Source organism: Myotis nattereri (assembly GCF_964212035.1).
Source record: "Myotis nattereri genome assembly, chromosome: 11".
Classification (NCBI taxonomy): Eukaryota; Metazoa; Chordata; class Mammalia; order Chiroptera; family Vespertilionidae; genus Myotis; species Myotis nattereri.
This window is the reverse complement of record NC_138086.1, coordinates 57984841-58129019: the sequence shown is the minus strand read 5'-3', so window position 1 is coordinate 58129019 and position 144179 is coordinate 57984841. Positions and strand designations below refer to the sequence as shown.

Below are 144179 nucleotides of genomic sequence, written 5' to 3'. Positions count from 1 at the left end.
CCCAACTCCCCAATCGGCCCTGCTCTGAGCCCGACCAGGGGCTGCACCTAGGGATTGGGCCTGCCCTCTGCTACCCAGGAGCAGGCTTAAGCCAGCAGGTCGTTATCTCCCGAGGGGTCCCAGACTGCGAGAGGGCACAGGCCAGGCTGAGGGAACCCTCCCCCCCCTCCCCAGTGCACAAATTTTTGTGCACCGGGCCTCTAGTAGTCATATATTTACTTTTAAATTACATACACATACTATCATATTATATACATTTAAAGCAAAATCAGGAAATTTTATAGACTAAGATAATGAAGAATAAAATATTTTATTGGTCAGTAGAATTTTTAAAATATATTTTTATTAATTTCAGAGAGGAAAAAGGAGAGGAAGAGAGATAGAAACATCAGTGATGAGAGAGAATCACTGATTGGCTGCCTCCTGCATGCCCACACTGGGGATCAAGCCTGCAACCCCAGCGTGTGCCCTTGACTGGAATTGAACCCAGGACCCTTCAGTCTGCAGGCTGACTCTCTATTCACTGAGCCAAACTGGCTAGGGCAGTCAATAGTATTTTTTAAAACATGATTCTCACTGAAGGCATAACAATTAAATTATTAACATAATAATATGCTTCAACTTTTCAAATTCTTGTGACAGGATTTGAAAGTCTGCTTCTAAATTCAGTTTCTTTTCTGCATAGTTTTCATAATAAAAGACTTCTCAGAAACATATGTAGATCCCAAAGGAGAGAAGTGCATCATTTGGCAGCGCTTACTAAATCATGATGCTCACTTTTCAATCCCACTCAAAAATTATACGAAGATTTTGGCAAAATTCAGCCAGTAAATTCCCATCTTCTCTAATTTCCATCAGTTGTTGCAAACTAATCACAAATGTGTTCACAGACATGGAAACTCTCAAGTTGATTTTAAAACAGATTTTCAAATTTGGTTTTTAATTTTTTTAAGTATGCCAAGATAAGCATTTTCTTATGTAACACATCATTTTATGCAATAACAGTGAAAACATGTCCCAGTATCTGTTTTAAAAATACTCCTTCATCGCTTCTCGGCCTTTTGGCTAAGATCAAGTGTAGTATCTGTTCTTATCAGTTTAAAAATACGCCTTCAAAAAAAAAAAAGAAAAATTGTTCATTAACTGCGAAAACTGCTTCTTTTTTTGTTGGCACAGAATAAGTGACTGTGTGTGTGTGTGTGTGTGTGTGTGTGTGTGTGTTCATTTTCTACAGGTAGCATTCTAATTAGAGTTACCTATCACAGAAAGGTCAGAAAACTTGGAACCTTGTATTTGTGAAAGAAAAATGCACTGTTTATCTTTAGTTTGACAACTCCTCCAAGTGTTTTGTCTCAGAATAACTACTGAACTTCTGTAAGGCGTGAGATGGCCACGGTCAGTCCCCATCTTAGCACTAAACATTGTGAAGATCCTACTATTTAGGATAGGACACTCTAAGTCTGCTTAAGAGGCACACATGTAAACTGCAGTGCTCTGAAAAAAATGAAAGAAGATAACTCCTCCTTGTGTTAGAAGGTCCCCTTTATTAGAAAAATAGCATGCCCTGTGAATTAGGTGACCACTTAATATACAGGCTATGAATAGTCCAGCGTAATGTCTTTATAATTTTTAGACTAAGAAAATCTATAAACAAAAATTCTAAAATTTTCTTAATACTTGACAACAAATTTCTTGAGCACCCACTGGGTGTGCTTCAAAGTAATGGGCCTGAGCAGTGGTTCTGGAAACACTACCTGCCATGTGAATTACTCCAGGATCTTGTTAAAATAGCAGATCCTTGTGCCTCATCTAAACCCACTGAGTCAGAAAGTCTGGGAAGATGCCAAGATATGAGCATTAGTAACAAGCAGGTTGTTTGGGTTATTTATCTGGATAAGCTGCCATCCCAAAACAACATGACTTAAGAAAAAATGATTGATTTTTTTCTTACAATTCTGTGGGTTGGCTGGACTTGTGCTCCACATGTTGTCAGCAGATTTGACTTACATTGCTGCATTCAGCTGGGAGCCCTATGAGGCTGAATTATCCACCAAGGTCTGCATCCCAGTCTTCCTCCATGGGCATCTCATTCTTTCGTGGTCCCTCCCCATTCAGTAAGCTAGCCTTAGCTACTCGACATGGCAGCTGGTTTCCAAGACCAGCGGAGCAGAAATTGTTGGGTCTCTAATGAGCTACTCCCCAAACTGGCTCAGACTCTTCTGCTGTATTCTGTTGGTCAATGCAAATCACATGGACTGCCCATCTCCAAGAGGAATGGAAACAGACTCTACCCTTGGATGGAAGGAACAGCATGCATGTACAGTGATAGAACTGCTGGCAGCCACCATTGGAGCCAAGGTGGAGACACAAATGATCTCACGGTTAAAATTACACAATAGCTTTTATAAAGTGATAAATCCAGTAGAGGCTGTTGGATTTAACCTAAGAACAGTTTTCAGCATTCATGATAAATTGTTACATAGTTTTTGCATCAAACTAGCTATTAAGAAGAAGAGTAACAACCCTAGATAGAAATATATGTATGCGCGCGTGCGCGCACACACACACACACACACACACACACACACACGATAGAATATTCTAGAAGCAGAATTTCCTATGATGCTAAATTATATTGTAAATTTTTTACCATCCTTTCCTAAGACATAGGTTTTATCCTTGCAAAAAATAAATTGTAAATAGAGTATTTTGGTAAAAACAAACAAAAAAACAAACCACCTGTTTGTTAATGAAATACAAACTATTTCAAGGCCATGCTTTTACCTTAACCAAATCAGCCATATGTATTGCTGCAGTTGGCAGTGCCTGCCTGCCCTCTGTACAAAACCCTTCCATTTATGGCCAAATAGCAACTGAAATTCTACCATTAAAGGATCAACCTCTTTGGTTGTTTTTTCAGAGAGAGACCCTGGGGCACTGGACGAGAGTAGAAAAAACCAGAAAGGATCCTCCAAATCAACAAGGGTTAACTCAGCAGATTCCAAATACAGGAGATACTTAGAATTTTCATCCAAAGTTTGCTTTAGAGATATTGAGACCCACGCTTATGAATCTGAATCATGTAGTTATGGAGAGGAGGATTAAAGACTGAGCCTGGCTGACTGTCTAGCACAGTGATGGCGAACCTATGACACGCGTGTCAGAGGTGACACGCGAACTCATTTTTTTGGTTGATTTTTCTTTGTTAAATGGCATTTAAATATATAAAATAAATATCAAAAATATAAATCTTTATGGTTGTAAATATCAAAAAATTTCTATATGTGACACGGCACCAGAGTTAAGGTTTTCAAAATGCTGACACGCCGAGCTCAGAAGGTTCACCATCACTGGTCTAGCATCTGCTCTCTCAAGTGTGTTCTGTTGCCTTCTACTTGTCATGAAATAATTTTATAGGAGGAAATGAAATGCTTCAGATCAGATCTCAAAAACTGAACACCCACAGGTCAGATACAATGGCAGGCATGTTTAGTTTGGTTTGAACATTTTTTTAAAACTAGAACTAGGTACAACTTTAAATTTAAAAATAAAAACACAGCACTTCAAATTCTTTTTTTAAAAAATCATGAACTTGCAATCCTGGACTTGCATTCTCATATGTCAACACAGGAATGGATTGATTGTAGACCACCCCCTACAGACAGGGCACATGCTCTCTTTTCCAGTTTGCCATAGTCCCCACTGCTCTTGTTACTCACTCCAAAATGCTTACCTCATTTACATTATCTACTTGGCCTTTGGAGGTAATTTTTTACCTCAGAGGGGTTTATTAAAACTCAGGGATTTGAAAGTGACTGGGAGATACCATTTAAAAATTTATAAATAGAAAACATCTACTCTATGTAAGGTCAGATGTCTTTGCTCTTCATCCTCACTCATGTTTGATACAGAGTGCGTGCACTACAAATTGAAACTTTTTATTTGTTCTTGTCACCAAAAAAAATAGTTAATATCATTTATTAAAAATAATAGAATTTTATAATAACTGAAATTATGCAAAGAGCAAAAGATAGGAATGCAAAATACGTGGGGGTCATTATCAACATTATGAAATCTAAAACAAAAACTCAGGAATTTTCCCACTTTGATGGTGGTTAATTTAAATACTTCTGGGTGCCCAAATATTTTATTAAACATCATTCTGGGTGTGACTGTGAGAATGTCTGATTTTAGCATTTGAATCAGTAGACTGAGTAAAGCAGATTGCCCTCCAGCCTTAGCCAATCCACTGAAGGCCTCAATAGACCAGAAGGAGGAGTAAGAGAGAATTTGCTCTTTCTGCCCTACTGTCTACAAACTGGGACTTTGGGGGTCTTTTCCTGCCTTCAGACTCAGACTTGGGCTGGTTCAGCTGGTTGTCAGGCCCTTGGACTTGGACTGAAACTACACCTTCAGCTCTCCTGGTTCTCCAGCTTGCTGACTGCAGACCCTGTGCCTTCTCAGCCTCCATGGACTGTGTGAGCCAATTCTTTATAATCTCTCCTTCTCATATATATAGTGTCTGTCTCCTATTGGTTCTTACTAACACGACTTCTTAATATTTAATATCACCCCTATGGGCATTAATATAATCTCTGTGCTTCCCAAAACTATCTTACTAACATGCAATTAACATTTTTATCTAAGGGATAGTAATAGTAGAAAGAGCACTCAAACTGGGTTCACCAGAAGACCTGGATTTTAACTCTAGCTCTACCCATTACTGTCTGCAAGACTGTAGGCAAATCTATTTATTAGTGACAGGGCACAACTGGAGATTCAGTATTTAACAGCCAACAAATTTTTATCTTTTAAGAGTTTATATTTTTATTATTATAAATAAAAACTTTTCCCCAGTCTAATTTGTGTGTGACTCTTCAAAAAACAGTTTTCCCCACACCTCTAACGAACTCAATGCAGTTATTGATCTCTTCTGATTTCCTGTTACACTGGGAAGACATGTGATATTTTAAAGATACAGCATTGGGGAGCAAAGCATTGGCATTAGCATAAAATAACATTAATCTCTAGTATGAGATTTGAAAACCATAGTCTGGCTGGAGGTCCCAGTGAATCTTCGCTGGAATACCAGTCTTCAGTATTGTCAACTTTGTACTGACTGTAGAGTCATTTGGCTACATGAGGCTTTTACACATCTGTCAACTAAATCAGAGCTCCAAATGAAAAACCTGGCACCTAGAGACATTATGGGGATTTGTGAGTCCCCCTGGAGAATTTTGGGTCCATAAACCAATGAAAGATTACTCTGACACATAAATAGAGTATTTTCATCTGTGACAGATATAATCTTGCTCTGGTACTCTTTATGTCACGTTGTAGAAAACTATACTTGCTGTCCTCAAACCAGCTTTAGAAAATGTTAAAAGATGAGCAACAAAATTAAATATGGAACAAATCTACAGGATAAATCAATGAACCACACTTGGGAAGACCTAAATCCAATCTCTGTCAGTACCACTAACTTCGATCTTTGAGTTAGTCCTAATGTAAGTCTTTTACATTGCAAATCACTTCAACAGTTAAGATTTCATTCATCCTTCCAGAAACCTATAACCTGGTAGATTTTACTAGTAAGAAAACCAAGACTTACTGAGTCACACAGGTGACAAAGATGCCTCTATCCAAATCCAGGTATCCTTCCACTATGCCATCTCTTTAATCTATAAAATGAGAAGATAGCAACTCTTATTAAGTTTTGGATTGTTTGTTCACTTATAAACTATGTTATTTATAACTTGGATGTTATTTAAAACATGAGTATATAAAAAAGAGGAATTCATGTGTCTCCAGAAGACAAGATAAAGATTGCAAAGGAAATATTTAACATATTTTGGAAAGCACATTAGCATCAAACACTGCAGGAGCATTCCTGAACATGGCAGTACAGGCAAACCATGCACCCCAGTCTTTGAGAACATTTTTTAGGTCTTTCTAAAAATTTTCAAGGAATTTTTTACATGACAGTAGCATATATAAGTTCCTGAAATGCTATTCATATTTTCTTATGAGTTTTTGAAAAGTTATATTGAAATATTACATTAGCTTCTGAGGAAGTACTGCATATAATTCTAAGGTTTAATGAAATCAGACTGGTGTCTCCCCTTTTTAGTTGAATTGATGAGATATCTGCCCATCTTCTACCTTGTTCAAACATCAAGTTCCCTGGATTAGTAACCAATGCGAGAAGCTTATCACCTTGAATGAGAACAAATTGGTACCAGCTATAGCCTCTCTCATACCCCACACTGCGCAGTTGGTGTATTTAACACTCCTGTGTACAACTCTTCATAGCATATTTGTAAGAGTTGTGGTTTTGACCATCACAGAAGAGAAATATCAGAGCTGGCAACCACAACATCTATGACCCAAGAGAAGATTAGAGCTGGGTGGAGAGTTCATTTCTTGGGGTGTAGAGAACCCTGATTTCACCATGCAGAGGGACGTTAAACTGAACGGTGACATCTCTTTAGTAACTCTCTGAAAGTGTGCCCAGGGCTCCTGGACAATAGGTGAAGTCTCTGTACAAGTTTGAATATTCTGAAGGAGCAAATAACTAGCATTTTAAAGTAGAAATTTTACATTTGTAGAGTAAGAAATTTTTCTATAGATTTCATATTCTTTCTTAGAAATGCTTCCACAAAGAGATAATATATGAAAAACCCATTTTGTAAAAGTTTAAGTTTTTAAGTTAAACAACAATTGAAAATAAAATATTCCCTTAGAGAATATTGGGATCTTGATTTTAGCTATTTTGCCAGTTTAACAATTATTGACACAGCTTAGCAATGACATATGACTAATAGTAAAGTGGTGCTTGTGGCTTTGCCCTTGGGTATGGTTAACAAATAGTCTACAAATGTCTTTGTTGCACTTGAAGCTTGCCTGTTTATCCTCTCAACAGGGTATTTCATTGAGCAAAAGTTTTTGCCGAAGCCCAATTTATTACTTTTTTTCTTATATGGATTGTGCTTTTGGTGTAATGTCTAAGAACCCTTCATCTAGTCCTAGGTCCTGAAGGTTTTCTCCTATTGTCTTCTAAATGTTTACACATATATAATGCCCAATACACTAATACTTTGATCCTAATTCATATCCCATGTAATCAGGGTCTCAGCAGAACAAATGACTCATTTGTAAAGATCACTGGAAAAGGCTTATAAAGTGACCATTTATAGTGGTACGGGAAAAGAGGAATCAATGGATGAGGCAGGGTAGTAACAGTGGAGTACTATGCCCTCCTTTAGACCTGATGGGGAAAGAGGGAGAGCAGGTACTAGGGCCCAGAAGGAGCAGCTGTAGTTGTGGAAATCCTTGAGGCAAGAGCTGTGGCCTGGATGGAAACTCAGCAGGAAGGGAGATAGAATATATACCTTAACTTTAGCTTCTTCCCTCCCACCTGCTGGCACCAGATGCCATAGAGCATGTAGTCCACAAAGGGCATGATATCAAGACCAGTTGGATTTTAGGAACAGTATCAGAATTCCTACATTTAGATTCTTAAGGTACAAGCATAAATAAAAAGGAAGCAAGAGGGAGAGACATCAGAAATCTCCATGTCAATTTGTTAGACTTTTCTGATCATATCAATGCTGCATGTATTCACTGCTTTTAAAATAAAATATATATAACACAAGAAATGCTTACTCTGAAAGCAAAGCAAGAACTTCAAGCTTTGCTGTTTTTCTTCTCTCCAAAGGGCAAGCAATCCTGAGCAGCCTTGAGTAATGGCATTGCTTTTCCCCAGCCTATGGGCACTTTCTGGACTGCTAAGCATAATTAAACTGGGTAGGGATGGGGAGGGGGAGCAGAGATTGCTAGGAAGCAGAGAGAGCCAGTGGATGGCAGATGGTTGTCATCTAGGCATTTTGTTCATGTGGAACTGGACATCCTTGCAAAGGGCAGGGCTTCAGAGAGATTGGGAGAGAGAGAAGTGGTCACAAAACAAGCAGCAAAAAGTCCTGACAACTAGGACCAATAGAGGAGGGCATAACTGTGACCTAGGACCAGTGAAGAGTCTCAAGGTCAATTGGGAATACAGAATCTCAGATCTCAGAACAGCCTACAAGACTCTATCCTGATGAGAAGGGTCTACAGAACCCAGGGCTGGACTTGTGACTCCCCATCTGAAGAAGGATCGAAGTCTGTTTACATTATACCTGTTTAAATTTAGATTTGTGTCTGAAAAATGAATGGAAGGGCATGGAAGGTCCAATGTGATGGCTGAGAAAAGCAAGGATGGGGTTAAAAAGGTTTGCTCTGGATGGGAATTCTTTTTATTCATTCATTAAACAGACACTTATCAGGTTCCTACTAAGTGCCAGCTCTCTTGGTGCTTACATTCTCGTAGGGGATGCCATCAAAGGAAAAAAAAGATAATAGAGATAATTTCTAGAGAGTGACTAATGTTATGAAAAAAATAAAAGAGTAATTTGATCATAACTGGGGATGAGAGATGGCACTGCCACACTAGTTGCAGAAGACCTTTCTGAGAAGGTGACTTTAGAGTTGAGATTTCTTGATGGGCTGAAGTGAGTTCTGCACTGGAAAATCTGGGAGAACTGCAAACGGCTAGTGCAAAGTAGCTTGCCCATTTAAGGAGCAGAAGTAAGGTGGTGAGGCGAGAGCAGAGTGAGCCAGGACGAAATTATACAAGATCAAATGAGAAAAGTGAGAGGCTGGGGCCAGACCCCACCATGGGAAGAGCCAGAAGTGCTCCTTGTTCCATCTCCAACCTCAGCTGAGACACTCAGCCTCAGTGCTGATCAAGCACAACGCACTGATGACCATGTCCTGTGGCTACAACTACTGCAACCAAGTTGATGAATTTGTAGTCAAGGGCCGCCCTGAACCAGCACTGTCATGCCTTATTACCTTCACGTTAATCAGTATACAAGTACAGTGCCGACCATTAAGTAGGAGCCAACAGGGATTTGATAGATGACCACTCAACAAAATGGCAACAAATACACACCTATCAACAATTGAATCTAAAAATCAAAATAAATGAATAAGAAATCTAATGAACAGAATAAACTGGTGAATAAAACAGAATCAGAGGCATGGAAATGGAACAGACTGACGATTGTCAGAGGAAAGGGGGTGGGGGGTGGGAAAAGATTAAACAAAGATATTATATGCATACTAGAAGCCCAGTGCACAAATATTTGTGCACTGGCCGGGGGGTGGGGGGGTGTGGGGGGGAGTCCCTCAGCCCAACCTGTGCCCTCTCACAGTCTGGGATGCCTCGGGAGATAACCACCTGCTGGCTTAGTCCCGCTCCCCTGGTGGCAGATGGCACACCCGATCCCCTGGTGCCTGCCCCAGCGGGATCTGCCTGCAGTATGCAAATGTAACGGCCATCTTTGTTGGGTTAATTTGCATACTCTTCTGATTGGCTGATGAGCATAGCAAAGGTACAGTCAATTAGCATCTTTGTCTTTTATTAGTGTAGGTATGCATTACCTATGGACACAGACAATAGAATGGCCAAGGCCTGGGGTGGGGCGGGAACACGGTGGAGGGAGGCAATGGGGGGTTGGGGGAGGGGAGAGAGGGACATCTGTAATAATCGCAACAATAAAGATTTTTTTTCAAGAAAAAGAAACTGGGGAGGAAAAAAGGAAATTTTACCACTTGTGACAACATGGATAGACCTTGAGGGCATATGCTAAGTGAAATAAATTAGAGAAAAACAAAAAAATAATGGACTACAGACCTAAAACTATAAACTCCATTACTATAACCAATAGAAAGAGACAAAACTATAAAACTCCTAGAAGATAACATAGGAGAAAACTTAGATGACTTCGGGTATGGTGATGACTTTTTATATATACTACCAAAAGAACAATCCATGAAAGAAATAATCGATAAACAAATGTCATTAAAATTAAAAACTTCTCTGCAGAAGACAATGCTGAGAGAACACAAGCACAGACAAGAAGAAATATTTGCAAAAGACACAACTGATAAAGGAACTGTTATCCAAAAAATAGACAGAACTCTTCAAACTCCACAATAAGAAAACAAACAATCCAATTAAAAAATGGGCCAAGGACCTTAACAGACATCTTACCAAAGAAGATATACACATGGCAAAGAAGCATATGAAAAATGCTCCATGTCATCAGGAAAATGCAAATTAAAACATCAATGAGATACCACTACATACCTATTAAAATGGCCGAAATTCAAAAAACTGACAACACCAAATGCTAATGAGATGTAAAGCAACAAGAACTCTCATTGTTGGTAGGAATACGAAATGTACAGCTACTTTGGAAGACAGTTTGGTGGTTGCTTACAAACTAACCATACTGTTACCATACAATCCAGCCATCATGCTCCTTGGATTTACCCAAAGGAGTTAAAAACTTATGTCCAATAACAACCTGCACATGAATGCTTATAGCAGCTTTATTCATAATCGCCAAAACTTAGAAGCAATCAAGATGTCCTTCAGTAGGTGAATGGATAATTACACTGTGGTACATCCAGACAATGGAACATTATTCAACATTAAAAAGAAATGAGCTATCAAACCATGAAAAGACATGGAGAAACCGTAAATGCATATCACTACGTGAAAGAAGCCAGCCTGAAAGGGCTACATATTGTATAATCCCAACAACAGGGCATTATTGAAAAGCCAAAACTATGGAGACAGAAGTTCAGTGGTTTCCAGGGGGAGGGGGTAGGGAAGGGGAAGGAAGGATGAATGGTCATAACATAGAGGATTTTTACACAACGAAAATATTCTGTAGGATATCAGAGTGATTGCTGTATGTGCATATATTTGTCAAAACTCATAGATTATACAACTGGAAGAGTGAATTGTAATGTAAACTATGGACTTTGGGTGATTATGATGTGTTAATGCAGGTTCATCAATTGTAACAAAGGTGCCACACTAGTGGGAGATGCTGATAATGGGGAAAATATGCATGTGTGGGGGCACGGGGTATATGAGAAATCTCTGTACCTTTGTCTCAATTTTTCTGTGAACCTAAAAAAACTGCTCTAAAAAAAAAAGTCCTAATTTAAACAAAACAAAACAAAACAAACACACCCTAGAAAAGATGGTCATGTCATATAGACACATGTCTGTTGGTGTGATGGTCACAAATAAGGATTTTTTTTTCCCTGCGGATTCCTTTAGTTGTTGGCTACTTGTGGAATTCTCTGTACCCCAAGTAGCCCCTCTGCTGTTATCAAAGGATGTGTTTAACAGTTATCTCTTTGCTGCTGTCTCAGGACTTCAAAATAATTTTGTCGGACATTAAAATACCATGACTATTTATGAATTGGCTTCCATTAAAGCATTTGGCATTATTCTTAAATAAATTATCTGCAAATTTCCCCTGTTATTTAAGAAAAGAATAGAGTTCCCACCTCTACAAAGAGCACCTATATATATTTAGAATTTTGAATATTTTTGCCAATTTGTTTAAATTATAGGCATTGGAAATAGACTCATGAGAGAAAATTATGTGATCAGCAACAAGCCTAGTAATTTTAAAAAATTCAAAATTGTCTAGCACTGAATATTTGCAACATGTGCATGGGGAGGAGGAGAGAGAGACCTATACAATCTAATATGATCAAAACACACTTCAAGATTAAAATCTTCATTTAAATGATCTATGTTGCCTGACCTTCCTTCAGAAAGTTCAAGGCTTTTTGTGGAAAAGCCCTTCTTAGAAGGCCCTAAATTGAATAGCCACTGTTCAATAGCAATTTTCTACATTCCACTCCGAGTCATGTTCGTCTGCCTTTTCAGATGTATCCTGATCATCTTTTCCTACCCCATGAAAATGTAGTGAAAGCCACCTTTCCCAGGAAGCTTCCTTCTTTGGAGGGGTTGGCCGCCCAGGGCCATCACTTCTCAAGGAGGGAGGTGAAAAGGGATCTGAGAAGGACGCAAATTCCTTGCCCAAGGCCTACATGTGGATGGGGAAATTTTCTCTTTTCTTAGCAACTCAGAGATCCTGACTGGCATCACCTCCCAGGACTCCAAATGCTTCCTTTCTTGTCATAATCCTCTTAAGTTCTTTTTTCCCCATTCCCCTGTGATTCTGTCAGTGTTTCTCACTCATTCTCCGCTGGGCTTGGTGCCCCTCCTCCACTCTGCAAGCCTCACCCGGGCACAAGGAAAGAGGCCTAGAAGGCTTTCAAGTTTATGGCCCATTATAGGTGAATGCTGGGAGGTGTTCGCCATGACTGCGGAACTAATCAGTTATCTTAACACTAAGGACAGTAGGGCTAGTGTTCGTAGATAGCTAAATGTCACTGCTTATTTTAATTGCAAGGAAAAAAGAAAATCAGTTTTATGAATCACTGGTCAATACTTTGAACCTCCCAATCCCCACCCCCCGCACCCCCGCCAAAAAAAATCCACAAAATCAACCACCAGAGCACACCAATTAAGAAAGAAAGGGGAGAAAAAAACTCGAAAGAAAATTCTTTGCTCAGTGAACAAAACTAAAGGCGAGGTAATCACTGCTACTGCAGAAATTTTAAATGAAACAAAGAGATGTGCCTTATGTTCAGATGAGGCTCATGAAACTGACTCTCAGATTCCATATTCAGAGTTCATCACAAAACCATGGAATGTGGATTAAGCTACTGGGAAAGGTAAAATACAAAGCAACAAGGACAGAGAAATTTTAATCATGAACAAAGATTACTATAATCCCCAGGTGGGCTACTTTTGAAAGAAGAGGCTCTCCTACAGGACAAACATTCCCAAAACAATAGGAGTGGTGTATAAAATTAACCCAAGTATGATAGGCTAATGTTTGGTGAATAGGATAGGTAGTTTGTAAAAGTCTTAGCCCAAATCATTGAGTACTTCACTCCCAACCACGAGTTTTGCTCAGCACACAGCATGACAAAATAGCTATCCAACAGAATAGAAAAGCAGGTTTAAGTTGCTGTGAATCCATGAAAGAAAAAGTTTATTGAAATAGATTATCTTGGTGATGTAGTTCTGCAAATTAACAAAATAATATATTTAGTGGAAACTGCAAAATTCATTTTCCTTCTTTTTCTGGGCACAGCTAGACCAAACTTCCCAGCGTCCCTTGGGGTTTGGTGCAGCCATAGAATGTGAGAAGTGAGAAATGCTACTACTTGGCCTCAGCCTTAGGACACTGGGCATGTTTCATGTCTTCTTTTCTCGTTCCAGTGGGAGGAAACTGGATAGGGGGCAACTTTGACTGATGGCAATAATGCTCTCTGGGTGCTTGTGCAAACTGAAGGAAAACACTGGTGGATCTTTGAATGATCTCAGGGAGCCAAGCTGCCCTTGTTGTAAGAGAAAAAAAACCCTCTATGTTCATCGTATGTAGCAACTGTTTATTATGTCACTTTATCTTTACTGTAAATACCTTTCCCTTGAAGATATAGCTTTTTCTCAGGGTGATGAATGTCATGTATTTGTGAGGACATAGATAATTGATAGGGGATATAGGTCATAACTGTTAAATGGGGCAAAGTTCACACATCCATAACGGCATCCAATCATGATTAATGTGAACCAATTAAGTTAACCATCCATGAATGCTAATAAATTTTAATAATATTAATAAATGAATTTCAGTCATCATGAGCAATTAAATACACAGTTTATTAAAGGAAACTAAGAAACAAAAGGAATAAAATACCATCAGTGTTTCACATATTGAAGAGATTTGGACCTTATCTGGAAATTGTTAACATTTGATAAGTGTTGTCAGAGTTAAATATTCATTCTTAGGATTTTTACAAATTTGTTTATCCAGAAAGTAGCTTTGAAAGATGTAAAATGTATTTCATATTTCATGTCTGACAGTTATGCACTTATTGAGGTCATTTTCAACCTTATTCATTTATTAAGAGGTCTGCAACAAATAACAACCCTGATTTTTGTGACAATGCAAGTCTTGTCTACTAGAAAGTTTATATTTAGTTGTGAAATCTGCTTCTGGTTACTGGGGAGAGGGTAGTAAATACTGTGAATTGGTTAAGCAATAAGGGATCTGTGTAAAAAAGTAATAGAAATTTAAAAGAGAAAGATTCTACTATATAAGTCTCCTTCATAAATAATGACTAATATTTATTGAGTGCTAATTATGTGCAAGACACTATTCTAAATATTTTAGATATATTAATTCATTTTATCCTCACAACAGCTTTGTGAGTGGCAGAGTAAAAATCCAGCTGAGAAAGTCCTGCCCTTTTTTTTTACAAAATATGTTTGTACTAATTTCAGAGAGAGGGAGAGGGAGAGAAGGATAAAGACATCAATAATGTTTCTCTTGCATGGCCCCTACTGGGGATCAAACCCAAAACCTGAGCATGTGCCCTGAGTGGGAATCAAACCATGACCTCCTGGTTCATGGATCAACACTCAACCACTGAGCAAACCGGCCAGGCAGCCCTGCCCTCTTAACCACAATCCTGCTCTGTCTCATAGGGACCAGCAATGCTAAAAGAACAATAATTAGTAACTGGTTATATAATGTGGAACATTTTCATGTGTATTATTAAACTGAATCCTCACAGCCTTATGAGGTAGAAAATATTATGTCTGTTTCACAGATTCAAAACATTTGAAGAATTTCATCACTTACCCAATGTTACATAACAAGAGACTGCAGACTAAGGGCATAGAATTTGAATCTGAATTTTCTAATCCTAGTGCGTTGTCTTTCATTTCAACAAGTAATCAGAATTTTATTTGTCAAAAATATAAGCCAGGTCTAAAACAACTAGTTGTTTTTGCTGTTATTTCCTGTTGCATTTCCCACACATAGCACATAGTAGGGATTGAATAAAAATTTATTGGCTGAACGCAGCTCTAACCTCAGGCTGGAGTTAGTGGAATAGGGCCACTGCCTTTGCTTACACCCTAATGTACTATATAGTGATGATATTTGTGGCCTCAATTCTACAGTGACCATGCTCTCCACAAACATCCCTCAACATCCTCAGGGGGATGAGACTAGATTATTTTTGGTTCTTTGGTGAACTTGCTGACACTAATTGTACTTACAGTCCCCATAAGATCTTCATCCTCGCTTAAGAAAATCCACGTTCCTGATCACTTTGGTGATGCTAGGGATTCCTAATTTAAACCCTGTATCTGAGCACCTTCTTATCAGCTACACTAATGGATTAGTTGGTAGATCCTTAACTAGTAATTAACCTCAGATGTTTTAGACTCTTAAAATGTAACAGTGATTGAATATAATACAAAACCAATACTAATAAGCATTAATACTAAATGAACAATCTTGATAGATTCTTCAATTTATTATTTTTTCTTATACTCTGTAAAAATGAACTTAATTCAACATGAAAAATAATTCTTTTTCCAATCAGGCTATTTACCATTCCTTCTACAGCATCACGTATAGCAATCAAAGATTTGTGGAGTCTTCTAAAAAATAAGTAATTAATTGCATGCATTAACTGAAGTATTGTAAACTTTATGAAAATCAGCTGTACTAATACTTCCTCTTGCTTATATGATTTGAGATGCTTTTAGTCCTTTAAGTTTTATGGAATCATGCTTCTTCACCGATGGGGCAGGTAAAGGGTCAAAAATGGAGGATACAAAAATGCATGTGAGGCCCTAGCCGGTTTGGCTCAGTAGACAGAGCATTGAGCTGTGGACTGAAGGGTCCTGGTTCTAATCCAGCCAAGGGCACATGCCCAGGTTGTGGGCTCAAGCTCCAGTAGGGGGCATACAGGAGGCAGCCGATCAATGATTCTCTCTCATCATTGATGTTTCTCTCTCTCTCCCTCTCCCTTCCTCTCTGAAATCAATAAAAATATTTTTTTAAAAAATTCATGTGAGGAGGAAAATAACATAATATTGTGCCAAACTGGTAGTGAGAATGATTTTTAAATGATGTTTGTCAAAAGATAAATTAATAAATTACTTTAAATTTTAAAATAAACATCTTCAGAATAAATCATGCTCAGTTTTTAAATGCTCTAATTTGTCTTTTCAAGATATTTCAAGTTCAATGAGAAGAGCATGACACAGTGTACATAAGTCAAAGTCAACAGCCACTTACCTGACCACATAAGCTGGCTTCCTGCTGCTTTGAGAACATAAAAGGGTTAAAGTGGATTGTGATGAAATTGTACATTCCATGTGAAATGACAATATTGTGGTTAATGTGAAACCACAACATTCATTGACTTCTACGGGTCACTTTATAAGTTCAAACTTTTGGTCTCTCAACAAAAGATGGATGGTGTAGTGAAAACAGATCCACACTCCCTCTGCGTCCCTGGATGAGGCAGAAAGTTCCGATAGTCTCCTCCAAAGGTCTTCTGAATTATTTGGCTGGGATTGCAAAATCATAGCCAGAGACCTGGCAGTAATTCAGAATAGCTTTAAGAAGGATTATCCATTGGGACCAGGCTGAACTTTTTTGAAATATTGCTTCTTGATCCTGAGATATGCCCAGTCACCTTAATCTAGTATCTATGTCTTAGAATTTGATTGTTGTAGTTGTTGCCACTTCATTATAAATGAGGAAGGTATTCAGTCATCCTGAATGAGGATATTGATATGTAAATAGAAGATGTTTTGCTTTGGCAATACCACTATTCCTGGGATTGAAATGTATATGATTTCCAAGTGCTATAGGAGCCACACAAACACACACACAAAAAATCATAATTTTAAAAGAACCAAAGACACTATGTATTTTGAATATTAATTTCTTCCTATTTTATGTCCAATATTTAGTACTCCAAAAGAAACACAGTAATTACAGTCTGCCTTACAAAAACGATTCCATGTGTTCCTCCAAACCATTATTTTACAATGAATGATTGTTTTTAAAAATATATCATCATAGTTCATCCAGCATATCTTATTCACAATTCCATTGTTTTATTAAGTTGTTTTCTAAAGAACATGATAAACCCTATCTAATGTTGCAAATTAATTTAAAGTCTGATCTTCTAACAAACTACCCAGAAGTGATAGTTAAAAGTGGCATGGAACCCTAGCAGGTATAGCTCTACTGGTTGGATTGTTATCCTGCACAGCAAAAGGTGTTGGGTTTCATTCCTGGTCAGGACACATACTCAGATTTCTGGTGGAATCCCCAGTCAGGGTATGTGCAGGAGGCAGCCTATCAATCTCTCTCTCTCTCTCTCTCCTCTCTTCTCCCCTCCTCTTTATCTCTCTCTCTCTCTCTCTCTCTCTCTCTCTCTCTCTCTCTCTCTCTCTCCCCTCTCTTCTCCCCTCCTCTTTATCTCTCTCTCTCTCTCTCTCTCTCTCTCTCTCTCTCTCTCTCTCTCAAAAAATCAATAAAGTACATTCTTTTAAAGTGGTATGAATAAGAATTATTAGACCCCAATAAAAATTTAAATTAGAGTTCATTTCAAGAATTTCAGACCTCAAGTTCATCATGTTTGGTGTTCATTTAATTCATTTGAGTATTCATTTAGTGTTTTCTATGGAAGGAAAATAAAGAGGCCTAAGATTACTCTCAAAGAAGTTTCAAACCAATGGGGTACACAGATAAAGTTCTAAGAGGTGATTAACTTTAGCCTCCTAGTAATCCTGCAAACACCATCTTTGTCTCATACTTGTATGTCATTTAGACCTCAAGTTGATTTCTGATCTACTTTCAAGGGAAGCAAATATTTCAAATTTCCATCAAATATTCTTTCTTAATTCTGTTTTAAAAATTCTTAAAGCCACCATGAGATATCACCTCATGCCTGTTAAAATTTCCATCATAAAAAAGCCAAGAGATAATAAATGCTGGCATGGATGTGGAGAAAAGGGAACCCTTTTGCATTGTTGGTGGGATTGTAAATTGGTACAGCCACTATGGAAAACAGTGTGGAGGTTACTCAAAATTAAAAACAGAACTACAATATGGTCCAGCACCTCAATTCCTGGGAATATATCCATACCTTTCCATCTATGGATATCCAGCACCAAGCCATGTGCCTAACACATAGACAGCACTTGGTAGTTATTGAATTAATAAATACATAAATAAACCAATCAGAGCAATCAATGGGGAAACGCTTTACTGACCTGGAAGCAACCAAGGGTAGCCCCGCTGTTATTTAGGATTTAAAAATGCCATCCAATTTGTGGCATAAAGTTATTACTGACTATATACTCAAGTTTTGAAACTTTGTTTCATTACCTATTCATCAGTACCTATGACAGTGCTAAAATAAAGTTAAAATGAACTGAGGCATATAATGTATTATACTTAGAACAGAATGAAATACCTCTTAAAGACATAAACTACATAGCCTGTAACTAATTATATACTGTCTTCAAACCTCAGTTTGCTCATCTGCCAAATGGGGGTAATAAATTAGCCGTACTTCATCAAAGGTTTAATCAGATTTTATATATATGCCAATTTAAACTTGACAAAAGAAAGTCCTACATGATTATAATTACTACTAAATTTACTCCCTCAGAACATTAGAAACTAGTTACCAGTTATTGCATAATATATAATAAAGACACATTAAGAAATTAGTTCAGTTGTAGAGCATATAATGGCCCATAAATCATTTGTTTATATAAATGAATGTAGCTAGAGATAACAAGATAATTATTTAATGGAACAAGTTAAAAAAAAATAGGCTAATTACCCAGTGGTAGAAGGCAACACATATTAACAGAGCTAAATACTGCCCCCCCTCTTTTTTCTAGGAAAAATGAAAAGGGGAAATAAAGAGTAACAGTAGTAAATTTAATAAATGCTTGTGAAATTGTAAACATTTTGTTAAGTAATACATTTCATTTCATTTCATTCTCACAACTACCCTATGAGATGGAGACTCTTATCTGATTTTAGAGAAGAGACCAGTGCTTAGAGAAGTTAAGCTACTAGCCCAAGATCACATATCATATTATTCAAACCCAGGAATATTGCCTCTACTGTACTTTGCCACTAAGAAATCAAAGAGGCGGAATAAAAGCCAAAATATGTAAGTTATTTCCTCCATTGTTATAACCTGTTTGGTTTTTTTTGGTTTACTTTTAAGAAAATTTTTGTGGTTTTATTGTATCATAAGGCATTAAAACATCTGAACAAATTTGTATCTGGACGGTGAGGCAGCTGCTTTCTCCTTCACTTCTTAGGGTTACTAGAGCAACTTGTTAGTAGATTTAAAAAAAAAAAAAAAAAAAAAAGACAAGCCTTTGCATTACTTAAGTCTTGGAAAGGCATGCGCTGGTACAACACAAACTTCTGTCAGATGTAACTAGTCTAGCGTCCAAACATCATGCACAGAACCTAGGTAGCAGCAGCGCCCTGCGCCCACCCCCACCTCGGTCCTGCTCACTTGTGTATGCTGTTTGGAGCATCTGGAGGAGTGTGTATCTGGAGGAGGAGGGAGGAGGAAACAGCATGAGTGCCTGGCTGGGAGGAGGTCAGCCGAAGTTGTGCAGGGCAAGCCTGAACATGTCATTGGTGCAAACCCAAGCATCGTTGATGTTCTTCCATAGGAACAGCTGGTGGTGCCCCATGATGGGGTCTTCTTCATCGGCCTTGAGCTGGCCCACAACCGTGCTGAGGAAGCAGCTGTCTGGCGCGGGCTGGTGGGCCTGTGCCCTGGCGCTGGGCTGGATTTCTGGAACGGAAGGCCAGACCACTTCTCCACATGGCATCTTCCCTTGGAACTGCTGTCCTTCCCACCGACGCCATGATGCGTCCATGTAAACTGCGCCTCGCTGGGTTCTGTCGTTATCAAATAACTGGTAGTCATGTTGCATGAAGCTGGATCCAGTCTGCTCCCAAATTGGCTTGTCTCCCATTCTAGGGCGTCACCCAGCCGCGCTGAAACCCGAGGGGCTGGCCCGATGGCGGCAGCGGTGGCGGCAACCCGTTTTGTTTTGTTTTGTTTTTTCATGGTTTGATTGGAATTGAGTCCGTAGAACTGAGTTTTTGAGAACTTTAGCGTTAGCATTCCCAAAAGTAACAACAAGAATATTTAGATTTGAGAAGCCTTTTTTAAAAAAATCACACATGTATCTGTTAACTGTTTTGGATGTGAAATAACAATTTGAGAGTATTTCCTCAAACCACATGTTGTTTTCTTTTAAGGTATCTATTAAAATTAATTTTAATGTTTATTTATGTAATACACACAAATGATATAAAAATTGAACACTATTAAAGGGCTCCCCATACCATTCCCATGTCTCTCCACCCCCCACACCAAATCCTGCAGCTCAAAGTAACCACTTTTCAGTAATTAAGTACATATTTTCAAATTATAAATACATATTTTTAATGTTACCTATTGATTTCCTATTATGGATGATATGAATAATGATTGAGCTATCTTATACCATCTCATCTCTTTCAAAAAAATACACATATATCTTCCTCATTTACCAATACAGTATATCAAAATTTTTACTTAGAGCAATAATTAGTAAATATTTTTTACTATTAAGACAAGTTATATCTTTTTAAAAAATTATTATTTTATTGAGTTCAGAGAGGAAGAGGGAGAGTCAGAAACATCACTGATGAGAGAGAATCATTGATCGGCTGCCTCCTGCATGCCCGCAATGGGGATCGAGCCCGCAACCCAGGCATATGCCCTGACCAGGAATCAAAATGTGATCTCCAGGTTCATAGGTCAACACGCAATCACTGAGCCATGCTGGCTGCACTGAGCCATGCTGGCTGCGCAACAGTTATATTCTGATTATGTTTCCCCTCTAACTAACCTTTTTGTTTTCCCTAAAGTTGTTAATTTCATTGATTTAACACTGCTTTATATACTTCTGGCTATTTTTTTCTCCAAATGTTATAACAGATTTGTCGAAACTCATCAATTTTTATGGGCATCAAATCGTCTATTACTTTTGAGTGTTTTGTTTTTTTCTCTTGAAGACCTCCCTCCAAAGTTTCTTTCAGTCATTATTTCTTGAAATAGGTTCTCAATTCCTTGCTCTCTCTCTTCTCCTTCAGGTACCCCTTATGATTTGGATATTGCTACGCTTGATGTTGTCCCAGAGGTCCCTTAGGCTCTCCTCATTTTAAAAATTATTTTTTCATTTTGCTTCTCTGATTGGGTGTTTTCTGCTACCTTCTCTTCTAAATCTCTGATTCAGTCCTCTGCTTCATCTAGCCTAATGATGATTACTTCTGGTGCATTCTTCATTTCAGATATTCTTCATTTCTGACTAGTTCTTTGTATGGTCTCTGTCCTTTTTTTATGGTTGTTTTCTCTTGGTTGAAGTTCTCACTAATTTCCTTGATCATCCTTATAACAATTGTTTTGAACTCTGTATCTGGTAGCTTGTTTACCTCCATTTCATTTAGTTCTTTTTCTCCTCCCTCCCAGAGCTTCTTGTTTCAATCTGGATTGATTGCTCTCTCTAAACCAAATACCTTCACTTCTCTCTTTGGTTGCATTGTTTCCTGGACTCCATGAATACTTGTTTCTTAGTTTACTTTCTGGTTCTACTTTGCTCTCTTATATTCTTTCATTATGATTTTGATAAGTTTCTGGCAAGAGGACAGAAAAATATGCATGTTCAATCTGCTATATTTAACTAGAAGTTTCCAAATCATATTTTCTTCAGAGACTACTTACATTGATGTAGCTTTTGACAATAGAGTTGTCTTTATTAAACACACACACACACACACACACACACACACAAAACACCATTGTGGCCGAAACCGGTTTGGCTCAGTGGATAGAGCGTCGGCCTGTGGACTGAAAGGTCCCAGGTTCGATTCCGGTCAAGGGCATGTACCTGGGTTGCAGGCACATCCCCAGTGGGAGATGTGCAGGAGGCAGCTGATCGATGTTTCTCTCTCATCGATGTTTCTAACTCTCTATCTCTCTCCCTTCCTCTCTGTGAAAAATCAATAAAATATATTAAAAAAAAAAAAACACCATTGTGAGTATACTGCAATTTAAAATAATCACCACCAGCAGTTAATATGTAACTGAATAGCTTATGTATATAATCTGATCATTATGTCTACCCGATATTCAGTTATATAACTTCCCAGTGGCCTGCAGTTAGGTGAAATGAAGACAAAGTATTCCAAGCTACTTTTCAGAATCTGTGTCAGCATTTTAAATATGGTTGAGTAAAACCAAGCTCTAGTCAACTTCACTCCAATACAATTTTTTCCCTTCAACACATAAAACTTTTGTTGCAATCAATGGCTGTTTCTTTTGCTCAAGAAATATGGCAGAATCAACCTCATCATTACTAAAAAAGAACTTAATGACGTATGCACTCACAAAATAGTTATAATTTTACATTATATGTTTGACCAAAATATCAAATGGGGAGTTAGACATTAAATATGACTAGATACAGAGGTCAAAAATTGAACATATCAAGATAAAGCATTCCACATTCCTCTGGAATTAGATGTGTTACAGAATTTAGAAGTTTTCATATTTTAGAAAAGTTAATTTACTGTATATCATGTAATAACAGAAACTGATTCAGCATTCTATACTCCATACTATTTCTACATTAAAATGTATGAACATTAACACAAAATGGAAGCATAAAGACTGTAAACAGCCTCACATTTATTCAAGTCAGGTTTTAGTGCCAATCTTACACTTTCCATTTTCAAACTGGATTGCAGGTAAGAGATTGTGAACTATAATTACAGAAAAGATCAAATTATGATTACCTGTAGATTGTCTGCCTAGAAAACCTCAGAGAATTAACCAGGAAGTTATAGTAGGAAAGTTACTTTTTAAAAAAAGATAAAGCAAAATATAAGAATCACCAATACACGAGGAGGCTTTTAGTTTCTGCAGGTAAAAGTTTGAGAGAAGATTCCCTATAACTATTAGTGAAAAAATGTGAACTTATGCCTTTTCCTCTTAATAATAAAATTGAGTCTACTGTACATGAGGGATGGGTATAAAGAAAGAATGATAAATTAGCTATTATTTAAATAAATCTACTAAGTGCTTCTAGGTACATGGCATTACATTAGGAAATAATAATGCCCTTTAAAAGAGTTTAAAAATCTCTGACAGCAATGTTGGCATTTAGTATAGGATATTGAAGTCATTAAATAAGAAAAGATATTCTATACTACAGGGCTCTGAATCCTGTTTACTTTGGTCCATTCAGGATTCATGTAACCTACCCTACCTGCTCCGCCCCTTACTGAAGACATGCAGGGAAGACCTGGAGAGGAACTGCTAAACTGAAATCTGAGCACACTCAAAATAGCGCACCCTTGAGTCAATGGTTCTTTAACCACAGCTGCAGGTTAGAATCACTTCTCCAAAGTCTTTTGGGGAACTTTCAAAATCCGAATGCCCAGGCCACATCCCAGACCAACGAAAATAATCTCTGACTGTTGGGCCCAGATAACAGGATTTCTGAGACCTTCTCAAGAGAATGTGAAAAGGATAGCCAGGGTTAAAAACGAATGAGACTCAAGGGAGAAGCCAAAGGATGTAATGACCGTGTGTCAAGATGATGCATTTAACTTCATGGCAGCTGAGCAAGGACTACCAGACAGCACCCTTAGTACAATGCTTCCTGGGTATTTGGGTAGAACATAATGGAGTAAGGCATTTTTCTGATTTTTTTTTCTGCTGTTGAACATTTAACAGTTTAAAATGGGAACAAAGTTGAAAGAAAAAGAATGGGCAAACCTAAGAATTATACGAAGCTCAAGTTCTGATGCAGACACAGCCAGATTTAGATGTAATGACTCCCATCTTGCTAAAATCTACAGTACAGCACTCACAGTTGACTAATCTTCCAAATGACGAAAGGACTTCTAACCCCCCAGTAATTAAAAAGAAAAATCTTCAATTTTTTTCTGACTTAGCTTTAATACCAGCTACTCTGCTCAACTTCTGTGTATTAATGTATTAGTATGTGCAGAAAGCTTATATTCTTGATTATTTATGCCATTAAGTTTCCGATGGTAAGTTTAGTTGGGCATGGAATTCTTTGGCAAAATACTCTTAGATATAGAAAAGAAACTTGAATTTCCAAATAGAAACTATCATCAGAATTAATCTGCCGCTCCCATAATTTGTGTTTGGAATATCTTCCTTGAAACTTGGTTTGCTGTTTGTTGGCTCTAAAGGTTGTTCCGACGGGACTGCTCACACCCACCTGTGGAGTGACCTCAGCATTAGCACTTTTCCATCAGGATCACTGGGATGATTAAAGATTCATTCAAACACACGCACACTCAAAAGGCAGTGAAAAGAAAGCCCAAGTGAACTTTAATCTTGTCTCTGCCAACTCCATCCAACTGAAAGCTGCAGAGTTTAGCCAGAACCAGCCCAGGCACCAACCAATAGGTAAACCATTTGCTTCTCTACTAGTATATTCTAGTTCCCGCGACAGATCCAAGCCTTTAATACCAAGTTAATAGAATATGCTACTTCTAAACATAGAAGACTATTTGCTACATGTCATTTTTTTTTTTGGAAAGTCAAAAGCATAGTCCTTATTTGGAAAGAAACCTAACCAGAACCTTCCAACTGGATCCTCCTTTCCTCTTCCATTCACTCACTACTTCTGTCTGTGCAAATGCTCACATGAGCATGGTAGAACATAAATTATGGCTAACAGTTTGACACCATTGTTTGATTAACAAATGCAATTCATAGCAAAATAATTAAAAAGGGACACACAGTAAAATAAACATTCCAATGACCTTTTAAATCGAAAAGTTCTGCTCTACAAATAAAGGGAAGAACAATGCAATTACACGAGAGTGCTCTTACAGACTTGCTGAATATGTGATGAGGCCTTGACCAGCCAGCCAGTTGTCTCATCTCTTCCATCCCAGAAAAGGCTGAAAAGAATAGGACAGCTGTAGTGTCCCGACTTTGAGACTCATTGGTGAATGGAATGACAGATGTAGAGCCAGAGCCCCAAAGTGGGCAGGACCTCATCCCTGACAAACAAAAGAGGATGACAGACTTGGAGCCCCATTTACTTCAATTAAAAAAAAAAAATGAAGCCAGCTGTCTTTATATATAAGATACTGGTACAAGGCAGTATTTACTGATTAGGTCTCAGAACATCATTTTACCTGATAATCCAAGCAAAACACCTACAATTCGTTTTTCCTTAACTCATTAGTATTACCTTTTACTTCCACCTATATTTTACTAGAAATGTATTGTATGCTACTGCTCCATTTTTAGCCTTATCAAATGTGTCTAATAATAAGGGCTGCTCTGTGTGTGTCGTAGGTTTACCCATCAAAAATCTGAAAAGTAAAAATTGTAATCCTCAAAATGTTCCACCTCTGTTACATGTATCTTCTTGTAATCCACCAAAGACCCCTCGTTGTGTGTTCACGCAACTCCCAATGGATCCAAAGTAATGATTTGTACAACTCATTAAACACATATTCAATTCTCAACCATATGTTGTGTTGGTGACACCCTGCACTTTTGCTCTCCTACTCAGGGACTACAAATATCTTGAAATAGGCATCTACTGCTTATGTTTGTCTGGAGCAGGTACTTGATAAATAGGATAATTCGCAAATCTTATCTCACTGGATCCTCAGAGCTATCTTATGTAGTTGACAGGGCAAGTAATATCCCTATTTTATTAATGGACAAACTGAGGCTCCAGCAGCTTAAGTGATATGTTATCTAACCTCATACAGAGAATCAGTCAAATTGAAAACAGAAATCAGTTTTCCTGATTTGTAGTTCAGTCATTATATTTACAGCTTCTCCAAATGTATGGAAAGGCATATCAATTATAGAAGTATTTTTATTCTCAATTTCTTTCAGAGATCAGTAGAAACAAATGTCCCAGGGACAAAGACAATAACTGTAAGTAGTTGTCAAAAACTTGGTATTATATCTAAGCCATACATTTCTGAAGGTTAAGTTCTGATGATTATTCATATCGCAGTTCTTTAATAGAATGGACTCAACCATCAACACATTTGCTTTGCCTTGAGAAATAGCTTTAGAAGATGAAGACTTTATTGAAATAGTGTAGAAAAACATGCTTAAAAATGTGAACTACATAAGAGTAAAATAAAACATAAAATTACATTTAAATAGTCAAAGTAACAGTGATTCTGACCCAAGGAGGTAAATGTATGCATCAAATTTAATGTCCCCACTCATTATTACATAAAGCTTTGTGAATATCACACCTAAAACCCTACCCACATTTATTTGAAAGATGGCTTTAAGCCCCAGGAATTTCATGCAGTTAGAAGTTGACTTTCTATAGAAGAGAGAATAAGGCTAATGAGTAAATGTTAAGTATAAGGCACTGCTAACACTACAGAGGTAAATATGTAATTATATATATTTCTAAAAGTGGGATAAATCACACATTAAGTTATGTCATAATTCAAGGACTTATAAGAAGCAATAAGATATACTTGACAGTCTTTGGATAATTACTTTTAATTAACATGCCTTTATTATTAAAAATATGAGACTATTTTATTCAATACAGGAAAAATACAAATCTTTAAAGCTGGAGGAGGGCAACCACTGGAAAAAGGAGAGGTTTAGTTCTTCTGCCTACCCATAAAAGCTAAGTCTAGACATTCATAATGTACCCATTCATTGGCCATTTTAGCCAAATTACGTAAATTGTCTACATACACTTCTCAAAGTACATAACTGCCAATGCTATTTTCACTTTGGTCAAGTCTACACTGGCTACCAAAATGAAGTGGATAATTAAGACCACTATTCTGATAATTTAGATCAAACATTAATTAAGGTAAAAGCAGATTAATGGGGGGAGGGGAACTTGAATTGGAATATAAATGTTTCTTTTGTGTTCCATAAGCATGTCAAAAAGATTTTCGGGTCCTGGCTGGTTTGGCTCACTGGATAGAGCGTCGGCCTGGGGACTGAAGGGTCCCAGGTTCGATTCCGGACAAGGGCATGTACCTTGGTTGCGGGCCCATCCCCAGTAGGGGATGTGCAGGAGGCAGCTGATTGATGCTTCTCTCTCATTGATGTTTTTGACTCTCTATCCCTCTCCCTTCCTCTCTGTAAAAAATCAATAAAATATATTTTTTTAAAAAGATTTTCGGTTTCTTGTATTGTTTTTGAAATCTGATTTCAAAACACTTAATATATGTTATTTCTATAGCAATTCCTTAATCAGAACCTCAGGATCTTCAAATTCCCAAGTTGCCTAGGTAATAGAATAGCATTTCAGAATTGTTTATACTAGCATTGACTTAGATCTCATTTTCTAAGTTCACAGACAATACTCATAAGATTTATGGACATGCCCTGACCGGTCTGGCTCAGCGGACAGAGCGTTGGCCTGCGGACTGAAGGGTCCCAGGTTCGATTCCAGTCAAGGGTATGTACCTTGGTTGCCGGCACATTCCCAGTAGGGGTGTGCAGGAGGCAGCTGATCGATGTTTCTCTCTCATCGATGTTTCTAACTCTCTATCCCTGTCCCTTCCTCTCTGTAAAAAATCAATAAAATATATTTTTTTAAAGTTTTACGGACATTCTGAATTAAAAAAGAGTCACTGAATTTTTTTTAAATGATGAGAATATATTCTTTTTATTGGCATTATAGTTGGGTAGAGGAATGCCCTTCAACCAGGAGAAGTGAGCTGAAGCAATTTAGAAGTGCAATGATGTTCATAAATTACTAAATGAGTGGGGAGAGAAGTATATGTATGTGCATGACTAAACAAACAAGCAAACAATTATATCCTATATCTACCCATCTATTTAGATATACTATGTCAATATCTATCTATCTATTTATCTATCTACAGTTAGAGAACCTAAGCACAAAATGGTAACAATGTTAACATAAATGAAAGGAATGTAGGTGTTCACTGAAATTAAATGTGTTGTTGTAGTATTATTTCAACTTTTCTAAAAGTTGACAATTTTCAAAATAAATAGTTGGGGGAAATACACATTTTCAGCTTTACATAGAATAACTAATAAATATTCAGTACCCAGCAAACACCCATGAATTTGATACCCCTGAGACTGAAAATTCTGTGGTACCTCATTTCTTACAACCATACTGTGAAATCTATACTAAAGATTCTTTCCAGTAGGCCTTAAGTGAGCACTTTAAAATATTCCCAAGGTTTCCCATGCAGGGTATAGTTAAAGAGCATTCCACTTGAGATCCTTGCCTGAAAGGCCCTATAGAATTGCAAAGTATCATTATTAAGCAAATGTTCCTGGGCCCTTGGGTGGTTCACTTAAAACACATTTCACTGTATTGAATATTCAGTGCCAGAAGCACACTGTTCAGTGTTAAGATTTGCAATTTAAACCCAATTGGGAAAAGTAAAAGGTTCTTGTAATTTGCCTATACGGTATTGCATTGATGCAGTAGCTTTTATTGATAATTAAGTTCCAAAAATATGAGTTAGATTGTGTGAACAATGGAGGAAAGCTAACCTTTCTATTATAGCCTTCGCTCTTGACTTCTTGTATTTAAGATTACAGATGCTCCATTAAATCGATTTTGTGTTTAATCTCCTCTTGAAAAACAGTGAATGCAAGTCCCCAACTTTCTTCCCTTTGAGAGAACCCAAGTATTTGACAATGGAAACTATAAGGTTCAAACCAGATGATTAACACCGCCCACTGGGAATAAGAAAAGTTTAGTGGGTCTCTTTTTGGGTAGTTTTCCTCAACTAACTCTCAACTTTCCTCAACTAACTGGATTGAAATGTGAAAATATATTTCACACTAGAATTTAAAAAAAAAAAAATTTTTTTTTTTTTTTGAGGAACCAGATTTGAGAGGACAGGGGAGATGTTTAAAGTGTTAAAATTAAGTTCCCTTTAAATACATAGATATGCTTTTTAAGAGAGAGAGAGAGAGAGAGAGAGAGAGAGAGAGAGAAAGACTTTTTCAACAGTAATGTGACTTTTAAAAATAGTTTCATTCAAATATCTTCCCTGAAACCTAGGTGTTTGTTTGTTTTGCACTGCTTTAAAATGATTTACAACCCTCAGTAAAATACAAAACATGCAAAAATATTCAGAGAATTGAATTGAACAAAAAAGTACCTAAAACCCTATAAGACAGGAAACTGTCATTGTATCATTGATTCCCTTTTGAATTTGGGCGGGAGCAGTGAGACCCACCTGCCCAGGTCGGCTGTGAGTGAGAGGCGAGGGCTTTCTCTGGTCCACGTCTATCCAGCCTCGCTTTCTCAAGCACCACCGGCCCGGGAATTACGCGCCAGCCTGGGGTCAGTCTCAAACTGTGAGCTTCCGCCCAGAAAATCCAGTCGGTACTCAATAGAGAGGTGACCTTCCAAAGAGGTAACACCACCTTGGCAGTGAGTGCGCCTGAGGTCCCGGGGCGACCCTCTCCCCACAGTCCGGGAGCGGAGAGAAGGGCGGGGGAGCCACGACTCCTTAGTGCGGTACCCGCCCCGGCAGCCTCGGCACCGCGTGGGCACGAGTTAGAGACGCAAAGGACCGGCTCCCACGCCGGACCGACCTGAGCAGAAACTCGGGGCCAGGCCCAGCCATCTGCACGTTAACGAGCCTTTGGGTGGTTCTGACGGGTTATGGCCGACAGAGAAACGAGCGTATACATTTCCCCAGGATGCCTTAGCCGTGCAGGCCGGCAACAACTGGAGGGCAGCCCAGCAGGGCGGGGATTCAACTACGGCCCGGCGGGGTGGTCCCCGGCCGCCTGACCTGCCCGCGACCCCCTCCGGTCCACACGCCCCGGCGCTCGCGGCCGCCGCCCCCTCCGCCCCGCGCCGCGCAGGCCGCCCAGCGGGAGTTGGGTCAGCGGCCGGGGCGCGCGGGCCCCTCCGGCGGCCGCAGCCTCTCCCTCCCGCCCGGCCGGCCCCCGTCCGCCCCGAGGGCGGCACCTTCCCGCCCGCCGGCTGTGTGAGCCCTCGGGGGGTGGGGAGGAGGAGGGACGGGGAGGGGAGAGGCGGAGCGGGGCGGGCGGCTGAGCGCCGGGGTGGGGACCCGCCGCACACCGACTGCCGTCCCGCCCGCAGGCGGGCAGGGGCTGGTGTGGCCAGCCCGCGAGTCCGCGCGGAGCCCCCGCCCCGGGGCGGAGTGGCGCCTCCCCGTTGGCGGGGGCCCACGCGGCTTCCCGGCCCTGGAGCCGCGGGGCGTGCGGGGTCCGAGCCGGGCGGGAGCGGAGCGGGCGGCGCTCGGCAGGGGGAGCGCGGCTAAGCGGAGGGGAGGGCCGGGGGTGGGGCGGGGCGGGGCTGGGCCGGGCCGCGGCGGAGCCCGGCGCTCGCGCCCCCGCCTCCCGCGCCCCCGCCTCCCGCCTCCCGCTGCCTCCGCCCCCCGCGGGCGGGCGGCGCCCGGGGCAGAAGGTGCGAGGCGGCGCGGGCCTGCGCTCGGGGCCAGCCTTGGGGGGCGCGGGGACCTGGGACGGCGGCCGTCGCGGGTGGGGCGAGGGGAGGTAGGGAGGGGAGGGAGGGGCGAGCGGGAAGGAAGGGGCGGGCGAATAGTGTGGCTGCTGGGCGCGGGGCGTGCGCGCGGGGCTGGGCGAAGCCGCGCTCCGGCTCCGGGAGGCGCCCCGCGCGCCCCGCCGCCTGGGCTTGGGACGCCTTCCCGAGGCGACCCAGACACCGTCGCTCAGTCTCTTCCCGGCCCTGCGGCGGGTGGGAAGTTGGCCACGACGCACTCACCTCTTGTCCTTGAGCCCCCGGGGCAGGAGAGCGGCCACGCCGAGGTCTGGGGAGGCTTCTGTCCGGAGGGCGCGGGCGTCGGGCCCGTGGGAGGCGGCGTGAGGGCGCCTGTCCCGCCTCTTCCTTCTCTGCCCGCATCCAGCCCTCGGCTCCTGGCTGACCCCTTGGCCGGGCCTGGCCCAGAAAAGGGACTCAGGCCTTTGGTAAACTCTGTAGCGCAAAACAGCACGGGGCGCGTGGAGCCTCGGAAGGTGCCTGGACAGCCCGCGGCGGGCACGCGCGGGTCCCCGGGCTCCCGGCGGCCTCGGCCCGCCTGCTCGTGCGCGGAGCCTGGCGGGTGCAGATGCTTTCGGTGATTCTGGGACAGTCGGGCCCCCAGGTGTTACCTCCAACTGCCGTACAAACGGGGCCGTATCGGGGCTTCCTCACGTTAACACCGGGTGGTTATTTCCTTCCGCAGACTTTTAAACAATGTTCCCACCTGTGTCTAGCCGTGTGGGAATTCCTGTTCTTAAATATTAGGTAGCTAGCCAAAGGAGAAAGAAATTCCAATCCCTGAAGCTTGAATTTAAGAAATAGTTTTGATTTGTTGGTAAGTCAACAGCAAATCACCTGATAAAACTAGTATCTTGAAACTTATCTTGAAACTTTAATACTATATGTTAATTGGCTTGTTTTCAGTTAAATCTGCTAAAATCTATTACAAGACTGAAATTTGAACCAAATACTCTTTAATGACCTCATATCAGTAGGTCGATAATAGCAATAGTGCAGGTGTCTTTTAGCAACAACAAAATGCTGCTTTTGGTTTGACTTTGGCTCTTAGTTTGCTGCACACCTCTTCTTAGAGTTTGATTAGTATGCCAGAATTGTAGAAAACACCGACTTTTGTCTCTAAGCTGAGAGGACTTCTTGAACCAAAGGAGACAGGTTTTGAAGTGGATCCATAAGCCCTTCCAACATTTTTATCTAGAAAGCTTCGAGTAAACTGGCCCTGGATAATACTATCAAATGGTCCCATTTTTGCAACAACCGCTTTTTCCAGCTTCGTGGGGGTGGGGGTTGGAGGGCTCACCTACGTTAAAATAGACATAATCTACAAAATTGTCTGAAGCACCATCTACAGAAAAAACGAGAACTTTCTGTCCTTAATCGCTGCCGGTTGGGCGGCAGTGAGCGGTCCATTTCAGGGCTGTAAATGCTTAGTGTAGACTGCAAAGTGGCAGGCTTTGGTTCTTCCAATGTTTGCTTTCTTCAGTGCCCATCAAAGACCCAGGTGTTTGCTTTACCAGGCCCCATTGGAAAATGTTTTTAGAGCAATTACAGGCATCTTCGTCATCAGTTCATCTTATTTCCTTCACCTGAAGGAGCATCGCAAAAAAAAAAATGTGAAAGGAATCCTTTAAATAAAGACAAAGGGGAGGGGACACTACATTGCCTATGGGGGAGTAAGTGCAGACACCTCAAGAGGAAAAGGTCTGATCCTTACTCTCCTACCCCCTGAAGTCCTGCAATCCGGGGTCTTGTTTTGAATTAAAATGGGCCAGCCTCCTTTGATGGCCAGCAGGGTCCCTGTTATTTAAGATGGGGAATCCTCAAGGCAGCATTGGGGGAGGGGTGGTGCTAAGGGTTGGGGAGACACTGAGCTGTGGGTAAGGGTTGTAGGAAAATGCCTCCTCAGTATCTGAGCAACATTTATTGCTTCTCCAGAGTCCATAAGCAAAATCAAGATTTTATTTCCTCTTAAATAACCTCTGCTGAGTACTGGAGTCGATACTTGTCAATCCTTAAATAAAAACGTGTCCCCTGTACCGTCTAAGATGGGCGTTTCTGTCTGGACTTGGAAGAGGGACTTGGAATAGGGTAGGGCAGATGCCCTTGAACCCAGTGATTAGGGCATCACGTCTCGAATTTCCTAGAGCTGATGTGGATATTTTAAACACCGTCCAAAATGGGGGCGGCATCTGTCCCGTGTGTCCCACTCTCTGTAGGCTTATATCCTGCCCCTTATAACAGTGGCCCTGAACTCGTGCCTGTCTATTTAAAGGCGGGGGGGGGGGGGGGTTAAGGTGGTGCATAGACGTGAGGCCATAAACAGCAGTGATCCATTTCGTAGCCTGGGTTGTCGAAATCAATCACTGTGATGCCTTCTGTTTCCATCTAGAACTCCCCAGTCCCCAGCAAAATCCTCTCTGTCTTTTCTGGAGAAGGAAACTGGGCGTGTGCAGCCAGTCGGGCCGGGACGATGGCGAAGTCTTGCAAAACTCCCTGCCACCAGGCGTGGAAGATGTTTAGAAATGACCTGGCTGCAGCGTTCGTGTGTAGGGATGAGTGGAGTGTGGGGACGCTAACCCTAAACTAGGAGGGCTGCTGGGGCAGGACTCGCCCCACAGGCTGTGCAGGACCAAGCAAATGCGGGACCCGCACCACACCTTTTGCTGTGGCCAACACACAGGTCCAGTCCAGTTTGGTTCCCAGGGAAACTCTGCGGGCTGATTCAACTTGACCCAAACGTGTGATTCATCTCATTTACCCGGGAGACTGGGGCCGGGACTCCATTTTGGAGGCACTGGCAAGTGTGGGGAGCTGTGGGCAACAGCGTGTGTGTGTGTGTGTGTGTGTGTGTGTGTGTGTGTGTGTGTGTGTGTAGGTGTTGGAGCACACATTCGATTCCCAAACATCTTTTGAAGTTGTCTTCTCATTTGTAATTTACAAACCCACTAAATTACAAGGAGCTTGGTGGCGTTATCAGATCCCTAAATGTACTGGCAGTTTCCAAAATTAGCTGCTTTACTCTCACAATGCTTTGCTAGCCTGGGTGAACTCCCCATGCAACCCCCCTTCTAGGAGACACCAAGTCAAGTGATATGAGTTACATATAGAATTCGCCTGGCGTCGTTTTTTGAAATAAAGTCACAGCGAAGCACAGAAAAACATTCCGATATATTTGGCAACCTCTTTCAAGGAAGCAAGTATCTTTCACGTCCCCACGGGAATGACTTGCCCTGGTGTCCTCAGAGTGGCTTCTGCTATCCCTACTTCTTAAGAAAAAAACAACTTAGTGAAAGCCCTGCACCCAAGTTTTGGTTGGGATTCAATATTCTAAGCAAAATATGCTCAACAGATGATAGCAGGGATGCAGCCAGAAAACAACTCCAGCTATTTAAACTGCCAAATGAGACATAAAGCTGCATTGTAAAAATCATCTGGAAAACAGGTTTTCCCATTGAAGTCGCTATGTGTTAATTACTGTGAGCTGGAAGGCTGGAGATCGGAGGCCTGGAAGCCGACTTTCACCCCGCATAGTAAACGGGGAAGTGCTGAACCGCAGCCAGGGGCCCTGCTCGGACTCATTGCCATGCATGCCTAGACATTAATATGTGTTCATGGAGGGCTCGTACAGTACGAGGTGTTATTTCCTTATAAAGAAACACCAGGTCTCGCTTTCCATTCTTCTTACAAAATTATTCACATTATTTATGCTACATTGAGCGATCTAATTTCTTCGTGATAGTCAGCTAATTGCTCTGGCAGGTAATTAGAAGCGGTTTACAACGCAAAGGGCTTTTGCATTGCCCCTCGGATTATTAAATTGCGCTGTAAATTATACCATCTTTGCTGGGGGAAAATTCTTTTGAGCAAGTTCTCTTCCTGCGATCCGAGGTGAAATCGGCTCCCCACCCTCTCCCCCCCTCCACAGACGTACCCCTCCCTAGCCACCCCCACTGCCACCACACCCCCCGCTTTTTCCTGGACTCAGAGTCGAATGATTCTAAAGCACGCGATTTTGTTCGTGTTCACTGGGCCGAAATAACGTGGCCATTATGGCCTGAAATGGGCCAGGTTTGCAGCGAGCTTCCTGCGCGCCTGCAATATCCAGCAGGCATGTGGGAAAAGGACGGCTTAAATGGGGACATCTGTTCAGTGCTGCTCATCTTACTCTTACAGCCAGGTCAGGTTAAGAGAATAACCTGTTCGCCACCTTTTCTCGTGTTAATAAGACTATTAGAGGAAAAACGCGAGCACACACAAACAGCACTAACTGAGCTGCCATCTCAGCAAAGAATGAGACACACAAAGGTAGCAGCTGAGTTACAAGAGGAACTGTAAAAAACACCCATTGGGCCATTTCAGGGGAAATCGACATAACTTCTGTCAGAAACAGAAAAGGAATACGTGCGCTCAAAAATGCTCTCTACAGAAATGGGTTTGTAGAAGGGATTTTAAGAACTCAACAAAGAGTGGTTTATTTTCAGATTTTTATTTTCGTAAAATTGACCTAAAGGTAAACGCCAGTGGCAGTTTTTCTTTCTTTCTTAAGCTTTCAAGTATTCGTAGGCCCAACACTTTTCGTTGTTGGTGTTATTTTGATCTGGGTTACCTCTCAGGGTCCCTTGAAAAACCCCAAGTGGGCGCATCCTAGTTTGTTCCCTGATTTTAGAAAAGCGAACTGTACCCCCTTTCAAAACTATCACCACCACCACCCCCCAAATATATATATATCACCCGTTTGTAAGCCCTGTACAATGACGTGAACACATGTGTGGTTAAAGCCAGAGACCCGGTGCAGCGCCTAGATTATTTGTAATTAAACACAATTCCCAAAGTAACATTTATCTTCCCGAAACTGCGATTGCAATTGTCAACCGTCTGGAGGAGACGACGGGGTAATCTGGGAGCATTACCTCCCCTAGTAACAGAACGGAATGAAAAGAAATCAATAGCGCTGAGGATAAGAATTTAGTAGTTTTTAACTCTGCATGCTAGCTGTGAGAAAGTGATATATAACAACAGAAGAGAAAACAGCCTAAACAAATCCATTCTAGGAAAACAGTCAGAGGAACTGGTCCGAATGCCTCAGCCTCCCCAAAGGGGCAAACTCTCTTTTCCTCACGCGTTTTCTTCGTTTGCCGGATGAAGGGGGACTATGAAGTGCTGTGGAATTCATTATCAATTTCATCTGTGGGCTGGCAGAGATGAATATGAAATATAACAGAGTACACGCCTGCCTGCAGAACTAGCACTCAGTCATATCAACATACTATGAGGACATGAAATTATGCATGTAGAGAACAAGTAAGGAAATATGTTTTTTCTTTCTTTACTAGAGAGATAACAGTTTAGATACCATTGTCCCTACCGATGCCTATGAATGTACCTACATATTCATAGGATTGATGCGTGGAGAAAGTCCTCCTTGTCTTCTGAATTTGAATGCCCCAGTGAATCAAAGCACAAAACAGGGGATATCCTAAGTTAGATGAGACAGTCTCTTAGTTAAAGCCATCTCTAACTCTGGGATTTTTTGAAGTGGCAGAGAATAAAAAATATTAAGCAGTGGGATGTGGAAGAAAAATATAGAGCCAATTAAGAAAAAAAAAAAAAGGATGCTTTTTTGAGTGGTCCCAGGTACTCAAGAGTCCCCAAGGCAAGGCTGGCTTTGCACCCACTCGGAGAGCCTGTGGGACAGATCAAGTCACCATGGCTTTGCTGTGGTCAACAAATGCATCCAATTAAGCAGGACCAGGGAAGGAAGGGCTCGGCTATAAAATTGGCCGGACAGTTTGAAACCAAATAACCTCACTAATAGGGGCTATTGTTCAGCGTGGAAGTTCCCATTTTCCAATCAGGAAAACACAGCCCTCTCTGGGCTCTGCCGCCTGATCCCTTCCCTCCTACCGCTCCACAATCTACCACCAGCGAGAGCTTTTATTGCCTCCCTTCCCAGGAAACGTTAGGCAACTCCCTAGTCAAGCCGCCCGCAAGCGGGAGTGGACGGCAAGGGGCACCCCCTCAGGAACCCACAGGGCCTTTTCATCCGGAAAGAAACTGTCCAGTGAGCTCCGCACCAGGGGACACCCCTACCCCGGCCCGGCCCGCTCCTCTCCGCAGGCGCCGGCGGCGCTGGGCTGGCTCCCGGCCCCTCCTCCCGCTTTACTTAGAAGCCAACGCATCCGCGCGCGAGGTCCCCGCACAGTGGCCAGGGATTGGGGGTCGTTTCCTTAATTGGGGGGGGGGTGGAGGCGCCCGGCAGGGATGCGGGGCAGCACCGCATCCACTCGGTCGGCTCGCCCGTCTGCTTCCAGAGCTTGCGCGGCGGTGCCAACTCTCGGGAAGCCGGCTGCGCGGAGCCCGGCTGACGCGTACCCAGCAGAGGTAGCGCCTATGTAGTTCATGTGCATCCCCCCCTCCCCCCGCCACACACACACCGATTTATTTATTTTTTCAGTGCTCTGTATGTACCGGACCGGACCACACTTACGTTGAAAACCGTATTTGATGTAAATGTGATGCCGGACGCTTGAAAGCCTGGAGAACTTTGATGTTTTCGACTATAAATCCCTAATTTACTTGAATGGTTGCAAATAGCTTTATTTACTTGTCGCTGTGCCTACACATTTTAATCTATCTAACCCAACAGCAGAGGCATATTTCACTCCCCACTCCCTGTAAAAGGAAAAGCAGGGATCGAGGCCTCTAATTTGTTTTAGGACCTTCTATGTCTTTGCCTTCGAAAGCATAAGCCGCTCCAAGTCGCAACATTGACTAGTCTTCAAACCCGCCTGAAACACACACACACACACACACACACACACACACACACACACACACATTCTCTCTCTCTCTCTCTCTCTCTCTCTCTCTCTCTCTCTCTCTCTCTCTCCTCTCTCTCTCTCTCTCTCTCTCTCCTTTTCTGCTCCATCTAAGGAGATGTTGATGTATATTGTAGCTGCAAGGTGTTAGATATACTTGAGCAAGTTGTTCCCGGGATGTAAATTAGGTCCCAAAAGCTGTTGTCCAAATCGAAGAAACAGAGAAATTAATCTGGGAGACTATCCATCATCACCGGTAATAAAGAGAAGGACATGGATGAGACAGATGATATGATTAAGGGGCTGTGGTCGTTTTAATTAACTTTTTGCTGTCCTGTAATGATCAAACTGGTCACCAGACCCGGTCAATAAGCATGTTAATATCAAACAAATAAAACCAGGGATGATTAAAAACCTCCTGGTTTATTAAATTTGAAATTCAAATGAAATTTATGCTGCAGATGCATACAGAATGCTAATAGATTTTAGCTTTATTGGAAGTGGATCCCACAGGTTTGTAAGAAACAGTGGAATAGCCATCTACCCCTCCCTGCCAGCACATTAAACTTCACATGGAGTGGGGGAAACTTTTAATTTGCTAGAAAGCCTGCAGTTACCTTCCTCCCCCTTTCCCGTCCAGACCTCTATAGTATCATGGTATAATACTCAGGAGTAAGGATCAATATCAAAAGGTAAACTGAGTTCTATGCAATGTGAAATGTTTTGCTAGACAGTCTGTATCTACAATGGATTTCAGACGTTCTCCTATGTGGGGGGTGGAGGGGAAGGGTAAAATGATGGAGTCACTTGTGGAACGTAGAGAAATAGGTACCATTAGACTAGTTTCACTGGAACCAGAAGCAACATTATTGCTGTTTTAATGTTTGGTCAATTATATAATTTTCTTTATCTTTCCTTTTTTACTCTGGCTGTCTTACCTTGTAGGACAAGCACTAACCACTTATTGGGAGGGTAGTCTAAGAAAAAAAAAAATGCCCTTTGACCAATACTAGTACTATGAAATAAATACCTACCTTTTAAAATGGGAGTAAGTGGAATAAATATATAGTTATATAATCTTCTTATGAAGAAAGATCCACATATAACCCCCTGTGAAAACCTCCCAAATGCAGGCCAACCTTATGTGAATTGAAGAATCCACACATACTTTGTGACCCATTGTCATAGGAAGAATTCATGATTCTAAAGTGAATTTATAGAAATAAAAGACTTAGACGTAGGTATCTCAACACAGTAATTTTTCAAGAAACAGTGGTTAATGCCTCTGTTTACTCTCAGAATCAGCATTTAACTTTTTGACAGTCCTGCCTCACTTCCTTCCAGAAGATAGGAAGATAAAAAGATTAAATAACTATTCATAAAGGGAGTCTTCCCTCAAAGCCCCCCCTCCCCACCTTGGAGGGTGCCGGTATTGATTAGAATTAAGCCCTAAATTTGAACAACTGTGTATTAGGTCCTTAAAATGAATATCATTATAGAAGAAGACCAAAGCAATGAAGTTAATTCTCTTTTATTTGTTAAACGGAGTTCCCTCCTTCCCCCACCCCTTCCTCCTTCTGGGCTGGCCTGTCACGCCTTCTCAACACGCTAAAATCATTCAGAGTGGCTTGCAGGGAGAAACACGACATTTATGGTAAGCGTCAGCCTTCAGAGAAAGAAAGCAGTTCATTAATTTACTTCACACTTACTTCAAAGTCGGAGAGTGTACCTTACCCCCTTAATCAATAGATATGATGTACAGTCAATATCCCAACAATGTTGAAAAGGGGTCAGAAACACACACTCTTACACCACAACATCAGCCTCAACTCTGTTCGATGAAACTTACACAAATTACTACCTGACTTTGGATTTCTAAACCCCAGGAGGGCTTTTTTCTTTTCTTTTCTTTCCTTTTTTTTTTCTTTCTTTTTTTTTTTTACATCTCTAGAAGCTCTGAGTGTTAAAAAAAAATGTTTACCCAGTAAAAACCAAACAATTCTCCCAGCTAGTAACATTTTAATCAATTCTGCTTTAAAATTAGATTTCTGAGAGCATTTATAACTGCTTAGAAATATGAATTACTTAAAAAAAAAACACCAAATGAATATTCAATAGGGCGCCAAGGGCTGTGGACTTTTTGCTACACTGGTGTGGTGCTTTCTGTGGTTTAAGATGTTTCCTTGTGGTGGCAGTGAAATTGTAATGACATTTCTGAAGGCAACTAGTAACACAAATGGAAGCAAGTGACTAAAACCCACTGAATTTGAACTGAGTGCACCTATTAACATGCACACGCATTCACAGATATCTGGCCCAAACACTATCAGACACAGACGCCTCCATATATGTGGTCCAAGATTTGTCAAAACCTTGTCTCTATTCTCAGATAAATAAAACCCACACCTATCAATCAAAATCCTAATTTTTTCCCTCAGAAAGAGGCAGTGGTGATTTCCTGTGAAGACTCCTAAATTCCACAAAACGCTCCTCAATTTCTCACCCCAAGGAAAAACAATGCTCTCTCGCCCCTTTCTCTACCTAATCCTTTTGTATTGAAATTTACTCATCGCCACGGGACAAACACACCCCGTCCCCTAGAGTGAGACTGGCACTTCCAAAGATGAACCCACCTTGGGAGGGAAAAAAAGGACAAGAAAACCACCGCATCAAAGTAACAACTCCGGGACGCAGGCGCTCACACGCCCTCCCTCACCCCTAAAAACATCCCCAGCCTCCCCACCTCCCACCCCTCCGCTACCGAGTCGGGAAAGGAAGGGTAGGAATCAGTGCGATTTTCTTCAATAGATACAGTGACGGTGTCTAAGAAGTTAAGAAAACGATCGCTCGAGATGTTAGGTACAAGGAACCAGAGGAAGTTGGCGACAGGGACGGCGCTGGTGCGTATTTGTGGACCCAGCCTCCCTCGCTCAACTTCGAAGATGCCTTCTTCAAAGCGTCCATCTCTACTCTCTCTTGCGTACGAGCACTTTCCTGCACTGTTCCTGTTCTCCACCCCCGGCTTTACACGCACACACACACACACATACACACGTTCAAACAGCCTTCCTCTCCCGCACACCCAGCGCGCACACGCATCCACCCTCCCTCCTTTCACACACACAGCTTCACACTCCTCCCTCTCCCCCACCAAACACACTCCCACCCACCTCCCCTTCCCTCCCCGGGTTTGCCACTCGGGTACCCTAGAGCACACTCACACCTTTCCCCTCACCACTTTATGGATCTGCCCCTCCCCCCTCCCCGCCTTGGTCACACGCAGGGATACTGCCACCCCCACCCCCACCCCCTTCTCGGCACTGTCCCTCCCCTTCCCGCACCCCTCCTTCACCACTGTTCCACTGCCACACTCACATTCCCTACCCTCCTCCCGGGGCTCACTGCCTCCCAGCTCGGTCACACACGCACACGACTGCACGGTTACACACTCACACGCCGCCCCGCGCCCCTCCCGCCGGGCCCCCCACCCCTCCCCGGGCGGCCGGCGGGCGGGCGGCGGCGCCGATGACCTCACGGCGCGCGCGCGGCGCGGCCCGGCGAGGCTGCAGATTGGCTGGCCGCGCCTTCGCGGCACTTCAAAGCCGGAGAGGGAGCTACAATTGTGGCGGAATGGGCGGAACTGATCATTGTATTGCACACCTCTAAAAAAAACACTGCCTCTGATTTATCAATATAAAAAAGATCCTCTGAGAGGAGGAGGGCACTTTTGTGTGATGGCAACTTCACTTCTAGGGGTGAGTCTCAGGGTTTTCTCTTGCTGGTTTCATTAGTTTCCTTTGATTGCCGATCGGAGGGGGTGGAAGTCGCCCCGGCCAGGCCACGGGCTATCAGTCTCTATTGAGAGTTTTTTCCAACCCCCCCCCCCTTCTTCTTCTTTAAATACAAGTGAGTTTGGAGAAAAGAAAGAGGGGGAGAGGGGGGCAGAGCCACTTTTTTCGGCGCAGGAAAAGGTTCGCAGGGCATTTAGGCGAGCCGCCGCGCCGCGCCCGGTCTCTCCCCGCCCGGGAGACCTGCGCCCTGCCCATTTTACAGGCGACGGTCTCGGGGGTACAGAGAGCGAGCTTTTCCTCCTGGGCAAACTGCAGATTTTCCCTCATCCCCTTAAAAAATCCCGCAGTCCGCCTTGTCTTCCAGGTACGTTGAACCCGTCTCATTTTATTTTTTTTACTATTGTAGATAATTTCTTTTTTTTTTTTTTTTAAAAAAAAGAAAATTAAAAGAACAGCGGGAGGAGCAAGTGAGCCAGCCTTCTAGTTTGACCGCTTTGGGCCCGGGAGACACAGCCCAGCAGGGGTTTCTGGGGGCCGGGACAGGATTTTCGAGACTCTTTCTGGATGACACGGGGAGCGCTTTAAAAAGCAATGCGATCGTTCCCCCCGGGCTTCTCGGCGAAGGAAGCTCCTCTCGCCCGAATCTGGACTTTGGCTCGCTTGCTGGTTTCGAAGCGCCCGGGGCCTCGGGGGCACGGGAGTGTCGTTTAGGTGAGCCTCTCTGTCCGACTCTTCTTTAGCATGGCGCTTTGCTCCCGGATCGGACGCCGGCAGCCAAACTTGTCCCCTCCCGTAGAGTAGGAAGCAGCCGGGCGCCGGGGCTGTTGGGGGAGCCAGGTGAGTTGGTGGCGGCGCGCCGCAGCGAGGCACGGGGTGCAGCGGGGCGTCCGGAGGGCTCCCGGAGAGCTGATGCCGCTGTCTTTCCTCCCTCCCCGACCGGCCCTCTGCCCGCCACCCCTCCCCCACCCTCTCCCTCTCCCTCTCCCCCTTCCCGCAGGAAGAACCGCGGTTGGGATCGACTCCTCTGGCCATGCTCGCGGCTACCTGTAACAAGATCGGCAGCCCCAGCCCGTCGCCCTCCTCCCTCTCGGACAGCTCCTCTTCCTTCGGCAAGGGCTTCCACCCCTGGAAACGCTCCTCGTCCTCCTCCGGCAGCTGCAATGTAGTGGGCTCCAGCCTCTCGAGCTTCGGCGTGTCGGGGGCCTCCCGGAACGGCGGCTCGTCCTCGGCCGCGGCGGCGGCGGCGGCAGCGGCGGCGGCGGCCGCGGCCCTGGTGTCCGACTCGTTCAGCTGCGGCGGCTCGCCGGGCTCCAGCGCCTTCTCCCTGACCTCCAGCAGCGCCGCCGCCGCCGCCGCGGCCGCCGCGGCCGCCGCCTCCACCTCGCCCTTCGCCAACGACTACTCGGTTTTCCCAGCCCCGGGCGTCTCCGGGGGCGGCGGCGGCGGGGGCGGCGGCGGCGGCGGCGGCGGCTCCTCGGCGCACTCGCAGGACGGCTCCCACCAGCCCGTGTTCATCTCCAAGGTGCACACCTCGGTGGACGGGCTGCAGGGCATCTACCCGCGCGTGGGCATGGCGCACCCTTACGAGTCGTGGTTCAAGCCCTCGCACCCGGGCCTGGGCGCCGCCGGCGACGTGGGCTCGGCCGGCGCCTCCAGCTGGTGGGACGTGGGCGCGGGCTGGATCGACGTGCAGAACCCGAACGGCGCGGCGGCCTTGCCGGGCTCGCTGCACCCGGCCGCCGGGGGGCTCCAAACCTCGCTGCATTCGCCCCTCGGGGGCTACAACTCGGATTACTCGGGCCTGAGCCACTCCGCCTTCAGCAGCGGCGCCTCCTCGCACCTGCTCAGCCCCGCCGGGCAGCACCTCATGGACGGCTTCAAGCCGGTGCTGCCCGGCTCCTACCCGGACTCGGCCCCGTCGCCGCTGGCCGGCGCGGGGGGCTCCATGCTGAGCGCGGGGCCGTCGGCGCCGCTCGGGGGCTCCCCCCGCTCCTCCGCCCGCCGCTACTCGGGCCGCGCCACCTGCGACTGCCCCAACTGCCAGGAGGCGGAGCGGCTGGGCCCGGCGGGGGCGAGCCTGCGGCGCAAGGGCCTGCACAGCTGCCACATCCCGGGCTGCGGCAAGGTGTACGGCAAGACGTCGCACCTCAAGGCGCACCTGCGCTGGCACACGGGCGAGCGGCCCTTCGTGTGCAACTGGCTCTTCTGCGGCAAGCGCTTCACGCGCTCCGACGAGCTGCAGCGGCACCTGCGGACCCACACGGGCGAGAAGCGCTTCGCCTGCCCCGTCTGCAACAAGCGCTTCATGCGCAGCGACCACCTCAGCAAGCACGTGAAGACGCACAGCGGCGGCGGCGGCTCCGCGGGCTCCGGCAGCGGCGGCAAGAAGGGCAGCGACACCGACAGCGAGCACAGCGCCGCGGGCAGCCCGCCCTGCCACTCCCCGGAGCTGCTGCAGCCCCCCGAGCCCGGGCACCGCAACGGCCTGGAGTGACGCGCACCCCGCGCTTGTCCCTCCCCTTGGCCTCCTCCCACCCCGCTCCGCCTGGTCCCCGTCTGTCCCGGCCTCCGCTCCAGCCTCTCTGTCCCTCTAGTCTAACTCCCTCTGGGACCTAACTCTGTAAAGGGCATGTGGACATGTAAGTAACACGCATGGCCGGCCGGGGGCCCTGGCTTTCCCTCTCCGCCCGGTGACACCGTCGGAGGCCCGCACAGCCCGAACGCGCGCCTCGCGGGCCTTCATCCTCGCCCTCCCTTTGTCCCCCTCCCTCCCTCCCTCCCTCCCTCCCATTGTGTGAAGGGCCTTCTGGAGGGAAGCGGCCCTGGATGGAGAGCTGAACGATTCCAAGGGCCTGGGAGACAGGCCTGCGCCGGGGCCGGACCAATTCGGTGGAACCAGGTTGCGCTCGGGCTGGGGAGGGCGAGGCAGGAGGCCCGCGCGGGGCATCCCCGCCGGGGCGGCCGCGGACTCGGCGCCCGAACGCCCGAACGCCCGCCCTGCGCCGCGCGGTGCGAGCTCTGTGCGGGCGCCCTTCGGTCCGCGCCAAGGCGCGGAGTTTGCGGAGTTCAGCGTCCCACCTTCAGTTCTGCCCCAGCTTCAGCTCTGCCCCTTTTTCTTTGTTCCCTGAGTTGGAACCGATGCAACTTTCAACTAAGGGCAGTCTTGGTGAATCCTACAGCAGCCTTCTTTCATCTCTATAACATTTTTAAACTAAAAACCTAAAGGGAAAAAAAAAAGGCATCCCTTCACTTGGTTTCCCGCCTAGATAGCTTTTCCTCTAGCAGTGAGCAAGTCTTTCTCTCAAAACTGTGCTAATACTGATCCCAAAGTTATTTTGATCGAATTAATTTAACTTATGGGGTGGGGGTGGGGTGAGGGTAGGTGTCTTTCTTATGCAAAAATACCCCTTTCCGGTGAGAACAGATTCTCTATCTCCATGTTTGTCCTTTTCTACCTCGTTTTTCACCACCCCCGAGCCTAATCTCCCCCCCCCTTTTTTTTTTGCTAGTCCAGACATCAATTTGTATAGAACTCATATCTGTAAATCCTTGCAATCCATTGGAAACTTTTTTGTGTGATTTAAACTTATCAACAAGTGAAGAAGCTATCGTTGATATCAGACGAGGCTGTAGTTTAAATTTAAATGCCAAAAGAGGGAAAGGGGAAACACCTTTGTAAAATATATCTGAACCTAATGGTTTGTACCACAGGAGAATCGTTCTAGATTAGTTACCAATTAACTATAACCCCACCAGCGTATGGGTGCGAGGTGCAGCTGTCCAGGAGACGATTTTGTATAGTATTTTTCTTGTACATTACTTCCAGTAAATATTTGAAAATATATCGAAGTAAACTTGATTTTTTTGGTTACAAGAAAATATTAAGAGTTATTGTTGCAGTTCTGAAGACTGCAGGTTTTTTGAACTCACTTCTGGAGGTGCAGAGCCACAAACGCACTTTCAGGGCCTAGTGTTGCTCGAATATTAATTTAGATAGCTATCAAACTGTAATTAAGACAATATTTGATAAATGTGGGGTGACATTTAATTTAATGGAGCATGTACTTATTTGCATTTGCTGGCAGTTCAGGTATAGTTAAAGTGAGAGTTCTCCTATATTTCATAACTGGGTTTGCCAAAACCCATGTATTAAATAAATTGTCCAAGTGAAACTCAACTAAGTTTGGCCTTTGTGTATTTCCTGAAGGTAATATTGTTAACTGTTAACAAACACTCCTGACACTACATTTAAATGTTTGCAAATTCTGCAAACTAATTGCTCATTGTAATGTTGAAATAATTTGGATATTTCACATTGAAATGAAAAGCCTTTCTCTAGAACATTTTAGACTTGCATTTTAAATGCATGAGATGTAATTGATTTATTTGTAATATTTTAAATGGTATTAATAAACTCAGATAAAAGACTAGGCCAGTTAATTTGTATTTTTTCCTGTTTAAACTATGGACATTTGCATTTTGTTTTCAGTTAAATGTCTATTTAAACAAAATATAATCCTGTTTTGTGGTAATATTTAAATAATCGCCTTTAATATTACTTAGAATGATTTATTTGGCAAAACTGTTTTCTCTATTTACCAAGATGAAGATTATAGTGTCTAAGAAATGTAATTAATTATTTACCAGTAGATTTAGCTCAAAGCATCAGGATTTACTGACCTCTTAAAATTTGGACTAATTCAACAAACAATTCAAAGAAATTTCCCGTTTTTGCTTCCTTCTCACCCTCCAGAAGGACTCAGGTTGATCGCATTTGGTATTTAAAAGGGCAAGACTTACACTGGAAGATCAATACATCTAAAATAAAAACATGGGTTCGGGGATAACTTCTGTTGTTAGTGGGTGGAGGAGGTCAAGCTAACAAAAGCTTGTTTTTGGCATTCCATGTCTTAGCTAAAGATTATGTAGAGGTAAATATCAGTAGTAGATTCCTGCTGAAATGAGTTATCTGTTCTTTTAAAGTCTCTAAACAGCCACCAAAGAAAAGGAAGGTTAAACCTTAATCTATTTACTAGGCTATTGTTCACAGGTGTCAATGATGCCAATAAAAAATTGTCTTGTTATGTCTAAGTGCATTTAAGCAATGAGTTCCTTGAGCCATACTTTGAAACATAAAAAAATTACTTTAAATGTTGATTGTTATTATATCAAACTATTTCACTATTAGAGTAATATTATTTTGAATCAAATTGAATAAAAAGTTAGTGTGTTCAGATTCTTTTCAGTTTAGCTTCTTTCTTTCCGTTTGCATTCATTCCCCTCACCCCAAGTTCAGTCTTGGTGTATGTCTCAAACTGAAAACCTTCCACTGAAAGGTGTATTAAGTCCTTATTACCCATATAAACAAGTGGAAATACAGAGTGCTATGAATATTGTAAATTTAGAAGAAAAAAATCAATGAGGGGTAAAATATTTTAGGACAGTGCAGTTTGGGCTTCAGTAGCAGACTGTCTTGATCCTGCTGTTTTGCAAATATTTGTGATCTTCAATCCCTATGGTTTTAGGAAAGCAAGCTGCTCTGATTCTTTGGTTTTAAGTAAAATAGTCTCTTTCTGTCACTTTCTTCCTAGGAATAACATGCAGAACACAATTTTAAGTGTTGTTTCTTTTTTATTGAAAGTTGCAGTGCTGAGGAGGAAACGGTTCTGAAGGAGTTAAATGTAGTGGCAGGTAAGGAAAGCTGCTTGGTGCATTTATAATATCAGTTGCATTACATACAGATCACATTTGATTTAAGAGGTGGATGATGGCAAAGATATTGTCTCTAGAAGATGATTTCTTGGGGGTGGTTGATGGGGGACGGATTTTTCTGTAGTGTAAATGGAAAACTTTCACTTTCTTCCGCTCCTCCTTTCCCTTCTAGTGTTGGTGTATTTTGTTGTGATGACTATTGAACAGTATTTCTGGATTGCTGTTCTGCAGGGTGGGCTGGGTTCCCTTTTGGGGATGGATGGTGGGTGAATGCAAAATTGTGAATTCTCCCTGCCTTGTCGGTGATAAAGCACCTCTAACAGTGCCTTGGAGGCTCACTCAAATGAAACCAAATGCTGGGTTTCACTTTGAACCAAGGGACAAGCTTCCAGTCTTTCAGATCAAGGTAGAGTTAAACTACTTGTTGACCCAGAGGTCAGGCCAGCGTATGTCAGTCCAGTCTCAATCCAGCCTTTCTGTTGACCTGTCTCATTTCTTCCCCAAACTTCAGTGTTTCTTCCTCATTCTGCTTTCTCCTTTTCTGGCTCAACTTCTTTGAGGATGTTCTCTTTCCCTTTGGGACATACATGACTGTGATTTGTTGAGGCTGGACTATCAAGGAAAATATTTTATGATAGAAATTAAATTTAAGCAAATGTGATGAGTTACTTACTCTCCTATTATCAACTGCTCTTTGAAAAAGTTCCTGGATGGATTTGCTTTTCTTCCACTGTCCTCTTACTTCAGTCTTGGTATAACTTCTCAACTGAGTTTCCCTGATGGAGAGACTGCTGAAATTAAGAATTAAAGACAAGCAGGTGATGAGACGGGACTCCTGAGTGGGCAGATTGATAATCCTGCCATCAAAATTTTCAGCCCCCCTCAGATCTTTTGGTGAGATTGTCAAATGCAATGTTACAGCAGGCCTGTGGAGGAATTTCTTTAAAGTAAATATTTTATTTTAGAGGACTAGCTAAAGGGTCCGATGATCCTTTAGGTTGGTAAATTAAGGTAGGGACTTTAGAAGAAAGAAGTATGGATTTGATTTTTCTCCTCTCACTTAAAATGGTAGAGGTAAATATTATAATGAAAGAAGTTCTGCATTTTTGCTCAATTTTTCATACAAATAGCCTCAAAGGGGGGTTGATTTGGTGCAGGTAATTTGGGGGAAAAAAGGTTTTATTTTCCTGCTGAGTTTTTCTTGCTTCTATCCAAACGGGCATTATTATTTCTCCCTATACTCTTAAGAAAAATTTAGGTATGATCAGGTCTCTTTTTAAAAACATGATTTCTACAGTTGTCTGCTCTTCTAAAAAAAAAAATAGCCCAGTAGTTAATTCTATCACTGCATTGAAAGAAAATCATGTTAAGAAGCAAAAGGCGTGAAGGGTAGACTAAAGCTTTGCTCGTTTTTTAAGTTAGGACTGTTGTTCTGGGTGGCATCTTTTGAAGACTTTGCTCCATACACAATTGATGCTGTTGTTGAAAAAAAATAAGATTCAGAATGTGCTTGTGTCCTATTTATTCCCTGTTTCCGGATTAAAGGGGAGCCGGTAATTCCTCGCTCTCCTGGGCTCCGGCTGCCGCTTAAGGTGATGCGCGCCAGTGGGCATCGCTGTAGGTTCGCTGCACTCCCTGTGCACACAAGTGTTGATTTGCTCTAGTCGGGGGGGAGGGGGATCTATTTTCTCTGGTCCCTGGGCGCGTGTTTAATTTAATTTAATTTTCTGCGGAGACTCCTGGCGGCGAGGAAGCAGCCATCTACATTTTGCTGCGGCTCCTAACGACGGCCGGGCTTGAAGAGCTCTGGGGGCCGCGGGGAGCGTGGGGGTGACTGAGAAAGCAGGACTCAAGCGCCGGCTCCAAGCTGCCGCTTTCCACTGCGGTTCGAAGGCCGTTCTTTTGAGTCCTTTTCCTGGGGCTTCTTTTAAGCCCCCCACTCCCTAACTTTGCTTCTCAGGCCAGCACTCCTGCCGCGCGGCGGGGACAGCGGCGGCGCCCTCTGCTTCTCTAGCGGGGCTCCTAGCGGAGGTCTGTCCGGACTGCCCCAAGTTCCCTCATTTTCCTCGTCAGTGAATTCAGGGGGAGCTTTTGAGCCCAGGAGAGCTCCCAGCCTTTCCAAACGCTGCCTCTTCTTTTCTCCTCTTCCCGCCCCGCTCCTCGACGTGCCAAGCAGGCTGCTCCCGGAAGGACCCCCGAGGCCCCGGGGAGGGCTCCGAGTAGGCGACGCGCACTGTCCGCGCACCCGCCCGCCCGGTTTGCAGAGAAGTGCGGGGTAGCGGTCTGGGGTCTTCGCGGTCCACCTTGTGCTGCTGGGGCCAGCTTCCTGCGCACACAAAGGCGCCGCGGACAGCGAGCGCCACCCTGTGCCCCGCGCCTGCTCTGCAGCCGGCCCCGGGCGGGCAATGCGGGCCAGCCTGCTTCCCCAGCCTCTGGCCCCGCGCGATCCCACCCTGGGGATCCCTGCAGGGAGCCTCCCGGGGCGGGACTGGGGCGGAGGATTCCCTTCTCTTCCCTTCCCAGGTTCTCCAAATCCCCAGCATCTGCCGCTGCCCTCGGCCATCCTGTGAGCGCCTGGACCTGCGGCCGCCGTCTCACCCTGTCAGGGTGCCACGCCCCACGTTGCATCTTGCTGGTGTAGACTGGCCAAGGTTGTTCTTCCCAAATTTGTTTGGGCTTCTCTCTTGGCCTGAGTGACCACTGCCTGCCCTCCCTAACTTCCTGTCCAAACGGCGGAGTTCCTGGCGGCTGCCTTCCCCTCCCGCAAGGCCTTCAACGAAGTGCTGCGTCCTCCATCGGTGGGAAGTTTTATTGTCATTTTATTACGGGTTTGCCAGACTCGAAGGGACTTGCACACCTTTTCCTGCGCTGTTATTGTAAAGGAAGCGAAATTAAGGATGATTGGCTGTGGAAAATCTTTGCCCTTTTTTGATTTGGGGAATCAAAGAACACTCTAGCCACCTCGGAGCATTTTATAACTGTAGCTGTATGATCACTGTACCTGTTCAATAGAACTCAACTTTTCTTTACCACGTTGTACCTAAACCCCAATAACCTCTCTTAGGAAGCCTCCCTCTTCTCCCTCCTTGCCTCGGGACCCTGTGGGAAGCTGGGCATATGGGGGGTGCTAGCAGCATTGTCCAGGCCCTATGTTCTGGTGACAATCTGAGGAGAGGTGGATCAACTCCGTCTGAAATAAGCGCCATATTCCCTTTAAAGGTTCCCTTTAGAGCTCAGGAAGGAAGGTGAGGAAGAAGCTAGCTCCTGTGAGGCTCTCTCCAGTGCCTGTCTCAGGCGCCTCTAGGAGGTAGGCCCTCTCGTAGAAGCAGCTCATCGTGCAGGGTGGATCTATGGTCCCACTTGTACTTCGAGGTGTGCTAAAGATTAAACTCGGCACTTATCATGGCGGTGCCTGCACCAGCTGTATGCGTTTAAGGCACCCTGTGATGAGCAGGAGCATAAACATCTTCAACACCTGTGTCCAGGGTGTTCTGAGTTGCACACCTGCGTCTGCCATGGCTCCAGCTATGGCTGGCCTGTGGCTAAGTCCACAGACTCCCCTGCCTGGTATCCCCGTAGTGGGGAAGTCAGGGGGATGACCTATCTGGTCTGAAGTGAGGGCCTCCAATGCGAAGCCTCTGCAGCTGCTCATAGAAGCACGAAGGCCTCCAGGAGCTCCTGAGCCACCAGCGCCCTCCTCCCTCAATTCTGCTGGTGACTGGAGCCCTGCCCCCACCCCTCTCCCCAGGTCCGGAAGGCCGGGGAGCGCTGGAATGCCTGTTTTCTCACCCTGTTGGGCCTAGGTGTTGCAAACCACTGGAGGACAAAGTTTCCCCGCTTTGATCTTCTGTCCCAGTCATTCTTTAGCACAGAAGGGTGAGTTTAAATTAAATTTCTTTCTCTGCTGATAAGTCCTAATGGGCCTCCGAAGGTGAATAATTATGCAGTAACATTTCATGGGTTGTTGGAGTGGGAATTCCCACTGCGCCATCAGTAGGAACAGAATTTCCTGGTCGCTCAATGCTAAATGAAGCTTCCCATGTAAGCTACAAGTGTCTTTCAGATCTCGGTGCAGATGAGCTAGTCCTTCCCTGCTCTCATCTTTCTTGACCCCTCAAAGCAGTTTAGCGTCACTTTTTTCATTTAAGTTTTATTTGTGTTTTGAAATACTTTAAAAATCTCTACTAAAGAACCTTGTTTGAGGGCAAAACAGCATTTGCTCTGGTGCTTAAGTATGCATTCCTATCAGGACAAAGTACACATTGATGAAAGCTGGGGCCCTGTTTTCCCGGAAAAAAAAAAGACATTTCCTGGGATTTGCCTCCAAATACCTGGACTTAGCCTTGCCACCTCTCCTCGCTTATTTTGGTGAATTACTCCTCTTGCTTGATTCCTGAGTAAAAGGGTCAAGACCTAAAGCTGCAGCTATCAGTGTTCGGAACTTGGCTAGTTTGCAGTTCAGAATAGACTTTTCATGGGGATGAGGTTAAAAGGAAAAGGAAACAAAAATGCATTTGCTGTTTCATTCAAAATAGGCATCTATTAGAGAAATGTGGACTTAACCCTTTAAGATTTTTATTTATATTTCATTTCCCCCCCCAAGACAGATAATCAACAGTTTGAATATTTCAATGGGTCATGACATCTTGAAACTCAAAAGGAAGTCAGACTCTTAACTTAAATCGAAGAAATCTAAATGTTTAATTTGAAAGCACAGTGGAACTCTATTGTCTCGCTTTTTAAAGAAAACCCTTTATACTCCGCTCACATCAGTTTCTTTGCATAGCATTTTCCTTGTTTACTTTTCTTCCCTTTAAATTTCTCCCATTAAATAAATTGAGCTCCCACAGCTTTAAGATTTCTAAATCAACACATAGAAACTGGAGCCTGCTTATCAAGTTTTCACTCCTCTCTTGGCAACTAATTTGAAAGGGCCAAACAATGAGTTGATTTACAACATTATGTTCATTTCACCTTGCCACTCTAAGAGAATGTTGGGAAAAAACCTCACTAATTCACCTGGGTTATCCTTATGTTCTTGAGGATAACCAATCCTTCCAGCTGTAAGTTTTTTAGCCACTCCATTTTAAGCACAGAAATAGAAGAAAGTAGATGCCCACCCCCCACTCACCTCCCCCCTCAAAAGTTCAGGTGATTGTCTAGTTCAACTGAAATTAAAGGATTTGTACTACTCAATTTTGCACCCAATTTAATGTCCCTAATTATGCAGGTAACCTATCATCAGGTTTCCCATCACTTCAGGAAGTTTTGTGCTCACTCTTCTACACTGATCAATGCTTCATTTCTCTCTTACATACTTAGTCCTTATTTTGGCTTCCTTTCTTTCTTTTCTGCATAAGCAGTTTCTTTCCCCTTTCAATTTAAGGAACAATGGTCTTTGCAAGCCGCGATGGTGGGGGTGGGGGGCAGGGAACCCAGTGGCAGGTGGGAATGCATTTATAAGACATTTGCATCAATTTAATGATGTTTAAAAAATGTCAACAAATTACATACATTTTAACAGAATTTATACATATATGAATTCTCTATTTAGGGGAAAACAATCATTTTCATAATATTAAATTACATTTCCAAACTTTAGGAAAATGAGCTTCTTGTAGGCATTATTAAGCAAACTAAGTTTTGTTCTTTCTCCCAATAAATACGTATTTGGCTTAAAACTGCAATGGTTCTAGTAAGGTACATATATATTTCCCATGCCCTCAGTAGTGACATATTTGAGTTTATTATTACAAGGAAATGTGGTAATATGAATAGAGAGTGGTAAAACAACCTTGGGCATTATATATTCTTTAGTTGAATATACTTTGCAGGAAGCATATGATTTAATTTACTTAGTATATGGCATAATCATTAAATGTGAACATATTCTGCTTAGTGACATGTTCACGGGAATGTTTTCATATATACACCCAGGAAAGTCAGAGTCATTGAAGTGTTCCAAAATTTCACCTGTTGTTTTCCAGAGGAAATTTTTGTTTCAAAAGAACGATATACTAGTAATAGTAACCCTTGTTGCAGAAATGGTATTTATGTCTGTGAAGTAGTTTTGGAACTACTCTTATTATTTAACACTCTAAAAGTAGTGATATGTTTTTTTTCCTTTACTTCATTTTTTTAAAACTAAACTTTTCATTTTGAAATAATTTTAGAGTTACCGAAAAGTTGTAAAAATAGTACAGGGAGTTCTAGTAGTTTTCCCTATTGTCATCATCCTATATTACAATGGTATGTTTGTCAACCCTGTTATCAATATTGGTATATAATTTTAAAAATAGTTAAAGGCAATAAATGTTGCACTGTACATCCGTCAGTGGTAGAGTGTAGCTTAGCAAAATGTTGACTTCTTTTTGGTCAACTTCTTATGGTCAGCTTGTCTATGCAGAGACTATGTACTAAATTAGTAAGTTACTGGAAAGCTAGTCCTCAGGGATATGTCTTTAAAATATAGTTTCTTAGAATAAAAAGTTTTTGGATTAGGATGAAGGTAATATGATTTGACAAATATGAGCAGATTGGACTCATTAGAGCATATCACATTAGGTCATATCTTTAATATAGCCTCAGCTGAAGTATCGTAGAGATAAAAGTTTAACTTACAGTGCTATTTTACATTAAATACTTGCTTTTGTTCAAAAATTTAAAAAATCAAATCAACGAATACTGAATTATCTACTTTGTTAAAAATAAGCCTTGAGCATGATTATGAATCACGGTCATAATTTGAGAACTTATAATTGTAAAATAGAAGTTATTTCTGGCATTCTTTCTTTAAGGAAAAAATACTGTTTGGAAAAAAAAAATAGAAATCGCCCTATCATCCTGCCCTTATGACTCTAAAATTAACTAAATATTTAACAATATGCAGGCATTATAGTATTATAATTTTAAAATGTTCAAAGTGTGTTAAAATAATTTAAAGCCTGGCCTGCAAGTGTAAATATATTTACTGGGAATTAAGACTAATCTATTTTTATCTCAAATTGTTACAAGGGGACAGGGGTTAATTTAGTTTGTCCTCCAAATAAAGTTACTCGATTATTAAGTAAATTTAAATATTCTATTATGTATAACAAACTAAGAGAGCTCACTGATGGCCCTGGCTGGTAGGAGCACATGCCCTGGTCGTGGGTTCAGTCCCTGTCTGGGTGTGTGTGGGCCGCAACTGATCCTTGTTTCTCTCACATGGATGTTTCTTTCGCTGTCTCCATATCCCTCTCTTTCTAAAATCAGTAATTTTTTTTTTTCACCAGAGCTCACTGATGGTGATAAATAGAGATTTAGAAAAGTTCTTTCTTCTTTTAATCATATACAAGAAATTCTTAACACACTGAAACTACAAAGGGACTCCCCCCACCAAAAAAAGGAGACAAGAGCCTATGCCTTTTAAAAACTATACTGTGAAAGAGAAAATAAGTTTTACGTTACCACTTACTAGTCTTGATTAATATTTCTATCCATGCTCATGTTTACAACTTTAAAAAAAACACACATATTCTATTGAATTTTTACAGAGAGAAAGGGAGAGGGATAGAGAGTTAGAGACATCGATGAGAGGGAAACATAGATCAGCTGCCTCCTGCACACCCCCTACTGGGGATGTGCCTCCAACCAAGGTACATGCCCTTAACCAGAATCGAACTTGGGACCCTTCAGTCTGCAGGCCGACACTCTATCCACTGAGCCAAACCGTTAGGGCTGTTTACAACTTTTATTCAAGAATTCTATATAAAGTGACTTGGTTTAGAGACAGGTTTTTTATTTGGTCTATCACAATGCTTCTCAACCTTTTTGTTGTTGTTAACAAGTCCCTTTGAGACTCTGATACACACTATCGTTCTTAAAAAATATATTCATTTCAATCGGCACCTGCCGCCTGTAACTGGACCCTAGATTTAGAGCTAGAGGTCTTCTGAGTCCTTATTTTGTATTTCTAATAAAATGTCACACATTTTAGAAAAAATTTTACTGGAGTAAAATAAAGTATCTTATCTTTGGCTCTATAATCTACCTTGATAAAAATGAACGTGGAGAAAGAAGAGGTAACTCTTGTCTGACGGATTGGAGTTTCTGTGAAGATTCCATTCTTACTGAAGGAGCAACTTGAAATATGTAACCTAAGAGAAAAACATGAGACTGTTGCCCCTCACATTTCAGAAGTGTATAATCAAAATGTTATGTTTGTACTTCTGTTGCTTATTTTGTATATGCTGGCTCTGGGATATAGTTTACTAGTGGTCATGCCAAATGTTTTAATTTTGTCTCGATTACTGGCTTTCTGACAATACATAAAATGCTATAGTCAATCATTAAACTCCCCACTTTCATTGCTTTACTTGAGGCATTATTTCACAGTATTCCCAAAGTCATTGGTATGAATAGGAGCCTCAGAATAGTTAAGTAAACCTGAGCCAGTTTTGATGACTCTACCTTAGTCAACACTTGCCCAATGCACATATCACTACTTTTCTTCAGCTACATTTGTGAATCTGTCTTTGTTTCAGCATGATACAGCTATCAAGATTCTTTTTTATCTTTACCAGAGAGAGGAATGATGCACCAGCAAGTGGGATGCAAATAGAACAAAAGCGTTATGATAAACACCCTGAAAATAAAGATAACAGGGATGATTCAACAGTGAGAGACAACCTATGTTGATACCGGGGCCTAATCTCCCCCTACACTTGTGTGTGTGTCTGAAGGGAGGGGAGACTGAAGAGTAGTGGGGAAAATTGCTAACTGCCAGACCAGCTGCATTTCTAACCCTTCCAAGTTGTACTTGGGTTTTGTACGAGAATTTTTTCAGAATGTGTGTGGGTAGAGAAAAAAATCCAGCTTCACACCAGAATGTTAACCAAAGAGGAACTATCCACTTTGTATTTTTCCAGTGTAAGGAGGAAGCAAACAGCAAGTTGCTTTCTAAGTGAACAACTCCGAAGCACCCTAGCATTTCCTATTCCATCGTAGAGGGAGAATGGATCAGCTGAGTGGGGGCAATGGAGTCAGATTTTCTGGGTTGTAGCCCCATTCTGTCATTTCCTTGGTGTTTGACCTTGGGATAGTTCCTTCATTACTCTGTACTTCAGTTTTTCCATTTAGTAAAATATGAAAAATAATAGGATGTGTCCCATTGTCAGTAAGTTAATACCTATAGGTCTCAATCACAGTGTCTGATAGATGAGTGCTCAGTGAATAAGAATTATTTTTAGCAGTTCTAGCTTATTTAATATTTTTAATCTTATTATTGCTACAACTAATACCAGGAAAATTCCATTTTATAATGGAAGGCATTTATCTTTGTTACTTTGGAGGTTTTCTCCTTTCTCCATTTTTGGGAGCCCTGTTGACCTTGTTCTAATTCTCCATGACCTTCTTTTCCTTTTTGGCTAGTATATCACTCATTAACCCCTTTCCTTTCAGGGGACTTAGCTCTAAGAAATTGGGGACTAAAGGAATTTATGAAACCAATGTAGGCAAAGGTGTAATTCTACCTGAATTGGGGCCGTGGAACTAGGAATTTAAATTTGTATCTCTTTTCTTAGGTTTTCTGAAGATTTGATGGTGGAATATTTTTTTTTCTTCCAGTACTAAGCTGATTGATTGCTGTAGTGCAGCCGTGGGCAAACTACGGCCTGCGGGCCGGATCCGGCCCGTTTGAAATGAATAAAACTAAAAAGAAAAACGACCGTACCCTTTTATGTAATGATGTTTACTTTGAATTTATATTAGTTCACACAAACACTCCATCCATGCTTTTGTTCCGGCCCTCCGGTCCAGTTTAAGAACCCATTGTGGCCCTCGAGTCAAAAAGTTTGCCTACCCCTGCTGTAGTGTATTACATTTTGTTGTTTTCAAATATTTTCTTCTCTCTCTCTCTTTCTCTCTCTCCAATTATTCACAATGCTTTGGTAATCAACTTCAATCTTTTTTTATACAATCTCTTCTTGACTCTCAATTGGGCAGAAAATATTTTAGCCATTTATTATATATACTAGAGGTCCCATGCACGAATCCCTCAACCTGGCCTGCAGGCCTGCAGAGATTGGGCCGAAACCGGCTTTCCAACATCCCCGAGGGGTCCTGGATTGTGAGAGGACACAGGCCAGGCAGAGGGACCCCACCTGTGCATGAATCTGTGCACCGGGCCTCTAGTATGCATATAAGATCTTTGGTTAATCTCTTCCCACCCTCTCCCCTCCCTCCTTCCCTCTGAGATTCAATCTGTTCCATGTTTCCATGCCTATGGTTTCTGCTCCTGTGTTGAGCATCTGCCCCCTGGTGGTCAGTGCGTGTCATAGCTACCGGTCAAATGGTCAAACTGTCACTTAGGCTTTTATATGTATAGATTATTGTGATGTAAAAGAGTTGATGATGGTCAAACCAAATACCTCCATTCAATAGCAAAATTTTCTTGGCTTATAAAGAATAGCATTCCATCAGTCCATCATTTACAAAAACACAGACCCATCTACTAGACCAGTGGTCAGCAAACTGCGGCTTGACAAACCACGGCTCGCGAACCACATACGGCTCTTTGGCCCCTTGAGTGTGGCTCTTCCACAAAATACCGACTTCTGTGCATGGGCCACGAAGTTTCAATCGCACTGTATGTGCACACCCGCACATGGTATTTTGTGGAAGAGCCACACTCAAGGGGCCAAAGAGCCACATGTGGCTCGCGAGCCGCGGTTTGCCAACCATGGTACCAGACCATTCTTTCCCTCAGTCTAATAATGCAGCAGTAATTACTCATTTACAGTTATTCACACACCAAATTGTCTAACTTTTGTTTTTCTGAAGTTTCAATAAACTAAAGCAGTTTAAAAAGAAAAAAATTTTATAGGATTAAATTTGACCTTGATAATTATAAATTATTAAGATAACATGCCCAAATAATTAAAATATTTCAGCATATTTCTATAGACATAATAATCACAGATACTATGTTTTTTGTCTAAAAAGTATACCTCTTTAAAAAATTTGTTTAGCTTAGAATTCTCATATTTCTGCAATTTTGTCCATGTAAAAAATGTTCAAATCCACAACACTTATACAGGTAAGTAAACTCTAAAGAAAAAACAGATCTCATACCTTGGGCTGAATGCATTCTTGTACTAATGGTGTGAATATAGAGAGTATTTTTAGGGTGTGGCTGATTAATTTTATTAGACTATGTAACTGCTGTCAAAGTTTGGTTTTATCTTCACATTGACCTGTTGTACTCCTGTGAGCAGTGACTGTGCTCTCAATTCAGCCAGCCATCTTTCTGAATAAATTTTAGAAAGAGGTCCTTGATGCTATGATTGAGAATGAAGGCTTCGGAGTTAGACAAGGATATGCATCCCAGAGTCCAAGTCTCAACAAGTTACTTAATTTCTTTAAGCTTCAGTTTTCTTCTCTTTAAAGAAGATAATATTAACATGTGCCATTATAAAGTTGATGTGAGGACTAAAGAAATAATGTACATAAAGTGCTTATCTCAAGCCTGTGTGGAAAATTTTACCAAAAAAAAAATGTTAGTTCTCATTAAAAGCAGTAGTTTAAAATGGTTTCAGAAAAATTAAAAAGTGTGTGAAATTCAAAAATCAGAAGTGTGTGAAACACATATATTTATAATATTAAGGATACTGTTTTTACTTGCTTGCACATAAAGTTATTTAGTGGAAAGAGACTAAGGTTAGGAAAGTAGAACTCAGTATAAACTTCTACTTAATAAATCTAGTCTCAGAACAAAAGAAAATAGCACATCCAACAGCAAAAGTAAAGAGAGAAAGACAATTGCATTATAAATCCTTGCTTAGCAATGAGGATAGAAGGTTGCAATGGAAATGTACAGGACTTGGAGGCAGGAAATGTGGGTTTTTGCTCTCTCATCAACCTATAATGATGACATTGGACTGGGTGTTTTCAGCGTTCTCTCTGAGCTTTTACTCAATGCAAATGTGTGAAACATTGTCTTGTCTTCTCTATGGAATGAGAGTTTCAATGGGTAGCCTTTGCGGTAGGCTGAGTCATGGCCAGAGAGATGGAGACGTGATGATGGCAGCAGAGATCAGAGGGATGCAGGCTAAGAACAACGGCAGCTTCTAGAAGTTCGGGAAGAACAAGGAAGAGATTTGGTCCTAGGGCCTACAGAGACTGACTTTAAACTTCTGAACCTCCAGAACTGTAAGATAAATTTGTGTTGCTTTAATCCACTAAGTCTGTGGTAATTTGTTAGAGCAACAATAGGGACGTAATACGTGTCTCATCAGTGTGGTTGTGCTAGAAAGAGATAACGCTGTGTTACTTGAGGTACTATGCAGAGATGTTTGGTGATTTGTGCTTTATTTTTTAAGAAATGGCTTTTAAATATACTTTTAAATTTCTGGTAATTATTGCTAATAGTAAGGAAATAAGGCTTGAAAGCTATGTCTCCCAATCACTCTATCCTCATTCTTCTAATTCAATTTTCCCAGTTTCCTCCCTTGACTAATTCTTATGATTCCACTTCACAAACCCACTTGGAATAAGACCTCAAAACTAAAACAATGAATACATAGCTCAACGCCAACAGGAAATATTTTTATGCAATAGGGCATGTGCAAAGCACCTGTGCATACTCTATGCTTTACTCTATGTAAAGCCACTCTATGCATATAATAGTGACTAAAAACCAGATTATTAGTTATAACCTAAGTTGACTTAACATGAAAACACAGCACAGCTTATTTTAAGGAGTGGCAAGATGTCAAGTAGGCTGGCTGGGTTAGTTATAAAACAGGTGTGACATGGTAGGGTTTGTTTTTTATTCTTTTCACTAATACCTGTGCCATGCCTTATCCTTACCTAATGTTTTCTATTCCACTGGTACTTTCATTGGTGTTGCAATTATTTTAGACTCACTGAACAGCCCCTTCCCCCCCCCCCCCCCAGGAAGGAAGGTGGTGCAGAGGATAAGATGTGATGTGATGGTTGAAGGCTACTGTAACCCGCTAACATGTAGAGGATGACTGTTCGATAGATTCTGACCTCTCTGGTGAACTACCTTTTGTTGAATTTAGGGTTTTCTAGGCCAGGTATTTACAGGTCCCCTTACTCCCCCCCCCCACTTTCTTTTTAAACTGGTGCTTCATTAGTGTCCATTGCTACTACTGTATATCCAAACTCAAAGGCAAAGGAGAAGCAGGGGGCAAGAATACTTAGACGAGTTTAAATTGAGGTCAACCTGGATAAGTATTAGGCCATGAATCATAATTGGCAGAAATCAGTGTTTTCCTGAGACCAGGAAGTATTCAAGATTAGGGGATTATAATTTAGATAAGCCCTGTGGGAAATAAGACAATATGTGAATTTGGCAATGTATGCTCTAGTACCAAATTATTTCAAAATTAAATAAAACCAACTTGAACTATGATAAGACTAAAAATTAAATGAAAACTAAGTTAATTAAAATTACATTTGCTATGTGAATGGACAGAAAAAGTTTTTATGGACTTAAACTAGCCAAGAATAGAAGTATATTATCCAATGGTCGACAATGACTGATTATACTATGATCAGGGAGATGGTGATACAGGTATCCCTGCTTTCTGAAATCTCCTCTTGCGCCACTTTTTTTTTTTTTTTTAAGGAAAGACCTACATTAGTATCTGTTTTCTCGCTCCAAAAGAAACCTGAAGAGGTTTTTCAATTTTACAAAAAAAAAAGGTTTACAGTAAAATTAGTGTTCAGCATTTATTGAGCAGTGAGAGTGGCACCAACAAGCTCCGGAACCGCACTCAGCATCTCCGCATCAAGTGGCCAAGGCTTTGAACTGCCTGTGATCTGGGCATTATTTTGATTTATTTTGTGCATCTGTTAGCAAGATATGTCCTAAGGTACTAGAAAGGCCTAAGAGAGCTCATAAGGGTGTTATGCTTAGTGTAAAACTGAATGTAATTAAGCGCATTTGGTATGAATTGGTACGTTATTGTTGGGTCTGGTTTTTCCATATAAATGAATGCTACTTCTTTGCTTTATGTCATTTTGGCTTACTAGGATAGTGGAGAAATCTATATGTCATTGTTGAAGCAAAAACAATTTGCAGCTCACCAGGTCTGCTTTTCAGTAAATGTGTGTGCCTCATTTTAGTATCAATAATTTCACTTGCTGTGATAGTTGTTTTTTTGAGTTGAATCTCATAGTATTTAGTATTGAACATCTACTATATCCAAGGCCCTTTAAGAAGACAACATATCTTTAATTTATTGACTTGGTGCCCTGAATAATCTGGCCTTTATTGCTTAATGCCCTTAAGGAAATACCAAGTTGTGAACTACAAACTAATGTATTATTACTTAATAATTAACTTATAAGTGTTTTAATGAGTGATTTAAAATTTAAAACCTAGATTTAAATCTGCTATTTTCTTTGTTGTTTTTAAAGATAAAAATGTCAATTCTTAATTTAGATTCTTTTCCAGTTATAGAATACCCTCCTTTAAGAAAAAGTATAAAGATTAAGAAGTCAGACTTATAAAACCAATAAAGTGTGTGTTAATGATTGTTCATTTTGAAAATATTATTACAAGTTTTCCTCAAACTCTGAGCTCATCAAAGTAATTCCATAGCTGGTTGAAATAACTTTAGGGATAGGTGCTTTATTCCATTAAGACCAATGTTTTAATTAGAACATATTTTAAAACCATTTAAGAACAGTACGGCATTTTAAACTGTTAAAAATGGCAGTCCCTAAAAAGCAGCTGGCCTACACTTACTTTCTGCCTTTATCAGTTGATAGCCCCACAGATCCTGGTAAGCTGTTGGGACCCCAATTCTCAGCATATTTGCTTATTCCAGTGAAGGCAGTGACTTCATTTAAGAGAATGCTGCCTGTAGAACATCCTTTAGAATCTTTTTAAATAAAATGCTAATCAAAATTAAGTAGGGCTATGAATTAGATGGAGAGTGCAGGGATTAGAACCCGGAGCCCAGTTCCCCTGCGGAGGCTTTCTGCACGTCATATCACACAGCCCTTTCCTCCGGCCCACCCTCTCTGGGAAGCGAAACCACCCTGCATAGCACAGTGGCCATAAGGCTTTCGGTGCCAATGCCTCTGAACGCTACATCTGGGTCTCAAACTCCCAACCCTATCTTTGTTTTGCATTTTAAAAAGTGGCATAATACCTACATCATTTTAATTTTCCCCACAAGATTGTGGATTACTGACAGAGTGCACTCTAGAGAGGCTGGCTGCAGTGTTACTGTAAATGAAAAGAATTAGAATTAAGAATAGAAATAAAGTCACTAGATGAAATTATATATTTAAGTAAATGGAAAACACGACTCGGATGACCAATATTGTTATATATACAGAATTTTTAAATCATATATACATAAAATAAGGTATGTATAAAATTTAAACAAATTTACTTGATTCAGTACTAATAAAGGCATTTTTAATCGTTCACCCATAATAAAAGTAGCTCTTATTTTAAGTAAATAAGTGTCCATACACTGGTAGGCCTGTGACTTATTCTGCCAAACCAAAAGCTCAGGATAATGGAATATTCAGGGTGGATCATGTGAGGCATTTCACTTACTGATGAAGTGGAAATAACTACCTAATTTGTCAGAAATTTTACATTGTAATCCTCCTATCCCCCTAACAAAGAGAAATACTTTTTGGAAACAGTGTACATTCATTAAGAGAGAAACACTGAGAGAGATATTATGAGAGAAATTTCTAAGATCTGAAGAAAAGGATTAGTTCAAAGTATTCTAATATGTGTTACAAAATGCTGAAAATTCCAAGTTAAAGTCATTTTTTCCTGTAATGCCACAGGCCCAACTACATCTTACACTTTCTTTGCTAAAATCTTTCAGCTTAGTTAACTGGATAAATTTTCCCTCTTGGAACATAATCCTGGTTTTATGCAGAAGTCAATGGAAAATAGATTTGCTTTGCAGAAGCTGCTTTACAAGCAAGTATGCTAGAGCATTTTTATCAAGTGAAGCATACAGGCACTGTCTCACTCAGATGAGTTTAGAACATTCTTATTTGCTTTTACAAACCTGAAGGGAAGACGGTATGTAAACAGAACATGTCTGTACTTGAAGAGCATGATTCTAGATATGATATATACAGTCAAAGAGATCAAAGCATGCCACATGATTACTAAGTACTCTCTTTGCATTACACAAAGATCAAAACATGTGCTAACTCCAGTAGCATCACTGCACCGACTGTGCATTTACTAATTTAAAATATATGTCTTGGTTTCTCAGGAGCTCTTGATGAGTTCCCCACTCCTTTACTTTTCCATTGTGCAGAACCACTATCAGATCTGCATTCTGTATTGTGGAGAGTCTGTGAGCCACCACTAGGCACGTCCTCCCCTTACTGGCCCGATCAAGGGCCTGCTGAACCACCTGGAAAAGAGAAGGACTTGTGATCACCAGCTCAGGTTAGAAGCTAATAAACTTGCCCAAATCAAACCAATTAAAGAAACCTAATAACATTCTTGGTTTATTTGCTTATTCCCAAGGAAGTTGCCCTACTTTGAGAAATAGTCATCCTACTCAATAGAAATCTAGAAAAAGCAATTATGGACATTTTAAGACTTAATTGGACAAGGTTTTGTGACAATAAATAAAAATGAAATGGTTATCTGTATATAAAAGTAAGTGGTTCCAAACTCAAAGTCAGAAAGTATATTTCTATGGAAGTAGAATTATTTAATTTACTTTCTTTCTTCTCATAGTATATATATTTTTGGGGGGGTCAAATTTATCTGTAAAACTTTCCTGACTAAAACAGCATCTTAGCTGCAAAGAGGTTCTAAGGCTGTGTAAAGGAAATGAGACTGGAGGGTAAAAAGCAATATTTGTTGAATATATAAAATGTGCAAATGATGGATAACTTATTTAAATCTTTGCAATAAGCCTGTAAGGTGGGGGTATTTTTTTACTTTTCTGACGAATAAACTGAGATTTGAAAAGCTCTGGTCACTTAACCAAGGTCACACTGCCAGTAACTGATGAATCCAAGATAACAGCCTAGGTATCTGATAAAAAAAGTTTTTCTTTCATCACACACGGTCTCCTTAAAAATCAAGAATGATAATAATCTACAAACAGCATTTGAGTGGGGTTAACCACATGAGTTCTTAGATCAGGCAGCCTCTATTAGAATTTAGGGAAGTCACTTAACTTTTCTAAGCCTCAGAATTCTAATCTGTAAAATGAGTATGATGATAAAATAATCTAATTCATTGAATTGCTATGAGGCTTGAGATGACAGCATATAATAATGAGTACTCAATAAATACAAGGTAGGACAAACATAGGTTTACAGGTGTGAGTATGGGAAACACAGTTTATTCTTGTATTATTTTCCATATGAACAACGGTAAGCCTACTTTTGCCTTACTCTGTATTAATGATTATCTCTTATTTGACCAATGTTCATTTAACAAATAAGTGCCTAATAGGAAACTACTAGGGGACAAGGACATAGCAAAAGTAAACATCTGAAGGAGTTTGCAGTATGGGTCTGTCACATGTGTTTGCTTCCTTGTTTCTTCCCAAACTAAGCTAATTATAGAAGGTGGAGTAACTAGCAGGCTCGCACACTGCAGTGTAGAGCACTCTGTTACACAGGTAGATTGCCTTATTAATTTGTTTGGCTTTATGGGACTAATAACAAAATAGAAAAGTTAATTTTCTTGTGCTTTTTTTAAAAAATATATTTTATTGATTTTTCACAGAGAGGAAGGGAGAGAGATAGAGAGTCAGAAACACTGATCAGCCGCCCCCTGCACATCTCCCAATGGGGATGTGCCCACAACCCAGGTACATGCCCTTGACCGGAATCGAACCTGGGACCTTTCAGTCCGCAGGCCAATGCTCTATCCACTGAGCCAAACCGGTTTCGGCATGTGCTTTTTCTTTGAATGGAGAAACATTTCAAGTATCAGGACCCTCTTTTTGGTAATGAGACAAATTCAAGAGAGAACACCTTTCTAGAACATGAGATGCCCTGTGTCCCAACTCCCTCCCACTTCCCCCATCTCTTCACCAGCCTCTAACCATAATTAGAACTGGTGACCCTATGACTACAATGATCTCCAGGCCTTTCTTTCTCTAAACTGACCTTTATTTTTTCCCATGATTAGTCACTCTCATATGTGATATTATATTCTGAGATGAAAAAAGAGGATGTTACCTTTTCATTCTCATTGTCAAGGGATGAAGTGGCCTCATCCAACAATAAAATTTTTGGCTTTCGGAGAAGAGCCCTTGCAATAGCTAGTCTTTGTTTTTGGCCGCCAGAAAGCTGTGTTCCTTTCAGTCCAACTTGTGTGTTGTATTTCTATTACAGGAACATGCAATTAAGAAAGTAAGGCTTGGTTATTTAAATTAGCATGGCAACTGTGGGTGAGAACCATCTAAATATTTCAAATTTTGCTACTCTGGAAAATTTGTGTCCCAACAAGTACGGAAATATATTCTTGTGCTTTGTTGCAAATGAATGCTAAACCAGCAATAAACACTACCATTTCATTTACATATCAAATCTAGTCACAGGCAACAGACCTTTGCCATTATGCTCCTACAAAGGAATTGTTTGAATTAAAGCATAAGAGAAAAAACAATTGGCAAAAAAAGTTCCAAGTACACACAAATCTTTTTCCATTAAGTTATATTACTTTCTATTTTCAGGTCAACATGATTTAAAGCAGGGGTCCTCAAACTTTTTAAACAGGGGGCCAGTTCACTGTCCCTCAGACCGTTGGAGGGCCGGACTATAGTTTACAAAAAACTATGAACAAATTCCTATGCACACTGCACATATCTTATTTTGAAGTAAAAAAACAAAACGGAACAAATACAATATTTGTATTTGCATGTGGCCCACGGGCCATAGTTTGAGGACCCCTGATTTAAAGTATCTAAACACAAGGAAATTATTGGGTCCCTTCATTTTAGCTCTTGTTAAATCTCTACAGGCATATATATCTCTTCAGGTGTCAGGGTGCTGCCTGGCAATAAGTTAGGTTGGCATCTTGATAGTGACATTTAGCACTTCACAGTGTTTCCACAGCTCTCCCACTTACTAATGAATTACCCTTCTCCAGTGTTTCCCTCTATAGATGGGCAAAGGGAATTTCTCATATCCTGCAGCCTTTGGAGTCTGCTAAATCACGAGTGGTCAGTTCAGTTGGTGAAAGCAGCCTCCTGCTTGCTTTCTAGATTGTCCTTTTGGCTCTTCTTCCCTCCAGGGTTTCACACTGCTTTCTAGTAGTGGTTGCTATTTATCTAACAAATGCACGCCTATGGTACTCAATGGGAGGATGGATCTGTTCTACTGGAAGGCAAGTCCAAGTGTACAGCCTTCTAAAGGTGGATCCTGTAGCTGCACCACAGAGAAGATGCAACATGTAATTATATGCTGTTCATTTTGTCTTGGTGCCATGGCGATGCTTGAATCAATTGCCTTTCCATTCACATCTGACTGGGGCAAAGCTTGTATTGAGAGAGCCTATGTCACAGCCTTATGACAAATGTGTCTACTTTATTCAAAACTCATTTTTTTAATTTAAAATGCACAGTTGCTTTCTTTATATCAAACAATGGATGTCTGAATTACTAAAGCTCAGTGAAAGTGTTTTTTCTGAAGTGAAATGCTGTACAAAGAAAACAGACTTCAACTATCTCCTCTGAGATTTTATCTGGGAATGCCAGCAGGCTGGACCCCTTCCTCCTAAAATGTATTTTGAAAAATTTGGAATTATAGGGTAGGGTAATCTGAAAAAAACTGTGTCATTAATTTTCACACACTGCAAAATCCCCATCTAAATGAGAGATCTAACCTCAAACCAAAAACAGAGACTGGGGAATGATAATGGGTTTGTGGCTCTTTTAACTAGTCTCACTTAAATTGTACATGGATTTTTCCATGTAGCTGAAGAAGGTACAAGACTAGCTTAGAAATCACTTTGCATTTTTGGCCTTCTCTGGATTAGAGGAAAATGTAAGTCTCAAGAATGAATTGGATGAAAATCAAATTCAGATGTTTTTGCCTATCATAGGCAGAACAGATTATAAATGTAGATATAAAGGTAGATATACAAAAACATTTTCAGATACTTAAACTGACGGTTTTGTTCTTTAATGAAGAATCATAGAGTTCCATTCTTTCCTGTTTAAACCGAAAACACAAATCAATTCTCTGGCAAACACTGAGATGGTGAATGCCCTGAAATCACCTGTTTTATGAGATAAAGGGGCAATGGCTTCTTAATACGGACCTGGAGCTTAAAGCTACTTGGGTCCTGGTGGGAACATAAAAAAGATCTAATCCTAAATCAGTTGCATTCTGGAAAGTCCCCGGGGGCCCTGGGGTGGAATTGCAGGGTGGTTCCAGTGGTCAAAGTCCTATTCAAGAAGCCATGATGTGGCTTCACTGAGCTGTCACTGTATATTATTGTGGGGACTATGGGGCATCTACACCTGGTCTATTTCTCATAGGAGCCTTAAGATCAAGGTGGTGTTGCAACTCATCTCCCATGCTCCAGGTTGGTATTTCCAAATGCCTAAAGGTAATCTGCATGGCATACACCACAGATGTATTACCCTTAGCACACTTCAAATCAACTCCCTGATATTCACCCTCCTGGATCCCCAAAGGTTATATAAGGTGTCCAGGAAGGTGTCTACAAAGGTGACATTTGAAAGAGCTTGAAAGTTAAGCAGCTGGTTCTGCAAAGAGCCAGAGGAAGGGAGGTCCCAGCTGAAGAAAAAACAAGTGCAATGTCTTGAGGTAGGCAAGAACTTGACATGTTCATGAGACAGAAAAGAGGCCAGTGTGGTTAGAGCAGAGCCAGCACATGGTGAGGAAGGAGCTGGAGAGGCCAGGCCACAGAAAGTCTCAACAGTCACATGAGGAATTTGGACTTTATTGTAAGTGCTACGGGATACCATTAAGAAACTTTCAACCAGGATTGTTTTCAACATAAAAACTAATGTTTTAAAAGGATCCCTCTAGTTGCTGTGAGGAAGAATAATAATACATATTAATTCAGTGAATATTAAAATAGTTTGGTCTTGGAAAAACAGTCACATAAAAATTTCAAACTTTCCTTTTACATATAACTTTACATTAGATGCTGGTAATAAATACATTGTATAACACAAGTAGCACGTAAAACAACCATTTAACCTCACTGAACTACTAAGGCTAATTTGGCAGCTTTGAAGTTCAAGATTTCAGATATTTTCTTACCTCAGGGAGACCCTCAATAAAAGAATGGATATTTGCTGCATTTGCTACTTCTTTTATCTCATCTAATGGCACAACACGGCTGTTATCACCATAGGCGATGTTCTCAGCAATGCTACAGTTGAAGAGCACAGGCTCTTGAGAAACAATTGCTATTTGGGAACGAAGCCACTGTATGTTCAATTCCTTTGCATCCACACCATCAAATAGCTGCCAAAACCAGAATGGAGAATGGTATGTGAAGATCCAACACTGTATCATGTTACAGTTCACTGTATTCAAACACACAAATCATAACAAGAAGGTTAGGCATTCAAGCTATTTAGTAGTATAATGTTACTCAAGGAAGGCTCATAAATCATATGTCTCATACAAGTGGACAGTGAGTAAATGACTAAAATGCCAACTCCTAAACTTACTTGACATTTCTAAGTATGGCCATATATTCTAGAGACCTACCCAGAGTCTAGAGTAGAGCCTGCTGCTCTGTACTAAAGTCATGTGGAAAATGACCAACCTCCACCGTAACAGGACCCCACTTTATTAAGGCCCAGAAAGAGAGTATGACTGATACGGTAGCCCACAGGTAGAAATATGTCATTTTGCACACAGCTATGTTTGTTTATATGTCCATATAACATCAATCAACCTACTCTGTGAGGGGGCTCTTTAGGCACAGGGAAATAGTGGTAAATAAGACAAAGCTCTTGCCCTCCTGCACCTTATATTCTGGTGGAGAGAGGCAGGCAATAAACACACTAACAAAGAACTCAAACCAGTAAAAGAAAGTGTCATAAAGACGGGATAATGGGAGGGAGAATGACGGGGGATGTGGGATGAGTGTGGGTGGATGCATTATTTTCTATGGGGTTATATAAAAGCCCTACCTAAAAGTAGCATTTAGAATGAGACATGAATGATGAGAAGGAGCCAGCAAAGAAGAGTAAAAACATTCTAACATGAAAGATCAAAGACCCATAAGTAAGTTTAAAGAACATAGACACTCAGTGTACAATGAGCTGGGGTGGGGGCGGAGTAATAGGGAAGGAGTTTGGAGAGACAGGCAGGTGCCAGATCATGAAGGACCTTGACTGATGCTATGGACTATGGGTTACTCTAACTGTGATGGGAAACCATTGGGGGTTTTAAAGGAGGGCGTGTCATGTGCTATGTGCAGACAAATGAGTGGTACCTAATACTAGTACTCATTGTGGACTTATTATTGGTAAAAAGGGAGCCATTTTAGGCCATTCCATTTTGCAAACAGTCATTGAGAATCTGTGGTGGGGAAAAGACTGTAAATTGCAAGAGAATAAGGACTAATAAGGACTGATAGAAGTCTGACTTTTAGAGGCTTATGCTTTGTTGTGAGAAGAAAGAGGCAGAACAGGAGGTTGTGTTTGTGTATGTGTGTAATGTGGTGGTGGTTGCGGAGAGCGGATTAGTGAAAACCTGAATATACTGTGAGGAAGAAAAGTCCCAGGTGAGAAAAACAGTCTTTGGAGTTCAAAGGAGGGAGAGGTTGCATTTTTTTTTTTTTTTTTTGAGATCAGATTGCAGGACTTAATAGAACTGATTCAGATTAGCCCTAATCATGCACAAAGTTTTGGGAATTGGAGGTCGAAGGGTTGAAGATGGTCAGTGGGAACAGCAAAACGCCTGAGCCAGGGAGGCAGAGGAAACTATTACCTCTGCCTTAAACCAGAACTGAATAAAGAGCCCGGGCATGGATATTAGGTCCTCCAACACCTGTATTTTAAAATAATTCCATGGCTTATAAGATGAAAATTTCTACCACCATAATGGCTGAAGAATCTTTGGGTCTTTACACTTAGCATCAAAGTCCTATCCATCATTCCTATTATTGGTTTGCTTGTCCTTTTAGTTAAGGGATAGTTTTTTTTCTTTCTTTTAACTACTGTACTGTTTGCCCTACCCAAACCAGTGAAGATACTTAAGCCCAAGAGAACGTTTAAGAATAGCACCATTAATCCCCAGGTAAGTTGTATTTAAATTAAGTCTTACTATTTGTCCTCTCATGGGATCATAAAATCTCTGCAGAAGTTGGACAGAAGTGCTTTTCCCACAGCCACTGCTCCCAACAAATGCTACTGTCTTCCCTTTCTCAATACTGAGGGATAAGCCACGGAGGATGAGAACATCTGGGCGACATGGATAGAAGAAAGAGACTTCCCGGAACTCTATATTCCCTTCACATATGTCCTGTGAAGAAAGTTGGCAGTGTTTAGAAAAGTTGTAACACATTATAGCACATTGACTTAGCACCTTCTGAAAACTGAACATGTTTCCACACTACTTTAATTTTAAACATCATATTCCTCTCTGTGGAGCTGCTGACTGCACACTGGTTTCTGTTACTTTTGTTTAGATTTTTATATCTGCGCTTCTTGTTGTCTTCACTACTGGACTTCACAAAGTTGCTTAAAAGCCCAGGTTTCCTTCAGCTTCACTACCCAGACACAGTCCAGTCTAGAGGCAGCCGTGGGCAAACTACTGCCCGCGGGCCGGATCCGGACCATTTGAAATGAATAAAACTAAAAAAAAAAAAAAGACCGTACCCTTTTATGTAATGATGTTTACTTTGAATTTATATTAGTTCACACAAACACTCCATCCATGCTTTTGTTCCGGCCCTCCGGTCCAGTTTAAGAACCCATTGTGGCCCTCGAGTCAAAAAGTTTGCCCACCCCTGGTTAGCTTAATATGGACAATGAACAATAAGTGGACATTTAAAATCACAGTTGTGCTTACTGGTTTTTTCCCTTCTTGACTATAGCTTTCTATAGTTGGTTTCTTTTCCAATAAAGCAAACAGATGTGCAGCCCCGGATTTGGCTCTCGAATATTCAGGCGCCAAAGCAAGTGTTTCTCCAATGGCCATAGCTCCGTATGCAATTGCAGTAAAAACTCTATCAAAAGACAAAGCATTTGAATCTAGTTAGGTTCATTTCAAACAATGGAGCTCTAAAAGTAAAGGAAAAAGCAGGCACAGGAATATCACCTTTTGACCCAGACAACACCACTAATGCTGAAGGCCCAATAATGATCTTTTTTTGTAATTTTCTACCACATAGTTATTGTCCCTTGCTTTGTACACCACAATAACCTTTGAAGTTCAGGTAATCTTAAAAGTTTCTCTTCCAGATAAGAGACACAGATCAAAGGTCCTAACTAGTGAATGTTTTCATATAAGTGATGCCATCTGATCACCTAGGAGATAAGGAGGGCAGGAACTCATATAACTTTTTAACAAATGAAGAGACTCTAGCCTAATGAAATTGAGCCATTTGCCTAGGGTCACATAACTGTGAAACTGTAGGACTGGAACTTGAACTTCCTTGTTCATTATTTTCCCTTACATGGTGCTGTTTGGAATGGAAAGCTGGCCTGAACTCTAAATGTATGCTTGTTGGAGTTTGTTATCACTTGTTTCCCGTATTAGCATCTTCAGAAGGCCCTAAATATCAAATCTCCCTTGATTTGTCTCCTTTACATCCCTTCAGTCATTGATCCCTCTATTTAGACGTCTTATCTTGTCCTCCTCTCCTCTGGATTATCTCTGGGGAGGGCAGGAGTTGGGTGGCTGCCATTGCAGTGAACACTAAAAGAAGGCTTTCCTGTTCTCCTGGTCTTAGCTAACTAAGGTTGCTTTTCTGATTGCAATGATAACTCACAGTTCTTCCAGGGCTTCCCAGCCTAGCAGAGCAAAGATGGTGGTGAAGGCCTCGCTTGCATCTTTACCCCTTATTATTTCAAGCTGTCAACCAACTATCAATATTTATTGAAAACCTGCCTGTTTGGGTCAGTAAAGACTTTGACTATTCAAAGTCTTATATGATTTCCTGTCAGGAACTGCACTTGGATTTTTGGAGGACGAGGCCACAATACGAAAGCGGCCTGGCTCTGTCTCTCAGGCAGTTTTCAAAGCTGTGGCTTTTATTCTTACTATACTGAAGGCTGTCTTGGCCTTGAGTCTTTCTTAGCCATGTGCTCTACTTAGCTTCCTGCTAATACGTATAGCAAAGGAGAAACAGAGAGGAAAGCTCAGTAGTGGGGGTATGAAGAGTTACAGAAACCTCTGCTAGGCAATAATGGTTTCTAAACTATATTGCAAAGGGCAAGTCAGCTAGAAACTAAAAATCAGAGAGGAGAAAATTATTTTGTATTTTTCAAAGTGTGCACAATTATAAGGAAGTGAGTCAGAAGTGTTACCTGGGCTAACAGAGGCAGAGGGGAGAGTTTTACTAAACATATATGTGTATGAGAACCTAAACAAGAGATTGTCTAAATGCCTGTGCATTTGTTGCCAAGGCAGCAGAGTGAAAATGGAATCACCTTTTAAAAAATGCTCATCTGAGAGAAACTTCTATAACAACAGAGATAAAGAGAGCTTCTACCATAGAAAATGTATGTTGCCCCACCTTTTTTTTTTTTTTTCCCGAGGACAAAGTTAAGGCTGATATTAGCCATGCTGATAAACATATTATGAGCACCTCAAGGGATTCTGCTGTTAAAACTCCCTTTATGCATCTCCCTTTAAGGCACACTATTATTTCTGAAAGAGAGACAACTTATCCATCCTTATAGCTATAAATCATGAAAATACATTCTCATTTTATAGGGTGAATAAAACATCTTTATATTTAACAATAAACTAGAATATGACTTCCCCAATTTTTATATAATTCTAGGAGGTTTCTGGTAGTGGCCAAAAGAAAACCCTAAGGTTTTAAGCAACTATGGAGAGCAGGCTGGGATTCAGTCCCCATACCCCTCTTTCTTTCTTTCTTTCTTTCTTTCTTTCTTTCTTTCTTTCTTTCTTTCTTTCTTTTCTTTTTTTTTTTTGTGCGCTATCCTGTAACTTATTTTTTTTTAATATATAATTGATATTTTACAGAGAGGAAGGGAGAGGGATAGAGAGTTAGAAACACCGATGAGAGAGAAACATCGATCAGTTGCCTCCTGCATACCCCCTACTGGGGATGTGCCCGCAACCAAGGTACATGCCCTTGACTGGAATTGAACCTGGGACCTTTCAGTCCGCAGGCCGACACTCTATCCACTCAGCCAAACTGGTTAGGGCCTATTTCTTTCTTTAAAAAATGTTTTTAAAATATATTTTTATTGATTTCAGAGAGGATGGGATAGGGAGAGAGAGATAGAAATATCAATGATGAGAGAGAATCATTGATCACCTCCTCCTGCATGCCCCACAATGGGGATAGGGCCCACAACCAAGGCATGTGCCCTTGACTGGAATTGAACCAGGGACCCTTCAGTCCACAGGCTGACACTCTATCTACTGAGCCAAACTGGCTAGGGTCCCATACCCCTATTTCTTAAAGAAAGTGTGACCTCAGATTCTGTGCCTCAGAATAATCTGGAATATTTGGTAAAATGTAGATAGATTCCTGGCCCTATACCAGATCTACAAATATCTAGGTTAGATTTGTGGGGGGAGCTTCAGATGACTGCATTTTAATCAGCTCCATGATTGGTGAGTTAGGACACTGTTGATTTAGAGAATGACACAAAGTTCTTTTTACTTAAGGAGGATTCTAGTAGGAAGGAGTTTCTTTGTAATCTCTTCCATTCAGTTAGTTGATTAGATAGAAAGCTGTCTATCACCCTAGATTCTGGAAGGCACAGTAGGCCAGGTGTAATTTAGTGTATCTAACGAGACACTTGTGACATATTCATGGTAGTTGGGAGCTACATTAGGTTTCTAAGAAGATTGGAGACTTTGATGTTGAAGACAAACCTCATCTGTTCACATTTTTTGCACAGCCATGTACCCATATTTACCAGAGACTCTCTCCTTTGCCCATACTATAAAAGTATGGGTATCCTTATTTCGTCTGTAGACTGGTTGTCTGAAACTCAAAATGTGATATTAGTTGCCTTAGCTCAGATAGCCCCCTATTTCTTTCCTCAGGACACTGGGAAATACCAGTGTGATAGTGTTCATTAATCATTACTCTTATGTGAACATTCTATATATATTCTGAGAGCTAAAATGCTTATCTCCAGAAATAAACCTTTTTATGAATTTAATGAAAGGAATTCATGGAATGTGGTACACCAGAAGAAGAAGAAATTTTTGTATTGGGGCCTTTTGATTCCCTTCTATTTTAGGGTCATAAAATAACATTAAACAAGTTACTTGTTCCATTTATGTTAAGAATCAGTCCAGTCCTAGATATTCAAATGTTCAGAAAACTAAGCAAGAAGTTTTTAAAAATATAAGTTTACAGAAAGATTCTATGCAAAACTGTCTACAGAATTAGTAACAATAGTAATCATAATGATGATAATAATAAAAAATGTCTACCAAGCAAAGCCTCTGCCATGTTGAGTCATGAACTAAAGTCTGTGCTCTGCCACTTGCTGATTAAGTGACTTTGGGCAAGTTAGGTAATTTCCTTCTTGAGTCTTAATTTTCTCCATCTGTAAAATGGGCATTATAACATTTCACAAGGTAATTGAGAAGACTAGTCAGATAATGCATGAAAAATCCTTAATACTTGAGTAAGGTTTGTTGTTATCGTGATTATCATATGAACAGAATGGTTGGCATCTTCATAGGCCCTTTTCAAGAAACATCCTGCCTGATTTCACTTGCAGGCATGATAGTGATCAGCATGATGTTGAGGTGGTATGATTATTTTTTCTGTTAATCCTCACCCGAGGATATTTTTTCCATTGATTTTTTTTTTTTTTTTTTTTTAGAGAGAGAGTGGCAGGAGGGGGAGAGGGAGAGCCCTAGGGAGGAGGAGGAGGAGGAGGAGGAGAGGAGGAGGAGGGGGGGGAAGGAAAGAGGGAGGGAGGGAGGGAGGGGGAGAGAGAGAGAGAGAGGAGAGAAGAGAGAGAGGGAAACAGAGACAAAGATGTATCAATAGAGATACATCAATTGGCAACTGGGGCACTCAGCCAATGCTCTAACCACTGAACTATATCATCCAGGGCAAGGTTGTATCATCCTTTAACTAAGAACATTCTCTACTTAGTTTTAATCTAAACAAATCTCAGTATGTAGAAGTAGACTCCCAATTACAAACATTCTATTTTTATATAAATAGTTGTCTTTGACTTAGACACAGTCCTGCTACCAAAGTACCTGGTGTTAGACGTGTGTATATAGAAGGGAAGGAAAATAGAAGAATCTGAAAAACAGGAGTAATGTGAAAACATTGACTCTGGAAGCACACTTCCAGGAATGACTAGACTGCTTAAGCATGCAGTCTAAATTTCCTCTTTTATTTTTGATTTAGTCATTCATTCAATAAATATTTATTATGTGCCTACTATGTGCCAAGCTTTTGTTTTTGGTTCTAGGGCAGGGGTGGGCAAACTTTTTGACTCGAGGGCCACAATGGTTCTTAAACTGGACCGGAGGGCTGGAACAAAAGCATGGATGGAGTGTTTGTGTGAACTAATATAAATTCAAAGTAAACATCATTACATAAAAGGGTACGGTCCTTTTTTTTTTTTTAGTTTTATTCATTTCAAACGGGCCGGATCCGGCCTGCGGGCCGTAGTTTGCCCACGACTGTTCTAGGGCAACATTTGGTCATTAGTGACCAAAACAGGTTAAGCTCTGCTCTCCCTGAGCTTACAGTCTATGCAGTCAATAAATAAGGAACAAAAAAGGTAATTTTATATAGTGGTAAGTGTTATACATAAAACATGGTAATAGAATAGAGAGTGATGATGAGGAGAGGCAAGGGGACTACGTTGGGCCATCAGCATAAGTCTCTCTGAAGAATGCACTTAGGAGCAGAGGCCTGGATGATGAGAAAGAGGCAACTTGGCAGAGACCTGGGAAATGATTGTACGAGACAGAAGGAAGACTGATTTACAGTCATCTATATATACACTAAGGGCCCAGTGCATGAATTCGTGCACCTTGAAAGGAACTGTGGGCCGCGATGCTACAGTGGGCACAGGGGTGGGTCTCGGCCCATCCTCCGCGCCACCGCCCGACCCCTCCTGCCGTGGCCCCTGGTCCCCTGTCTGCCGGCAGCCCTGCTCCCACCACCACTGTTCTCACATGCTGATGGCACCAGCCCCGCTTGTACCCACTGACGGCGCAGAGCGACTGGGACCAGTGCCAGCAGCAGGTGCGAGCAGGGCCAGCACCATCAGTGGGTGCAAGCAGTGGCTGCCACCCCAATTGCTCCTCAGGAGCAGGGGGAGGTGGAGAAGCCCTTAGGGGTGATCAGGGCCACCAGCCGCCGCTCGCACCACTGATGGCGCCGAGAGATCAGGACCAACACTGGGAGCCAGCAGCAGGTGTGAGCGGTGGTTCTGGTGCCAGCTGTGGGTGCAAGCGGGGCTGGTGCTGGCAGTGAGTGTGAAAGCTGGGTGGGACCGCGGCATGTGGGAGCAAAGAATTTTTAGTAATCATAAGAGGCTTGCCCTGATGACAGCAACTGGTGCCCTGCCTTGGTCTGGCACTCCCACTCACCTGCTCTACCATCCCGCCACGGCCAACGCCCACCATGTTCCACACGCACCCCCTGGTAGTCAGTGCACGTCATAGCAATTGGTTGTTCGGTTGTTCCACCGTTTGGTCTATTTGCATATTACGGTTTTATATATATAGATAAAAGACTAATATACAAAGTGTCCCCTTGGGAGTTTGACAGGGAGAACGGGAGTTTGATTGCTTGCTATGGTGTGCTGACCATCAGGGGGTGGCGTGGAACATGTCGGGTGACCAGTGGTGGTGGCAGGGCGCTGAGGGAGCGAGGGAAGGAGGAGGCAGGGAGGCGGGGAACCTGATTGGCCCTGATCACCAGCCAGGCCTAGGGACCCTACCCGTGCATGAATTTCATGCACCGGGCCTCTAGTATTTGATAAAACCATCTCCACTTTGAGAGTTCCATGAAGCCTCCAGATTCCAGAGGAATGGATGACCAGAAGGCATAGTTGACCCCTCCCTACATTCCCAAATTCTAATAAACTGAAACAGGAGCAATTTAGTTAGGAACTGAATTCAGATTATATCACTATCAGTATTTTACCAGCTAGTCTACATTCACATATATAAAAAAACAGAAAAACATTAAAAAGTTTCCCCAGCATGCTTTTCCCACATATATGATTCAAATGATAATGCTATAAACTAGACACATTTCTGGTCAATTTAAGTACATGACTCATTTACAGGGTTTATATTTTTGTACAACTTACATGAACATGCCCTCTGGGGTCATTCGTCCAGCTTGAATTAAATAGACTCCAAATCGAAACCCCACTGCATAGGCAAAATATACAAAAGCATGGCTGAATGCATAACAGATTCCAATGATCTGTGCTTTCTTCAGGGTATTTCTGAAATGGACAAAGTTTACTAAGTAATGGGTCATACGGTATACCAAGAACATTTTAATAAATGTAGAGTAATGAATATAGAAGATTAGACATGTTATTTAGGGGATGTACATTTTTCTAAGAATTAGTTATTTTTTAACTAAAAATTATTATAGAGAAAACAGAAAATGTAATGATTTTCTCTATCGCTATACATTTAAAATTTTTTAAAAAAACTGATTTGAGAGAGAAACATTTATTTATTATTCCACTTATTTATGCAGTCATTGGTTGTTTCATGTATGTGCCCTTTCCGGGAATCAGACCCACAACCTTGGTGTATTGGGATGATGCTCTAGCCAACTGAGCTACCCAGCCAGGGCTTATAGCTATACACTTAATTCAGTATAACAAATTGCCTCTATTTACTTTCAAATGAATAGATAAGTCTGTCAGAGGACAGTTAATGAAAGAGTTAATGAAAGAGATTTGGTTTAGAAGTATTTAAAATATGTTCTATCCCAATCTTTCATGAGGAGATTAAATAGTGAAATTAAAGGTCAGTACCAACCACAAGCATGTGCATAACAGAGTACAAAAACTACCTCTCTGATAAAGTAATACAAAAAGTATCACTGAGTAAATGTGATGAGGATGACCAGTTTAAAATTAAAAGGGGTGATCACGTTTATTATGTATATATTAGTTTTAAAAATATGAACCATTTTAGAGATTCAATTTAAAAGGCTGAGCACTTTTTTTTTTTCTTGAATATATTTCTCCAGTCATACTTTAGGAAAATAAGAAAAGGTGCTTTTACACACTTAGTAAAAGCACATGGCAATGTGGGAGGACCTAAAACATATTCTAACAGTGCTTGCTTTTGATTCCTCTTTTAGTCTCCTCTTGGTGAAGCCAATGAGAAATTATGATATGGCATTATTAGGAAAGATTCCAGAGAAAATGGATTGGCAGGCAAATCACCGGGGTCATCAGGAGTACAGGCTTTACAGGACCAAACTATAGTTAATGGAGTCAGTATGGATCTACAATCACCTGTGCTGAGTCTGAAGCGTCTCCTCATACTTTTGCTCAAAAGCTTTTTCTCTTGTCAATGATACTATTGTACGTATATTCTCCACAGCTTCAGTTGCTATCTTATAAAATAGGACAGTAAAAGAGAGAAATAAAATTAATAATGGTAAAATTCTCCTGGTTGTGAATTTCAGTCATTTATACAGGGGATATATTGAGTACATCAACTCAGTAAGTTTTCCTAATGAGTTTTTTTAGCTTCCTTTTTTCTATTCCCAAAATAAGATAAGAAAATAACATTTCAGGATAACAGCCTCAAGGAAAATTTTTGAAGATTTAGTCCACTGTCCTAAATTTAGTTCCTGTCAAATCTTCACTGAATTTCTATTAAACTGGTTCCATAGGCAGAAGGATAGGATCAAACATCAGTGAGCATTATGTTCATATGTAATTATGCAAAGGAACTGCCCTATGAATTACGAGATAATTCAAGGAGAAGACAGTAGAGAGAATCAAATAAACATTTTATTCTAGCACAGAAAGGCAAATAGCAACCAAAAGGCTCAGGAACATTGCAGTAAAGGAACATGGGTATGGCTACAGAATTCTTTATAAGCTATAGTCATTTCTCATTTTGATATCTGTGAACTTAAAAAAATATTTAATTAAAATATAATGAATGCTTTCCCATATTTATACAGTTTTTAAAAAGGAGTAATTATGTGGGATCCAAAATGGAGGAGACGTTTTACTTAGACTCACTCTGGAACATGAGAACACATGTTGACTGGAAAGGAACCTTCCTACTTTTACATTCTGTTTCCAGATTGGCAGAGGGGGCTATGGGACTGAACAAGATTTAGGTGGACACCAAATGGTCTTTGAAGGAGAATTTGGGTTACAGGAAAGGACTAGGTTTCTGGGCTGTAGTCAGGAAACCTGGATTCTACTCTCAATTTTGATGTTTTGTTCGAAATTGTCATTAATTTCAAAATGAACTCAAAGAAACCTCAATTTGTAACGTTCTGTGGTATGTAAGATAAATGGAGAAGAATGCTGAAACCTTGAGAAAAATAATAGAAATGATTTTTAAAAATCTGTGATCATTTTTCACAATGGAGAAAGGACTATTATCAATTTCGAACCTTAGAAAATAGTCTTTAAAAAAAACTAATATGGCCATTTTAAGTCTGAAAATAAAACATTTGGTGATTTGTCAAAATCTACACATGCAACCAAAGAAGGAGCAACATGTTTTATTGCCCATTTTTGAAGTTTTAATGTTTGGTAAATTGACTGATTTAAAGGTACTGGGAAAGATACTGCCTTTTTTAAAAACATTTTGTTTTATTGCTTAAAGTATTGCAAAGAGTATTACATATGCTACTGCCTTTTTTTATTGAAGTTATTGATTGTATATTCTGTGGTTACTCTAATAATATAAAAAGGACAAGTCAAAAGGCACAGATACAACTAAAGTTCATGACATAAAAATTAAGATGAGTAAAATATAATTAATTAGGGTCCCATTGATTTGGAAGTTGTGATCATTTGCATACAGGCAGAGTTAAGCAAACAACTTTTCACTATGTCTGAGGCAAAGATATAGTAAGTATTTCAGTCTGTACTGCCCAAGCATACATTCCAAAGGTCCTTATCTAATACAAGAAAGGTGGAAAAGCCCCAGGGTCATACAGACCAGATTTCAATGAGTCATGTGCTTGGCATCCCTCTTCATGAATAGTCATGCTATTTATAATGTGCCAACTGCAACACAGTCAGTTTTACAGACCGTAAGTAATATGTATTTTTTTATAAATACATTTTTATTGATTTCAGAGAGGATGGGAGAGGGAGATAGAAACATCAATGATGAGAATTAGTAATCAGCTGCCTCCTGCATGCCCCCTACTAGGGATCAAGCCCACAACCTGGGCATGTGCCCTGACCAGGAATTGAACTGTGACCTCCTGGTTCATAGGTCAATGCTCAACCACTGAGCCACACTGGTTGGGCAACCATAAGTGATATTAAAATCATTTTCATATTCAGAGGATGTTTACCAGTGTTATAAAGATCTCTGCAACCATATCTTGAGAACAGCTTAAAGACTTGGGGATGGATGGCCAAGATAAGACTCCTTGTTTATCTGATGCATCATCCAAAAGGCAGTCATAAGAAACAGGCTTTGGACCTGTACCAAAATGAAAGTCAAGGAGAGTAGGATAGAAGGCCACACAAAAAAAAAAGAAAAACAAAAAAGAAAAAAAAGATAAAGAAAAAAGAATAAAGAAAAAAAGAACTGGGAAAGTAATGTACTGCCTTGCCTGCCCCTGGAGAGAATGGGTGGGTAGAGATGGATGGACACTTGACGGGTTGACAGGGAGTCCTACTTTGGGTGCCTGATTAAATCAAATGACACCACTTTCAGTTGTTAGATGTAATGATACAGTGCTAATGTTTCCCTCAATCCCCAATATAATTATTATTTTTATGGATATAATTGATCCTGAAAGCTTAAATATATCAAAGCATTTTTCAAGAAATTAAATTGCTCATTTTGATCAGCATAAAAATAGTTCTTGTCTAAAACCTTGTCTTAGTCACTACCAATTAAAAAAAGTGCGCCACTTTGTATGCAATAAATCTTATATTTCTTCTTTCTTTTGAAAAATAAAATACCCAGAATTGTTCAAGAAAATGTAATTATTCAGTAATCAGAGAATAAGGAATCACATGTTAGCAAACCCCCATGAGATTGTAACAGTAACAATGGCTGACATTACTGAATACTTACTGTCCACATCAAGCATGTCAAACTCAAAGGCTAATATGGGCCAAATAAACAAGGTTTAAATTTATTTGGGCCACAAAAAACCAAAAGTTTCAATTTTCATAGAAACATAGGTTTATTTTGATAGAGACATGCTGACTACAAAGGGTAAAATAAATGAGTAATCATTAATATAAAATAATAGAACATTTTAATAAAAATTAATATTTTTTCTTGAACATTAACTTACCAGACACTGAATAACTGCACAAATTAGTAAGTGTAACACAAATAAATCTATTTTTTTTGTTCTCCAAAAGCAAAATATTTCCTGTTGTGCACACCAAACAAGTCAGTACAACAAGCATGTCAAACTCACGGCCCACGGGTGCATGTGGCCCACAACAAATATTATTGCGACCCAGCCAATATAATAGTATGTAAAAAACGTTTTAATAAAAATTTCATAACTTAATTTTTACAATATCCTGTTATACAGAATTATTAATAACGAACTAGAATGTTCACTAATGACTGATTACTGTAATCGTGTTGCATTCATTTCCCTTATGGGCCTTACACGCAGGCACACCATTTCTCTCCACTAATACTAGCAGCGAATATTTTAGCAGCTGATTGCCACGCCATTAGTCTTGTACTGACTTGTTTGGTGTGCGCAACAGGAAATATTTCGCTTTCAGAGAACAAGAAAAATAGGCTTATTTGCATTACACTTATTAATTTGTGTAGTTATTCCGTGTCTGGTAAGTTAATGTTCAAGAAAGAATATTAATTTTTATTAAACTGTTCTATTATTTTATGTTAATGATTACTCATTTATTTCAGCCCTTTATGTTCAGCATGTCTCTATCGAAATAAACCTACATTTCTATGAAAATTGAAGCTTTTGTTTTTTTGTGGCCCACATAAACTTAAACCTTGTTTATTTGGACCGTGTTAGCCTTTGAGTTTGACATGCTTGCAGTACAAGACTAATGACGTAGCAATCAGCTGCTAAAATATTTGCTGCTATTATTAGTGGAGAGAAATGGTGAGACAGTGCGGTGCATAAGGGAAATGAATGCAACACAATTATAGTAATCAGTCATTAGTGAATTTTGTAGTTTGTTATTAATAATTACAAGTAACAGAATATTGTAAAAATTAAGTTACAAAATTTTTATTAAAACATTTCTTACATATCGTTATATTGGCTAGGCCGCAAAATATTTGTTGTGGGCCACATGCAAATAGGCTGTGAGTTTGACATGCTGGGTCCAGATACTATTCTAAGTGTTCTGTATATAACAATGCTAAGTGTTTTGTGTAATTTAAAAATGTATGAGTGGATACTATTATTCCCACTTTACAGATGAAGAAATTGAAGTCCAGAAATGTTGACATACTTGCTTGTATCACACATTTGTTAGTGATAGAATGTGGATTCTAATTCAACCAATTTGACTCCAGAGTTCATGGTCTAAATCATGTACCCTATGGCTATAAAAGGTCTATACCCCATCTTTGACTTGTATGTGTGCATTTCAATACATATATACCACTTTACAGATTCCTAAGGAAAGAAATTAGCATATTATAAAGATGGGAGCTCTGATTGTTTTCTCTTAAAAAAATGTTATGATGATAATAACAGTCTTTGTTTTACCTTTCCAGCATGCTTAAAATCTTGTTTATCCTTGTTGGCAAATCCAACCATTGCTGAGGTTTCAATCATTCCTGTCAGAGCAAGTACTGGAGCAATACTCAGAATCAAGAGTGTCATCTCCCATCCATATATGAAGGACACAATAATGGACAGCCCCATGTTAGTTGCATTTTGTGTTAAGACACCAATCCTCGAACCTGTTGCCTATAATCAGACATATTTTGTAAAAAAAAAAGTCAGTTAATCTAAAATTTGTAAGAATTGCTATTGTAGTTTCTTGAAAAACAAGGTAGGCTTTCTTTTTTAGGATTTATACTTAGATTTTAACTTTGAATTTATATTTAGGGATTAAGTAATACTCATATTTTAAAAATGTCCTGTGCTATGGACTCATTATGCTTTATTTATCTACCTTATGTCCAATATTGTTGTTCTTTGACATATTCCTATCATGCTTTAAATACTTTCTGACACAAAAAGATTTTCCAGTCCCTACTCCTGGAATCTGTCTTCTCCAAGGAGTCTTGGTTCCTTTTAGTGGAGAATGTGATTTACAAGTCAATATATGGTGCAAAGTGTGCTCATTATTAGTGAAATGTCAGTGGCTAGAACTAGAGAATGTGTGTGTGTGTGTGTGTGTACAGATGCATGCACACATTGAAATCTACATTTATTTCTCTAGTTATATTTTTGAAATGTGTGAGTTCACATCAATATCTACAGTTCCAATCCAACACCACAAGGTTATTTTCAGCATTCTTCCTTCCAACATTTGTTGTCCCCCTTTCAACAGTGAGAAACCTGGCTCTCATTTTCTTTAATAGGCTCATGTGATCAATCCCTCTGTATATAACCATTCTGTTATCATGGCCGCTGCTTCTGCCCTGCATGGGCATCTGCCTCACTCTGCTCTGGCTCGGCATTCCCACATCAGGCTGCTGCCACACATGGATGCCCACTCATGGTATGTGGGCTATAACCCCAGTCCTGCCCTCCCCTGCACTGATGGAAGACTGACACTCTTAGCCACTATGCCATGGTGGAGTTGAATGGAATAATTGAGGACATTCATTAAAATGTACACTTTGGATATGATGTCTTACATTCCCTTTCTGCACTTTACAACTTGGTCTCACTATGCAAAGTCTAAAGAAACAATATCAAAGTAGAAAAGGAGTTGGAAACATCATGGTACAAGGTAACAAAAGAAATTTTTAAAAAGTTAAATAGAAATATCTTTACAACTATTTTCTAGGAACTACATACCTTATGAATCAACTTTCAATAGGACATGTGAAACATAATTAACAAAATGTTAAATTCTTCTGAAAAAAAAATGAGACCCTTATTTACATATAAACACAACTATAATCAACCAAGATATCAATTCATTTTTTTTCCTTCTTTTTTTGGTGCCCTGACAGGGATCAAACCTGCAACCTTGGCCTATTGGGACTATGCTCTAAGCAACTGCACTACCTGGCCAGGGCTCAAATCACATTTTAAAACATATTTTGCTCTGATCATGAAAGTATGATAATTGGAAAAGATTTAGATAATGCTAAAACTTACATCCCTCTAGACATAGATATATATTCAAGTTAGGATTATTATATGTATGTGGCTTTTTCTATCCTGCTTTTATCCCTTTACATTATACTACAAGCTTTTTCCTGAATCATTATAATTAGTATTCAAAAATATTTAGGTTGTTTCCTAGTTTTCACTATTAATGATAAAGATATAATGAGCACCTCTGTGTGAAGTCTTTGTGCTTATATTTATTTTCTATTGTTAAATTCTTAGTCTGAAGTCATATGTAAAACAGTATGTGTTCTTACATTCTTGGTAGCTAGTGTCAAATTGCTTCTCTAAAAGATCATATCAGCCCTAGCTAGTTTGGCTTAGTGGATAGAGTGTTGGCCTGCAGAATGAAAGGTCCCAGGTTCGATTCCAGTCAAGGGCACATGCCAGGGTTGCAGATCCCCAGCAGGGGGTGTGCAGGAGGCAAGCTGATCAATGATTCTCTCTCATCATTAATGTTTCTCTCTTTCCCTCTCCCTTCCTCTCTGAAATCAATAAAACATATACATATTTAAAAAAAAAAGGTCATATAAATTTTCACTCAAGTACTCCCAAGTTAGTATTGTCATTAAAAAAACAATAATAAAAGAGCCCTTTCTCCAACCAGGGCTCTGCCTCATTCCTAAAAAATCTTTTGTGGCTTCAGTTTCAAGACTGCATTTGGCAACGATCCACTATTTCCCAATTTCTCACTAAGCTATCAAAGAAAACTCCAACAACAGCAAATAGCAAACCAATCACTAAATACTGAAAATTAAGGCAGGCAGAAACCTATTTTAAGTGTCTAAGGGTATTAAACATGAGCTCTAAGCCTATGAGGCTGAAGTAGGAATATCATTTGGTACTTAATGCTGACTTAGGTCTCTGAGAGTTTAAGGATGAGAAGATAAATGTTTTTATGTATTAAATTATGCAGTGTGTTAGAGAAAGAGGTAGAGGTAGAGATACTAATTGAGCCAGACAAAATAAACATTTGATGGTCACTTAAAATTAGTTTAAAGACCATGCATATCAACCTCATTTCTCAAAACATTTAAATGTAAATCTGACTAATTTTTGGTGAGATAGTCCTCTACTTGAGTGTTTGTTGGCACATACGTTTCTACAAAGTGACTTGCACTTGCATATCTTTGCGTTTTGGTTTCCATTTGTGTACTAATCTGCTGCTTAAAAATAAGATTATATACCTTTTTATATGGTATTTTAGTTTAAGCTACCAGAAACTTCTTGAAATGTTTAGTCATTTCAGCTAAGAGTAGGCCACAAACCTTGCCTTTTGGTGATGGAGGTAGGACAAAAAAAGTCTGAATATATTTGTCCTGTTCCATGAAGAATTAATAGAAAATAACAGACATTTGGCTTTGAAAAATGCTGTAAGAACTAATGGAAAATGGTCTTGAAGATCTAGAGAAATAATGTACCTCTTGAATGAATTTAGAACTGGAATCAGAATAAGTGTAATGATACTTCCTTAGATCCATTAGAAACATGCACAAAAATACAGTTGTTTTTTTCTTGGAAATTAAGAGCAGAAAATCATGATTAAATAATTCTTTAGTTAATAATTACTTATAGAATATATTTCAATTCTTAGGTACTATGCTAAATGTGAGGAATACAACTTTTCTAAGAAAATTACAGTATACAAAGAGGAATGGCTAGTGTAAGAAAATAAAGGGAAGGAAACTCAGTACACAATTGTAGAAATAAAGTTCTATATATCAGATTTCTGCTTTTGGCTATCATGGAGTATTGGAATGGGTTTATGCTCCCATCTAAAACAAACAAAAAATAGACAAAACTATGAACCAGTGGTTTTCAAGGTACTGAACTTAAGGCAGTCAAGGGCAGAGATGGGGAACAAAGTAGGTGAGCTCTATGATTATCCTAGCTTACCCCTTGAATGAGCAGTCAGGCTTCAGATTAGAAGTGGTTAATTACGACAGAGCCCAACAGAGTAGAGCCCTACCTTGAGTAAATGTAGCTGAGCTCTGGAGAGGTCATGGAAGAAAGCTAGAATATGTTGCACAGAACACCAGAGAGAGGTATACGGAAAGAGAAATCTGTATATCTGCAGAAGGTCCTCCTTCAGTACTCAGCTGAGTACTATATGTGTGAGGGCTGGGAATGGTGTCTGTCATACCATCTAGACCAGAAAACCTCATGATTCACAACGTTGAATAGAATATGTAGAAGGATTTTGCTTCAATAGTAGGCTGTAGTCCTGCCTAATAAACCTTAAAATCAAGACCCAAGTGGATCAAACTATTTCTAAGGTAACGTAATTGCATCTCAGAACAAAACCAGATATATAAAAATACAAAAATATACAGCACTCAAAAATGTTAAATTTAGTGTGTCAAAATTGCAGGCATGCAAAAAGCAGTAAAATAAAACCCACAATGAGCATAAAAAGCAATAAATTAAAACTGACCCAAAATTGACACAAATGTTAGAGTTAGCAGACAATGATGTTAAAAGTTATTATTATTGTACTAGAGGCCTGGTGCATGGATTCATGCACTGGTGGGGTCCCTTGGCCTGGCCTGTGCCCTTTCGCAATCTGGGATTCCTCAGGGGATGTTAGATAGCCGGGTTTGGCCTGATCCCCGCAGGCCCGATCCAGACAGGAGCGAGCCTGATCCTGTGCGTTGAGTGTCTGTCCCCTGGTGGCCAGTGTGCATCATAGCGACTGGTCCACCGGTCATTCAGTTGTTTGGTCACTTAGGCTTTTATATATATAGATAATATATATTTCAAAGTTAAGAGATAATGCAGATATCAGAAAGACCCATATCAAATTCTACAAATGAAAATTTCAGTGTCTAGGAATAAACTTTCACTGGAACCTGTTGTCTGTGACGGTCTTAGTGCTATAATGATGGAGTTGAGTAGTTGCTAGAGAAACCTTATGTGTCACTCTCCTTACTTTGTACTGCTGCTCAGCGTGTGACAAATCTGTGAGGTGATTATAATTTGACAGCATGTTGAGTGCCACATGTATTGCTATACTGACATTTTATCTTAATTTTTAAAAATTACTAGTGCATTTTCAACATCTCAAAAAAAGAAAGGAAGAGAAAAGACTTTGAATGTCCTGCTTTTAAGGAACAATGGACTTTGGTTTACTTTGTGTTATAATTAGATGCCATAGCATTGTGTTTATGATGCCATGACACTATATAGTACTAAAAATGTACAAAATACATAAACATTACCAGACTAAGCACTCATCACAATATTCCTAATTCATAGAAAAGCAACATTCAGAAAAATTAGAAGATTTAAGTGAAGTATCTTATCTTAGCATAATTTCTTCATAAAACTAAAAAGTGAAAATGAGGCTGAGTGGCTCATTTGTTAGCTAAGCAAATAAAGTCATTTATGGATAATGAGTTAATTAAATTGTGTTTGCTGCAGTGGATAAAAATTTGTTTAGAGAGCACAAACTTACATCAGATGATTAGTGTTTTGGTGAGAAAAGTTGCCCAAAAAGCTGAGAAATTTGTCAGCAATAACAATGGTCAATTAAAAACCAAGGTGGATTATTTTGATTAGCTTCACCTGGCTCTTGATGGGTTGACATATGTTACTGATATTGCTCAACTGTGGGTTTTTTGAGGAGCCAATGCTGAGTTTGAAGTGACTGAAAAGTTAACTTCAATGAGTAATCTGCATGGAACAACTACAGGTGAGAATATTTTCAAAGAAGTTGAGAAAAAACTAAGTCAGGACACCTGAAGTGGAATCTGCTAAGATGTATTGTAACTGATGGTGATGAAAAATATTTGTAGAGCAGAAAAAAAGACTTAGTTAGACAAATATATGTGAAAATATAAGGTGTTTAGTATTGTTATTCACCGTATTATTCATCAGCAAGTATTTAGTGGAAAATCATTGAATTTATCACACATTATTGGACCAGTCTGATGATGATGTTCATTTGCTCTTATAAACTTAACCATCTTTATTTCCATTTTTGTCAAAAACAGAAGCTGACTATCTTGACTTGCCTTACCACACAATAGTTTGAGGGGTTAGCAGTGATAGTTTCATTGCAATATTTTGAGTTCAGAGCTGAGATTAAAACTTTTCTTTACAAGAAGAACCGCCTTTAACCATTATAGCTTTGGATATTAGCTTCTGCTGCTATAGATTTGATAATGCCTCTAAATGAAGGCAAAACAGAAATTATATGTCTAATTTATGCTATGATAAAGTCATTTTGATTATATGCCACACTTATACTATAGTAAAGTTATTTTGATGATTACTAAAATTTTTTTATAAATCTTTATTGTTGAAAGTATTACATATGTCCCGTTTCCCCCCCATTGCCCTCTCCCATCCCCCTCCACCCTACTAACATTCTTTGAATCACAAATAATGACAAGCTGTTTTATGTATTTCCCATGTCAAAATGTTAAGTCAAGAAATGAGGTCACTATTGTCCATGTAATGATAACCTAGTTCAGTGGTCGGCAAACCGCAGCTCGTGAGCCACATGCGGCTCTTTGGCCCCTTGAGTGTGGCTCTTCCACAAAATACCACGTGCGGGCGCCCACGTACAGTGCGATTGAAACTTCGTGGCCCATGCGCAGAAGTCGGTTTTCAGCCTGGGCGAGTTTATTTTGAAGAAGTGGCATTAGAAGAAGTGAGGGGTGTTGGTCAGTCGTCGGGCGGGCGACGGGAGATGCGGCGCAGGTGGGCCATGAGATACACAGCGTGGGGGAGGCGCACATGATTCATGCAGGAGTTGAGTGAGCCAGTCAGCAGTCTCATTGTGCAGTGGTTAGTGCTAGTCGCGTCCATTTTTAGCAAAGGCCAGCTTAGGAGTACCCTAATTAAGTTAATAACAATGTACCTACCTATATAATTTAAGTTTAAAAAATTTGGCTCTCAAAATAAATTTCAATCGTTGTGCTATTGATATTTGGCTCTGTTGACTAATGAGTTTGCCGACCACTGACCTAGTTATACTTAATCAATTCATTGGGCTTTTGGAATTAATGAGTTTTTTTTTATTTCTTTGGGCAGTATAAACATATTTATGATGAGAAGAATTCTTGTAACTTATATTTGTGTCTGTCAGTATTACATCAAGTGTAGTGTCATTAATATACTTCCTTGTGGACAAAAATGAGATAAGACTTTTGGTTGATGAAAAGGGGTTGCTAAAAGATACAGCAATAATATCTTCGTAATTTTGTGGAATCTAGTCTTCCAAAGGATCTAAAATGGCCTTATACCTTTAGTAAAACTACATTTTACACAGAAAATACTCTCTTGACAGATATACTGGAAATACACTATGACCTCAGGCTGAAATAAGAACAGCTAAATTAGTTGTATTTGTTGAACTATTTCAGGAATCATGTTGTCCTATGACTTTATTTTACTAACATGTGTTTTTCATGGCTCTCAAAGTATCAGAGTTTCTAAAAATGGCCAGGGGCATATATTTTTTGGTCATTAGTAAAGATTTCAAAATAATATTTATTATTATTAAGGAGCTATTTTATCAACATCCCCCCTAACACATTTGATAAAATAAAATGTAACTGAAATTACATGATGAAGAAACTGAGATGAATATGTCTTAAATTGCTATGATAGGAAATATGACCCTGAATTATTTCATAGGGTAGTGTGCCTTTGTGAGAAAAGAAATAGTGGACAAATAGGACTGATAAATAATTCCTCCTTAGATAAAAAGAGTATCCATTCATGTTAGATATGAATTTATCTTTATATGGCAAAGCAAGGACTTATGTGAATTACATGCTAGTAGATACAGTCTCACTCTTGAAATCCTTCATTGGCTGTTTTGCTTGTTAAATTCAGTAATTTTAAAATCTACCATCGGTATTCTAACCATTTTTCTTTAGCTACTTCTTCTCATTCAATGAAAATGATCTGTCCAAATGTTATTATGAGACCAACATTTACAATTGCAACCAAGTTTCAAGTGATCAAATTGTATTAGTCAGATGCTTATAAGGAATTAGGCTCACACATATTCTCATTAATTCCTCTGGATGAGAGACAACACTATTTATTAGAAACAACTAATTAATTTAAGGAAAACAATGTTGGTCTTTCAATCCTAATCTGTTCTATTGTTAAAGTAAATACTTGCTAAAAGAGAAGATGGCTCACATATAAAATACAGCTGCCAGTAAGAATGCCTTTTCACTGAATTCTTAAAAGATCTAAATGATAGATAGTAAGAAAAAAATATTCCCACAGTAAAGAAGAAAACAGCAAACTGTGTAGAATGGGGATTCAAATGGAATTATAGAGACTAATATTTCTGTCTAAAGACGCGAACCCTGGAATTTCTACAAAAAGACATTGTCATTCACATAATTCTATTTTTGCTATTAATGCTATGCCCATTACTTTATTTAGTACGTGAAATTCTACCTATCATTTTCCCCACTTATGCCAGTAAAATTTAACTGCTCAACCCTATTTTAATATTTAAATACTATCTAATGAAATTTAGAGCCCTGGCTTCAAAATTATCAAAGAGAGTTTTGGGAAAAGATGAAGGTGATGCCCCTTTCCTCTTGAGCTCTTTCTAAATGATTAAAATACTTTTCCAAACCAATATGGATGCACTGGAATATTCACAGCTGTAACCAACGTGTTCTATTCTCTGGTAATAGAAATCTGCCCTTGTATCTATATATTGAACGAGGTCTTGAGGAAGTTACATAAGTTAGAATAATGGCTATATCCTGTGGAAATAGCCTCCATAAAATGCAATTTTGACGGGCTGTTTCAGCTGATAATTTGTTGCTCTGGCAGCAATGCGGTAATTGACATTTTAATATTTGTAAATAAAAATACTTTTAAGATTTTGTCATTCAGAGAGAGGTGCATTATTAACTTTCCTTTTCTCCCACATTGATGATAAGGAAAAAGGAGACTATAACGGCTAGAGTTCTTGTTTTAACAAAGAGATTAGAAGCTTTATCTCATTTAAGTTAAAAGTGTGAAAACTTGTTTTGCACTCATTTTCTCAATTATAGTTGAAATCCCACTTGTGATCAAAGGTTAACTTTCTAAAATAACTGGAAGAAAATTAATAAATTATTATTTATCTCTTCCATACTACTATACTCCCCATGCTTATTTAAGCATCACTTTGACATACATTATACTGCTCATTCTGTCATCACTTTTGAATATGGTGCATAAATATTTTGTTTATATATAACATGACCAGTCATTATTACACATATCTCTAACTTGGTCTGTATAACAACTAGTACAGAATCATTCCCAGATGTGCACATGAATCTAATTTGTTAGACATTATGGTAAGTAAGGTCTTATTTATTGGGGAGAAGAAAAAACTAAATGTTCTTCTTTTTATTTTTATTTATTTATTTTTTATTTATTTATTTTTAAAATATATTTTATTGATTTTTCACAGAGAGGAAGGGAGAGACATAGAGAGTTAGAAACATCAATGAGAGAGAAACATCGATCAGCTGCCTCCTGCACATCTCCCATTGGAGATATGCCCGCAACCCAGGTACATGCCCTTGACCGGAATCGAACCTGGGACCTTTCAGTCCGCAGGCCGATGCCCTATCCACTGAGCCAAACCGGTTTCGGCTAAATGTTCTTCTTTTTAAATTAAAAAATGTTTTTATTGATTTCAGAGAGAGAAATGGAGAGGGAGAGAGTGGTAGAAACATCAGTGATGACAGAGAATCATCAATCAGTTGCCTCCTGCATGCCTCCTACTGGGGATCGAGCCCACAACCCAGGCATGTGCCCTGACTGGGAATCAAACCATGACCTCCTGGTTCTTGAGTTGACACTCAACCACTGAACTACACTGGCTGGGCTAAACTTTCTTCTTTTATTAAAACTTTCTTACACCTTCTACTGAGATCTCTTTTTAGCTCTGGGACTTACCTGGTCTCCTTAAAGATGTGGGTCATCTCAGTATAGCTCATGTATATGCACAGACACATGTGCATACATGCATACCACATACATATGCCATTTAAAAAAATAAAAGCAATATACATACTCCTTGAATTTGTGCTATATCTGTGGCTAATATTGTTGTCAAGGCTCCTGTGCTGTTTTCCTTATCATCAAACCAGGAAATATCCTAGAGAAAAAAGGGAATTAACATACAAGTATCAAAAAGATTCTCTGAGTTATTATTTTACTATAGTATGTCAGAAGGCATTTACCTGCCTCCTTACTCACATGTCCTTAATTTTTGTAAATATCATGGATCAAATGACTTTTGTTTCTTATTTCACAAAGATCTATACTTAGATATAAACTGAAAACTTAAGTCCAACAGCTTGGACTTATTGCCATGTTACAATCCTATATAATAAAAGCCTAGTATGCTAACTGTCCAGTTTTCCGTTCAACCAATCAAAGCATAATATGCTAATGATATGCTAAGACTGCTAAACTGCTCACTACCACATGCACTGACCACCAGGGGGAAGATGCTCCGACTGGTAGGTTAGCTTGCTCCTGGGGTCCAGCCAAATGGGACTGAGCGAGATGGGCCGGACATGTCTGGAGCCCTCCCGCGGTCCCTCCCCAGCTGGCTGGCCAACCTCCCAAGTCCCTTCCCGGCCCCAATCATGCACCGGTGGGGTCCCTCGGCCTGGCCTGCACCCTCTCACAATCCAAGACCCCTCAGGGGATGTCAGAGAGCCGGTTTCAACCCGATCCCGCAGGCCAGGCTGAGGGACCCCACTGGTGCATGAATTTGTGCACTGGGCCTCTAGTATTGTTAGAATAATCAATGTTAAAAATGATCCGTTTGAACCACCAAGTAATTTGTAATTTTACTCCACAAGTAATTTGTGGAGAGCAGACCCTATTTAAAAAGCAAGCTAATGCACCACAGAAATTAGAAATATTTCCAGACCTTTCTACTTAAGCCAATTAGTAATAAACTATCTTTATCTCTTTAGGACCCACATAAGCAAGGCTTTCTCTGACACTTCGTATTACCTCCTACATTTTATAAGCACTGACCATTGTGAGAAGCTAAGGAGGCAGAAAGGCTGCTATGAAACCCCTGCAGCCAAGAAGCATGCAATCTGAAGAAGGAGACAGGTAATAAAAATATAAGCTATAAAAGCAACATGTTATAACCAATTTCATTTTCAACAGCAAATAGAGACAGCTCTTAGAACTTCTCAATCCAAGGAATTCTGATTTTATTAGCTATTGAGTGTTTCCTCCCACTCACTCAAACCACATATCGCTTGTGTGTTAAAACTACAGGAGACTGTCTCTGCAAAGTGATTTGTTTTTAGTGAGTTCAATAACTGGGCTTACAGCAGCCCAGCCAGGAACCTGGTGCCTAGGTTACTAGTACATACAGATTTTTGCCAACTAAGGAAACAAAAGCATAACAAATAGAAGGCTGTGCATTAATCATGAAGTCACGTGAGAATAAAGCTCCCGAGAGGGAATAATAAGGCAGGAGCCAGAGTGTGTACAATCCTGGCATGACAGAACTACTCTCTAAGCCAGCCGTGGGCAAACTACGGCCCGCGGGCCGGATCCGGCCCGTTTGAAATGAATAAAACTAAAAAAAAGAAAAGACCGTACCCTTTTATGTAATGATGTTTACTTTGAATTTATATTAGTTCACACAAACACTCCATCCACGCTTTTGTTGTGGCCCTCGAGTCAAAAAGTTTGCCCACCCCTGCTCTAAGCCCTTGAATGGGAAAGTGTCCCAAAGAGTTTCCCAGAGGGCATCCTGTGGAGATCATGATCTGCAATACACAGTAACTTTGAAAACAACCCCAGTCAAGAGCCTAACATATTGGCAACTCACCTCAACAACAGTAATACTACAGTATTCTTGAACTGGAAGACATTGCCTGTTTTTTATTGTAGACACAAAAATTTAAGATATACTGTACATTTTCTAATTATTTTTATATTGCAATATGACATGAGTTGCATAGAGAATTTTTATATACAATAGGATTTTAAAATGTAGAAAGAGAATTCATTACTGAATAGTCCACTCTTGATTCTATAGTAACACAAAGCATAGGATTCATATGTGACTAGTACTAGTCATTATCTGGTGTTCAGTCAGCAAGAATTGCTTTACAAGTCAGCAGCTGTACACTCTAGGGCAGTGATGGCGAACCTTTTGAGCTCGGCGTGTCAGCATTTTGAAAAACCGTAACTTAACTCTGGTGCCGTGTCACATATAGACATTTTTTGATATTTGCAACCATAGTAAAACAAAGACTTATATTTTTTATATTTATTTTATATATTTAAATGCCATTTAACAAAGAAAAATCAACCAAAAAAAATGAGTTCGGGTGTCACCTCTGACACGCGTGTCATAGGTTCGCCATCACTGCTCTAGGGACTGTTTTCCAGCATAGGCAATATATATTTTCAAACGCTTAGAGTTTCTAGAACATAGCTGGTGTTGAGTAAAAATTAGCTTGCTTCTTCTATTTCTGATAAGTAAGGCTATCAGGTTTTTTTTTTATACTAACAAATCCATTTTTTCCTGCAAAAATTTTACTAGAAATAAATAACACTATGTAAGTACTTGGTATGTACTTTTTCATTTAATTATCACACCTCTGTGAGGTAGATATTATTATTATCCATATTTTATAAATGAGGAAACTGAGGTACAGAGAAATTAAATGTGACTTGCCCCAGGCTACACACCTGGCCAGTGCTGAGGCCAGGATTTGAACTTAGGCAACTAGATGCCAGAGATTTTAAACAACTACCTCCCATCTAACTGAAGCATTATAGTTAAGTTTCATTACTTATTTCTCCTGCTTCAATACTTGTTACCTCAAATCCTTTTGGAATTAGCCCTTTGAGATCCCTTAGGGATCACCATTTAATGCCATCATCTTATGATTTAGAGACATTCCCACAGAAGACTTAGCCAATCTAATTTAGAGAGTAATGGGCAAAAATAAAGTTCAAATCTGTTCAAAAACCCGATAGATCTATAGGTCAATATTTATCATTAAGAAATATAGGGTGTCCCAAAAATGTATATCCACACTTTGAATAATGATAAAGGTAGTGTTTATTAAAATACATTTCATTTTCAAAATTGAGCTCTCAGCTGTGAAAGTATATACACATTTTTTGGGACACCTGTATAAATTTAGCTTTGAAACACAATTAGCAATGCATTATTTACAACCACTAAAGTCAGCAACAATTAGAACATTGTTTTTAACTGGAAGGAGTGCAAGTAATCAAATAAAATATGGAGTTTATACCTATAAAAAGACACACCTGATTCCATAAATACCTCTACCTCAAATGAGGTTTCAAAATGGTTATAAAAAGCACTGCAAGTCTCAGCATGCTTTCTAAGCCTTAAAAAGTCTTCACTTGGGACAAAAACCAGGTAATAAGAGTTAGGCAAAACTAAACATTAGGAGCTTCCCTCACTGTAGACAAAAGTGAAATTGGGAAGATATTTATAAAGAAACCCAAATTACTAATATTTTCTTTTCCTCCAATTACACACACACACACACACACATACACACAACAAAGATAAGAAGCAAAAAAGAATGCTGAAGGATGAAAAGGGAAAATAAACACTAAGCTGAAAGGGCTGAGTTAAATTTAAGAGGGAATTTTAAAAACATGAATAATATAGAGATTCTGTGTGTATCTCTGTACATGCATGTTTTTTGAAGGACCAGAGTTTATGGCTTAGAGATTGGTGCATTCTTATGAGCAGAAGCTACTTTATCCATGAATGCTACTGTCCTTATGTTCACAAGGCTAATGCTAGGCCAAGCATCAGTGTCCATTATTAACAATCAGGATATTGGACTAATAATATCTACAAGTTAAAGTGGCTTGTGACCTTGAGACTCTTCTACTAAAAGCATACTGTGAACCTCTACCGAAGAATTTCAAAGTAATACTTTTAAAGGTTAAAATGTATACCCTTTTTGTTAAAAACATTCAATCAGGGAACATTTTCAAAAATTTCCAGAAACTGAAAATCCTCGAACATGAAAAAACATAAATCATGAAGAAAAAACAAAAATGAGCAAATGTTGTCAACTTGTGTGAAACATAGTATTAGTTAATTAAAACTCCACCTTATATCATCAGAAATTTGCAGTAAAGACATTGTGTTCATAAATAAAAAAACAAAAACAAAACTAAAGTACCAAGTTTGACATGAGCCAGACATGCAGGCACTATATGGTTTTATGATCCCTTAGATTTTCCTTTTTCTGGATTAAGGAGAGTCTCCAGTCTCTGGACCTTTTTGAGCAGAGGGTGTCAGGCAAAAACTGCTTTGGAGCATCAGCTTGCTCCGGGAAACCTCCCATTTGTTTTGTTGCATTTTGTATCTCCTAGTTCCCTAAGTGCACAAAGGTGAAGGAGTTTTGTTACACAGCAGCCCTCCAAACGCTACTGCTAAAAGTCACAAGATGTAAAATCTGGTTTTGATGACTTGGCTGGAGTGACAGAAACTCTATTTCTGAAAAGAAATGACCTGGCAGGAAGCTGTTTGTTCCTGCACAGTGAGTTCTGGTGACTGAAAGTGTGGTGAAGGGCTCCAACTGATTACTGCTTTTAGGATAACCCAATACACCTCGGCCTCCTGAAAGAATTTTTGAGGTGCCAAACGGAGACATTCCTGTCATTTGCCCCCAAGACTCACTTCTCAAGATTATTACTTAATCCACCTAGTTTTATTTATTTCACAAGTGTGATTGATCACCAGTGTTCAGCAGGCCGATCTGCCAGCTAGACTGATGTTATCTGAATTCTGAACTCTTCTGAGGAAGGAGAGATTGGCTGCTTTAAGACATATGAAGTGATTGTTTCCATGCCTCTGGTTCTATTTACTCATCAGTTTATTTTGTTCATTAGATTCCTTGTTTGTTTAGTTTATGCATATATGCATTACCACTGGACAGAGACAAAAGGTCGTGAAGGCTTGGGGCAAGGTAGAAACTGGGTGGAGGGAGGCAATGGGAGAGAAAAGGGGTACATCTGTAATACTCTCAACAATAAAGATTTTTTAAAAATAAAAAAGTATGAAGTAAAAAAAACAAGCTGTGCACATGGGTGAGAACAAGGGAAATTAACTCCTTTTCATACATGTTATTCAAGATATTGTAGCTCTTAACTTTCCTTTTTAGTTTTAATTTGAGCTTCCATTCTGATCCTAGAACACTACATTATACATTAAAGATTTGTCAAGAAATATGCAAGGAATGAGGAGCAGACTCTAAATCCTGCTTTCTATAAGTTGTATTTTTGAATACAATTTTGAACGTGCTTCTCTTACAGAAATTTAAGAATTCTGACATCAGATGCCACTTGGAACACAAAAATCATGCTTTTAAATAAGCAAAAGAAAGGTTATGTCAAGAAATTGACTTGAAGAAATTGACTTAAAGCTAGAATATTTAAAAAGCACATTTTAAATAAAATAAGAAAAAATCCACCAAACACTGACCTGATATAACATGGTTTTAAATGCCAAGTGCCTTAATCTCATGGTCAAAATTTCCCCTGCTCTGCCATAAAAGAATCCCTGGAAAACAAAAAGAAAATCTACATTTATTCTTAACTCTTTCCTATTTCTTTGTAACAGATACTATATTTACTTATTTATATTTTATTTAGTTATTATATTTAGTTATTTTTATCTCAAATAGAGAAGATAACATAAATAAGTAATCACATTAAAACTTGTTTAATTCATTGAAATCTTACCTGAATGAAATAACTGACAAAGCAAATAACACCCAAAATGATAAATACCATGGAATAAATTTCTGCGTCACGCTTTAATGTGGTTTTATCATCTTTTTCAAACATCTGAAAAAGAATAGATTTTTTTAAAATCAGGTGATTGGAAGAAAATATGAAAGAGAAAAAACTAAAATGTCTATTAATCAGGATTTTAAAAATGAATTTCAACATAATAAGGTGTACCATTGTTTTATCCTCTATGTTTATTAAATGGGATAAAAGCATAATTTGCTGTTAATTCTCTCACTTAAGTTTATATGTATATATATGAAATCAGACAAATGAATCCTCTACCTGTTATTTTCACAGTGTATTGTCAAAGAAACTACCAGCTTGAATTATTTCCAATAATTTTCAATAAGTCAGATATCTTAGCATTCCTCTATTTAGAGCACTACCTGCAATATGAGAACTTTGTACATGTCCCTAGAAATTGTTCCTAAAATTGGTAATTATACATGTACATATTGGCATCTATGTTGATTAAGACATAGCTGTGCAAATCTGGGAGATTGAAAACTTAACATAGCTCTAGTAAAATCCTTGAATCCATCAACTTTCCTAGGTCCCTCAGCACAATCTAAAACTCTTTTTTCCTCTCCCTGATCTGGCTGTTAATAAAAAATGGCCGTTGTTTTGAACAGTTGAAAGAAGAGCAGTCGTATTTGTCTATGTTATTGCTTCAATGCTTTGGAATGCTGATACAGCACTGGAGTCAAAATTAGAACACAAAGCAATTTATTTACTGATTGCCCAGTCAACAAGTCCCCGCCAAAAACGTCACAATAGTGGCTGGTTTGTTCCCTGAGAGCATTAGTTAACCTTTTTGTCATGGATCCCACAGTAGAGGGGACCCCAATTTTCCTCTTGCTGGATCAGAGTACAACAGGTCTGTCTGTTCTCTCAGGCCACACTTTGTTCATAATTGTTGAGACAATTAGCAAATTAGTTTTACTTACAGTTATGATTTTTGCAAAGATGATGGAAAATATTGGATGAACAGTTCCATTTAGAACAGAAGCCAGTGTCCCCAGAACTACAGAAGGCCATTCAGACTTGTTTAATTTTAAAATTTTTAATAGTGAAACTTCAGGGAGACCTGTCTATAAATAAAATACCTTGGTTAAAACCCCAGTTTGAGAGCATAATGGAACCTAGAGAAGTTAGCAATCTTAAACAGACTGATAATGTAAAATATCAAATACAACAGATGAATCAGTAGAAATAATTTTTCTTAGAAAGATTTTGCTGTCCATATTACTGGTGATGACCTCAAAACAAAGGAATCTTGCTTAAAAGTGACTATTTGTGCAACTTCTCCTTTTGGCATTTCCCTCAGTTGCTACCATTAAAAAGTACAAATTAACCCACATGTTTTGATAGTTAAGACTCATAGAGGAAATAATATGTATATTTTTCTTTACTCCTATTAAACTGTATGACTGTTATTCTCAGAGAATAGGAATTCCTTCCTCTTCAATTTTCTGTTTGGTATAATTCACTAGTAAAGCCACCTGGGCATGGAGTTTTCTTTATAAAAAAGGTTTTAACTAAAATTTAATTTTGTTTTAATAGATATATTATTATTCAAGCTATTACATTATTTTTGAGTAGGCTTTGGTAGTTTGTGTCCTTCAAAGAATTTGTCCATTCCATTGGAGTTGTAGTATTTGTTTGCAGAAATGTTTTCATATGATTGTATTATTATTATTTTAATATCTGTAGTTTCTGTGGTAATGTCATCACTCTAATTCTTAATATTAGTAATGTGTATCTTCTTTCTAAGTTTTACTTGCTTAGTCAGTCCAGAGGTTTTTCAGTTTATTGATGTTCTCAAAGAACCAGCTTTGGAATTCATTGATTTTCTTCTTCTTTGTAGTTATTCTTTTCCTTTTAGTGTTTTAAGGGGGAAATTTATTAGTTTATTAATTTGAGATCTTTTTTATATATAATACAGGTGTTTAGTAGTACACATTTCTTAATATCCTTTTGTGCTTCATTTGAAATTTTCATTTTGTTCAGTTAAAAATACTTTTGAATTTCTCTTTTGATTTTTTCTTTGATCCATGCATTATTTAAAACTGAGTTGTTCAACTTCCAAAAATCCCTATCTACTTTCTGTTCTTGATTTTTTTATTTAATTCTATTTTGGTCAGGTAATATACTTTGAATTACCTGAATTTTAAAAAACTTATTGAGACTTGTGTTATGGTCCAGAATATGGCCTATCTTGGTAAATGTTTCAGGTAAATTTGAAAAGAATGTGTATTCTTCTATTGATAGGTCTAGACTTTTATAAATGTCTAGTAGGTCAAGTCGGTTGACAGTACTATTAACACCATCTCTATTTCTATTGAACTACTGTTTATTTGTTCCATCAATATTTAAAAGAGGGGTGCTTTTGAAATCTCTGAATATAATTGCAAATTTATCTGTTTCTCTCTTCAGTTCTTGGTAAACTGATCTTTTTGCTCTGAAATTTACTTTGACTGCCATTAAAATCACACTCTGTCTTCAACTGATACATATCATTAAGAACCTGTAAATAGGATGCTTCCATTTTTTCTTCCTGCTCTTTCTGGTGGCTCCCCGAGAACATTCCTGCCGGTGAGCTCTTTTCTCTGTTGTCCTGCCTACAGTTTTCTGAGGGCTAAGTGGCTGTTTTCTCATGAGTTTGGATACCAAGTGCTTTCTCCAGTTCTTCGCTTGGCCAGTAAAGGTGTAAGCATGGGGACCAGAGAGCACGGGCCTGTTTCAGCCAGATCACTGATGCCTGCAACCTCCCGCACACAGCTTTGTTCACTTGGGCGAGGAGTACTTTTTCTCATGCTTGCTTCCCCACTCCTACCCCCAGGCTCTCCGCTAGTCCAGGTCACCCTGCTGTAACCCTCTTTACATCTCATACCACTCAGTACTACTCCATTCAATTTCCAATTTACCTCACTCATTTCAGCCTCCCTTCTCTTAACATGTCCAGGATGCACTTTGGGCCTCAATGCACACTCTGAACATTTTCCTCACCCTCTCTGGTTGTGCCCTGGAATTAGAGGACTAGACCCTGTATATGCTGGTGCTTCTCTGTCCTGCTAGTGGGGTGGATCTGGGTCTTTATATGACCCAAATTGATTCTGAACATCACTGGTAGTATCTGTACCACAATTCCTGAGCCACTGTTTTAACCCACAGTTTGCCTCATAGGAAAGAAAGAATAATATAACATTCTCATGAGCTTTCTTGTCTGCATAATGGCTTCTGACAAAAGCGCTGGCTTATTTGAGGGCCTCTTTCTTACAGTGTCATAGTGATGCCACCGTAAAGTTTGGGAAAGAGTTTGTTTTATAAATTTAGTGCTATAGTAACATTTTATCATAAATGCATTCTAAATATTGTACAGATTAAATAAACATTCATTGGAGAACATGCGGGTAGGCTTGTTGATAGTTGAACCTTTACCTCGTTATGTTGAGTAGATTCCTCAGACCTGTCAGTAAGCTGTGACTTGATGCTATTCATGGAGCACAGAGGAGCTGAACTGGTATTTTTTTCAGAATATGCCACTGATTCCATCTGTTCATCAGCCTTTTTAATATCCTTAAATGACGACATACAGGTTACCATTAGACTAATGCCTTAAAAATTCAAAGAAATTTTATTAAACATCCCTCTAAACCAGTGGTTCTCAACCTTCTGGCCCTTTAAATACAGTTCCTCATGTTGTGACCCAACCATAAAATGATTTTCGTTGCTATTTCATAACTGTAATGTTGTAACTGTTATGAATTTATAATGTAAATATCTGATATGCAGGATGGTCTTAGGCAACCCATGTGAAAGGGTCGTTCGACCGCCAAAGGGATCGCGACCCACAGATTGAGAACTGCTGCTCTAAACAATATTGCCTCTGTTATTGAAAGTGGTATATTCTTATGCAGGTCTTGCTGAAGTTTTCAGACTTCATAAAGAGCAAGTCCAACTCATACTAAAATGTTAGTGAGTGACAATGACTTACTGTGCCTTCCCCACACCCCCTGCCTCTTCCTAAAGATCTGTATAATTAACTGGAGAAAACAATGCCTTAATCCAAAACAATTATTCCACCAGCAGGGGCAGATCTTAGTTAAAGGAGCTTTGTGAGGGAGATGACTCAAAGATACTCTTTCTGATCCCTTCTTCCTAGCTTTTTGGGGAGCTTATAATTTTCTAACATGTAGCTAGGCACTTAAATGTGAGGCTGGTCCTGAGTCTCAGGAAGATCTCAGGAGAATAATTCCAAGCCTGCCACTGCTGCCCATTCCAAACTGATTAAAAAGCAAAAGTGGTGGGGCCAGTTCATACACAATAAGGAGTTCCAAAAATATCAAGTTAAACTTAATGGAACTGTTTAATCCATAGGACAGGATGAAGTTCTAAACCAGAATGCTCTAAGTCTAGTTTTGTTTTTCTTGCTACTCAGGAAATGAAACCAGCTTTAATGAAGTTAGGAGCTAGATATTGTCTGCTCATCTGAGTGGTGTGAGTAAATAAATCTGACTTCCCTGAGAAGAGAGGAGAGGAAGGGAAATGGGACAGAACTGAGGAGCCTCGTCAGGGTGATTGTGGCCCAGATCAGGGTGGGGAGTAGAGATGAAAGACCTAGGTGGATTTAGGTACAAAGGAGAATATACACATGAAAGGCTTCCCAGGGACACTGATTCTTTGACAAGCTTAACCACTGTTAATCAGTCATTTCAAAGTACAGCGAACTTTAACCAGTCCTATGCTATCCTAACATCTTTAATCAGACATGCTTTTGTGCTATCACTTTCTTTCGCCCCCTATAAATTTCTGTACTAAGAAAGAAATCTTTTATTTGGCTTTTTTTTTCTTCAGGAGATATTTACTTTGTGACAAGTTTAAAGTAACATTTTGACCTCTTTTAATAATAAATTTTTCTAAAAAGGTGCTCTAACAGGACAAAGACAACTTCTTTTCCTGAGAAGGCTGCTAGACAAAATAAGTTTTGGTATGTCTATCTGTTTTTATTTCATTTTCATGTGGAAACTCACTAAATGAATATGTCTGCAAATAATCATGCATGTTCAAGACAAATAACTACAGCATTAATCTCCATGGTTTGAACTTTTCTGAAAAGTTTCATTGGATAATGCTAATGCTAGTAATCATAATATAATAAAATTTATGTCAATAATAATTCAAAGCACTGTATATGAATGAATCAATTTAGTACTCACAGGAATTCATGAATAAGTTACTATTATTTTCCCCATTAGAGATTAGAAAACTGAGGCAAAATTTTTTTTTAAATAACTTAGTCGAGGACTAAAATGATTAAATTGCAGAGTTGGGATTCTGGTTAAAAAAACAACAACCCTGCTAACATGTCACGTAAACATTACCTGTGACATTGCAAGTGAATAATATAAACTTTGTTTTGCCATTAGTTCCGCATGTGTTCCTTTTTCCACCACCACCCCATCTTTTATGGTCACGATCAGATCTGCAGTTCGAATAGTGGAAAGTCGGTGTGCTACCACAATTGTAGTCCGACCTTTGCTTGCCTACAAAACAATAAATACAGAAACAATATAAAATTAATAGAACAAACTCTTCAATATTCAAGAAAACTATTTGTCATATATTTTAAGTGTCAGAGAATGTTACATTGGATATAGAAATTTGGAAACACTGATGCATTAGGAAGGCCAATGAAAATTAAAATAAGAAGGAAGTCATAAAGTTAATTAGATTCCAAACTGGTGGATTTATAAAACCATGGTACCTTAGAACAGAAAGGAAACTAAAAACCATTTAATCTGAGTCGCCTAACAGCTCTCTGGTTATTAGTAACTAACAGTAACTAAGTAGCCTGATCAGTGTGGCTCAGGGGATTGAGCATCATCCATGCACCAAGAGTTGACCGGTTCGATGCCTGGTCAGGGCACATGCTGCCAGGTTGTGGGCTTGATCCACTGTAGGGGTTGTTCAGGAAGCAGCTGATCAATGATTCTCTCTCATCATTAATGTTTCTCTCTCTCCCTCTCCCTTCCTTTCTGAAATCAATAAAAATATATTTTTTTAAAATTTAAAAAGTAACTAATTAACTTAAACTCTATTTCTCAAGCTCTTCATCGCTAGAATGGGGATATTTCTTAACTAGGTGGGTACAGATTTAAGGTAATATGTTTTTAACTTTTTTACAAGTATCATATACATATGGAAAAGTATACATACGTGTATAAATCAATGCACTTTCACAAACTGAATAGATCCAGATGTATAGTACCCAGATTAAGAAGCAGATCAGCTGAGCCTCTCTCAGGCTCTCTTCCAATCACTGTTGCCCAGCTCACACACACCAATGGTAATCACGATCCTAACTTCTAACAGCATAGATTCATTTTGATTTCTTTTGGTATTTTATATAAATGGAAACATAATGTTAAACAAAAACACCCAGTCATAGAAGGGTATATGACAGGGTGTTTTTGTTTAAGATTATGTTTTTGAGATTCATCTATTTTGTTGTCTATAATTGTGAATCATTCATTCTTATTGCTGAATTCTATTGTGCAAATATACCACAATTTATTTACCCATCCTATGTTGATTGACATTTGGGTAGTTTCAGATTTCTTCCCATAATAGGTTCTTATACATGTTTATTTGGTGAACATATGTTACTAGTTATATACCTAAAAGAAGAATTAATGAGTCATATGCTTAGCTTTTTAAGGTTCTGCCAAACAGCTTTTCAAAGTGGTTGTCCCAATTTATAAACCTCCAAAAGTGCAGGAGAATTTTGGTTATTCCATATTCTCATAACACTTAGTAATTTCTGTCTTTGTCTGGTAGACGAGTGCTATCATATTGTGGCTTTTGTTTGCATTTCCCCTTTGACTGATAAAGTTGAACAACATTTTATTTGGTTAGTGACAATTTGGATTGTAAATTGTAGATTTTTGCTCATTTTTTTTCTATAGGAACTGTCTTTTTCTCATCGGTTTTCAGGATTCTTTATATATTCTATATATGAGTACTTTGTCAGATTCTATGTTTTACACTTATGTTTCCCCTGTAAATGGTTGTCTTTTCACTTTCTTAATGGTGTTTTTTATGAATATAATTAAAAAATTTTAGTGATCAGTTTATGATTTTTTGTGCCCTATTTAAGAAATCTTTACTCCAATGTCATGTGAATGTTTTTCTATCTTTTACCTTACAATCTTTATCACTTGTGTTTCATATTTAGATCTATACTTCATTGGAAATGAATTGTATGTGATGTCAAGTAGGAATCAATGTACATTTTCCCCATACAGTGGTACCCCTTATTGAAGGTTTCACTTTTTATGATTTCAGTTACCCTGAGTCAACTGTGGTCTAAATATATTAAGTGGAAAATCCAGAAATAAACAATTCAAAAGACATTTTGAGAAAGACTGCATTCATATGACTTTTATTACAGTACATTGTTGTAACTGTTTTATTTTATTAGTAGTCATTGTTATTAATCTCTTACTGTGCCTAATATAAATTAAACTTTATTATAAGTACTAGAGGCCCGGTGCATGAAATTCATTCAAAGGGGGGGAAGGGGTCCCCTCAGCCCAGCCTGCACCATCTCCAATCTGGGACCCCTTGGGGGATGTCTGACTGCTGGCAGTCGGACATCCCTCTCACAATCCTGGACTGCTGGCTCCTAACTGATCACCTGCCTGCCTGCCTGGTTGCCCCTAACTGCCCCCCCCCACTGGCCTGATCACCCCTAACTGCCCCCCGCTGCTAGCCAGATCGCTCCCATCTGCCCCCTCCCTGCCAGCCTGGTCGCTCCTAACTGCCCCTGTTGTCAGCCTGGTCACCACTTACTGTCCCCCCTAGTGGCTTGGTCGCCTCTAACTGCCTCCCTTGGCTGGCCTGGTCACCCGTAACTGCCTCCCCATGCCAGCCTGGTTGCCCCCAACGGCCCCTCTGCCAGCCTAGTTGCCCCTCACTGCTCCCCCTGCCAGCCTAATTGCCCCCAATTGCCCCCCCCCCCCACCAGCCTGGTCACTCCTAACTGCCACCCCCTGCTGGCCTGATCGCCCCTCGCTGCCTCTGCATGCTGGCCTGGTCGCCCCCAACTGCCCCACCCTGCCGGCCTGGTCGCCCCATGCAGCAAAACCCTTTTAGCAAGTGAAAGAACATGTGGAAACTTGATATATTTAAATAAACCATACCAATTAATGGTGGCTGCTCTGGGAACAGACTGTGGGGGAACTAACTCCATCTCCCCACCTTCTTCTACTCCTCAAGAGGCTCCTGGAAAACCCTAGTCTCCACTACTTTAAGAATACAGTCTGAAAAACCTCTCACTATTTTTTTTGTTTTTGTTTTTGTTTTTGTTTTTACAATTTTCCACCTCTTTTAGCTACCAAATTTAAATTGACCATCTGCTACGAGAAGGTCTCTATGGTAGTTATATGGGAAACATGGAATTTCTGGTGTTTTAACTACCTCACTATGATGTCAAAAGCCAGTTGGCTTGGTCAACACTGGTTCCAATGTCAGGTCACTATACCTTTCCAAGAATACTTTCTCTTTTGTAAAATGGGATGACAAAAAGCAAAATGTCAGGCACTTAAAGCCACCATACTTAAGTTACTCATCTATTCCTCGAACCCTTCCTTTCAACTTCTAGGAATCTACTCATGTGAATATATGTATGCCTTTAGAAAGGAAAACACATTCAATATCTACACTCTTTGCTGAGACGAGATGATGTGTAGAAAGAATAATATTCTGTAGTTCTTTTTATAGCCTGAAATCTCACTTCTAAATAATTTAGCAATAAGTTAGTTAATAAGTTAGCAATTGGCAATAATAAAAAAATAATTTATAGTCATTTAATACCTTTCTCCTTCATTTAACTTTATTAACAAACTAATATTTGTGGATAAATTTCCAAGAAAAAGTAAATGATGAAGTAGTGGGCAAGAAGAGAAAAATGCTAAAGTAGCTCATCTTTCTTTTAGTAATATCATACTTATGCCAGAATGATGACCAAGAAATAATACATTATAAATAATCTTATTTGGTAGCAATTATATAAAATCAATATCTTATATATAGAAGTTTTCCTTATTTGTGAGGGAGGACAAAACTTAGGAATAATTTAAATTTATAGAAATCATTAAGATACTTATCCATATTATGAAAAATATTTTGCTATATTTTTAAAGCTTTTCATTTTATTTTTAAGACTTAGAAATATCCTGCTAATTAATAACTTAAATTCATTTGTAAAAGAAAAATCCAATATATATATGCAGTTTAAGGGAATAAAAGTGCATCTATTATAAGCCTACATGAGAGCCTCGTTTGGGGTATGGCTTGAGTTTCTCTCCCAAAAGGACAGAGTGGTTTTGGGAAGAGACTAGATTGTTGTTTTTAAATGCTGGTAAAATATGTACAACATGAAATTTCTGATTCTAAACATTTTTAATGGTAGGGTCCTTCCAGATCTGAGAGACTAATTTCTTTTGTATCACTTTTCTTTTATACTCAGGCTTAGATAGCTATTTTTTCCCCTGTAGTAAAAGACACATAACATAAAATTTTAACCATTTTTAAGGGTATAATTAAGTATATTCACCACTACCATCTTAAGAACTTTTTCTTCATCCCTTACTGAAACTCTGTACCCTTCATACCATAACGCTCTATTCCCCCTTTCTCTCAGCCCCTGGTAACCTCTATTTTATTTCTGACTATAAATTTGACTATTCTATCTCATTAAGTATAATCATACAAACTTGTTTTTCTTCATCCCTCTTATTTCAATTAGCATAATGCCCTCAAGATCCATCCATGTTGTAGCATGTGTCAGAATTTCATTCTATTATATGTGTACACCAAATTTTGTTTATCCATTCATCTGTTGATGGACATTTGGGTTGTTTGTACTACCTTTTGGCTATTGTAAATGATGCTACTGTAAATATTGTTATACAAATACCTGTTTGAGTCACTACTTTCAATTTTTTTTGTGGTATATGTCCAGAAACAGAATTGTTGTTCATATAGTAATTCTATCTATATATATAAAAGGCTAAGTGACCGACCATCCGTCCAACCATCTGACTGACCGACTGGTTGGTATATATGACGTGCACTGGCAATTTAAAAATAAACGTTGACTTGCACATGCGTAATACATATAAAGCTCTTGCTGGCACCAATCACACGAGTGTGTTTTGATCTGTCATTGTTGATCATGAATTTGGTTGTTTTTGTTGACATTCTGAGAAATTTTGGATATACTCGATGGAGATTTTCACACCTATTTGAGTGATGATTCCATTAATTCAACAGATGATACTGAAAAAGAAAATTTTCCCATCGAATTTCTTAATAGTGTTACTCCTTTGGGAATGCTGTGTCATAAATTAAAATTGAAAGTAGGTGCCATCATTATGCTACTGAGAAATCTTCATAATAAATGGGATCTTTGTAATGGTACTAGGTTTATTATCAAAAGGTTGTGACCTAACATAATCGAAGCTGAAGTATTAACAGGATCTGCAGAAGGAGAGATTGTTCTGATTACAAGAATCGATTTATCCCTGTCTGACACTGGTCTCCCATTTAAATTAATTTGAAGACAGCTTCCTGTGATGCCAGCATTTGCGATGACTATTAATAAATCACAAGGACAAACTCTAGACAGAGTAGGAATATTCCTACCTGAACCCGTTTTCAGACATGGTCAATTATATGTTGCTTTCTCTCGAGTTCGAAGAGTGTGTGACAGTAAAGTTGTAAATACTTCACCACAAGGTAAATTAGTCAAACACTCTGAGAGTGTTTTTACTTTTAATGTGGTATACAGGGAGCTATTAGAATAAGTTTAATCAATTTATCAGTCATTGTTTTTATCAATGTTGTTTTTATATCATGTTTTTGTTATATGTTTTTGTTTTTATATCATGTCTTTGTTATTGTTATATCATGTTATTGTTTATTAATCAATTTATATATCATTTTAATATACATTTTACTAATTTTCTTTCATCTCTGACACTTCTTTTATAGAGAAAGGGCAAATAAGGATATTAAAATATTTCTTCTAATAAATTTCCTCTCAATGTGCACGAATCCGTGCACCAGGCCACTAGCATTTAATAAGAGGCTAGTTTTGAACAGTGATCTGTATTCAGATTTTGCTTCAGTCCCTGGCAGATGTGTAATTTTGATGCAGTACAGCATGGAAGTTATGTGAATGAAGGCTGAATGTCTCGGTCCAGGTTCAGACTTCACTATTGCCCAAATGTACTTCAGTGTGTCAGTAAAGCAGGAGAATAAGTGTTCTTATCTCATTGGATTCTTTTTATAAAATATATTTTTATTGATCTCAGAGAGGGAGAAGGAGAGGGAGGTAGAAACATCAATGATGAAAGAAAGAGAATCATTGATTGGCTATCCCCTGCATGCCCCCTACTGGGGATCGAGCCCACAACCTGGGCATGTACCCTGACTGGGAACTGAACTGTCACCTCCTGGTTCATAGGTCAACACTCAATCACTGACCCACACCAACTGGGCTCATTGGATTCTTAGCTATTATTATCCATTTATTCCTGTATTACACCTAAAATAATGATATATGAATGGCTTTGGGGAATCTATGAACCCTTCAATATTATTGTAAATCTGTGTATAAGTGCATTTGTAGATTTTTCTGAAGAGTCTCAATGGGGCACTGATCTATTAAAAGGGAAGAAGCACTACCCTAAAAGAAGTTATTGGCCTATAATTTAACACCAAGCCTTACAAATGTGAGCTTGAATAAACAGATTTATAAAATATGCCATGATGCTTTGGGAATGAGGTAGTTTCTTTATTACTTTTGTTCTCCTGGCTAAATTCCAGCCAAGAAAATTCCCTTGCAGAAATTCCCTTCTGTTCCCAATTATTATAGTGTTGCTACAAATGGTTAAAAGATGAAAAAAGAAAAAAAAATCTAAAAAATCCTCAATATCATAGATAGCAAGATATGTAACTGACATAGATACACCAAAATATGTCTCTGTGTGTGTGCAATAATTAACCTAATTTCAACTTTGGATAACCATTTCTTGGGGCTTAATTTAATAAAGTAACCCACCGCTTACTGTAATATACCAGTTTTCTTATTGTTCAGTTCTCCAGGTAGTATAAATGTAAAGGCTCTTGGAGGAACACCAACCAAATGCATCATAATGGAAAAGAACAGTGATGATAAAGAAAAGCCCAAGAAGGTTGCAATAGAAGTAATTCTATCTCTTCTAAGAATAAAACCGTGATGGAAACACTTCGCTCATAATTAGTAAAGGGCCTTTTTAAGGTTCTCCACTGATGTGGTATAGCTGAACCTCTCTTAATAATAATTATTCCTTAGATTTGCATTCCACTTCTAACATTTCAAAGAGCTTTTACAGGTCTTATTCCAAAACCAGTGTGGGCTTCCTCTGCTTCCCTAGTGACCTCAAGATGTACATGCTGTGCCTCCTCACAGTGGGACAGCCTGGAAGCTTGCTGCATTGGCATGCCAGGTCCAAACCAGTAGCAGAGTGGAACACCATAGCCTGTGGCCTTAACCTTTATCCATGGGCCCTAGATTCTCTTCTTGAACATAATTAATGAATCAAAACTAGTTTTGGGCAATTAAGAAATCCAGAAAAGGGCACTTCAGGTCTTGGAACTATTCTGTATCATACTCATCCAAAATCCTTTTAACAAATATTTATTACCTGTTTACTAAGGGCCAGTCATGGTTCTAGTGCTGGGGACACTACAATTAATGAATCAAAGCCTTTGCCACCAGGGAGTTGACATACCAGTGGGGAAAGAGAGACAACAAAATAAATAAATACGTACATGCACAGTATGTTAGTTGATGAAAAGTGCTATCACATGTTTAAGGAGCAGCCAATGTGGGGAGAGTGGAGGGATATGAGTTTCCAGAAGGAGTTTGGTACCTAATTCCAAAGAACTTACAGTAGCTTACTGTAAGGAGTTAGGTTTTTATTTAGAGTGAAGAGTGAGATAAGAAGTCACTAGAGGATTTGAAGCAGAAGCATGTCATGATCAAATTTGCACATTAATAGCATTACAAGGCTCTGTGTTGAGAAAAGATTGAAGTGGGCATGGGCTGAAGCAGGGAGTTACATATTGCAGTAATCCTAGTGAGATCAAGAGTGATAGTTCCTTTATGTCCCTTTTTAATGAAAATCCATCTCCTGCTCCAGGAAACTATTGATATGATTTTTAAAAGTCATTACAGATTAGTTTTACTGGTTCTAGAACTTCATATAAAAGGAAGACAATGGGGTACTGGAGAGAAAGGGTTGGAAGGAATAAGTGAAGGCTGGGCATAGAGAGATGCATCAGTAAGAAGAAATATTTTAATTTACCTATATTTTAACTCTCCTCTTCACCATGAGTCGTTTTCCAATAAATTGAGGCATATATAATTAATTGAACCCAATTTACTGTGCTACATCACCCCATTTGTTACCATTTACCATTACCCCACAAAAGAACAAATACTGCTTAAAGCAGTTTCACATGTATACATCTCTACAATGTTGATTTAATACCCTGCTTTATAAACTGAAAAAACATTAATAGCAATGATTTTTTTTAAAACCTTAAGAAAACCCATAATTCTGCCACACAACTTTTATTACTTTCATATATATTGCCTTCATTTTTATTCACTTATACAACTATTTTATGTAATTGGAATCATAGTTTACAAATATTTTGCATTGTTCTCTTTTTACTTATGATGTAGATTTCATTTTAACCAGGAAAAAAATTGTGTATTAGTTTATCATGTTGCCAAGCAACTATTTATTTTTAAAGTTTAAACAAGTGTTGTTGTTTTTTTAAATCCTCACCAGAAGAAATTTTTTCCATTGATTTTTAGAGAGAGTGGAAGGGAGAGAGGGAGAGAGGGAGAGAGAGAAACATTGATGTGAGACATGTCAATTGGTTGCCTCCTGCACACCCCAACCAGGGCTGGGGATGGAGCCCGCAACCCAGGTACGTGCCCTTGGCCTGGAATTGAACCCATGGCCCTTTGATTCAAGGGCTGATGCTCTAACTACTTAGAACACAGGCCAGGGCTGACGTTTAAATAAGTTTTGATTGCCTGAGTGATGAATATACTGGATGGAAGACAATGGAGATATTTAACCCTCAAACCCATGGTCGGCAAACTGCGGCGCGCGAGCCACATGCGGCTCTTTGGCCCCTTGAGTGTGGCTCTTCCACAAGATACCACGTGCGGGTGCGCACATACAGTGCAATTGAAACTTCGTGGCCCATTGAAACTTCGTGGCCCATGTGCAGAAGTTGGTATTTTGTGGAAGAGCCACACTCAAGGGGCCAAAGAAGCCGCATGTGGCTCTCAAGCTGCAGTTTGCCAACCACTGCTTTAAACAATTCCTGAGCCTATTACAATATGTTTTTAAAAATCTTATATACATATGTTAACTATACCTCAATACACCTGGAAAAAAGTCTTATGTAACTTAAGAGATAGTTATGTTAAGTGTAATCCTTTTTAGCACATTCAAGCCCTAAGGAATGAAACGTCGACAATTCTGAACATAATTTGAGTGCATTCTATAGATAAGAGCCCTGTCCTAGATAATAAGTATAAAAAATGAATAAGCATTAGTCATGCCCTTGAGGGAATCACTGTTTCTTCTTCACCCAAGTGAACCAAATTAGCAAAGTGTCCACAATAAACATGAATTTCCTTATCACTTGTTTATTTTATGAAAATAAAAAATATCACATGCAACATGTGACATACTCATCATGTGATGGAAACAAGGGTAAAAAATATATACAATCTTATTTACAAGTTGATAATAGTAAGTAATAAATTTTTCAATAAGCAGTGAGCACTCTGGCTGCCAACAACCATTTCTGCTCCCTCAAAGTCAATATTTAAAAACTTTATTCTTTTCTTGAGAAAAAATCCCAGCACATTTTCAAACAAGGTCAAAGTAAAATGTGACATTAAGCCTTCTGAAGGGTTTGGAGGCCATGATTAAAAAGAGGGTTTGGCCATTGAAAAAGTATCTGATGGCTTCATACCACCATCGCCAACCACCCTTCCAGATGCAGTACAATTTGGTCAAGAGTCATGACTGCACTGTGGCCATGAAGCATGTGCAGCAGCTTGCAGTAAGCAGGTCAGTATGAGGTTTGAGGGCCCAGGACTGTAGGGGTAGGGTGGTTCAAGTGCAGGTCAAACCACACTGTATGCTTCTCTACTTGAGGTGAAATTAAATTAAAATGATACTCCAGGGCTGCCCTAAAGAAGAAAATCTGTCAGAGAAGAGAATCCCATAGCTGTGTATGGAAAAGGCAAAGGTGAACATAGTTATAACCATGATGGTAGTAGTGGTGTGGGGTTACTATGGGGAGGTGGAAATGCAGACTCATTGGAATGAAGATTTATATAGGATGACTGCTTGGATATCAGTCTCAAATATATTTTTAGCACCAATTATAACATCTTCTTCTCTTCTCCATATCATTTCGTATAAGCATCACATAACTGTTTAAAAGGGTGAACAGACTGCATGCATATGTTAAGGAGGGTACTAAACTTAATGAATAGTGTACTATGGTACTATACTTTCTTGTATTTAAAAACAATGCTGAATAAGGAATATAAAAATTAGAAATATGTCTGCTCACTTACCTTTTCCAGTGCAGTTTGAACAACAGATTCGCTTTCTGTATCTAGGGCAGAGGTAGCCTCATCTAAGATCAGTATCTTTGGGTTTCGAACTAAAGCTCGAGCAATCGCGATTCTCTGTTTCTGTCCTCCACTCATCTGAGTTCCTTTTTCCCCTACTAAGGTATTAAATTTCTAATGGAAAATAGGAAAGAGTATAGAAACAGAGGATAGCATGATCAAATGATTAGAAAAGGAAATTACAAATAATCAGTTGTTTTAATACCAGCTTAATAACCAGTCTGACTGGTTTTGACCTTTGATTTATTCTTTATAAAAATAAATAACTATTAAAATAAAAGTCGAGTAAAGAGAGGACCTAAGAAAATTTTGGCTATGGATAAAAGAAATGAGAATATATGATATATCAAGGATTTATAATAATTTGAATTTTCAAAGTTTTTAGGTAATTTTTAGAATATGTTGCTATCTTTAAAAGAACACATTAAAAGTATGTAATACAAAAACTTACTTAACTACTATTAAAAATGTTTATTAGCAATTTAATGCATTACACACAAACTCTGTCCTGGATATTCTGAAAAAGAATATGAAAAAGTTTACTGCAAAATAAACTTCCCCTCAAAACTTTTTTCAATTTAGGTCTTCTTTTACTTTTTTTGGGTATATACATATTTAATTTGGCAAGATTGGTAGTTACTGTTCTTTTTTCTTCATCAGCCCTGCTATAGTTTTACTGATTTTATTCATCTTATCAAAGTACCAGCTTTTGGTTTCAATGATTCCTTCTAATGTTTCTCCAGTTTTTATTTTACTAATTGCTGCTCTAATCTTTATTATTTCCCTCCTTCTGCTTGCTTGGAGTTTGACTTGCTTCTTTTACTCTAGTTTCTCAAGGTGAAAACTGAGTTTGTAGATTTTAGATCTTTTTTTCTTTCCTAAAATAAGTATTTAATGCTACGTTTCTCCTAAGGCAGTGCTTTAACTGTATCCCACTATTGATACACTGCATTTTCATTTCTTTTTAGATAAAAATATTTTTTAAATTTTCCTTTAAATTTCCTCTTTGAGCTACAGATTATTTAGAGGTGGCCTATTTAAATTCAAATATTTGTGGATTTGTATTATTAATTCTTTTATGGGCATATTTTATATATTTTCTTTGAAATTGCAAAGCTATTAATTTTTATTATAATGACCCAGAATATTGTTTATCTCAGTGAACATTTCATGTGCATTTGAGAAGAATGCATTCCAAAATTATTAGAGTATTCTATAAATGTCAGTTAGATCTATTTGGTTGACAGTACTGTTCCAGTCATTCTATATCTTTGCTTTCTGCCTATTTGTTCTATTAAGTACTAGAGATTTCAGCTAAAATTGTGGATTTGTCTATTTCTCCTTTCAGATGTATCTTTTTTCTTTCTTTTTTTTTTGTCCTCACTCATTTTGAAGCTTTTCTGAGGTGCATAAACATTTAAATTATGTTTTCTTGCCTGTTGATCATAGTTTTCTATTTCTTTGCATGTGTAGTTATTTTAGAACATGTACTCAATTCTGTGCATATGTTGGAGAGACTCTGAATTTGTTTTCTTGTGAAAAAAATGTTGATTTTCATTCTAGTAGGTAATTCAGATATTGACTTAGCACCCGGAACGTGTGTAATCTTGGTTCTCTGATTTGTTGGGAGTAAATCTGTAGTAAGTCTTGAAACTTAGCAGGATCCAACCTCCAAGTTATGCCTACTCGGGGGATCTTGTTATGGCTTGGTTTTAGAATTTGTTAGGGCAGGTCTAGAGCCAGCCTTACTCTAAGGTGTGGTCTTTACTCCTAACCTGTAGTTTTTATTGGTGTCTCAGCTACATGCCTGAAGTATTTAAAAGGTGTTAATGTGATCTCTCCATTCTGGCTGGGTTGTGCTTTCAACATCCCCACCATCCTGCTCAACTTCTAGCATCTCCATTCTCCTCTCAGCTTTGTATCAGCTGCTCTCTGGTAAGCCTTGGATAGTATCATACTCAAAGATTTCCCAGCGATATCTACATGGACCTCTGACCCCACCTCAACTCCACAGCTCTCTCACTTCCTCTACCTTTGCGTAAGCTGCTCTGTAATTCTGTCTTTCAGCTCAGTGGGACGACCATGTCCCGTCTGGATTCCACTTCCCAGAGATGGGGTCAGAAATTTGTTCCCAGGCAGAATGCTGCAAATTCCTGGACTTTCTTCATGAGCTTCCTTTCTCTCAGGAATCACAGTTTTATGCTACCTTTTATCCACTGCTTGGAAACAATTGTCCTATTTTAGCCAGACTTATGGTTGTTTATTGGAAAAGGCTAGCAAGTATTAGTTAACCCTAATATAATAATTAAAAATATATGTATATCACAGAGGTATCACAAAAGCAAGATGGTTTTATTTTGAGCATAGCTTTTTCAAATATTTCACCTATCTAAATTAACCACTTTTGGAATTTTTGTTTATTATTGTGCTTATCCTTATTTCTCTGGATTAACATGGCTGTGAAATTTAGTTTCCATCATCATAAGCCAATGTCTTTAATTTGTTCTTTGGATTATATATTAAAGATTTACTATTCTATTTATAGCAAGGGACATTTTTGTATAACTATGAGACTTTTAGTAAAAGACAGTAGTAACTTAAGGGTATAATTTCAGAGGCACCAGAAAGCTCCCTAATTCCAAGTGGGAAACTGAAGATGACTGGTGTTTTGAGAAAAGGAAGTCATTGTAAGTCTCAAAAGGTCAAAGAAAGGAAATCTGTGTTTTCCTGAACCATAAGGCAAAGAATGACCTCAAGTCTTTAATGAGTTTTCTGTCTTAATTATGATACTAGGTAAATGGGGACAGGAGGTATTTACTACCAAAACAAATTTTTATTAAAAAAATGAACAAAATTATGATGCTTCATGGAGGGCAGTTTGTAAAACATACTCATTAAAATGAACTTTTTTGTTATTGTTTCCTTCAGGGATGTGGAATTTTGTCTGTATTTTAATTTCAAATCTTATCCTTTCATATTTCACAGGGTACTCCCCACAACAATTTCAGTGATACTGATGAACAAATACTTTGAAAATGCAAATAAGTGGTTTTACAGCAATCAGTTCTAAATACCCATTAGGAAATGTCCTAATACCAAGATATTAGTTTATTATGTCTATTTCCAAGTATGACTTCACATTTTATGTCCAATATTAGCTCTATGTGCTTCTAAAAAACAATCATATTTATTCTTTTGCCTAATCACAGAACAAATCTGAACATTTTGTGTGACATTCCCACTTTTAGCCACAAGATGGCCTTGCAAATCAACATTTTTGAGACATAATTTCTCTGCTTTGTCTCATATAATCTTTATTTTATTTTTTTCATTTACAGTGAGAACCAATTAGAACTAAATATGATTTTTTAAAATTTATCTTTCAATTATGCATTTTTTTGGTTGTTACCATGCTCTCTCATTTATAGATGTTTCATTCAGGACAACTCAAAAATTAATCACATCTTCCTGCTCTGGAGAAGTTATTGCTTTTTGATTTCATTTTGGAATATTATAGTGCTTTAGCTCTATGCTAAGGATACAGACTACATAGTGTACTTACATTGGGAAATTCCATTATAAAATCATAAGCATTTGCTTCCTTTGCTGCTTTTTCAATCTCTTCATCAGTCACGTCTTCTCGTCCATATTTAATATTGTTATTAATGGTAGTCCCAAACAAAACAGGCTCTTGGCTGACCACTCCAATATGTTCTCGATAATGCTGCACATTTAAAGTTCTGATGTCATTCCCATCCACTGTGATCTGCCAATCCAAAGGAATGAGTCATGTGGTGATGCCTTTTACTTCACTGTTTTTAGTCTTTTTTTACTAGTCCAAAAGAATAAGCTGAGAAGCACAGGTTTTCAGGGGTCAAAGACTGACTGTATTTTGATAAAATATTTATAGCATTTATATTGTTAAAAGACTTGTTCTGATAGATAGGAACAAACAGAATATTAAAAAACAACAAAAACTGGCTTCAAATCTCACTATGTCATCTAAATATCTTTATTCTAAGATCCAGAAACTAGGTATTATAAAGATATATACCCTGTCATTGTGTAGATACATGTAACAAACTTCAGTTTTGTTATTTTAAGACTGGTGTAATCTTTCATTTTTTCTAGGAAAAACCCTTCCTTACTTCTCTTCAACACCCCATTCATTGCTATAAATAACTAGAGGCCTGTTGCACGAAAAGATTTGTGCAATAGGCCTTCCCTTCCCCTGGCTGCTGGCACTGGTTTTCCTCTGGCACCCGGGACCCAGGCCTTTGCTCCGGCCGGAGCTGCCTTTAGTCTTCACTGCTCGGGCTGGAGCCGCCTTCAGTCTTTTGCTCCGCCGCTTCGTGCCTATGTACGCAAATTAACTGCCATCTTTGTTGGTGGTTAATTTGCATATCTTGCTGATTAGCCAATGGGAGGTGTAGCAAAGGTACGGTCAATTACCATGTTTTTCTATTATTAGATAGGATAGTAAATTGTCTTCTCCAGAGATAGTACCATTACTTATTACCCCAACATATTCCAATGACAGAAGCCAATGTTTGATAAATATAACTTATAGAGTCTCTCTTTATTACCAACTCAGTATTTTGTTTAGGCAAGGGTATTTTGTGCAACTGCTTTATATAAGAATGATTATCCAATAATTTACTCAACATTAGCATGGATACATGAGTGGGGTATTAAAGACTCCAAATGAAAACTTACTTAGGAAGTCAAATTTAAATGAAATCAGGTTATTGGAGAGTAGATTTTCTTTTAAAAAGAACAGTTGAAATTGAATAGAAGCATTAAAAATTATGGTTCTGTGCCTGTCATAGTCTCATTCTATATGCCATGTACAAGGGTGAGAAAATTAAGTGCAACATTATGGGTGACAGAAAAAAATGAGAGAGCATATTCTCTACAGATGTCATCCTTCTGGGATGTTTTGAGAAACTGAAATTCTTGGTAAGTTCTGGGTACTACAAAGTACTATGCTATTTTTCTCTACAGCAGTTAATACCTACTATATAACTTATTTTATTTATTGCCTGTCTCTACTTATTAGAATGTAAACTTGATGAAGGCAGAGGTTTTTGTGCTTTGTTCATCAATGTATTCCCAAGACCTAGAACAGTGACTGGCACATAATAAGTGCTCAGAAATATTTATTGAATGAATGCATATGTAGGAAAGAAAACAATATTGTTTCTCTTGGAGCTCCACTGCTAAAAATTAAAAGTTAACATAGCTATAATATCTTTGTAATAGGTGGTATTTCCAAATCTCACTATGCAGACTCTGTGTAATATTGGTAGGTGCACTTACAAAGCCGTCTTCAGGATCATATAACCTCTGCAGAAGTTGGACTGCTGTACTCTTCCCACTGCCATTGGGGCCAACCAAGGCTACTGTCTCTCCAGAATTAATCTTGAGATTCAGACCTTTCAGAATCTATTGGAATGTATGGGAAGAAATTCCATAGAACTAGGTTAAATGAAAATATGGTTTAATATTTTCAGAAATTTAATGTAATTTAACATAAAACAAATTCTTCAGTGGCTATTAAAAACAAATTTAGATCTTGTTTGTTTCACATACATATATAATAATAACCTACATAATTCTGGAAAATAATAGTAAAAGAATCTCTCATCATTTCTCTATATAAAGAAGAAATATAAATTAAGATTACTTATTAAATATTAATAGCCACAGCAAACTACATTTTCAGCTGAAATACTTTATATGAATTTCATGACTACCAAGTTAGTGAAAATTTTACCTTTAATTTGCAACAACTGAATGAAATCTTGCCAGATATGTTGGTGAGCTACTTAAGAAATTTCTTTTTTAGAATATATTTAACATTATTCCAAAGTAAAACAACTGTTGAAACTTCTTAGGGACTCCCCTGAATGAGATTCCACCAATAGAAACCCTCCTTCTCCTAGTGGTGGATCCCATGGAGACATTTCAGCTTAGGGGAAGCACTTTAAAATTTTCTCAATAACTGGGGGTTGAAACCAGTATTTAGTGTTCCAAGAACCTGCAAAGTGAGAGAAACCTCCCAAATGACAATAGCAATCCCGTTGAGAAATTCTCACCTATCTTTGCTTGCATTTGTATGTATTTAGCCCCAAGTATGGGAATCTTTCTTTGGATTCCCTCACTTTGATCTCCCCATTTGTAAAGAAACAGACCCTTTAAATAGCCAAACATAAAACCTTCAAAGGGCCAGGCAGAGAAAAATTCTTTAAAGGAGGTGAGAAATCAGGACCCCCAGTGGGAGGACCTCCTGCCCCACCTGCACTTTTACTCTAGAGTAGGTTTCTGGGTTTCTGTTCTTTCCGTAGAAGAGTTTGTGTTTTATTTCAAATGAGTGAACTTTTTTCTTTTTAAAAATTCTCCAGCTTAACAAACAGAGCTATGTTTCAAAAGTTCATTTCAAAAATAGTTGTTTAAAACCCAGAGAGCACTTTACTCTGCAATATAATAGCACAGTTGGTGCTTGTTTCCAGGAAGACAACCCAAGCATAGTTGCAAAATGGAGTTAATCCTCTGTTTATGTTAAGAAAGATGGGAGAAGACAGTACTACTGTAATAATGGTAATTAAGTAACAAGAAATTTTAAAAAAAGAGCGCTGAAAAAAGAATTTCAATCAAAGACTTAGAGAAAAATAAGGAAACAGGAGTAGGTAGATCTTTTTTGATGCAAATTATACAGGGGGGGCATTTATATATATACTTTAAAAGGCATTATAGTTTGATAATAAGCAATTTTATTAATTTCATTTAAAATCATGTCCTTTTTCTATGAAACAGTATTTGTTAGTAGTTACTCTTTGCATTCTTTAACTACTTTTTTGGAGAAGTACACAATAAATGAAAGGAGGAAGACAATAGAAGAGACATATTTTCTCAAGAACGCGTCAAAGTCTGAATGGCAGAAGAAGGATAAACTGCTGCGTGTGCACACATGAGTGTGTTTGTGTGTGTGTGAAAGTGAGAAGGAAAGTAACTGAGGCACATATGCTGGTGCAGTAAAAGTCCTAGGAAAGGGAGAAGTGAAAGGCACAACCTGTGCATAATTCTCCGAGGTTAGAAAGTAGATTAAAATGAGTTATGCTGGGTGGGATAACATCCAGGGACCACCAATAGGTGGCACCATCAATCCAAGATATTTTGGTGTGCTCCCAAACCCAGAGTGAAGGAATCCCAGGGAGTTGAAAATGCTTTAGTCAGCTGAGTATAGAAAAGAGGCTGCAAAATGTAACTAGCTCACCCAGAGTTATCTGTCCGTTACTGATCTTTCTCTCCTTCCTTCCCACCGTTACCTCTTTCCTCTTTCTCTCTGTCTCTCTTTCCAAGTCTCTGAACAAAGTGGCTAATCTTGGCCAAACTGATCCCAGTTTATTTTATAAGAGGAGATCTTAGCCAGTAGGTGGTAATATAAGAAAACTGTACAATTCTGTAATTAATTTTAACCCACCTTGACAGATTGTCTTGATGGATAACTGAAAGAAACATTTTTAAATTCCACAGTTCCTTCTATGCATTCTGGTTTATAACCTGTTGTTGAAAAATTATCTATAGCAGGTTCCTTGGAAAAACAAAGAGAATGCTATAAATCTTCAAGGGAATAAGTTGACAAATCTCTACTTTCTACAGTATAGTTTAAAGTTGATTTCCCTTTATAATGTTTTCCTTTTTGCTTGAAGGGCATTGATTAGACATGGAGGTTTTAATAAAACATAATCTCCTTGTAGAAGAATTAAAACAAATTTCCATAGTCATTTGCCCAACATGAATTGTCCCCATCTTTTTGTTTTGTTTCCTTCTTGCAGCAATGCTAGTTATATTTCAAAGCAATCAGAAGTCTTACCTTGTCAATAACATGAAAAATATTAAAGGCAGCTCCTCGGGCTATAGTGAAGGTTTCAAAGTTAGGGGCTGCTGTTCCAATGCAATAACTACTATGAATTACACTAAAGAAAACCTAAAAGAAAAAAAATAATATTTATCTTTCCTCAGTTATATAAGAGAGACAACAGAATAAAGTATATAGTTGGTTAAGACCCAGACAGATATTAGAAAAATTATGTAGGAGAGAATAGAAGCTGCTGTCAAATATAAAGGAAACAAGTCAATCCAAGTATATTTGGCCTTCTCCTGATGTGGAACAACTTTTGGTTGTCCCATAGTCCTGTGATTATTACCTGGGAAGTCTGAGCAGAAAAACTGGCTTGCAGAGGAGCGCCTGCCATACCTGAACCTGGTTAAGTGAGGAGGTAAGTTGCATCCCCTCCTTGTTGGTCGACCCCTTGATCTTAAAAGAGAAGGATGTGTTTGATTTTACTAACTTAGAGACATTGTACTATTTCTGTCCAAACTCTTATGAACTCTTGCCTTATTGAACACCTGTGCATTTTCAGACAGACACATCTCTGCAAAAATTCAAATAAGGAAAGAACCCCACAAGCTAGGTACTATTTTCCTTACTTATAGATGAGGAAACTGAGGTATAGCAAGTCATTTGCCCAAGCCACATATAAATTCTTCATGCTGAAGTTTCATTTATATGAAATAAATGAATAGCTTAAAGTCTTTACTATGGAAGTCTCAAATTCAGAAGATGATTTTAGCTGAGGAAAATAGAAATCTATATAGAATAGGAGAGCCATACATAAATTGAAATATATAGGCCAGATCAATTCAGTTAGCAAGGCAAATAGTTCTTAATCCTGAAATGATCTGTTGATTGTTAAAACTTGGGAGGGTAACTGAATAAATTCAAATTTAATGCATAACCCTAAGAGTTTAAATAATTCTAAATTGTGATATGGACAATTTAGAATTATTTATATAGTATGATTTTGTTTGTTTGTTTAAATGCTCACAGGATATATTCATTGATTTTAGAGAGAGAGAAACATCAAAGTGAGAAACATCTATCAGTTGCCTCCCATATGCGACCCAACTAGGGATCAAACCGCAACCTAGGAATGTGCTCTGACTGGGAATTGAGACTGCAACCTTCTTCGTGTATGGGACAATGCTTTAACCAACTGAGCCACTGGCTGGGACTCGTTTGTTTTAAACATGTCTATATGTGGAAAGAACAGAGGACAGAAGAGTCCAGTCTATAGAATATTTCCAGAGGAAAGACATTTAGCAAGGTGAATGTAGACTGCCATTTTAGAGTGCCATCTCAGCAAGACTGAAAGAAGAAGTCTAGACACTGGCCTTTTTGACTACTAGATTAAGAAAACTCTATCTCCCAGTGGAAAATTAAATTATGGTTTTTCTAAAAGTGTGATGCTTTTAGAAGATAGGCTGGATGAATATATCCTGCCAATCATAACTAAAATTTAAAGATATATACAAATCATTTGAAGGAAACAAATACTCCTGTATTTATTAAAGATATTCATATTTGAATATTAAATATTATTCAAAGAGAAATTTTTACTATACTCTTAAGTAAGAAAAAATGTATCTAGGCCAGTTACTTTTGTTCTCACATACAACTTACAGCAAGGACAGTTCCAATGGTATAACCAGGTTCTCCACTCAGAATCAAGTAGGTTCCATACCAGAAAGTGAGTCCATAGGTTCCATTCATAAAGAAGTACACAGCACCAAGAGAGAGTTTTGAAGCTATAGTCTTTTTAATGCCAACATCCTTTGCATCTTTTAGATTGTATGTATATCTTTAAAAGACAAAACATAATATAATAGCCTTTGGGGTAAAAAAATAAAACCAAGTATATATTGTCATAATTAAAGGAACAGACCTTTGAATTTCTTTCTCTTGGGCCCCAAAGGCTACGACTGTTCGGATTGATGACAAAACTTCTTCTGCCACAGCTCCAGCTTTGGAATAGGCATTTAATTCCTTATTAGTCAATGAGATGACTATCTGTAATAAACCATAACCACAGTTAACCAAAGAATGACCTGAGGGTAGTAACAATATACAGAGCATTTAATTCAGGTAGAATCTAGAATAACATAATTTTACTAGAGGCCTGGTGCACCAAATTTGTGTACGGGGTGGGGAGGGGGGTCCCTCAGCCCGGCCTGCACCCTCTTGCAGTCCGGGACCCCTTGGGGGATGTCCACCTGCCAGCTTGCTGTTCCTTAGCATTGCTGCAGAGGCGAGAGAGGCTCCCGCCACCGCCGCTGCACTTGACAGCTGTAAGCCCAGCTTCTGGCTGAGTGGCACTCCCCCGTGGGAGCGCACTGACCACAAGGGGGCAGCTCCTGCATTGAGTGTCTGCCCCTGGTGGTCAGTGTGCATCATGGCGACCTATCTTTCTGCTGTTTTGTTGATTTGCATATTAGCCTTTTATTATATAGGACTAGAAGCCCGGTGCATGAAATTTGTGCACGGGTAGAGTCCCTAGGCCTGGCCGGCAATCAGGACTGATCAAGTTCCCCACCTCCCTGCCTCCCGCCTCCTCCTTCCCTTGCCACCAGCATGCCGCCATCACCACGCAGTTCCCACCCCACCTCCCCGCCTTCCCACCTCCTCCTTCCCTCACTCCCTCAGCTCCCTGACACCGCTGGTTGCCCATCATGTTCTACTCTGCCCCTGGTGGTCAGCTCATGTCATAGCAAGTGACTGAACTCTTGTTGTCCCAGTCAAACTCCTGAAGGGACACTTTGCATATTAGCCTTTTATATATATAGATTATTGCAAAGGTACTTAATATCAATCTAACCTTGTTGGTTTACAAATGAGGAAACCAATGGCCAGATATATTAACTGATTTTTTAAAACTGACTTCAGAGAGGAAGGGAGAGGAAGAGAAACATCAATGATATGAGAGAGAATCATTGACTGGATGCCTCCTGCATGCCCTCTACTGAGGATTGAGCCCACAACCCAGGCATGTCCCCTGACCAGGCATCAAACAGTGACCTCCTGGTTCATTGGTCAGCACTCAACCACTGAGCCACACTGTCCAGGCTTAATTGACTTTTAAAGTCTCATGGCAGTGAAAGATCTTAAGCTAACATAACCTAGAATCTAAATCTCTCTTTTTGCTTTCTACTAGTAGAGTTTTACTGTTTTTTCTCTGTATTTTTAAAAACTTAGAAAGTGTGTGTTTATATAATACAATTGATAAAGGCTTGATTTGGAGAAGGATATTAGGAATACAGTTTTTTTGGGTATACTCTGGAAATTAATAAGCTTAATTTAACTTGATTTGATTTGTTATCTAGAAAATGTTTCCTAGAAAATGCTGTTATCTCCAAACACTAAGAGGTGAGATTCCAGAGACAAAGAGGGGAGAATATCACTCTTTGTGATATTAGGGAGGTTTATGTGATTTCTCAAAATTTTAAAATCAGAATGGCCCCTTTTCTGTATTATATGCACTTATTACTCCTTTAATTGGTAAAGGATTTACTTTAGTAATTGGCACAATGAAAGGGAACAACGAAATTTGTCCTCTGTGCTGTGAGTCTGAGTCCAACTACTGCCTACTCACATAACAGATCTATCCACTTTCAAAGTACATTTCACATCATTGGAGCTGATGTTATGTAAGACATGCTTGGACAGTTGTTAAACTCAGAAGGTAGCATAAACTGAGTAATACCCATTATTTTATGAATTACTGTAAAATATTATAATTTCTATAATATATCACTAGAAGGGAAGCAGCAAAAAGCCTTGGGTATCATATTGATTTAATAAATATTTGCTAAATAAATTAAATTGAAGGAAGCTAGAAACTATCCACCTGACTTCTATAGTCAATTGAATAACTTTTACTTTTACTTGCTTCCTCTTCATAATCAATTAATACAATAGCAGAACTTAGACTCCCCACTACTGTTCCTTTTAAACAACTTGTCTACGTCACTTCCCTGGGCAGTTAAGTTAAATATTTGATCTTAGTAACATACTGTGGGTAATCTTTCTCCTGAGAGGCTCTAATTTCAATAAGATTTTGACAAGGGTTACCAAGTCAACACTCGAAGTCACACTAAATAATGATTTGCTGTGTAAATACTTGGATCTATTGTTAAGGAGTTATTCAACCACAAAATATTATCATTGCTAAAAATTCTTGTGTGGTTCACTTTGTATATTGCTAGCAAATACACTCAGTGAATTTTTGTGGTGTTGATTTTCATAATAAATAATTAGCTTTGCAAAGTTAAAAAAACTTTATCCATCCCTTAAGAGTACATTGTGCCTCAAATCTAGGAGATGAGTATGTACACTGGTAGAATTGCCAAAAACATGATTTGGAGAGAGCTATTAGGGATATATTGGTTGTTTTTATACTTCACAAATAACACTGGTTTCAAAATTTGGCTGAAAATATGTTAATATCTTGTGGTATACTCACAGTATAACAGTGCTAAAACTATAATTTAAAATGCACATACATAATTTATTAAAAATTTAAAGAGCTTTACATAGTACATAGAAATAGCATTAGCAAACATTTTAAATATAATTTAGAGACTTAGCATTTTAAACTTTAAATGGTTGACATAAAAAAGTATTTGAATATTTACTGTTTTAGGATTTTATCATTCTGTTCTAGTGAAATAAACTGCAACACATTTATCTGGGAATTTAGAACAGATAAGGCACTCCCAGCATCTGATGTATCCAGGCACAATACTTTATCCATGCTATCATCTGAAGTTGCATTAGGCTACTAAGTGAAGATGAATATTTTTTAATGTTAGTAAGATACTAAAACCAGCCTCACCATAGCCAAATAACTTGAGGATAGAATGGTGATTAACTGTAAACAAAATCAAAAGTAATTTTGATGTATAATGTCCCTTTCTATTTGAGACATAAAAAAATGAACAGAAATGCCTTTCTGACAAACTCAGTAAAACACCTCATTCACATTCCCACTTCTAGTCAACACCACATTAGCCATCTTACCTACCCTAGAACACATGGCTGCGGAAGCAATTATAAGAGGAGATGTAGACAGAGTCACTAGGGTGAGTTTCCAGCCCTTCACCAAGCCAATCACCAGACCAATAGAAAATGTAGACAGGTTTTGAAACATCAGAGCAATCTTGTCTCCAATACCATCATTGATTTTGTTGATGTCACTGAAACAAATAAATGCAGCAAAGTTGTTTATATGTCAGATATGAAAACAAAGTTGATATACTATTCATGAATACTCTTACTCAGTTATTCGAGTGTTCAGTTCACTGATGTCACAGCTGTCAAACCAGCTGATGTCCTGTGCCAAAATGGAATGAAAAAACTCTTTTCGAATTCTCTTGGTCTGTCGTGCTGCTGTCATAACCCAAAAGGAAATTTGCATGTAGCCAAAAACCAAGGCAGTAACTCCTATCCCAACATAATATAAGGTCAACCTGAAAAAAGATGATTGGAAATGTTAGTGAGACACAAGAACAACTTTTCCCTTGATACCAAAAAACCCCCAACACCTACTTACTACACCCCCAAACCAAAAAGAGCCTATCACATTTGTGCTGAAAGACTGGGGAGGAGAATAGAGACGGCCTTCAGCCCACTGGCTGTGCTGGAAAGGAAAGCATGTTCCTTTCTTACAGAAATCTGCCATGTTTTCTCTCAGTAGCATTTCTACATTGAGCATTTAGCAGAGACATACTAAAAGTGGAGCATTTAAAAAAAAAGTGGAGCATTTTTAATGCTAATAAGAGGTTAGCACTTACAATCAGATTTAAGAGAACAGAGATCCCTGATAAATTTCACTGATTGCAAATGGAGTGATGCTGCAACACATGTTATACGGAGGTTATAAAATATAACTAGTTGTGGGTAACACTGAACCAGTTAGATACTTAGTTCTCAGAGATCCTCAGAAGGCCTTCACAGGCTTCCTCGGCCCAATGGGATGGTGTCTAGGCATATTGAAAGAAGGGGGGAAGAGAGCTCTCAAGAGCTTTGGACTCAAACTACTAAAGTGGATGTTATATGTGTGTTAAGAAGTGTAGTAAAGAGCAGAGTGTGGTACTATATTAACTTAATTCAACCCAAAATGACTGGTGAGAATTGATGTGCCTGGCATCTTCCCTCAGGCTTGCAATTGATAGGGGCTGTGGTGTTCTGACTAGATCTTACAGAGCAGCGGACATCTTAAAGTTACAGATTCTTATTAAGTAGGTCTGTTAGGAGGCAGAGCGTGTGCAGAGAGGAGTCACTGCTTTAAGGCTCCTGACTCTTAGAAGAGACTCTGTTTCATTGAGGTAGATACAGATTGAGAGGGGAAAAGACCAAGAGATTTTCAGCATTGCAATGATAGTTACAGTCTCTTGGCTATCAATGAAGGGTTGTGCAAGACAGGAAGGACTAGGAATAACCAGATATTTTGTTGTCATAGATATCATGAAAAGGCAGGAGAATAGTGGCAAGAAATGAGGAAGAGAGAGAGGAGAACACAATGACTTTCTTGGGCATAAAGGTGCTGGACAACTAGGATCCCAGTCGGCATTAGTGTAGGCAGGAGCCAATGTGTGACTGGTGTGGCCTCACTGATGCTTTTAGAGGAGGACCTGTCCTACTGGAACTGGGACTAAGGGGAGACAACCTCTGGAGGATGAAGACTTGGGTGGATTTAGGCACTGGGGGAAGAGGAGTTATTTTTAAATAGAAGTTGTTGGTCTAAGTCAAAAGGAGATATCTTGCTAAGCTTTGGGAAAGGAAAAATGTGCCTGGTCTGTGCAATATGACTTGGGTGTGAAAACACTGTCTTAGGAGAAGGAGCTGAAGGAGTGTGAGTAACAGTGGGAATGGTTACAATTTAACAACTGTAATCTCACTGGGGGAATAAAAGTGGTTCTGTAACAGTTATAATTGCTTTGGATTTGTAATCAAAATGGTTTTATGATTTGTCTTTGACTATTCAGAGATAATTGCAAATTCTGGTTTTATAAGCCCAAGTCGTTTTACATTTGCTTTTCCAAAATTTATTAAATTGGAATTTTTAAATTATATATATATATATATCCTATCACAATATTTGACTGAGAAAATTTATTTTATTTTTTCTTTACTGATTAAGGTATTACATGTGTCTTTATCCCCCACTCATGCCCTCACCCCCCGGTGTCTATGTCCATTGGTTAGGCTTATATGTATGCATACAAGTCCTTTGGTTGATCTCACCCCCTTACCCCTACCCTCCCCTACCTTCCCTCTGAGGTTTGACGGTCTAATTGATGCTTCTCAACTGAGAGAATTTTTGCTAAAACCTATAAAATAATCAAAATTAAGCTGCCATGAGAAAAAATGAAGTGCACTAAATGTAAAAATTTAGGTTTCCCTAATAAGAAATCTAGAGTATGTCTCTTATATTATTAGCAGAAATTAGTATTTTTTAAAATCCTCTTCCAAGGATAGGTTTTCTTGATTTTAGAGAGAGGGAAAGGGAGGGAGGGAAGAAGGGAGGGAGGAAAAAAGAGAGGGAGAGAGAGAAACATCGATTGTTTGCCTTCCATAGGTCCCTAACCCAGGATCAAACCCACACCCTAGGTATGTGCCCTGACTGGGGATCAAACCCACAAACTTTTGGTGCACAGGATGATGCTCCAATCAACTGAGCCACCTTGGCCAGGGCAGAAATTAGTATTTTTAAACATATCTCCTTTCAGAATTGTTTAATACTTTCATTTGAAAAAGTTATACTGGCATTCCAGAGATGGAGACAGAGATAGAGTGATAACATGCCTAGCTAAAGTGGATGTAGCCATGCCAGGCCAGTGTGGCTCAGTGGTTGAGCACTGACCTATGAACCAAGATATCACTGGCTTAATTCCTGGTCAGCCAGGGGTTTCAAACTCAATCCCCAGTAGGGGGTGTGGAGGAGTCAGCCAATTGATGAAGTTTCTCTCTCATTGATGTTTCCATCTCTCTATCCCTCTCCCTTCCTCTCTCTCTAAAATCATTAAAAAAATGTTTTTAAAAATTAAAAAAAGGAATGATGGCCTAGAGGGTGTCACTGTGATGTGATAGGTATCCCCTGGGATCGTGCAACATAGAGGCTTCACCCTTGGGCGAAAACATGAAAAAAATCACCTTGGTCTATATAGGAAGGACTCATAGTTTTAGTGAGATACTACTAAAATCCAGTGAATATACCCTGTACAGTAGTGTCTCTTTAACTAACAAACTCAATATGGTATGTCTCCCCCACCCCCAAAAAATGTAAACACATTTTAACAGCTGATAATTCACTTAATTTTCATTCCTTTTCAGGTTTAACTGATTTGAAATAATGAATGAAACCAGACTAAGCTTTGAGCAAAGAAAATTTATCCTAAAGTGTCACTAGGCTTTTTTTATGGGGATACATAAAAGGTAAAGTTTATGGCAACAGTTGATGAACTGAGGACTTGCAAATACAGACAAAATGATTCTTGATGTTTACGATTCCATTGCGTTGAGTTATCAGCAGTGCCTGGACCAGAATGATCATCAGTTTGAAAACAGGCATTGACAAAAAAATATTCATTTCTGTAGATTCTTTTAAATATTGAGAATGAACTATATGTTAATAAACACTGACTTTATAATCATTCAAAGTGTGTATACATTTTTTGGACACCGTGTATGTGAGAGAGGAAAGCATGCTGTTTAATACATAAAACTACTAACAAAAAATGTCCTTATAAGTTACTTATTTCAGTCTTTACAATTTTTAGTCTAAAAAGAACTATAATAATCTGAAATAGTCTCTAAAATTAGTCAATACAATTTTACCATTTTACAACTATTTTTACTATTTTTTGCACACTTATTTTTTTTTAAACTCTATAGAAGTGGCATTTTTTCTATAAGATGTTTAAGAAAAATAATTTTAAAAAAGGAAAAACAAGTCCTTTAGTCTCTAGGATATGTACCTTCCATTCTAGAAGGCAAAATTTGTGTGAAAATGCAAATACTAAAACAACTTTTCTATTGATGGTAATTTTGTCTAATAAAACTTAAAGCATATGAACCTACATAACTTTCAAATAGAAAAAATATGTAATAATATTTTATATGCCTAACAAAATCAGAGGATATGTTTGCTTTAATCCCATATATGTCATGTTGATGATCAAACTTTTCAGTTCTCCTCATAAATATTGAATAAAGCAGCATGCAATGTCCATGATATTAACATTTCTTTTTGACTTACACAATCATATCTTTATTCAGCTTGTCTTGAGACTGGGTACAGTTCCGATAATTTGCTGTAAAAAAGTTTTTCAAATTATAAAAGCAATTAATTTATAATTGGCCATACTCTCCAAACCAAATATAGTGCATTCTTAAGAAAAGAAACTTAATGACTTTAACATAAAATTTGAAATAATTACCTCTAGTTTCAAGAAGTGCTCATGCAATGTGAAAAATTATGAGTTGATATTAACCATGAAACTCATACTTGGAAAGAATTCTTTAGGACATCTTTGATTTCAGGCAAGAATTGTGTAATTAATAGTAATAAAGCTCTCCTTTATTGCTGAGAACATGCATTTAGAATTCAGTTTGAGATACCACAAGGAATGGTTTAGAAAGTCCAAGAAAATCAAGAACTAGAAGCAGTAGTTCTAGAAGCAGTAGTCATGGGAAAAATGTAAATAAAGTTCATTGAAATATGTTGAGTATAACAAGGATAGCAACATAATAAAACAGTATTTAAAATACTCCTTGAGTTACAACTTTCTATATAAACTTTTATTTCTATCATCTGGTAAAAAAGATATCAAACATTAATATACCAAGATCATGATTTCACCAACAGCACAAAACAGTGGTCAATATTTACTATTATTATATTCTTTCTTAAACCTCTATAATAAAAATTTAAAGTGAATTACAAACATCATGACTCTTCATCACTTACATAACCAAAATATCTCACATATAATAATGCTTGTCTATGATCATTATTTATATGCAAACAATCATTTTCCTCTCATTCTATTTATAAAGTTATGGCAGGAAACAATTTTAAAGCAGCTATTCCAAATTTCAGAATTGACACAGAAGTATCAAAACCTAGGATAAAGTTTTAATGAGATTAACAGTTAATAAAAATAATAAACATTTCTAGAAGTGGTATCCAGAATCACATAAAAATGGCATCATCTCATTTTGGAGATTATATTAATAGAGGTAGCATGTACAAAAGCTCAGTGTTGGCACAAAAATGGGTCCCTGATCAATTATAGCTACATTTATATTTTCATTTGTGGGAGCAAATAATCCTCCTCTATTATCCCCGAGAAAATCAATATTAGAAGGTTTACTGTATATTCCACAATGAAACTCAGAAAAACTGGAGAAACCTTAAACAAAAACAAAAATTTAAATTCAAGCAATATCAATCAGTTATGTTTGCCCTAGCCTAGCCTATCTAAAGTTGGTAAGGTGATCAATTATCGAGTCGCTCTAACAGAAGAAAAACTCTCAAGGATACTGCCTTAGGTTGCGTGGTTTTTCCTTCCTTTCCTCCTTCATTCACTCATTTTGAGAGAGAGAGAAACATAGTTGGCAGTCAATAAATATTTGCTCAGTGAATTGGCTGTTTCTTTTATTTAACAAACAGGATGACATCCTTAATTTAGCTTCTATCATTAAAATATCAAAAAATTATTAACTGTGTAGACAGGAGATCATCACATGCAAAGACAGAGGTAGAAGCAATGGCTTTACTCCATTCAAACAAGATTGGGACACTAGAAAGATTAGCCTTCAGGTGGAAAACAAGAGGCTATAATTAGTATTTAAAGTCAAATAGGGCACAGAGGGAAGTACACTGTATAAAACTAGGCTTATGTCTAAAAGACAGTCAGGTTTTAATGAGACATATATCCTAGTTATAATAAATAGCTATTAGGATACTACCTACTGTATAATTTGGGGAAAACATATCAGGGAATTATTAATGTTTATAATATCCACCAGATTAAAAAAAGGGGATATTCACTATATTGGTGCATAGGAGAATTGATAGAAATTACATCGAAAGAATGTCACCTTGAAGGACACGACCCTAAAATAGGATGCTACAAAGGTAACAATACATGAAGGATATTTATAATTGTAGGAAGCACAAAAACACTTTTTCTACACCTGATTGCTAGATTCCCCTCCTATTTTTATTCAGGCTTTTTGTTTCTAGTACTATAATTTTTCTGCATGTTCTTTTCGGCTTCTTTGCTATAGTATTTCTATAGTGCCATGTATGTCTATATACTATTAATGAAACTCTAAATAGACCTCTAAAAGATTTAGCCATTCTTGATTTTTTTTCTTTTTAAAGGTTGAATTACAGATAAATAGCCTGGAATGGCCCAAGCCTTTGATTAAATCCTGACATAATCAACACTGTTTTTTCCCTTTTTATTTTCTTAATTTTTAAAATAAATATTTATTGTTCAGATTACTACAGTTGTTCCTCTTTTTCCACCCATAGCTCCCCTCCACCTGGTTCCCATTAAAATATCAAAAAATTATTAACTGTGTAGACCTTATCCCCCCCCCCCCCCGCCCTTATCCGCCCCCACTGTCCTTGTCCATAGGTGTACGATTTTGTCCAGTCTCTTCCTGCACCCCCCAGACCCCCTTCCCCCTGTCTCAGATTATTTTTATATATCACTAGAGGCCCGGTGCACAAAACGCGTGCACTGAGGAGGAGGGTGTCCCTCAGCCCGGCCTGCACCCTCTCGCAGTCTGGGAGCTTTCGGGGGATGTCTGACCAATGGCTTAGGCCTGCTCCCCATGGGCAGCAGTTGGACATCCTTAGTGCTGCTGTGAAGGTGGGAGGCTCCTGCCACTGCCACTGCGCTTGCCAGCCGTGAGCCTGGCTTTTGGCTGAGTGGTGCTCCCACTGTGGGAGCGCACTGACCACCAGGGGCCAGCTCTTATGTTGAGCGTCTGCCCCCTGGTCGTCAGTGTGCATCATAGCAACCGGTCGTTCCACCATTGGGCTGAAACCAGCTCTCCAACATCCCCCCAAGGGGTCCCAGATTGCGAGAGCGTGTAGGCCAGGCCAAGGGACCCCACTGGTGCACAATCGGGGACGGGGAGAGACGTGGGAGGTTAACCAGCTGGGGAGGGACCTTAGGAGGGTTCCAGGGCATGTCCAGCCTGTCTCGCTCAGTCCCAATCGGCCAGACCCTAGTAGCAAGCTAACCTACTGGTCGGAGCATCTGCCCCCTGGTGGTCAGTGCATGTCATAGCGACTGGTCGACTGTCTGCCCCTTGGTGGTCAGTGCACGTCACAGTGAGCAGTTGAGTGGCCTTAACAAATCATTAGCATATTACACTTTGATTGAACGGCCAACTGGATGACTAGACACTTAGCATATTAGGCTTTTATTATATAGGATGAGCAGATAGATGACCATTGGACTTGAACTGCAACACTGGTTCTCTCATGAGTCTCCAGCCTGCAGGCCCACCCTGAAGATTTTGGACCTGCCAGCTTCCATTATTGAGTGAACCAATTCCTTAAAATCTCATCTCATCTCTCTCTCTCTCTCTCTCTCTCTCTCTCTCTCTATATATATATATATATATATATATATATATATATACACACACACACACACTAGAGGCCTGGTGCACAAAAATTTGTGGACTGGGGGGGGGGGGTGGGGGGCGTCCCTCAGCTCAGCCTATGCCCTCTTGCAGTCTGGGACCCCTTGGAGGATGTCCACCTGCTGGCTTAGGCCCGCTCCCTGGGGGAACGGGCCCAAGCTGGCAGTCAGACATCCCTCTGGCAGCCCAGCAGCCCTCAGGGGATGCCCACTTACGAGCAGGGAGCAGACCTAAGCTGCAGTCAGACATCCTTAGTGCTGCTGAGGAGGCAGGAGAGGCTCCCGCCGCCACGGCTGTGCTGGCAGCCATCAGCCTGGCTTGTGGCTGAGCAGAGCTCCCCCTGTAGGAGCGCACTGACCACCAGGGGACAGCTCCTGCATTGAGCATCTGCCCCCTGGAGGTCAGTGTGTGTCATAGTGACTAGTCATTCCCAGTCATTCTGCTGTTAGGGTCAATTTGCATATTACCCTTTTATTATATAGGATAGAGGCCTGGTGCATGGGTGGGGACCAGCTGGCTTGCCCTGAAGGGTGTCCCAGATCAGGGTGGGGGTCCTGCTGGGGTGCCTGGCCAGCCTGGGTGAGGGGCTGATGGCTGTTTGCAGGCTGGTCACACCCCCTTCAGGGTGAGGGTCCCCACTGGGGTGCCTGGCTGCCTGGGTGAGGGGCTGATGGCTGTTTGCAGGCTGGTCAAGCCCCCCCCCCCCGAGTGGGGACCCTCACCCCATGGATGTTTGGCTAGCCTGGGTGAGGGGCTGGTTGCTGTTTTCAGGCTGGCCACACTCCCTTTAGGGTTGGAGGTCCCCACTGGGGTGCCTGGCCATTCTGGGTGAGGGGCTGAGGGCCGTTTTCAGGCTGGCCAAGCCCCTCGGCGATGGAAGCTCCCAGCCTCTCCTTTTTTTCTTTTTATTTTTTTATTCTGGGATTTATTTACCTTCTATAATTGAAACTTTGTAGCCTTGAGTGGAGCTCAGAGCCGGCCAGGGCGGGGCGGGAAGCTTGGCTTCCTCCATCGCCAGGGGCAACCCAAGCCTCCAGTTCGCTCCAGGTTCGTGGCTGTCGGCCGCCATCTTGGTTGGGTTAATTTGCATATAGTTAATTTGCTCTGATTGGCTGGTGGGCGTGGCTTAAGGCATAGCGAAGGTACGGTCAGTTTGCATGTTTCTCTTTTATTAGTGCAGACTAGAGGCCCGGTGCACAAAAATTTGTGCATTCGTGGGGGGTGGGGGGTCCCTCAGCTCGGCCTGTGCCCTCTCACAGTCTGGGACGCCTTGGGAAATAATGACCTGCTGGCTTAAGCCTGCTCCCGGGTGGCAGAGGGCAGGCCCAATCCCTAGGTGCAGCCCCTGGTTGGGCTCAGAGCAGGGCTGATTGGGGAGTTGGGGCGCTGCCCCCTGTCATGCACAGAGCAGGGCGGATCAGGAGGTTGCGATGCAACCCTCAGTCACGCTCAGGGTAGGGCCTATTGGGGGGTTGGGGCACCACCCCATCACACTCAAGGCAGGGTCAATGGGGAGGTTGCAGCGCCCCCCCCCCACCCCATCATGCACAGAGCAGGGCCAATCAGGGGGTTGGGGCGCTGCCTCCTGTCACTCACAGAGCAGGGCTCATCAGGAGGGTTGGGGCTCCGTACCCTGTCACGCACAGAGCAGGGCCTATCAGGGGGTTGGGGAGCTCCCCCCTGTCACGCACAGAGCAGGGCCGATCAGGGGGTTGAGGAGCTCCCCCTGTCACTCACAGAGTAGGGTTAATAGGGGAGTTGGGGCACTGTCCCGTTACACACAGAGCAGGGTCAATCAGGGGGTTGGGGCACCGCACCCTGTCACACTCAGGGCAGGGCCGATGGGGAGGTTATGGCTCTACCCTGTCACACACAGAGCAGGGCCCATGGGGGCGGGGGGGGGGTGTTGGGGCGCCACACCGTCACACACAGAGCAGGGCCGATCAGGGGGTTGGGGCACCACACCCTGTCACACAGAGACGCAGAGCGATCAGGGGGTTGGGGAGCTCCCCACTATCAGGCACAGAGCAAGGCCAATCAGGGGGTTGGGGTGCTTTCCCCTGTCATGAACAGAGCAGGGCGGATAGAGAGGTTGTGTCCCCACCCCCCGTCACACACAGAGCCGCAGGGCGATCAGGGGGTTTCGGCGCTGCCCCCTGTCATGCTGATCCCGGTGCCGGGAGGCCTCGTGGCTCCGCTGATCCTGGTGCTGGGAGGCATATTACCCTTTTACTGTATAGGATAGAGGCCTGGTGCACGGGTGTGGGCTGGCTGGTTTGCCCTGAAGGGTGTCCTGGATCAGGGTGTGGGTCCCCATTGGGGTGCCTGGCCAGCCTGGGTGAGGGGATGATGGCTGTTTGCAGCTGGTCACACACCCTTCAGGGTGGGGAGTCCCCACTGGGGTGCCTGGCCAGTCTGGGTGAGGGGCTGAGGGCTGTTTTCAGGCTGGCGGGTGACTGAAGCTCCCAACTGCTCCTTTTTTCTTTTTTATTTTATTCTGGGCCAGCTTTAGTTCTAAGGCTTGGCTCCAGCTCTTAGGCCTCCGCTGCTGAAAGCAGTTATCTGGTTTGTTTGGGTTCTATAATTGAAACACTGTTTCAACTCCAGCTCTGAGATCCCAGCTGGCTGAAAGCAGGTTTCTGGGGTTTTGTTTAGCTTCTATATTTGTAACAATGTTTCAAACTGTAAGCTCAGAGGCCAGCAGCAGCAGGCGGGGAACGTTGGAGTCCTCCGTCACTGAAGCAAGCAAGCCTCACGTTCGCTTCAAGCTACCTGGCTGCCGGCCGCCATCTTGGCTGGCAGTTAATTTGCATATCACCATGATTAGCCAATGGGAAGGGTAGCGGAGGTACGGCTAATTACCATGTTTCTCTTTTATTAGATAGGATAGGGTGTCCCCCAAAATGTATGCACACTCTAGCAGCTGATAATTCACTTAATTTTCACTCCTTTTCAGGTTTTACTGATTTGACTAGACATTTTTTTTTATGGGTTTACATAAAAGATAAAGTTTATGGCACAAAACCAGCAACGGTTGATGAATTGAGGGTGCACAAATACTGAATAAACTGATTACATTGCTTCATGTTATCAGTAGTGCCTGGACCCGAATGGTCATCAATTTGAAAACAGGCATTGATAGAAAATTATTAATTTTTGTAGATTCTTTTAAATTTTGAAAATGAACTGTATGCTAATAAATACTGATTTTATAATCATTCAAAGTATGTATACATTTTTGGGGGACATTCTGTGTATGTGTGTGTGTGTGTGTGTGTGTGCATATGTGTATCTCTGTCTCTATACACACACACACACACACACACATATAATGTGTGTATGTATGTATACAAACACACACTCATCCTGTTGGTTCTGTTTCTTTGAAAAATATTGATGAATATAGATTTTTGTTCTTTAATCCCCGGCAATATAGAAAAATGAATGACTTTAATACATACCATGTAGATATTGTATGACAATACAATAATCTGTATAATGAGCTCACTGTTTTAACACCTCTGAGTCTCCAGCAATTTAGAAAAGTAAATACTGTACTCACTTGTGTTGCTTTTGAGTAGACATCCACTAAGAAGGTTATCACTCATTTCTCCTAAAATCAGTGACATTACAGGAAGACATGCTCCATTTACCACTGATGCCAGTAATCCCAGGATCATGAGTGTGATGTCCAGCCCCTCAGCAAAGCGAAACTGAGGAAAATAAAAGAGGGTAGCATTTTGCTATGAAAAATTAAAACCCAAGCCCAACCTACAGTTTTTGCCATCAAGTAAATGTCATTTTATAAATTAATTGACTAAATGAAAGAATAAAACAATGGAAAAATATTTATAAAGTAAAAAAAAATAGTCACCAATTCTAAGGAATTACAATGTATATTGAAAAATATAAAGTAGCAAAATCAGTAAAAATTGTAGACCTGTGACACAAGTCAGGTCAGATGTGGATATGAATCAGAAACTTCCTTTCATTTGGTTAATTCTGGAATAAATTGAGATATTTCAAAAGACTGCAATGACAATATCTTGATTGATGGACAATGATCTTCAATTCCCTAGGCTTATCCACATCATAGCAATGAAAAAGTGCAAGGAACAGTGCTTAACTAGTAAAAGTCAGTTCACCAAATGTAATAAATTATATTCTTCATTCTTATTTTAAAGTCCTCAGATTTTTTTCTACTTAGGACAACATCTATTCTGTAAATTAAGGTCTACAATAATTCGCAAAGCTGTTTAGAAGAAAGAAATAACTGAAAGGCAAATATTGATTGCTTCACATTCTATTCTATAGCAAGTCCCCATAACATTATTCCAAAGCCAAAACATGAACTTGAAAATGTGGATTATGTATCTTACTGAGAGAGGTCAAGATAAAATGTATAATGTTATTGAAATAAAATTAGATTTGAATAACAGGAACTTAGTACATATTTTGTAAGTGGAAACTGAAAAAAATTAATGTTTTTCCTTTCATTCATGCACTAATAAATATTTATGAATTAACGGCCATACCTTTGTACTCATTACTACAGATAAGAGGGTATCTGCTCCTCCACCATCCCCAGAGTAGTGTGTTATCTCCTTGATAAAGTTTCTCATGTTCTGCTACTTCCCAGATTTTTTAAAAAATGGACTTCTGAAAAAATAGGTAGTTTCAAGTGTATTTTTAGTGATATTGATCTGATAGGTTGATTTGGAGATTAGACTAAGTGGAGGAGGTGTTTTGAGAATGCATTTCTGAAACTTTTCCTTAATCATAAGGCTGAAGAATTGTGCTGAAACATACTCTGATGCATACATAACCTTTAGAAAATATTTTGATAATTATTTTTTGTTTAAAAAGGATTTATACCACTTTAAAAATAAAAGCAACTTTTGTCAATATCACTGGAAAATACTGAAATGTAAACAAAATAGTAAAAGTCATTTGTAATTCCATTAGAGGCCCGATGCACGAAATTTGTGCATGGGGCTTGGCCCTTGCAGCCCCACCTGCCTCGGTCGGCCCTCACAGCCCTGGCTTCGTCTGGAAGGTCGTCCGGATGGTTGTTCTGCTGTTTGGTCTAATTAGCATATTGGCCCTTTATTATAGAGGATACCACTCAGAAATATCCTCTGATAAGATTTATGTATCACACATACACACATGCACACACTCCCTCCTCTCAAAATTGGAATTACTGTCTAGTTCTTGTGTTGATTTTTTCCATGCCTTACTGTGGACCTGTTGGGTTGTAAACTATCAAACATTCTATACACTACTGACAATTCCCTAAAATTTTCTTATATGTATACTTTCTAGCTGATGTTACTTACTATCTCAAAAGGTCCAACAACTTGGTTTCTTACTTTGGGCAGTTGTTCTTGCAGTTTTCTGGAAAGTAAATGTTTAAAAGGTAACATTACAATGTGAATGTAATTTGCAACATTTTCTAGTTATAATTGTGCTGAAGAGTCAAATTTTACCCAGGGTAGCAAATTATACCAACACTGCAATTTTAAAAACAAATTTAATCATAGACAATACGAAGATTTTTAGTATAATCCCTGGAAAAGTAAGTTGTCACTGGCAGTCCACATTAGAGTAACAACTGAAGATATACATCTGGAGTGAATTTTTTTATTGTGGTAAAGTACACATAAACATTTAATTTACCATCTCAACTCTTTTTAATTGTACTTTTCAGTGGTATCAAGTACATTCATATTGTTGTGTTACCATCACCACTAACCAGCCACAGAATACCATGAATCATGAAAAACAGAAACTCTGCCAGCTTCTGCCCACCACCATTCTACTTTTTTTAAAAAAAAATGTCTTTATTGATTTGAGAGAGATAGGAAGGGAAATGGAGACAGAAACATCCATGAGAGAGGAACATCGATCAACTCAGGCATGTGCCCTGACCAGGAATTGAACGAGGATCTCCTGGTGCATAGGTCAATGCTCAAACACTGAGCCATACCAGTGGACCCATTCTACTTTTTGTCTCTTGAATCTCTAGGAGCCTCATATAAGTGGAATCCTACAGTATTTTGTCCTTTTCTCATGGGCTTATTTCACTTTGCATATCATTAGGGTTCATTCAAGTTGTAGCAAATGTTGGAATTCTCCTTCTTTCTATGTCTGAATATTACTCCATTGTATGTATATACCACATTTTTTTTTAAACCAATTCATTAATTCCTTAATCAATGGGCACTTGGGTTACTTCTGCTTTTTGGCTACTGTGAATAATGCTGCTATGAATATGGCTGTACAATATAACTTCAATTTCTGCTTTCAATTCTATTTTTAACTTCTTAAGGAACCATCATACTGTTTTCCATAGCAACTGCACCATTTTACATTCCTACCAATCATGCACAAAGTTTCTTCACATATTCACCAATACTTATTATTTTCTGTTTTATTTTATTATAAAATAAATGAGAAGCCACTTAATTCCATTCCACCTGAGGTTAATTTACTTATATACAGGCCAATTTTCTCTGCAATGTCTCATAGATGACAAAAAGTGCTTTAAGATCATAAAGACCTTCACCAACTCCAAAAACAGACTTTAAAGTTTAAGACCCAGTAAGCTCTCTTTGATAAATTTTGTTTCAGGAAAACATTTCTGTCTCTATCGGCCTTCATGGAAAGCCTTGAAAGGAGCGGTTGGGTAGTCTTTTAAGAACCTCATGTTTTAGCGACTGAGCTAGATGGGTGTGCCTTAGGTAGTCTTTTAAAAGACCAGAGTTGAAAGTGAAGACTCATAGATACAGAATAAACTGACAGCTTTCTGAGGAGTTTGGGGGATTGTTGTGGGGCTGGGTGAAAAAGATGAAGGGAGGAAGTAAAAAACAACAAAGATACAAACACAAAATATTCATAGACACAGACAGCAGTATGGTAATTACCAGAGGGGAAGGTAGGTGTGGGGAGGCAGAAGAGGGTATAGGGGGGTAAATGGTAATAGAAGGAAATTTGACTTAGGGTGGTGAACACACAATACAATATACAGATGATATATTATAGACTTGTACACCTATATAATTTTATTAACCAATGTCACCCCAATAAATTCAATAAAAATAAAGATTGTACAATGATAATAATTTTTTAAAAAGAAAGTGAAGATGAGTACGGGTATGGTGGGAGCTTCCTTTCTGGCTACTGCAGCCCTGCATTAATGAACCACAGAATCTAGAGGTGTCCACCTGATGCTCACAGTTTACACATTGAAATTTAACCCAATTATTATGGTAAAGGTGGAAATAAATTTTAAACCATTTCAACTTTAAATCTCTAAATTAATGGATTATAGGTGAAGAAAAATTTTGTAAGTCACATACACACAGACATCCATTCAATAAAAAAATAATCAAAACTTAGTATTTTATTTTATTAAATGTACCAAGTGGAATGAAGGATCCATAGATAACTAAAATGGAATTCTATGTATCTGGTAAGCTACAAGAAATTCAGAAGACGTGATATCTGAAGTGCTAACTCAATAAATCCTGTAGCTATTCATTTCCTAAAATTACTATTAAACCAGTTGTAACACTGATTATGTAGAAGCACAGCAAAATGCAAATAGGATTGTTATTTTTGGAAAAAAATTATATTATTTTTTGCTACAGCTGTGAAAAGGATAAGGTGTATATGAAGTTGTAGAACACTTTTATGTAGGATTTGAGCAAAACTTACCTATTTCTCTGGAAATTTTCTTGCATCTCTTCAGCTTTTTCATAATCTGCCATCTTCTTTATAACTTAATTATTCTGAAATAAAATATCAACAAATATATCATGACTATGTGAAGTTTTATCATTTAGCTGATATAAAGCATTCTTTATATCCTTAACAGCTTCTGAAAAATCATGCTGCCTCTTCACCCCTCCACCCCAACTGAAGTTTCTGGTTATGTATCTTTAGATTTTATCACTGAATTTATGGCTTGTCTCATTTGGGCTTAGATGTAAAGCTAATGAAAATTATAGAAATGGAAAAAAAGAAGGAATGTAAAATTCCATGACAATGCATAGTTTTTTAGGACATTGGATTTTATTTCTGTTCTGCCACTGGTTTGATTGTAATTGATGAAAACTTTAAACTATCACATGCTTAGTTTTCTCTTTAAAAAATGAATGCAATAGTGCCTGTGAGTAGTTTGAGGGAGAAGGCTTCTCTAGTTCACCAAATGTAAGCAATTTAGAGGTTCTGCCATATATAAATTATTAAAAAATAGAATAGTTTGAAAACCCACTCATCATTATAATTATATTAAGCATAATGTAGCTTCCTTTGGATGACACTTCAGAATCTTAGCTTGTCTTAAGATCTAAATTACTTACATAAATTATCATTTCAATGCAAATGTAATAGAGATGTTTTGACTGAACCTCATTTGTTTTGAGTTAACCTCATGTATTGAGATCATTATACAGAATATGGAAAAACTGCATTTTAACTCTAGAGTAGAAGTACTAATTAAGTCTTACCCGAACATCTGAAATAAAACCCCAACAGTTTGAAATAGTAAGTTTATTCATGAAGAAATAAGACCTAACGGGTCAGTTTTAAGTGCCTGAGAAAGAAGGCATGCTCTTCCTTTTTTAGAAGTCAGTGGTCATAACTCCAAATAGGAAATCTTTATAATTACCACACTGACTTTATATCATTTCATTATTTTGACATATGTGTAGGAAAAGTAATAAAATATACTCTATCAATCATTTGCATTTTATGGAAATTAACTATTATATAATAAGATTCATATTCAAAAAAAGAAAAACAACTGAGGCTCACCGTGTTAAATGCATGATCCGTTCATTTACATCAAAGTCATGTGTGGTTTCTCTTCTCAACAAATAACTAACTACACTTTCATAACTATGCTTTAAAAAGCTTATTTTCTGATCATGCTGTAACATCTGATTATAGCAGTTAATTTCCAGCTAAAGCACATTGTGTTCTTCATGTCACACTGCACTCGGGAAACAAGGTGAGCAAAGAAAATTCACTGAGCCAAACAAACACTCTTTTAAAAAAAATCTGTAGTGTTTATGTATGCCCAGTTTTCTATTGTTTAGTCCCATAATATTTTTAGTTAGCTGAATTAGTAATTATAATAACTAAAATTAATGCCTTTAATATGTCAGTGGCGCAGTAAATAAGGCATTCATTCAATTACCTCATTGTTGCTACCTGAAAATAATCACCTCCTTTTGTGATTTGGTCATATCTGTATTATGTGCATTGATACATTGTGCCTTATATTACAACTACAGGCCCAATGCATAAAATTCATGCAAGAGTAGGCCTTCCTTCCCCTGGCTGCCAACACCAGTTTCCCTCTGGCACCCAGGACCTGGGCTTCCCTCGCAGCCCTGGTTTCATTCAGAAGGATGTCCAGTCTAATTAGCATATTATGCTTTTATTATTATAGATTCCTACTGTATTATATTTCTTTAATCTATTCCTTCAGGAATTCATTGAAAAAGTGTTGAGCTTATATGATATGTAAGCCATTAGTTTATAAAAATAAAAAGACAGATTTGCTTCTCCTGTTCAGTCTGGGAAAAT

At 39.4% G+C, this 144179-nt stretch overlaps 2 protein-coding genes and 1 pseudogene across 4 annotated transcripts; 1 reads left to right on the top strand and 2 right to left on the bottom strand.

Moving 5' to 3' along the window:
- Window positions 1-19441: 19441 nt before the first annotated feature.
- On the bottom strand, window positions 19442-19849 carry LOC308527240 (nuclear transport factor 2-like; annotated as a pseudogene). The gene has a single exon. The product of its transcript is annotated as a nuclear transport factor 2-like (transcript).
- Window positions 19850-40976: 21127 nt separating this feature from the next.
- SP8 (Sp8 transcription factor) lies at window positions 40977-43527 on the top strand (the record flags this gene model as incomplete). 2 transcript variants are annotated; one of them, XM_081102303.1, is made up of 3 exons in its annotated part: window positions 40977-40997; window positions 41774-41870; window positions 42035-43527. In XM_081102303.1, 3 exons carry the CDS (start codon window positions 40977-40979, stop codon window positions 43525-43527), a joined length of 1611 nt encoding a protein of 536 aa, XP_080958429.1. The 2 variants fall into 2 exon arrangements, with proteins under 2 accessions (XP_080958429.1, XP_080958430.1); XM_081102304.1 differs by lacking the exon at window positions 41774-41870 and having other exon boundaries at window positions 42031-43527.
- Window positions 43528-62959: 19432 nt separating this feature from the next.
- On the bottom strand, window positions 62960-142354 carry ABCB5 (ATP binding cassette subfamily B member 5; the record flags this gene model as incomplete). Its single annotated transcript, XM_081101904.1, has 27 exons — window positions 62960-63157; window positions 64953-65099; window positions 68013-68219; window positions 70035-70232; window positions 70782-70938; window positions 77225-77365; window positions 78401-78501; window positions 82819-83022; window positions 92456-92539; window positions 97913-97990; window positions 98173-98277; window positions 99171-99314; window positions 101665-101802; window positions 103608-103769; window positions 113954-114124; window positions 117573-117776; window positions 119330-119455; window positions 121494-121604; window positions 121887-122000; window positions 123537-123714; window positions 123799-123923; window positions 126934-127105; window positions 127187-127378; window positions 131170-131224; window positions 138145-138295; window positions 139922-139979; window positions 142302-142354. The coding sequence occupies 27 exons, from the start codon at window positions 142352-142354 to the stop codon at window positions 62960-62962; spliced, it is 3774 nt and encodes a 1257-aa protein (XP_080958030.1).
- Window positions 142355-144179: the final 1825 nt, after the last annotated feature.